This window comes from Cylas formicarius, unplaced genomic scaffold (genome assembly GCF_029955315.1).
Source record: "Cylas formicarius isolate icCylForm1 unplaced genomic scaffold, icCylForm1.1 PGA_scaffold_8__14_contigs__length_24414737, whole genome shotgun sequence".
NCBI lineage: Eukaryota > Metazoa > Arthropoda > Insecta > Coleoptera > Brentidae > Cylas > Cylas formicarius.
This window is the reverse complement of record NW_026844361.1, coordinates 368675-479403: the sequence shown is the minus strand read 5'-3', so window position 1 is coordinate 479403 and position 110729 is coordinate 368675. Positions and strand designations below refer to the sequence as shown.

The following is a 110729-nucleotide window of genomic DNA, read 5'->3' as shown; positions in this document are numbered from 1 at the left end:
TGTAAACACAACATTATTTATTGACGAGGCTACTTTTTGCATGTAGGGGTATTTTTAACAGACATTCGTGGAAATTCTAAAATCCTCAATTGATATGGGAAACACATTTCTAAGACGAATTCGAGATAAACATGTGAACACGCATAGTAAACATAGTAAAACAAAGAATTAAAAACATATAAATTCAAATAGGTGTTTTGTGGAGTAATTAATGGAATGGAATGGAATATAAAGGGTGTTCTATTCGATTTTTTCATCAAAATTAATAGTTTTCATTTTAACTCAGCCTATATAAACGATTAGAACTAACTTCAAGGCAAGTATAGGATAAATGACTCTACTACTTTATAAAATTGTTGGCATAATAAAATGAATCCGAAAACACTCAGTATAGACCACAAAAACCCTAGATTGGCTGATTCAGTATAAAAGGGGGTATCATTGAAGGAAATAACATACAGGGTGTTCCATCTAAAAATATGTTTGGTTTCCAACATATTTTTTTCTTATCTTTAACTTTTGTATTTAACATTGAGATATTATGTTCAAAACCGCTTAAAATACAGATATTGAAAAATAATACCTATTTTGTTTAGAAAATATCAGAAATTACATTTGAGAATACATACAAAAAAATTGTATTTTTGCAAATAAGAGTGTGATATTGGCGCCAGCTACAAGTTATTGGAAAGTTGAAACGAAAAAATAAAATTACTTTTATCCCTCTCTATCTCCGCAACTTTTGACTTTGGGACTTGAAACTTTGGATTATTTGATAAATCGAAATATTTTGATTATATTTTTTGAATATATTATATGGTATGATATTATATGGCCCAATCCTTTTGAAACACCCCGTATATAGAAAAGTTGATCAGATTTTCCGTTTTCTGAAAAAAAAAATATGAACTGCAATATTCCCAAAGGGCTTTTGAGTTAGTGTTTTTGTTGTGTTTTGTTTAAAGAATTTTTAAATGTTTATCGTTCGTTGTCGAATTTATTTACATGTTACCTAACAATAGAGCTTTTTAATATTTTGGATTACTTTATGGACTGTCGACAATCCTTAGTATTTGGCTTTTTCAAAGCCTATTCTTACCCCAAAATCTCCCACAAGCATTAACATTTTTTTAGCACCACTTTATTTTCCTTTAGCCAGAGATGAGAATTTTTGCCCTCCTGTCAAATTGTGTATAGTTTCAAATGAAGAAGAATTTTTTATATTACGTTTATACAAAACGCCGCCGCGAAATTGTTTAGATATCCCACGTTTCCCTTTGCAAAATCATGGCGCTATTGTGTAACGACCGCTGCATATCCGCATTGATTGTTTCCTGCAACTCCTGCAAGGTTTACGGTCCTGGATTTTTATTGCTAGATTTATTGATAGTTTTATACTCATTTTTGTTAAACGCCAAGGCTACACCTTGCTTTGTTTTACTTTCTAACATAAGTTAGGTACTTGTAAATTTAATGGCTCTCAGTAGAGCCTTGTCGGGCCGCTTATCCGCGGACAGTCTTCCGCATCGTGTTGCTGAACTGCCGAGATAATGAAATTGCTTTTTCCCACGGTCAAATAATTAATACAAAATCGCAGAAACAATTATATATCTACACATGGACTAACGTACGACATAATTAATGCACTTTGCCTAGTGATTTAATAGATATATCGGAACGGATTATTCATTGCGATAATGAGCAAAATTACGTCGAGGAAAACACTCTCGCGCAAAGTTTAAAAATCAATCACTATTATAATATATAAAAAAGAAATCGTCTCTCCTTTCATATTTTAATAAACCGAGGCGTAGGTGCCATTGCTCCTCCATTAATAATGGCCGAACGATCTTGACCATTTTCGCCCGTGGGGAGTACATAAAAACTACTAATTTTAAAAATTTAAATTATTCGCTTAATTCGGCTCATCACAATTTAGAATATTCACCCATTTTCCGGCATCCGCCGAGGAAAATTGACCGATAACAATGTTTCACGCACACAACAACCAAGGATCCCGGTGGGAAGCGAACTCAACCTCCGGGAAGTTCGAGTTGGCAGGTCAGCACCTTACCAATAAAAACTACTACAAATCTTGCTTGCTGCTTCTTCATAACCACACAAGTGGGCTTTGTATCTCTCCATCGCGGCTTATGGTCGAGAACAACTGTTTCTGAATAAATTAAATTATTCTAATCGCATCCCTAACTAGGTTTTTGTAATTTTATTCGACTTATATACTGTTAGCTGAAAATAAATCGGCCATTCCAAAATGTTTTGTTTAGTTCACAGGTAATAACCTCGAAAAATTAAGGTTAAGAGGTACAAACCGAATATAAAAACTTGAAAGCACTAAATAGACCAATGCAACTATTTCCGGATGGCAGATCCGGTGTATCGATAAAAGAAATTCCTATAATATCGGTTAAACATTTTCGGCTCCGTTTAAATACGTTATGTTATGTCAAGCAACCATCAGAAAAATATTTTATAACGGTTATGAGAACAAAATATATATTCAATGTAGAATACTCAGAAAATATTAATTCTATACAAATTAAATATACAACAAATATGAACGGAGAATGGTGACATTTCCCAAATAACTTTCATCACAGTAATAATTAATAAAAACAGTTACAGAAAAAAACAAACAGATAATAGTATATTATGCAACAAGTGCGGTAAACGACATTTGACTCATGAGTTTATTTGACACGAGCGGAGCGCAGCGGAGCGAGTTTTTAATAAACGAGTGAGTTAAAAACATTTTCGCAAAACACGAATACATTCAGTGACATGACTGTCAGAATTTAAAAACGTCAAAATTCAATACTTTTCCTACGACCGATAGTTTTTAAGTACATTTTCGCAAAACACGAATACATTCAGTGACATGACTGTCAGAATTGAAAAACGTCAAAATTCAAATTCAAACATCCAATTGCTCCCAAACCCGTGCGGTAAAATCCCGAAAATGTCCGAAGTTGCTAGGATTCGTGGAAAACGAAACTGATGTGTTAAAGGGACCCTTCCCGCACGCTAGATCTGTGCATAATTAGGTATTTTGCAGACGGAAGTAGAAAAATATTCATTCTATACAGAGTGGATACAAAAAAAAAGAGAAAATTTTAAAATGGTTCAATTTTTTAAATGTTTTATAATGCCAAAGGTTGAATTGTTCTATTTTTCTTCAGTCTTTAACAATTTTACTGTTCAAAAGAATTTAATGGGCGTTAATATTTAGAGAGTTAAAAATACTTTCGTGAAAATAAAAGCAATTTAATCTTGAAACTAGCCCTTTACGTATAACACCTCCTTTTTTCCAAAACTATAAAGTTAACGGATTCCAAGAACGACTTACCTGTTTTTTTAAACCTTGTCTCCATAGAGCAACGTGGTTGTGCAATCCTTACAGTAAATTAATATGCAAGATTGCCCTAAAATCTTAAAATGCAATTTTAAGTAGAAAGACTTTTTTTTTTAATTTTATGGTTATTTATAAAACAGAGCACCATACCGTAGCCCGTTGTCGTGGTAATAATGGATCCTTAGAAAATATAAAAATAAATTAATAACTATTTCAACTGTGTCGACCTCTTCTACCCCTCGACATCTCCAAACTAGTGTTGTGCCAATCGTTCATTTTACGAGGACCGAATCAATCAGTGATCGATTTCGAAAAGGACCGGATCATTTCAATCGTTCATTTCAATACTTTTTGATGCCAACATAAGCGTCAATAGTCGTTGAATCCGAATTATTGTTGTGTCTATATGTTATGTTTTCTGTTCTAGTTAGTATAATATTTAGATATGTTCTGGTTTTTATTAAATCATGATTTTATCAAAATAGGGGCTACGTATTGGGTTGTACCAGTAATACTTTAATTTGTTTAAATTAAATACCTATGTGGAAATAGATATTTCATTCAATATTCAAGTCAACACATCAGCAAATCTACAGATCAATGTCACAACTCAATACTATAGAATAATTATAACAATACTCCCATTCGTTTCCCGTGACCCCAGTTATGCATTTAAATCTTAAACCATTCAAACGCCATTCCGACAAATTCGGTCGACCAATCGGTCATGGATCGGTCGTCCTGTATTCGGTCACTTCAGACCGCTTAGGGGAGCAGCGAGTGCGAAAAAGGGAATCAAATCGTTACAAACAAGCGGGAATCGGTCGTTCGATCCTATGAAGTGATTGAATCAAAGTGATCGAATCAATCGCGATTGACACAACTCTACTCCAGACAGACAAGCCCCGACCTACCATGCAGTTCGACATTCCACGGTTAGTCGAATAACTTTGATGCTTTGAGCCACGCGCGTAAAGAAGATGATTCAACGGACGCAGTGCATCTGTCAAAATAGCGATTTCCTGGCTATTTAATTTTAATATTTTTGTTGATCAACTAATTACATCGAACGACTTTTTCGTGACCGTAAAAAATGCCGCAGACGGGGGCAGAGACACCGGGCTCGCAGCGCCTTTCCAATGACGATTTCCGAAAACTTTTGATGACCCCGCGGTCGACCCCGGCGAATGCTCCCGCGCCCCCGGGCTCCATCCGCGAGGCGATGCAGAACCCGATGCCGCCCCCGAAAATCGACGACAAAAACGAGGCGAGACGTAAGAAGAAAAGCTACTACGCCAAACTGAAAAAGCAGGAAGACAACAAGATCGCGGAGCTGGCCGAGAAATATCGCGACAGGGCGAGCGAGAGGCGCAAGGGCGTGAATCCGGATTATCAGGTGGACGATCCCGTGGCCACGGCCCAAGCGTACAGAGCGGTGGCCCCAGATTTGAAATCTGGTTACGACGCTGCAGAAAGGAGGCGTCAGATGATCCAGGAGTCTAAGTTTTTGGGCGGAGACATGGAGCACACTCACTTGGTGAAGGGCTTGGATTATGCTCTGCTGCAGAAGGTGCGCAGTGAGATAACGCAGAAGGAAATCGAACAGGAGCAAGAATTGGAGCGATTGGCAAATGAATCGGAGGAGAAGAAGAAGCAGGAAAAGGAGCGCAAGGAAATGATGAAGAAGGAAGAGGAGGAGATGAAATTTAAGACCAAGCTGGGCCGGTCCATCTACCACACCGTGCAAGTGTTGAAGTCAAGGCATATAGAGAGGTCAGAACTCTTCATGCCTGGCCGAATGGCTTACGTCATCGATTTAGGTATGTTAAATAGGAAATAAAAATAACAAATAATCTTTATTGCATGCACAAGCAAATTTTAATAACCACACAAATTATAAAACTTAATCATGACCACAAAATAACATACCATATAAACGGGTACATATCTGCATATCACTATAATATATGAAATATCGATAGATACCTTTCATTTACTCATGGAAACCCAACTGACATGAGACTTTAATTTAAAGAAAGTGTAAAATGTTTGACTCTAATCTAATGGTGCATAACAGAAACTAACCAAAAATTTGCAGGAAAATAGAGCACATAACGCCTTCTTAATTTCTCTGTGACTGCCAGCTGCCATGAAGTGAACTAACCTAACCGCAAAATATGTTCTGTTTGCATTTTTAATTTAATTTTGCTGCAAAATTTTAACAGCGACAAATAAAATAAAGTGAGTAACAGAGTGAATCAACTAACTAACTCTGCTAAATGTGCTGATTTTACGACCATTGATAAACAAATAGAAATATTATTCTGGGTGTATAAAATTCGACTCTCTCTATTAGGATCTCGGTAACGGTTGCTAAAAGTTGAAATAGACCTCCAGTCGCTCTCGAAAGAATCCCTTGTAATCGTCCCACAAAAACGTGAAATCAGCTTCCACTGTGTGGATTTAATGTTCTTATTGCTTAGTGCATGTCTTAAAGTTGTAGTCGTCGGCTCCACTGTTTTTTTCAATCGGTCAAAGCGCCTGGAGGATGATGAAATGTCCAGACCCTTCTTTTATGAAGGCATCCTTTAGGATTTTTGAATAATGTTCACACTTGTCGTAAGCTGGCCGAATGCCCTTATGTAGTTGTGGCCATTAGAAGTAAGGAAGAAGAAGAAGAAATATTTTTCCGGTGCCTGGACTCCCTTTCTATCGTTCTAAGTCCATTTTTAACGACACAACAATGCACTAGATATTTAAATGTTATCGACAGATTTGAAAATTCAGAGCTTACAATAGTATAAAAATTTTTGTTCAATGTTTCGTATTTGAGGGACCCAAATAAAACTTGTGATATCAATAACAATAACAGTAATAATACCGGCTATTCAACACTGCATAAATCCAATATGGCGACCATAATTTACAGATTTTTGCTAAGCTTTAAAATAAAGACATAAAAAAATAAAAACGAAAACCGGAAGGTTCAGATTTTACGCCAAAATTCCGGAAGTAATAAAAATAATTTCAATTTTAAAACGGAACATTATCGAATTCACCGATGCGCAACTTTGCCCTAATTTAAGTCACCCGGTATTTCTTACCGTTACCGAGATCCTAATGGTGAGAATCGAATTTGAAACATGCGGTATATTATTATATTTTTATGAAATTATAGAAATGACAATGAACAAAACGCAAATTCGTAAAACGTTTTAACATCCAAAAATTCCACATATCTCTATAGAGTCAATAGCGACGATTTTTGAATATATGCATATTACAATCTTTATAGGATAGAAGTGCTGGGTGGGCAGAGGTATAAAAAAATAACAATGTTTAAAAAACACTGTATCATAATGAGCGTCCTTTAAACGCATGTTTATTTGGTGTGGAGTACGTCTTTGAAATATTAATTCTGCTAAGCAACTGTTTTGTTTCATGTTTAGATGCACCTGACACCCCATTTGCACATTTCGTCTCTGAGTCATGAATTGCGCGTTATTATTATTATTATTTTTTTAAAGTTGTCCAATATCCAAATTAGAAGTGTTGTGTGTCTTTCAACAGTTTCAGGACAACGAGAAAGAGAATTTGGGATGCAGTGTACATTTGAATACCATCAATCATTTTTCTTATTTGTCAAATTAATATAGATTATTAAGGTTTTTCCCTACTAACTATTCGCAATCTACTTGCTCAATTCCGAAACTGTCTCCTACACCCAAGCGATTTCAAAATTGTAACCTTTGTTTGGTCCTTTTTGACCAGCCATGGGGATTTTATATTTAACTTAAAAAATTTCAGTGATCTTAAATATCCCGAAATCCCAAAAGGAATATCCTGTTTAGGGCGCTACAAATATGGCGGAAAACTAATGCTTTTATTTTTTTTGTCTTAAAAACTAAAATAAATAAAAGAATACCACATATTTTCTGCATATTTTTAAAGTGAGTGAAGGCGACTGAATTAGACTGTCCCGATCATTCTTAACTAAATTTAAAGAAAAACTGACGCAATGGCATGGAAAAAAATAATATTCGGTAGACGGGTTTATTGAAAAGTTTTTTGTCTGCCGCAATTTTTTCATAAAACTTAGTTTCCACTCGGTATGGCTATCTCTATTATTATTATTATTAAAACATCTTCATTAATGACATTGGTAAAGATCTTGACGTCAGTTTTCTGCATTTTTATTATGCATGCATTTTATTATGATAAATTGAGAACATTCAGAAATTCTATAATTTTTAACCTATACCACAGACGTATTTGAATTAATACAAGTGAAATAAAAAAAACGTAATAAAAGTATTTTTATTTTATTTTAAATGCATTGCAATTGCAAAAATAAATATTAAATTTTCTTTCACTGTCCGGTTAGAAAAAAAAGTATTTCCATTTATTAAAGTTGCAGATGAGTCTTTTAGATTTTCGATCACTTGATAACTTTTGTACAAGATGAAATACGTTAGAATAAAATATTTCTAAATTTTGTGCTGTTTTAGACATATAGGGTCAGCATCCAATAAAAGAAATATGATTTTTCTGTCGGAACACTGTTTTTGGATAAAAAAATGTTTGTTAATGTTTCTTGATCACATCTGGTTTCACCTAAATTGTTGGTTTTTCCCAATTGATTTGATGCAATTAAATAGGACCAAGCCTAATTATCGGATTCATTGGCTTCCCCTAAGACTCCAATCAATCATTTTATTTAATGCCATTTATAGTTTGCTAATAAATTACATCAACACTACCTTTACGTACAGTTGGTTCGTCCAGTATGTTCAATTTACAATATTTTGTCAAAAATGATCTTGAATTGGGGTTGCCTAGTATTTTATGCGGTATGTCGGCTTTAAAATTGGTAACTTTAACTACCAATAATGTACTTGGATGTGTAATTTATAAAAGCCAAAATTTCCAATTGTACCAAAAAACACTTTATATTAGAAAAAAAAAAAGGGGGGGAAATGTGGTTTGTACTTAAATATTTCAAACAAGCTGTGCAAAAGTTAGTTTTCAGCATTTTAGCAAACACTGGACAGACACATAGATACAGTTCAATTTACAAAACAAGAACGTTTCAAGTAGACTATATCAAAGATATTAAAAATTGGCACCCCTTTCAACTACCGGATTCTCTTTGCATATATTATTTCATGAATTTAATAAAAAATCTTTTGGTTTTACTGGGAATACCCTATACCGATTAGTTTATCCTGGGTAATTCTATGAATTTATTCATATATAAGAAAACAGTAAAGCATTTCAATCAGCCCCATTGTAATGTAAGAAACTAATAAACATGTGCATGTCAAAAAGGCCCAGGGAAAATACGTATGGTATAAGGATAAAGCTTTTCGCATGCAATATTATTAAATAAATTTGGTTATATGTCTCTTCGTAATCGCCATAATTACCATTTTTTCCCGCAATCTATTAATAAATTAAAGACGTTATTGCCTTTTCCTCTTGTTCTTTTTTATTATAGTTGACGCTTATATTAGGTGAGATTTTAGGTTAAGTTTTGTGATGTAATTATTTCATCCAATTTCTCTGCAATTTTGATACCGATTTCTACTGCGAATTACCTCTTAGTTGGGCTTCATATACCTGTTAGATATACTTTTTGTTTAAATAAAATAAAATTAAAAAATTTAAGGCCGTGTTGTTCGCCGACTATAGTTATTATTAAGCAATTGGAAGCCCGAGGCTTGTGTGCGTGGACCTCCTGTTTAAGATTTAAGTTCCTCCAATCACAGATGGCAGCCTATAAATGAGTCTCGATTTTTTTTTAATCCTAGATGACGAAGCCGAGACTGATATCCCGACGACTCTTTTCCGTTCTTTGGACGAGGTGCCCTCGTTTGAGTTGACGACGATGCTGACCACTAACGACATAGTGATCAACAAGCTCACGCAGATTCTCAGCTATCTAAGGCAGGGCAGCCGCAAGAAGAATAAAAACAAGAGGGGCGTGTCGGACACGAAAGAGGACGAAAAAGAAGAAGAGGCGGAAGGGAAGAGGCCCCCCAAAAGGTCCCACGTGGACGACTCTATCTACGGGGATATCGGAGAGTATGTGCCGAGTCGTGGAAAGCACCGGGATAGGGATTCGAGTCGGAAGCACAACAATTCGTACTTTGACAAGCAGGATCACAGGGAGTCGGTGGATAACACCGCCCCTAGTTACAGGGTGAACAAATCCGCGGAGATTCTGAGTAAGTTACAGCAGGAGCCCGAGGGTTACGCGGAATGTTATCCAGGACTGGAAGAAATGAACGACGCCATAGACGATAGCGACGACGAAGTGGATTATTCCAAGATGGATCTCGGAAATAAGAAGGGACCTATTGGTCGGTGGGACTTTGATACGGCCGAAGAATATTCGGATTACATGAACCAGAAGGAGGCGTTGCCAAAGGCGGCGTTCCAGTATGGGCTCAAGATGGCCGACGGGAGGAGGTCGAGGAAGCACAAGGACAAAAACGAGAAGGCCCATTTGGACAGGGAGTGGCAGAAGATTCAGAATATTATACAAAAGAGGAATTAAGTTTCATTCCTCGGCATAATGTAATGGACAGTTAGTTATTATACCCCACCTGTTTAATAAAGTTTTGGATAATATATAAACAGGGCTAGTTTTTTTTTTGTTTGGTGCAGGGATCTTGGAAACCACAGTAGATTCGGGAATAGTAGCATAACATATGTCACGTGATTAGGCTATGTTGACTTCCTTTCTTCTTTTTAAACATTGATCGCATTTAGCGGACGTAGCAAAGCGCTCCTGATCAACAACCACAGAAAATATCATTAAAGTTATATCTTCCGCATTTTTATCTGTTTTAGATAAAATAAACTCCACAAATAAACACCAATATCCTGTTTTACCACTTCTGTTTTACGATTATGACTATGAAGATCGCTGTTTATTTTTGAAGCAATTGAAGCAGTATTTTTAGCGTTGACATTGTTAATTTTGCGATAACTCGTCTTCGGGGTCCAGCACCGAATTGGGTGGAACCATATGAGTCCTTCGACTTAAGTTATGCCGCTTTCCAGGGCAGATTTTCAAATAAATTTAATTGTACAAGTGCTATAGCTCAGACAACCAATTTATACGGAGAGGAGAAGAACAATGAACCTGTTGTTTTCATTTCTAAGAAAGTTGGGCTTTTCCAACGGCTAATACGAACTATTTCAGAAAAGATGAAGGCTTCAACAATCCTGGATCTCAGAAAATCTGAATTTGGGGCTGTTCAACTCACTCCCTGTGAATATACGAGTACAGAGGAACTTGCAAATATTGCTACCCAAGTAGAAAGTGATTTCCAAGAGATAAAGCAAAATAATTATATTCCCCCTATGTTTAACGGTCATAATACCACTCAAAGGAATCATTCTAATTTGGTTAATGCTAGTGAATCTTCCTCCCCATACACCTTTTGTAATGCTATGCATTTTCAAAAAAGATTACCCACAAATTCCATATTATAGGGAACAAAACCAGGGAAACCGACAGAGAATTGTTGGTTCACACAGAACCAACAACAATTAAATTCCCCTACCAGCGTGGATCCAATTTCCGAGAGAGAGCACGAGGTCTCACTTTTTCTGTCGCATATAAACACATTGCTTATTAATCATATTGATAACAATAAAAATTGAAAATTACTACAGCGCCTTAATTGATTCTGGGCAACATTATTCGTACCTCTATTTTGCCTCCAACATTTTCCCTACATAACATGGACTATACCTCATCAATACTCATCTTTGAATTCAAAGAAGAAATTATTCTTGGATCTCCATTTCTTAAAGAGAATAATGTTATTATAGACTATTTCAGAAACTGCATTTATGCTGGAAGTAACAAAAAACTTTATATTGAAACGACGGTCCACCTTCAAGGTTTACTAAGAAAAAAGTGCCTGTTTGTTGATCTTCCCGGAAAAATATAAGGAAGAACTACTATCACTCTTTATGGAATTTTCGGATTTGTTTTCAATTTTTACCTACGACAACTACTACTCAACACAGTATCCGACTGAAAGAACATAAAACAATTCAAAAGACTATTCTACGGGACATGCCTAAAATCTCGACCACATTGATTTGAAAAGTGGATATTGGCAAGTACCGCTTTCTGCAGATTCAAAGAAATGCATCGCCTTGTGTACTCCCAATGCTCACCGATACTACTTAAACGTTATGCCTTTTGGATTAAAAGTTGCTCCGGCAACATTTCAGACTCATAGCGAGGTACTTGCTGGTTTTGTCGGTGATTTTGTGAGTGTCTACTTGGATGACATTATTATTTTCTCCTCACACTTCCCACATATATGTTTGGTCCTGGAACGTTTGAGACTGCATAATTTTCATCTCTCACCGTCAAGATGCAAAATTGCGTTGGAAGAAACCAATAGACCCCAAAACAAACATGTGACTGCACAATCATTTCTGGGAACATGTAATTAGCTAAGGGAATACGTACCTAACATGGCTGAATAACAATTCCTAACCCTACTCCTGCGACGTAAGTGGGACGTCGAACAACATAATGCTTTCGAGGATAATAAATCAGAGGTTGCTAAACCTTTGATTTTCCAGGTTTGAATAAAGACGCTAGAAGGAGAAAATTTAGAAAAACAGATTCTTAAAGTCTTGTTAGTGGCTGGTCACTTTTTCTTGGTAACGCTGTTTGTACTGAGAACTCGAAAAAATGCAGCTACAAAATTAACTTCGGGTATGGCCCTATACTAGAATACGACCTTGCTAGATCCAAGATCCAACTTTTAAAAACGTAACATTATAGAGCCAAGAGCGTCTACTGTAATTAGTGTAATTATAAATTCATAATGATTTAGAAATAATATTTTGTAATATGTTTCAAAAGATTTTTTATTGTAAATTATTTAATACATGAAATATTTCTTCATCTGAAGCTTCACTTTTTTGAAGTCATACATATTGACATTGAATTAATTTAACATTTTAGTGCATTCATTAAATGCTGTACACGATCCACTATTTCAATTTAACGTAAATCGGACCATCAAGATGCTTTGCAACATTTTAATGGACAGTCTATTCCGCAACTTATTTTTTATGACATTATAGAGGGAGAATGCACGTTCGACACTCGCGTTTCAAATTGGAACAGTGGCAAATGCTAATTCGAACTTTGAAATATTTTCAAAACGTTTACAGCCAGTTGCGTCACAATCATTATATACTTCAAAATAAAAATCAGCTGAAGAAGAGGTATTCATCCATATTTTATTGCTTATTAATATTATTATTACTCTTGGTGCAAATCAGCAATAGTTTTCAACAAGGATAAATTATCCGGAAGTCTTTTCTGAATCTGTTCGGCCAGAGAACATAAAAGGGTCTTGCATCGTTCAATAATATCCAACAGATCCTCCTTTTACTCAAGTTCTTGAGATATGGTATGAAAGTCAAAACCAAAATACATTGATGCTGTATGCATCAGATGTTCTCGGAAATTAAATTCTACCAGTTCAGAGTCCACCATATATGTTACACCTCTTTTATGAAATCAATATACGTAGTCCCCCTTCTAGTCGCTAGGTGGCACCACAGGTTTAAAGCAAAGCCAAAAAACTGTTGAATAACTTACCATGCACGGTATATTCGCCATCTATGGTCTTACCCTCATTCCTCTTTTTGTGCTTTGGTGGCGTATTTAAGTGTTTCACAATTGGAAGCAATCCTTAAGGATGAGTAGTACTTACTTCTCATCGAAACGTTGAGTAATGCAATATTTGTTTTAAGCAAAATACACCATTTAGGTTCAGTATATAGAAATTCAACCGCGTTAAGCCTTTCGCTGGTCTCAAATGAAATGCAGCCTTGTATGAAGGAAGTGCTCGTTGATGCTTCTTTGCACTCTTGTTTATTTGGAGAGGATTGGCCGATAGGCTCAAATCAATCAGATTAGCTGCAGATTACAGAACAAGGCTTTTATAGCATACGAATTTAAACTCAACCGTCCCACTTCGTTCCCGGAAGTTCCAAGGCTGAAGTGGGTGAAAGTCATTGTACCCTCAAAAGAGGGAATACAGGAAGGTTCGAGAGGAAAGGGGGAGGAGTTGTGTCCCCAGGAAAAAATAGTAAGTACTTTTGTTGAAAGATTGCACGAGTATTTGCGAGGCCAGTTATACAGGACTTCATTACGACAGATCCTGTTTGGTCCCAACAAGAAAAAGATTCAATTTGTAATGTGGTCAAACACCTGGTAGAGATAGGTGCAATTGCAGGTTGCGAACCTTGTAAGAATCAATTTATTTCACAGATCTTTTTGGTTTCAAAATGGGATGGTTTGATTAGTTTTAAATTTAAAGAAACTGAATGCTTTTATTGACACTTGTCATTTTTAACTTGAAGACAGAAAATTAGTAGAAACACTCTTCACAAGGAAATCCTTTATGGCCACTTTGGACTTGAAAGAAGCTTACTTTCTAGTCCCAATAATTGAAAATCAAAAGAATTTTCTAAGATTTTATTTTGATGCTCTCTGTTATCAGTTTAACGTGTTACCCTTTGGTTTATGCACCGCCCCGTGCGTCTTTACAGAATTAATGAAATCTGTGGTTTCTTATCTCCCTGCCAAGACTTTTCCCTCAATAGTTTATTTAGTTAACTTTACTATTTGGTTAGCTAGCCTTAAAAAATGTTCAAGTAACTTGCAATACACTGATTAGGTTTTTAAATTTTTAAATTTTTAGGTTTTGTTTTTTTGAATCCCACCACTTGTTTTTCTGATGAGTAAGTTTTGCAATTTGAACCGTTGCAAAATAAGAGTCTTTGCCGAGCTTTGTGGTGTGCTAGTTTTCAGTTTGCCCAGCAGTTTCTTACAGTTGGGTATATACTAAGAATTTTTGAGAGAGTCAAATATCTAACCCTTCAAGACTCTGTCGATAATTATGATACTTGGATGATAATTCCTTGTACTTTACGGAGGGATTTTATATGGTGGCTAAAAAGTTGACAGAATCCTGAATGCCCTGTAAGGCAGCAATTTTACGAACTTGAGATTTTCTCAGATGGTACTCCTTTGGGTTGGGGAATTGTATGCCAAGGGAATTGTGCCAGAGAACTTTGGAGTCCTAGGGAAGCTCAGCTTCATATTAAGGCATTAGAATTAACTGCGGCCTCATTCGGTCCCTAATGCTTCGCCTCCTATTTGACTAACTGCGAGGCACTTTTGAGGGTTGATAACACAACTACTATTTTGTATGTAAATAGAATAGGGGGAGTAAAATTTCCTGTTTTAAGCGAAATTTCGAGGCGCCTTGAGGTTGGTGTGAAGAAAGGAGGTTATGGGTTAAAGCATCTTACATTCGATCTTCCGATAATTTTGAAGTGGATAAGGAATTCACGAATTTGAATTTTGATGGTGAATGGTACCTTTCGGACAATGCTTTTGCTAAAATAAGAAGCAAATTGGGATTCCCATAAATCGAACTGTTTGCTTCTCGCCTAAGTAAGAAATGCAGAAAGTTTATTTCCTAGTTTCCAGATCCGGAGGCATCTAATGAAGACGCGTTTACTGTTTTTTGGAGCGACAGTTTCTTCTATGTTTTCCCCCGGTTTTGCTTGTTGCCACGGGTTTTACGAAAAATCAAGGCTGATTGAGCTACAGGGATCGCAGTAATCCCTTACGGGCACAGCCAGCATTGGTTTCCTATTTTTCATGGGAGGCGTTGTAGTTATTTATTGTTTCTAATTCCAGACAAATTACCTTCTTCTTTTGACAGGAGAGGTCATCCTGGCTGCAGAGATTTTGTCAGGCAAGCATTCCAGAAGATTTGCTGGATATTTTTCTATCATCTGTTCAGAGCGCTATCTTGAGGCATTTAATACCTGCATGCATTTAAACTTTGGTGGAGCTTCTACGAAAGGAGGAGGAGTGGAGTGTTATTACTTCTCACCTAGGTTGTATTAGATTTCCTTACTCTTCATTTTAGACAAGGCCAGTCCTATGGCTCATTAAGTTCTTTCAGAGCAGCACAGCCTTATTTTTGGATCAGAATTATTTAACAATGCAAATCTAACTAGGTTTTTTAAGGTGTTTATAATCTAAGGCCAAGTAAACCAAGATATGACAGCACTTGGGGCCCTGGCTTTGTAAAAGGGTTACATTCTAGTGACTTGTCATTAAAGCAATTAACTGTCATTAAAACAATTAAATTAGTTTTCTTACTGAAGTTAACGATTGTACATAGAGTCCAAACGCTCTCTCTTTAGAATTGGTCAACATAAAATCATTTCCAGATGGATTAGAAATTAGAATAACGAATCAAATTAAGATTTCAGCTATAAATAAGACTCGAACTGTTTTCAATTTTGCATAAATATGAAGATGTAAATCTTTGTGTGGTTTCAAATATATTATTGAGAGGACCAGTGCTTTAAGAGGCAGTGAATCTCGTTTACTTATTACATTTAAAAAGCCTTGTAGGGCAGCAACTATACCCAACAAAAGCAGATGAATAGAGATAACTTTAGGAGATAGTGGTGTCTACACTACTATTTTTACTGCTCACAGCACTCGACATGCCTCAACATCGTCTGCGTTTTGTAAAGGTGTTTCAATTGATATGATTGGAAAAACGGCAGATTGGTGAGAATGCTCTAAATGTTTTGCCCTTTTTTATAATAGACCTATTTGTACAGCAGGTGCAGGCTTTTTTGTTAATGCCACATTTGGGACATATAATTTTTCAGAAGGTTTGTTTTCTCGGACAGCCATTTATTTTGTATTTGTACTCGAGGCTTCCATAAACTTCATAAGGTTTGGATTTCCTTATATAGCCGAATAAAATGGTTTTATAACAAATTTGCTGAGTTGCCTTTGAAACGAACTTACCTGGTAAGTGAAGTTCGATCGTAATTATATGTTACACCTCTTCGTAGAAATCACCCATTCCCGCCATTTTAGTACTGTTCTGAACAGTACTAAAATGCCCTTTGGCAAATTTATTATAAACGGGCTTTAAAATAGAATGAGGTTAAGACCATAGGTGGCGAATATACCGTGCATGGTAAGTTATTCCACAGTTTTTTGGCTCTGCTTTAAAGCTGTGGTGCCACCTAGCGACTAGAAGGGGAACTACGTATATTGATTTCTACGAAGAGGTGTAACATAATTACGATCGAACTTCACTTACCAGGTAAGTTCGTTTGTTCATCGAAGTATACTAATCAAATGATCTACAGTCAACAAAGAACAGTGCTCGGCGATAAAGGCAGCGATTTTCAACTCCGCAATTGTCATGCTTTCTGACAAGACTGGTTTATATACTTCAGAAATAGATTTACATGCTTTTGTTGATTTTTCCCATACTGTGGCTTTTTTATGTTTTTCAGTTTTAGCGTGACTCACCAAGTCTTTTTATAGGCTTTTAACACAACACCGCAATATTTACCGGTTGCCGATGTCTCAGTCGTAACATCTGGTACAAGCCAATCTGCAATAAAAACATAAATTGTAAATAACGATTGAATTATGAATTGAATGAAAAGATAGGGAAACATTCAATCATGGCATCAACAACCACCAACACCACTCAATTTCTGAAAAGGTCACAGCAACCAGAACATAAAATGGTTTAAAAAAAAACAATCATTTTTTATAACTATTGATCAAGTATGTATTATTGTCCAAACCCGAAATAAATTTTGAAAAAGTCATAACATGTCAAATATCACCAAGACCACTGAGCCCTGACCGGCTCATCCACTCCAATAACTACTTATATACCTAATTAAATAAAAAAAATACCTTTTTTAATTTTATTAAAGAACGAGTACTCCTGCGCAGCAGTAGTTAGATAACGTCTATAGTACTCTAGTAAAAAATCATAAATATTGAATTGAATTATTTGTCTTGATTTATAAATACATAAATGCAATATAATTACAAAAATGCAATATTTACCTTTTAGGTTTGGATCTGTTTCCCAAATCTTCGTGTACTTCTGGCTGTACATTTTACAATACATTCTACAACCACAGAGTGCTTGTAGAATTACGAACTAGATGTCGTTATAAGTCGGTAGGTCAAGAAATAAATATTAATTAATGTCTCTGTTGGCTACATTGGTTTACACGAGAGCCATTTGTTAATAAAATAAAGAGTCAAAAAATCCCTGAAAATACCCCTACAAATTTTAGACCCCTAAAAAAATCCCAGCTCAGTTATTTATTCCCTAAATCTGGAGGGAAAACCCCTAAGTTAGGAACATGCATAGGCTATGTATTATATATTATGTTCCGTGATAATATTAGTGCCGCCATCTCAGAGTCGTACTGTAGATAAAAATCAACAATGGCGTCTTGGCTTGTAACCAGGATTTTGTATTTTGTTAATAGCTTTTGATTAAATGGAGTTTTAACAAAATGTGGCATTTTATTGGATTCCAAACAATAATACATGGTGTCAGGTGTGGGGTTGTCAAAAAAGCTCTGGGTAGCGTGTCAGAAGTAAATAAATTATTTGCCTGGTTTATATGTTACGTTTATATCTAAACGCAAACGTTGTAACCTAGGTGTTATCTGGTATAAATCTTTTTTGAAAATTGACACGAGAGTTTTATGGTCACTATTAACTGTGATATTTTTCACACCATAGATTAAATAATGGAATTTTTGGCAAGCAAAATCACTTGGCAACGTTTTCTTTTCAATCTGTGCATACTCAACCTCACTTTTAGTAAAACTACGGGATGAAAATGCAATAGGATGCCCAGTTTGCAATAAGCAAGCAACTAAACCATTTTTATTGCCATCTGTCTCAATCTCAATGTCCATAGATGGGTTGAAAATATCAGGACAGGAGCAGTAGCTAAAAGATGTTTTAATGGGGTAAGAGCCTTGTCGTGCTCCTCAGTCCACGCCTATTCTACATCAACCCTAGTTAAATGACGCAAGAGTGCAGAAACTTTGGAAAAATTTGGTATAAATTTGCACAAATATTTCGTCATCTCCAATAATTTCAAAATTTCACATTTTTGCTCCAGTTTGGGCATATCAGTAACTATGTCACCAAATATATCGCAGTTTTTCCTTTGAACAACTTCTGGTGCTGACATAACGCCAAATTGAAGCCGCAAAAAACGGTACCTTTCGAAAGGCGTTCCAAAAGTACAATACTCTGAACTTTCATCAGTTATCTTAACCTTAAAATATACATCTTTCATATCTAGTACTGAGAAAAAAGATTTATTTGATAACTGACTAGCTATTTTTTCAACAGTTGGATTGAAGAAGTGCTCTTTAGCTATAGCCTCATTTATATATTTTGGGTCGAGACATAGTCTCAAATCTTTATTTTTTTTCAACTATAACCAATGGGTTAAGCCAACCTGTTGGTTTTTCAACTTTAGCTATGATCCCTTCTTGTACCAGCTGTTCCAACTTGAGTTTTACTCTAGAATGCAATGCTTGTGGAATTCTCCGAATTGGTTGCATGTGAGGAATTGAATCCTTTCTTAAAACAATTTTGTGAGGGGTCGGACACTCCCCTTGTTGTGAATTTATGAACACACGGATGTATTAAACTAAAATAACTTTATTAATAATGAATACACTTATTTTAAATTAACACTCTCTCTCATGTTAGGTTAGGTTCTATTCTGCACCGTTTCCTCTTCTCTTCTTGCAGTGGATTAATGACAAGTAATCACAACACTCCTCCTCGATTTGAAGTTTTACAAATGTTTGGATAAATGAAAATCGTGATTACAAAAATAATCAATTGCAGTATTTATACAATATTACACTTATCTCTAAGTTTTACAAATAAATCCTTGCTTAAAGGTTTTGTTAACATATCTGCTAAATTTTCCTCAGTTGGTACATATTCAACAGATATTTTTTTGTGTAATACTAAATATTTTAAATAATGATTCTTTATATCTATGTGTTTAGCCCTTTTTGAACTCTCATTACTTTTTGACATTAATATTGAACTTCTGTTATCACAAAAAAGCAGTGTGGGAATATTAAGCTTAAAATCATTTAACACCCCTTTAAGATTCATTAGGTCCTGAGCACAAGCAGCCGCTGCAACATACTCCGCTTCGGCGGTAGAAAGAGCAACGCATCCCTGTTTCTTTGAAAACCAGCATACAGGGTTGTTACCAAGTAAAATTAAGCAACCACTTACACTCTTCCGATCATGTTTATCTGATGCCCAATCTGAATCTGAAAAAGCTTTTAATTTTACTCTGTCATTACTTGATTCATTTTTCACAAAAGTTAATCCTTTAAATTTAGTAGTATTTAAATAACGTAATATTCTTTTTCCTGCGTTCCAAGTATCATTTGTTGGCTTGTCCAGAAATCTACTTAAATATGAAACAGAAAATGTTATATCGGGTCGTGTAGTTGTTGACAAGTACATCAGTCCTCCGATCAATTGCCTGTAAGGAACATTCACAATCTCACTATTTTCATTATATTGAAATCCTTTTTCCATAGGTGTAGATTTTCCACTACATTCTTTCATGTTAAAATTTTCCAATAGTTTTTCAATAAATTTTGTTTGCTTTATTTCTAGTTTACCTTGATCTTCCTTTCTGTTTATTGTCATCCTTAAGAAATTCTTGACTTCTCCCATATCTTTTGCTTGAAAATGTTTCTTTAGTAAAAATACTGTTTCATCAATGTTTTCATTCTTTCCCACTACTAACATGTTGTCTACATATAATAATATCCAGTTATTTTTACCACAGTACAAGCAGCAATTATGTCTTGATCTTTGAAAATTGTTTTCAATAGCAAAATTATTAAAAGTTTCATTCCAAATTTTTGGAGACTCTTTGAGACCATATAAAGCTCGATTTAATCTTAAAACTGTTGATTTTGTTTGAAGACCTTCAGGTGGATATACATAAACCTCAGTTTCTAATTTTCCATTTAAGAAAGCTGTAGGAATATCTAACTGTTTTATTTTCCAATCTTTCTGTAATGCTATGGAGAATAAAACTCTTATTGTTGCCATACATGCTACAGGAGAGTAAACTGGTTCATAAAGATGCTTCTCCTTAATTTCGAAACCTCTAGCCACTATTCTAGCCTTTTTTATGCCATCGTCTTTTGTTCGAAATACCCATTTTGTCTGTATCAGTGTTTTACCTTCTGGTAATTGCACTTCAGTCCAGGTTTGCATTTTTTCATGCGAGTGTAATTCCTTTTTTATAGCTTCCTTCCATTCAACTGTTTTTATCGCTTCATCGTAATTCTTTGGATCATTCTGTGATGTTAGCAAACAATATGCTGAGTAAATTTCATACTCACTAAGATGTTTTGGTGTGTTTATCTTTCTTCCATGTCTTGATGTCTCAGTTTTTGTTACATTTCTGTCTTTATCATTTAAACTTTCTGACTCTATTCCATCATTATCATCTTCTGATTCATTTATTCTACCTACTTCATTTTCGTCTGCTTCTGTCTCTTTGTTGTAATTTTCTTCATCTCTTATTATTAAAATCTGTCTTCTCTTTTTCCTCAGCAAAATTTGATACTTCTTTCTCCAACGTATCTTCAATCTGTTTCTCCTCCAGAAATGCTTTAACTCTAAACCTCCAGTTTTTATAATTCTGTCCATTTAATTGTGGAAATACCACCGACGACGTATTCATTTTGCCGTTACAAGTTTAATACACGTGTCCAAAAAAAATTTCAAATTTTCTCCATCTACCTTCGGCCAGCCAACGTCTTGCGTGGTTCTGGGCCCATAACCTGTTGTGAATTTATTAACACACGGATGTATTAAACTAAAATAACTTTATTAATAATGAATACACTTATTTTAAATTAACACTCTCTCTCATGTTAGGTTAGGTTCTATTCTACACCGTTTCCTCTTCTCTTCTTGCAGTGGATTAATGACAAGTAATCACAACACCCCTAAGCCTTCAAAAACCATCGGGTAGCTATCAATTACGTCACTTTTGTCGTCAGTTTCCAGATTTTATTTTCTCTTTTTCTGAAGACGAAGACAGCAATCTTGAGCGGGACAGCTTAAGTTCGAGTGGTGAACTAATCTCATTGATTGGACCAACGATGTCATTGCACCAGAAATTATCCTAGATAATTCAACCTCTTACAGTGATAAGCCGAACTTGCGCTTACAAAGAAAGAAGCCCTCAGAGAATCGTCAAGCGAGTCGTGATTTCAAACTACCTATGAAGAATACTCTGGGGGACAGCACGGAAAGTGCGCAATAAGTGTAATTGCTGCGACTAAGTAGAATCGCTAAATTGGATCTGTGTGGACACTAGAGTGCTTGAAATTTTTTTTTAGCTTTACCTTCTCAAATGTTTCTCTTTGATTTAAAAAAAAAATCCTCACCAAAGATGAGCCGTGTAGGTTAGCTCTAAGGGGTCGCTATTTTGATTTTAGTTTCAGATTTAATTGACATATAATTAAAAATTCTTTTCTTACAAAAATTAAATTTACGTACAATGTTCGCGATTTTTTACAAAAAAACCAATTTATATTGTTAAAGTTAAGTCTTTAAGCTTTCCAAAACCGTATAACAAAGTATGATTATTATTAAAAGAAGATTAATTACAGCCATTTAAAAATTACTAAATTTTGAACTTTTCAGAAATAGCTTCTAATAATTTTTTGTCTACATAATTTCTCAAAATTTTTATTCTAACTAATAGTCAGTGTTTTATTTCTATGGATTTCAAATTTTAAAATGGTTGTCAGTACGTAGTGTAGGTGGCAGCTCTTATATATATATATATATATATATATATATATATATATATATATATATATATATATATATATATATATATATAAATTATCAGTGCAACACATATATTTAACGCTCTGAGTAATTTCAATCATTATCAGTAAAATAGCTGAAAAGAAAATTTATTTGGTTGGTTTTTCATGTAAAAAATTAAGTAAACGAAAATTAGAGAGTATAAGAAAAGTTTTACAATTACTTTTCTACAAGCATACAGATTCTAACCTCACAATTCGACAGTGTATTGATGAAGTGATTCGTGATGTTATGAAAGTTTAGAAACCTACTGGTATTCCCGTCTGTCAACCATATAACGCTATTACTAAAACTTTTGAAAAAAAAATAAAAAAAAGAAAACTCAGAAACAAAAAATTACGGAGCATACATTTAAAAATCGCCTTGAGAATTTGTTTGATATATCTAATCATAATTCAGCACGTTCATTAACAGAAGCTCGACATAGTATAGAAATCGACATAGTATTTTGTAATTGAAATTACTGAGAGCTTCAAAGAATGACAAAACAATAATTTCTTAATATATGTGATAATTTGACAACTGTACCGTATGATCTAATATAATTAGTGCTGCCCCTACACTACGTACGTAAATTTGAAATCCATACAAATAAAACACTGACTATAATTAATTAGGATAAAAATTTTGAGAAATTATGTAGATAAAACAATATTAGAAGCTATTTATGAAAAGTTCAAAAATTAGTAATTTTTAAATGGCTGTAATTAATCTTCTTTTAATGATAATCATACTTTGTTATACGGCTTTGGAAAGCTTTAAGACTCAACATTAACAATATAAATTGTTTTTTTGGAAAAAATCGCGAACATTATACGTAAAAAAGAATTTTTCCCATGTTAATTAAATCTGAAACTGAAATAAAAATAGCGACCCTTTAGAGTTGAGCTACAGGGCTTACATTTGAGAGGATAAAAGCTAAAAAATGAAATAATTTTTTTTTTGGAGCTCCCTAGTGGACACCATCTAATTTAATTTTGTATGATGATGTAGTATCAATTTTAAACTAATTTTTGAATAGCGCCATCTAACGTTTAAATTTGTATTGAATTATTTTTATTAGTTTTACGGTGTAACGCCAGAGGGAAGGCAACTAGAGATTTTTCATGATAGTAGGTTAGGAGGTTGGTTGGTCTTTTGGTGGCTTTTGTGTTTTTTTGGGATTCTCCATGCGGGTTTTGGAGGGAATCGGCAATCAAAAGTTGTTGAAATAACCTATACTAGGAACAATCCGCAATCAGCATATATAATTTAAATGTCTAATTTTTGACCTAAAAACAAAAAACCAAAATGTCAAAATGACAGCAGGGCCCGTTTTAAGTATGTTTTTAATGGTAAGAGGGGTTACGTGATACCTCAGTTTATGCAAGACAAAAAATTAAATAAATGCATTTTTAATTATAAATTTAATTTCTTATAAATAATATTAATGATTATTATAAGAGTGTGAATACTTTCACTTATCAATGACAAAATATTTAATCCTTTTGTCAGTGCGCCAAGTCCATTTAAACTGGTTTTTAAATATAAATAAATCAAAAAATAATTCGAGCTTCATTAGTTTTTCATATTCGTTTGGATTTAGTATTTAATCGACTTTCTATCGGAAGTTTCAAGTTCGTTATTTTGAGTTATGCTGAATCCAATCGCAATTTATATGAAGCAGCAGAATTTTTAATGAAAAACGAAAGGGAAAGAGGGAATGGTTAAATGCTATTACAGTGTAATTCCCTCAAAAACTTTGCATAATGTTAGTAACGCGTTTATTGATGCACAAGTTGCTAATTTCCAATATGTAATAAAATAGTGATGAAACTATTTTTTTTTAATTTTAGCTACGTTTAAGTACTCATTTGACCGTTCTTCCAAACACTGACGAATCAAATGTGTTCAAAATTGGTTTGCGAATAGAACGTGAAAAGACCTTTAAAAAGAGGTATCGCATGACCGCCCCCCCCCCCTGCACCATTAAAAAAGAGCTTACAATGGCACTCTGCTGCCCTTTTGACATATTCATTTTATCTAAAAAATTGGACATTTTAATTATATTCATGCATGTTAAATTTCACTGTGCTGTAAACACAGATTAAAAAAATAAAAGAGGGGCCTCATCATTTACGCGGGCAGACCTTATATTGACGAAAGCATTCTTGAGGAATTTTGAATATGCGTTAGTGTTAAATAATACATTTATTTATAAATTCGCATCCAGTTATCGAACGTTTTGATGAATGCACCTTTAAGACTTCAACAAATTTTGTTTCTATGTCTTCTAAAAATTCTCATAGGCCGAGCTAGTTAGAGATGTTAAGTACGAACCATGGAACGTTTTTTTTTTCAGTGAATGTTATTCCTCTTTTTGTATTCTAATCAGTGCAACAAAATCGACTTCGTGTTTTATTCCACCTTTGATCATTCAGCAGAATGACTTTTTATACTCCCGTCTGTAAAATATCTAATTACGCACCGATCTAGCGCGCGGGAAGTGCCGCTTTACCACGTCAGTTTCGTTTCCCACGAATCCGAGCCACTTCGGACATTTCCGAGATTTTACCGCCCGGGTATGGGAGCAATTGGATGCTTTCGGAGATATTTCCCACGATTTGAATTTTGACGTTTGTTTATTCTGACAGTCATATCACTGAATGTATTCGTGTTTTGCGAAAATGTACCCAAAAACTAACGGCCGTGGAAAAAGTATAGTATGCAACACGTTCACATAAACTCATGAGTCAAATGCCGTTTACCGCACATGTTGCATAATATACTATTAGCAGTCGGGGTCATTAGAAGTAAATCTACAAACGACCGAAACTGATAAACACACAATTTAATTTGTGTCATTTTTTTTATTGTCATAAAACCGAGCGTCACCGTTTTACACTCGAAGCGGTTTAATCGGCAAAAATATATTTTACTGGCAATCGGTCGAACAATTTTTGCGCGTATTTCAATTCAACGGCGGAATACTGCTTATCGACTTCGTCCACGACATCTTCGAACAGCACCCTCCATTCCTCGTTGATGACCTTATTCAGGTTGTCCCCGAGGAGTTTGTTACCGTCGAACAAATTCTCGAAGTTGAGCGCGAGGTTATCCAATTCGATCAGGTGGGTCCTGAAGTCGCTTATCTTGTAAAAAGTCTCATCGTTTTTCTTTACCGTTTTGAAACGCACCTGGACGTCTAATCGGCAGTTACCTGCAACGACAGATGGTTTAAACTGCACTGACCACGGAAAACGTCGTACTGAACGTTATCGTCGACCGTCCGTGACCGTACACCTGCAACACCAAAATCTGGCCGTCAGCGGAGTACTCGGCTTTCTGCGTTATATTGGGGTGCACGGTAGTAAATGTGAGGATCTTTTTCTCTGCATCGAAACTGCGAGGAAGTAAGAAACGTTGAATAAATTGTCGTAAGTGAGGAAGTAAGTATTTACTGCGCTTTGGGCACCGTCAGCTGCGTCATTCCTAGCAACTCGATGTTCCTGTAGTTTTGGACGAGATGCACCGCCCCCGTGCCCCTCCCCAGCACCAATTTATCTATTTTTAAAGGATCCAGCGGGGGCAATTCGAATTCGGGCATCCCTATAGCGGGGAAAACTTATTTTTTAAACACGAATCAATATAAAATTACCGGGTTGTAGTTGCTTGATGCCGTCTTCGATCGCCTTGGCGAGGCACTGGTCGTCCTCCATCTTGCATTTCGTAAAAGCGCCGACTGGAAAAAATAAGCGACATAGAAAAGTATTCGAAAAATAACGACACGCAGCTCACAACATAAATTTATTAGGCACAAAAAACAAGCCGCACCGCCGAGATTGCTCATTTTGTGCTTTTGCCACGGGAATGATTAATTCCGTATAATTTTGCCGGTATTTATTTACATTTGTATTTTTTGTTCGACCCACGCGAACCCATTGGTGTAGAAGAAATGGTTTACTCCTCGATATATTAAAAAAGAATCAAACCCAAAGTTTTAATTGTCATCGATAGTCATCTCCACTAATGTTTTTCTAATACAGACATAAAGCTATAGTATTCTGTGGCTCGCGAAATCGACAGCTGTCAACTAGGGCTAAGGCAATTGTTCGGAATAAATGTTTTGGGTAAACGTGTGGAGATGGGTGTTTAAAAAGAAAATGGTCCAAAATGCTAGTATTTCCAGTCATTGAAACAACACGACCCCTACAAAAATACGGTGACACGCAGATTCTAAACAGTCGGTGACTCATCGCGAAAAGAATAAATTGCGATCGCTGTAGGGGTTACGTGTTCGTTTATTCGTTTGTATGTTTTAATTGAGGTATTTGGTGAAAAAAACACAAATTAAAAGAAACAGTATTTATTAATTTTTCAAAGAAACCTCCACTATATTTCTATAGATTCTCGGATTTTTCGTTTGTAAAATTCTTTGCAAGAATTGTAGTTTTATCTAATAAAATTTGATGTCCGGTTTCGTAATGTATTCGACAACTACCGATGAGTTTATTTGTCGTAGTCTTCAAGGCTCTTTCATGTTCTTTGAGTCAACAGTGGCAAGTTTGGGGTTACTTTCGGACTCATTATCTGTGGAAGATTCTGGGTTAATATTTCTAAAGTTCAATAATTCGGGCTGAAATAGTTTTGCGACTCTGTAAACAAATTAACAGCCGATGATTTTTGGGCCGTATGATGGTGTGGCAATCCATTAAGGTGCGTACATTTTTTGTAAACAGAATGACCCAATGTTATTGCTTATTATTGCTTTCTTCTCATAAATATATTCGCGATGACTGGTGATAATGCAGTTTCAGGAATAGGAACTTTAGAAAAGAGGGATTCTACGTTGAAGCTAACCAGAATGTGCTGTGGATTTAATGTAATTCTTTTTAATCGTTCGATGAAATGAAAGGAGTTAATTACGAAACTATCAGTTTTGCCCTGTAAAAAGTTTTAATGCAGAAGCTAGATATTTTGTTAGAGAATATCACGAAACCGGATATGAAATTATAATGAATTCTTCTGCCAACGGAAAATCCGATAATCCAGAGGAATCTATAATCTATTAAACAATCTTAACTACGATTCAGGTTTTTACCTTTCACCAACATGGGAATCCGTCGTCCGGGACAATGTTCATGTCCCTCTGTTTAACCCCTCCCTCCTCAAACAATAAGGAGAATAGAATGCGAACCAGTTGCAGTTAAGCTCTGAAGAAGTCAACAGGACGATTGGCGAAACGTCAGCAACTTCAATTCAACAACAACTGATGCACGAGGAATCCAGACGTTTTGTAAATATTTGTATTCGTCAATAATATAAATATAATAAATAATATAGTATATAAATTAGATCGTGTTAATTTAATAATTATAAAGCGTGGGATATATGTTGCTTCAATATAATTCCGGTAAATACGTGCTGTGTTCTGAATTGTAAGGGGAATTTGTAAAAATAGAACAGCGGCAATTTTCTTATTCCCATATGGGCAAAAATGGATGCAAGCAATAAAAAGAGAAGATTTGTTTGTTTTGACAAAAAACACAACACTCGGGCTTGGAAAAATAATAATTATAATAATTATAATAGTTTTCGATAAGTGTATGGACCTTTAGGATTTCTATTCTACTGCAGACGCGGCCGACTTGTAATATTTTGCTAGAGAATAATATAATGATTAATATTAAATAGGTACAAAAATGATGATTCCTTTAAAGACGAATAAAATTAAATTGTTCAAATATCAATGTATAACATATGTATGAATTTTTAGACTATTCTAGACATTTATACTATATATATATATATATATATATATATATATATATATATATATATATATATATATATATATATATATATATATATATATATATATATACTCACGTATTGATTCACGGATGGAAAAATGTGATGAAACTATATTCCGGGATATCATCCGTTCGCTCGTTGAGTGTTCGAAGTGTTTTCGGAGCGCGAGCATTGAAGATGCCAAGTGAGATTTTGGCGAAACGTCTGCAGGATTCCAGTCGGATGCAAGATTTGCAGGATTCCAGTCGGATGCAGGATTCCAGTCGGAGTTCAACGAGCGAACGGATGATATCCCGGAATATAGTGTCATCATATATATATATATATATATATATATATATATATATATATATATATATATATATATATATATATATATATATATATATATTGATATTGCGGATGTCATGCATCCAGATATCGTCAGTTTCATATATATATATATATATATATATATATATATATATATATATATATATATATATATATATATATATTATATATATATACAATATATATAATATATATATATATATATATATATATATATATATATATATATATATATATATATATATATATATATATATATATATATAATATATATACGTATATATATATAATGACAGTATATTCCGGGATATCATCCGTTCGCTTGTTGAACTCCGACTGGAATCCTGCAGACGTTTCGTGTTGAGTGTGTTCGAAGTGTTTTCGGAGCGTGAGCATTGAAGATGCCAGTGAGATTATATATATATATATATATATATATATATATATATATATATATATATATATATATATATATATATATATATATACTCACGTATTGATTCACGGATGGAAAAATATGATGAAACTATATTCCGGGATATCATCCGTTCGCTCGTTGAGTGTTCGAAGTGTTTTCGGAGCGCGAGCATTGAAGATGCCAAGTGAGATTTTGGCGAAACGTCTGCAGGATTCCAGTCGGATGCAAGATTTGCAGGATTCCAGTCGGATGCAGGATTCCAGTCGGAGTTCAACGAGCGAACGGATGATATCCCGGAATATAGTGTCATCATATATATATATATATATATATATATATATATATATATTGATATTGCGGATGTCATGCATCCAGATATCGTCAGTTTCATATATATATATATATATATATATATATATATATATATATATATATATATATATATATATATATATATATATATATATATATATATATATATATATATATATATATATATATATATTGATATTGCGGATGTCATGCATCCAGATATCGTCAGTTTCATAAAGAAATGTCCATTTTTTACAAAAATTTTGATTTTTATGCTATCTTCAGCAGTTTGGATTAAAACTCAAATAGTTTTGTTTTAATTTACTTAGTAGTGCCTTAAAATAAAGAATTTAATTTTGCGTGGTTCATTTGCTTGTCGCCACACTTATTTTTAACTTGAAAACATGTTTTTAGAGTAAATCAATTGTTGTGGTGAGTTTTCTTATAGTTCAGGTAAGTCAATTAAGTAAGAAACATTTAATATCGTTGTTTTATTTAGTGTTTTTAAATTTTAATTAATTTTCAATCTGAAATGGATTTGCGCCATTTGCACCCTAAATGAATTAGTGAATTTGACATTTTTTTTGTAAAATCGGTGTGAATAGTAGGTTACGGTTATTAGGTGTAATGGTAATATTGTTCTTCAGTACGACTAAGAGTTCAAGCAGCTATAGAATACTAAGCCAACTAAAGTTTAAAGGTAAAGGCAAGGCTAGTGATTCTTTGCTGTAAACTTAAAACAAACAAACGAAACCTGATAAATTAACTGCTCCAAAAATCCGAGTCAAAAGTTTTTGTTTTAAGCGACTTTACCAATATTTACCAGAAAATATTGCTCCAGAAACTTCCACAGGCTACTGTAATACTAACCAAAACTTCTGGATTCGTCCTGCGCCGGTTTTTTTTGAGTCGAGCTGACCAGTTTCAGTCAAGCTCAGAAGAAGCCAACAGGATGATTGGCGAAACGTTAGCTAGTTCGACTCAACAAAAACCGACACAGGAGGAATCCAGAAATTTTATATATTTTGTTACCGAAATAACAGATCTGGATAATACTGAGAATTTAAAAGCCTTTATAGACCCAGAAAGTTTAAACAATGCCGATATAACTTTCGACGAAATCAACTACAAATAGGTACACCATTACCAAAAAAGGATCATGGAAAGTTAGAAAGCGCAATTAAAGGCGATACAATTGGCAACAAGAAATTAAAAATTTTACAAAAATATATTAAAATGTAGAAAAAGAAAACAACCAGTTGGATTCACTTTATTTGGGGAATAAAATTTATCTTTATTCAGTCTCAAAAAGGACCAGTGTGTAGGATATCGAACAAAAAACTTGTCCGAGGAGACACATAGCCCAAAAAAAGAGTTCTGTTCTTTTTTTTTGTTCTTTTATCCAAAGTGTGGCAATTTATTACAAAATTTATTCTTCATAATTTTACTCTTTTTGATCTCACACAATGGCAACTACTTTTTTTTACGAGGATGAAGGAGAAGTGAAGAAGCATTGTTTTGTCGCAATTATTTCTTATTCACCAAAGTTTTACCAAACACGTGTCACAACGACAAATCTATTATCCTTTACAGTTACGATTATGGGGCACAGAATTGCAATTCCACTTTCTCAGGTGCTCTAATATTTTTGGAATGGAACAGGGATTTTCTCGTAAAACTCTATTTTCAAAAAAGTAGTAATATATCCGTCCACATGAATATGAAATTAAAAATTGCAGGAACCACCCATTTCTTCAATGTTATTAATTAGATAAGAAAATAGCGCCATATTGTAATAAATTTCAAACCTTTATATTAGAAAATTTTCCAAAACTATACTATACCATAGTAAATTATAAATTTAACAATGTTTTATTTTAGTAATACCTAAATGTCTTATATTTTTGTTTTCTTTAAAGACCCAATAAAAAGGTATCATTTATAGTGATATTTCTTTTTTAAATAAAATTTGCGTAAGTCCAAAGATTTAACATGATGTGATTTTTGCAACACATATAGAAAGTTAATACAAAAAAGATTTTTGATAATAATAATAATTCTTTAAGTTTTTTTTTCACTGACTGTAAAATTTACATTTTTGCAATTTTGGCAACAATTACCGGATAATTACAGTAGTTTCAACTACAAAACAATTACCCAGAAAATGGTCTAAAATGTAAATCGTTAAGAATTGCTAAAAATTACAAAATAATTGCTGAAGTGGGTAATCAAGTTTTGAGAGTGCCTCTTTATTAATTGTATAACTAATGAAATAAAATTATTGTGGGCTCAGTGTACAATTTTTTAATAAACATATTGTAAGTGAGGCAAGGCATGATGATACTACAGTAATATCTGTTTGGAAGGTAGCTCACCAGACAGTTACCATAGAAAATTGGATCAGTTGTATAACACATACAGAAAGTATAATAAAATGATGCTGGGAAAAAGAGAATGCACTCGATATATCTGTACCACCACTAATTAATATAGACGAAGGATCATTTTCTGGTAGTAGCAGATCCAATAAACTAAATAAACTTTAAGTGCCGTGAAACGCCGCCACTGCCTTAATTGTCGAAAAATCGCAGCCTTAATTTCAATTTAAGCGGTTAATAAAAATGGTGGGTCAATTATAGAGCGCAAAAAAGAGAACGAAATTGCGTTAGCGATTTATTTCAACTCAAAAAAATTTCCTTTGCCGGGACCTTGTCGAAAAATGACTTGGAGTATTCCTTCAGGACGTTCGCGTAGCCTGCCTCGAAGCCGGACTTGATATCATCGAAAACGGTTTTCCACTCGTCGTTCAGTACCCCGTTTATGCTCTTGGAAAGGGCCTGGTTGCCCTCGACGAGGTCATCGAAGTGGTAGTGAACCTTCTCGGGGAGCAGCTCCAAGCGATACGACTTAACGTCGTAGTAGGTGTCGCCGTCTCTCGCCACTTCTTCGAGTTCAATTCTATGCCGGATTTGGAGGTTATCTGCGCAAGACAGGACCGGATTTAACGTTATTTTGTCGCAAAAAAGCGTTTCGGATGTTATCCACCGAGATATGGGCAATTTGTCGCTGCCGTTTTAATACGAGCGTTTCCGGGGCGAGAATGAGGGTAACAGGAGCTAGAGAAAGATTGATAACCCCTGGCCTTATCTCGAAAAGTAACCGCGGTAAAAACTTAGACTAAAGCAACCAAGAAAGGACGCTGTAAATTCTGGATAACTAGAATTTACGCCGTTTTAAAGTTAGGAAAAATTGGACTATTTTTCGTAAAATAGTTAAATATTAATATTCATTCTTCAAGTATTGGATTTCAATAAAAATGCCCGCATACGTGCATAATTTTTTCTTGTGCATTTTTTGCAGTAAATACAAAATATGCGGGGGGACGAAAAAGTAGATGTCGATACCAAGTTGCTTTTCATAAGCAATAATAAAAAACATGTCCAAAAATTATTTTATTAGGGGTTGAAAATGTTTACCATTAACTTTTTATTTTTTATTTATTTATTTATATATTATTTATTTATATATTTATTTATTTATTATATTTTATATTTTTATTTTCATTTCTTGTCTAATTTAAAATTTTAAATCATCTTTTAATTTTAAATATCCTTAGAAGAAAAAATCCAGTAGAGTAATATCTCGAGATCTTGCAAGTGATTAGATCGATCCCCTTCTACCAATCTACTTTCCGGGACATATAGTTTTTTCACGCGCCTGTTGAACAAAATGCGTATAAAAAATTACTTTTCGAGATAGGACCGAGTGTCCTTAATTGCCCACCCGGTAGACACTTACCTAGTTGTACTTTGGACGGGCCCTTCCCGTACACTTGAAATATGAGCAGTTTGCCGTTAACGTTGTACTTTCCCTCTTGGATCAGCCTCGGGTGCACACTAGTAAACGTCAAAACCTTCTTTTTGGGGTTGAAACTAAAAAGGGATATTTACTAGGGACGAAAATGGCAAACAGCGAGGACTCAGGTTACTGAGCTTTGGTGACGGTCAGGGAAGTCGCTCCGATCACTTTGAGGTCCTGGTAATGCTGCTCGAAGAGGACAGCTCCGGTGCCCGCCCCCACTACGAGAGAACCGAAGTCGTAGGGCTCTAGCGGTTTAATATTCAAATCGGGCAAACCTGCAAGGCGTAAATTAGCCGCTTTTTTATCCCTTCAGGCAATAGACAATGAAAAGAAATTGATGTTTACGTTAAATTGGGCAAGAACGAATTCGTTACAGCCAGCGTCGCAACAATAAAACTCAAAAATTGGTATAACTATTTTAGCGAAAACTTTAATATCATCGACGTTTAAAATTGAGAACTCAAAATAGAAAAATGGACATTTTTTTGGTTTCGGTGTAATGTCACCTCAATTTTTATCGATAAATTGTCAATAGCTTATCGACATTCAAATAATAATATTGGATTAGGATTCGTGATTTTCGAAAATCCCCTTATGCAAATTTTTACCCGCTTGTGAAAAGTAACCTCGAAATCCCAATTTCGACCGAAATTGGGATTTCGATTATTTATAATCGTGAGAGGTTGAAATTTATATCTTATGCACTGCATGCAATAAAAACGCATTCTGGAGGCAGAATACAGATTAGAAATATACAGGGCGTTCCACGACATAACTGTCATAGCTTTGGAATGAGTTGCTGGGGTGATTTCAAGTTGTCAAATGTCAAATGAACATGTATCCGGAACGCCATTCTAGCTGTATTATTTTGTATTATTTGTATCTGTATGTATTTTGGTTTATTAAATAGTTGTTCAAAATGTCCACCCATTTGCTGTACCTATACATAGCCTAGCTCTTCTTGAAGTAATCAACACGAATAGTGTCTGCGGCATCCATAATTCTAGCTACCAGTTGTTTGCTGTTCGCAATAATTTCAGTTTTCAGTCTTTCCCATAAAAATTAATCTTTGGGGTTAAGGTCAGGTAACCTTGCTGACCAAGGAACTGCTGAACCTCTTCCAATCTTCCGGTTTTTATAATTTTGATTGAGAAATTCTGTTACTTGTCGACCAAAGGGGGTGCGCCATCGTGATGAATCCACATTCGTTATCTTACCAGTAATATTGCAACATCATTTTCAATAAAACGTTAGTAACGAATAGCCGAGAGACGTTCCTCAATTATAAACGGATCAATGAGGCGGTCATCAATAATACCACTCCAGGTATTCACCGAAAATCTATCTTGAAAATGGGATTCCCGAGTTTGTCGTAGATTTTAATGTGCCCAACAATGTGGATTTCTGGTTTTAATAATATTGGCTGAATGAGGATTCAGTACTAAAACTACAGACTACAAATCCTTTGATTTCTCAATCTTTAGCGACTAAATTCATGTCTTGAAGCGTAGTCGGCAGGTTTCAAAGCTTGTACATGTAAGAGGTGGTACGGGTACAAACCGAAATTGTGTAAAGTTGTCCATACTCTCATCTGGCCTACGTTAACTCTATTACCTATATTCAAACGCTAGTAGAAGGTTTTGCATCAATCGTTTTAAGTATTGCCTCTTCTTCAGCAAGTTCCTGTTGAACCGGACGTTCAGAAGTAGATGTAGAACGTTTTCCTGTTTCTCTCAAGCATCGATGGAAATTGCTAAAAACAGTTCTACAAAGCACTCTACGAGTGGGGAATCGTGGACGATATTCATCAACAGCCGCTCGTCGCTTTCTATTACACAATCTATAAACAAATTGAATGTCGGCGTATTCTTTATTCGAAAAAGCAAACATCGTACCTTGAAGAGTATTTTAACACACGAAAATAAACACACAAAATTAATTGACGCTTACTGTCACAGTACATAAGATTCACAGCCACCCGGACTTTTTACTAATTAATATTAACAGCCGAACGTAATACTGGAGCAACTAATTCAATAAAGCTGTTTCTTTTTAAATAGTTCTTAAAATTTTAAATGCTTGTAGCTCAGTTCTAATAGCGTGTATATGTTTTCATTTGACATTTTTAACTTGAAATCACCCCAGCAACACATTCCCAAGCTATGACAGTCATGTCATGGGACACCTGCTCGGCTCATACGTACCCGATTTGACGAGACGGACGCCATTTTCTATCGATTTCGCTAGGCATTCGTCCACGTTGGGGTCGCTCAATTTGCAAGAGCTGAATCCGTTAGCTAAAAATAACGGAATAATATCGAATATCAAACGAAAGTAAAATAAAAAAGCGCCAAGTGTTTAATATTAAAGGACATATTCGTAAAAGAAAAAGGCAAAAAAATATACCACGTGGTTTTGGTTTGAAGTCACAATTTCTAACATAAGTCCCTCATAAAAAACAGTGTCAATCGAAACATCAGATATACTGGGTAATTCATATAAAGAAGTACGAGATAATAAAACATTATGACTGTGCTGAACATGCTTGGGAGATACAAGGCGTTCAATATTTAAATTTCATGCTGAATTTTCTCACCAATCGAGAATTTTTTTAGGTTTTTTGATATGACAATTACAAATTAGTAACTTAATTGGTTCGTTGCTTCTGGAGGGTGTTTCTCTTATCGTATTATTTAGACAAATAGAGTTATGGTTGAAACAGGATGAAAATCGGAAAGAATGTTTAATTTTTCATAAAAAAGTACTCTTGTTTAGGCCATATAGCCACATTGCCTTATTTTAATTTAAAAAGGTTCAAGTTATTGTTTATGAATTTTTTATAAATACTTAAAAGATGAGAAAGGGTTGAAAGCAATAAAAACCAATATTTGACAACAATTTTGGTAGTAGTCATTAAAAAAACTTCATATATAATAAGTTTCACTTGGGGAAGTGAAGAAATTTTTCAGTTTTTTTGCTTGTTGAAGGCAGAGTTCACTAGCCAAGTGCCTTCATGTAGGTGAGTTCTACCTTATAGGTTAGAAATATGGCTGTAAAGCGTCGTAAGGAAGGTAAAACATCTAGGGGTTGCAAGATTTTTCATATTTCGATCTATGTTGTGAAAGAAGTTTGTCGGGTTTAACAAGCAGAGATTAATTTAAACAGGCAGGTCATGATCACCATCGCCAGATATTACTTGGAATATCTCTAGTTTTTCAATATACTTATTATCTGACTATTTTTTTAGATTCAATGAAATTGCGGGACAAGTTTTATGTGAATCGTTTTGATTTTATTGGCTTCGCCTTTTTAATAATAAATAGCTTTTTTTAATGGAACACCCTACATTTTATAGGCCAATTTGATAGCAATTTTTATAGTAAAAAATAGCTAGCCAATGATAAAAGAAAAAAGTATGCAAGAAGCCGTACATGTCAATATCCCGCTCAAAAAGTGAGGCATTCTTGTAAAAGACTTAACTTACTTTTTGTCATCAAAAATATTAAAGAATAGGCATTAAAACAATGCCTTTCGAAAACTTTGAAAAATACGACATAATTAAATGCTTCGATATGTGCGAGGAAAATGTCACTGACGATGGACATGTATTTATGTAGGTAAAAAAATTATATTTTATTGAGTATCGGAATGTCACTTAAGGTATTTTTTTACTTTAAGATTTCCAGAGAGACCACAACCAAATCTTGCTACAATATTTAAGCTAAGGGCGAATTCAGAATTTGGATGCTATTCAAAGCCTCGCCCAAAGAAATGTAGAAAAACAGATGAAATAGGCGAAACAAATATTCTAGCAAGCGTGCAAGCCAAACCACAAAAATCATGTAGGGTTATCAAGCAGGATGTGGAAGTACCAAAAATTAAAGTACAAAAAATATTAAATGATCATAAACTTAAGCCTCCTGGGGAACCAGATAAGCGACTGGAATATTGCAATTGGTTTTTCGAGCAAATTACGCGAGACCATCATTTTGTTAGGAAGGTAATTTGGTGGGATGAAACTTTCATAAGCAGCGTCGGTATATTAAAAAAAAAACAAAATACTGGTATCAAGAAAACCAAAATATAATGTTTGAGCGAGAACAACAAGGACGTTTTGGTTTCAGTGTGGCAGGTTCCTATTTTATTTATTTTTTTAATGTCTTTTGACTCCATAGTTATATATGGGAATATTGCAACATGTTATACCAGAACTATTATATTATATATATTGGCGAACATAAATTCCATATTTTTTCAACAAGATGCGGCATAATTCTAGATAAGTAAAGCCCAATTGAGAGGACAATTCTGGAGATAAATGGATAGGTACCAATGACCCTAATGACGAAACTATTTATAAAAAAACTGAGTACGTCATTGAAAATCTATGTCGGTAACAACCTGACTAAAATGGGACAGACTGTACATAAAAATTAAGTAAAGTAAAAACGTTGAGATGAAATTTGGACCCCACCGGCGACACCGAAACTGACCAAACCACCAAGCTACTCCACAAGACTTCACTTTATTCTCAGTGTGACTTATGTATCGCTGAGACTGTCTCAAGGGAATTACTATGTCAGAAATTCGGTTTTGTCGTTCAGAAATTAAAAATCTTTACTTATTTTACAGGAGTCCTTTTAAACTAGAATCTAGACAGGGTGATATCTAATTGAATGTCAATAATCGAGGGTGCGATTTTTAAGTCCATTTTAAAAAGAAAACTTCAAATGACCATACGTCCTAAACGTCTCACCTTTTTAGATACAAGTTGCTAAAGTTTTCAAAGTTTTCATATATTTTGAACTATCTGTAATACCATGAACTATGTATGAAGGGGCGTTATGTAGTGTACCCTATTTTTTTTAAATACACCAGTGGCGGGCGTACGGAATTTCACCATTCTATTTTAGCAGACATTGATGGTACGCCACTGATTTTTCTTAAAATGAAAATTATTCTTACAATCTCCAATCATTTCTAAATAAATTTCATTTCCTCTTCTCTGCATTGTCAGATAAAATCGTTAATATGACAATGTGCAGAGAAATTAGTTTTTATTTTTAAGTAAAAACCGTGCGACGGATTAAAAAAATTAAGAGATCAAATCTGCTCATAAATGAATGCAAATGTTATTTTTCTATTAATGATATGAATGGCGTGCCGCTGACTGTCTATGAACAAATAATATTTTGATTAATTAGGTCGCCAATGCACTGGTTAAATCGAGAAATTTTTTTTAATAATAAAATATCCATCTAAAACAAAATATCTAGTTCTAGTTGCCAGCTAGTGCCGATAGTTACCAATATCAGAAGATTGTTCTTTTCACTTTTACAGTTTTAATGAAATAACATAACATCCTACCAAGATAAATAATAAACGATTCTTATTTAAAAAAAAAACACTACCTACTATTAATGATTTTTAACAAAATTCTCTGTTAATAAATCAAAAATATTTTTTTTTTTTAAAAAGGAGGAAATAGAAACTGGATAAGTTGTAGTTCTAGCAATATTGGGAAATCTTCTTCTAAAAACCGGCGATAATTTTGGCCGTTCAGCCTTTCTGGCAGGAAAAAGAGTCCAATTAAGTAATTTCCAACAATTCCAGACCAAACATTTACCGAAAACAGTTCTTGATAGTTAAGCTCTACAACTGCATTTCTAAAAAAGTTAGTTTCATCTGTAAATAGTATTTCTTGGTCAAACAACGGATAATGCGCAATTTTGTCCAAAAACCATCGACAAAAATTAACACGCAAGGGAAAATCTCGGATTATTTGTCCTCGAACTAAGTCAACCTTTTGTGTACATTTGAAAATCTTCGCCTATTTAGTATGTCTCTATTAGGAAAGCGCTCTTGACATAATCGCCTAGCTTCTGGCGCACTGCCACCACACTGCTACCACACACAATGCATATCTGGCAACTCTTAATTAGTAAACTCGACCATAATTTTTTAAAATATCAATGCTCGGATATTTTAAACACCAAATTAATAAGATGCAAAGAGCTGAATTTAAAAACTGATGTCAAACAAACGCCTTGACAACAGAATTAACAATTTTTACGGACACAACCTACTACACTGATAAGAAATAATTATAAGAATTTCAAAAATACACCTCAGAATTTATGTACTTCTTATTCATACTTCGATTTTTTGAAGTATTTTAAAAAAACAGATGAACAATTACTTAAGTAAGATATAATAATTGTAATAATTGTCTGAATGCTGTCATATTAACGACCAAAAGAGATTTTTATTGTTTTAAGCCAAAACCGTACATCGGATTGAAAAAAATCAAGAAATTAAATTTCTTTAGAAATGATTGGAGACTGTAAGATTAATTTTATTATTTATTTATTTTTATTTATTTTATTATTTTAAGAGAAATCAATGTCTGCCAAAATAGACATGTGAAATTCCGTACGCTCGCCACAGTTGTATTTAAAAAAAAAAAGTGGTACAATAAATAATACCTCTTGATAAATGGTACATGTGTAATATATAAAGTGATATTACAGATATAAAAAAATATATTTTATTTTTGAAAACTTTACAACCTCAAATTTAAGACGTTTAGGACATATATTCCAATGAAAGTTTCTTTTTGAAATGGGTCCAAAAATCGCCCCCTCAATTATTGATATGCAATTAAAAAACAAGCTGGATAATATTTTTGGTAGCCCTTCGGCGCTTTCGTGGAAAATCGCGGTCGTGGTGTCAAACATTCCATAGCCTACTCATTCGTCGAAATTTTAATCACGTATTGTTTAAAGGATATAAATTAATTTTTTTACTTATGCTAAGAGTATACTTACGTAAAGGCGCTGACCTCACCACATTTACCATCAACGCGACAACGAGGGAAACCGAAAAAAATACCATTTCGCTCCAAAATTCGGCGCGATCTCTGAGAACTATGTACGTGTCTCAAACCAAAAGTTTTCGCGAAAAATATTCGAAAGCTGGTCGAGTGTCGTTTAAATCGCATTTGCGGAGCCTCGGACTTCAAATTCTTATCGCGTCGGCCTTAAATACGACGGTCGGAAACGCAAGAACAGGCGACAGGTTATTTTCCGCGTCATCGTTCGAAATAAATCTTGTTCCCGCGCTAAATATTTATTAACAATACAAATTTACAACTCGATGACGTCATCGCTGGAGAAACAGCTGATCGATCGGCGTGCGATCGAAAATTTTTCCGGCCCAGTCCTGGAAAAGGGTCGAGTAGTAGAGCTCGTAGCCGCCCTTGATGTCCGCTAAAATGACTTCCCATTCGCGGTTGAGCAGGTCGTTGATGTTGTCGCCGAGCATCTTGTTGCCGCCGAAGAGGTTCTCGAAGTTGAAATTAGCCCTCGTCGGGTGAACCCTCATGGTGTAGCGCTGCACGTGGAGGAAAACTTCACTGTCTTTCGGCTCGGTGTCGAAGAGGATCTCGTTGGTGATCAGGACGTTTGCTGAAACGGGCCACAGTTTGGTAATACCGGCGATTTTAACGGTTGCTTTCGCAATATCGATGCTACGCAGCTTTGTATTTCAAAAAAGCCGCTTCTTGTCCTTCTTGTATTTCGTAATCTTATTGTGCATGCACCCTGTATAAAGTGTCTTTCACGTCTCTCCGAACTTCAAAATCAGGGCAAATTTTGATAATTGCAAAAGTTTGCATTATAAATAGCAATCTACAATGACATTGTTTCACATATCTCGCGGACCCTGTAAATGAGACGAAAACAGTAAAAATGAAAATTTTTACATGGCCTATTTCACTATGCTTTGGATATAGCTGGCGCAAAATATCGATCGAACTTAGATTTTGTCGATACATTATAATACTTTTAAAAATTTACCTCAAAATCCAATTTACGGCTTTGAAAAACGACTCATAATTTGATAGTATTTTTTTAAAAACTTGCATTTGTCTTATTTATACACGTAAAGATTCGAAATTATGACTGTATATACTTTGGACCTTCCTCTATCAAACTGTACTAAAAAATCGATTGTAGATCTTATTGTTTATTGAAAATGGTCACAAAATTTTATAAAAAAAATATTTAAAATTAAACGAAATGGGCTATCAACAACTTTAGGGGATAGGCGGATAGGGCTCATAGCCAAATTTCAACTTTGCCGTATGACCTTGAGCATAGAAAAAGTAAAACATTATTATTTAGAAAAAATTACGATCGCTTCTTTACCAACACAAATTTCAATGAAGATCGCTAATTTTCGGTCCCACTGAAACTCGAATAGCTATTAGGGCATAGTTGGTTTTTCTATTGCAAATTTCGTCGCCATTCCAGAGAGCGAAATATTGGTGAAAAATAAAATAATCCCAGATTCAGATTCTCCGTCCTCAAAAACTTTCCAATGCACAACTTTTCCGTCCCCAAATTTATTTTTGAATAATTGCATCAGTCCTTTTTTTTTAATTTCAACTCTATTGAACAAACATAGGTGTTCTAGTTTATCATAATTGATAGTAATTAATAGAAAAAATGTAGCTCTCCATGCAGCGTACAGTACTGTTTAACCCCAATAGCCCCTAAATTTAATTAATAAACTATTATTAAGATAACTGTTGTTCAATGTTTCCCCAGTGACACCGATGAAGAGCAATATGTTTTGTTTGGCGTTCGTTTTGACGTCGAACTTTCGGAATTAATCTATAAAGGCACTAATTCACGAACCATACCATACGAACTACTTTTTTAAACAATATCAACATGAAACGTAAGAAAACAATGCGAACAATGCATCCAACATACAATACGCATAATATTCTAAGTATTACGAGTTCACGTGCGTCCTGTCATTCTTGTCAATTATCATCTTTGTCCTTTAATATAGTAGCACCACGTATATACACTTCACTCTTCTGTATCAAATGAACAACAAAATAACACAAAAGATCAAGAGTAACATTTAACGCCTTCTCGATTTTGCGCATGTAGCTTTTAGATATAATAGTTGTATATTTTCTTTCTAAACGGCAGTGTCCACAAACCTAATTCTTTTTTTTTTCATGACAATTCAATAACATCCGGGCATACTCTGATAAAATTGACGAACTGTCGGCGGCCATGCTGACTGGTGAACGCCGCGAGATTTTATTGGACATTTTACCTTTACGTTTCACGCCAAGTTGAGAAGCAGAGACCTTAAGTCTGTTAATATCCGAAAGCCGTTAGTATGCATAATAACTAAGTATTTTAGAAATTATGAATAATTACTGAAATTACAATGATTTTGCATAATAACTGAGAAAATTAGGAATTATGCATAAATACTAAAATCGTCAGCTATTACGCATACTATTCGGGATATTCCGTTAATATTGATAATATCTAAAAAAATTTACTGGAAGTACATATTTCCTAGTTAGTACAAAATTTCAAAATTTCAAATTTCAAGACAGGATTTCGTATAAATGTAAATGTAAATGATTTAAAATTTACATTCGCAATTTTTTTTAATTAGTGTTGGTTAGCTTTGGTTAGTTTCGGTTACGAAAGAGAGATATCTAAGTATATAAGTATAGATCAGGCGGAGTGTTTGTCATATTAATGACCTCGGTAGCAGCTGATAGTGTTAAATTCAAATTTATTGAACAAATTAATAAGCTAAGAGGTGGAACAAACTCAAATTTTTTGTTCAAAGAAGAATATTACAATCTCTTAACTGTAATAACTTTAAATAGATTATAAAAGTAGTTGGGTAGGTGCAACTATATTAAATTCAGCAGGAACGGTACTTGAAAAAAGTATAACAGAAATAAAGGATAAAGTTCTTCTTGTTCAGATTAATAAATCGTTTTGCAATATATGGTAGTTAAGTTAGTCAGAAAAGTTGTTCTTGTTTAAATAGATTGCAGAGTGAGTACCTGTGCTAGTGCAGTTTCAGTAATTACTCATAATTCCTAATATACTCAGTTGTTATCCATATTAACTGTTTTCGAATATTAGCGGCAACAGATATATATTTCGTTATTTCGGATTACTTAACTTCGTTTAAGTGAATCAGAAGCAGCCGGTCAAAATATTTTAGTAATCTCAACAACAAAAAAACTTATGACAAAATTAATGAAAAAACATGCAAAGGTACCTTCTAAAAAATTTGACACAGATTTTACTCAAAGAGAGAGCCGGCATCTATTGCAAGAACAAATATTTTAAGTAGTATGTCTGGAGCCACCAAGGATTGGAAATCGTGGAAAAAGAATTGAAAAATCATCACTGAACAATGCAATTCTTCATAAAATTTATGTGCGTAATATTCCATCCATTCCTCGATGTTGCCAATATGTTGCAAATCATCCATGGGGATTTGTTAAAATTTGATATTAATAAACTAACCTACTTTTTTTTATTGTAAATATGAACACAAATCGCAAATTAAGTAAACAAATTAGCACCTAAATATCCATGCGAACACAAATCGTTTGCTAACGCCAATAACTTTGAATAAGACGAACGATCAAAGCCGTGTTAGTTTTATGTGAATGAGTACACGGGCACTGCACCCCTACCAGCCTGCTACCATTAAAACATCTGCTGTAAGCACATGGCCCAAACCGGTAAAGTTATTCAACCAACCAACCAATATGAATCGGCATAGTTGACTGGAGCTTGGCCCGTGATGTCGATTAGATAGAAGACATTGACAGAGTTGAAAACATATTTTTATTTTTTTGGTTAGTTTCTAACAACAATTAGACTAGTTTTTATGTGTTAGTGAGGAAGGAAAGCGTCTTACTGAGGGTCAAAGTGCAAGGGCCGTTTCCCTTCATGGGCAACATCAGGATTTTGCCGTCAATGTCGTAGTCGGACCTTTGCTCGATTTTTGGATGGATCGTCCAGAACGTCAGGTTGCCATTGTCCAAGTCTAAACTGCGCGAGAAGCTTGATTTATCGGTTTGTTTTGTTGGCCATCATTCAAAACAGGTGCCGAAAAATAATACGTGCGTCATACGAATAAAGGAATAATATTAATAAAACGTGTTTCGAATTTTCGTGAATTAAAAATTTCCTGTTTAACATTTGTTTATTTAACAATGTGGTAAGTTTTGGTAGTATAACGAAATATATAGGGTGCTCCGACTAGGAAGCTCGAAACAATTGGTTTATTTTTCTGTTTGTGTTACACTGTTGTAATTTGAAAGTGATATTGGAAATCACGTAAACATTGAACAAAAAAAATGCGCTTACTGCGATTGGTTGACCTTGAACTCTCCGAAACCGGTTACGACCAGATTTTTGTAGTGCTGCGCGAAGTGGACGGCGCCGACGCCCGCGTCCACCGAAAGACTGTCCACTTTCAGGGGATCGATTTGGGGTATGCCGAATTCCGGAACTCCGGACTTTATCTCCTTCACTGCGTCCTCGATGGCGACCGACAGACAAGCGTCGGCATCTTGAGAGTTTATCTTGCACTTCCGGAAGTTGCCGGCTAAAAACGGTAGAGTTTCTGCTAGTTTAGAAGGCCTCGGTGACGTAGCTAAAGACCTAAACTAAACTGCGTCAAATACGTATACGTTATACATGAAAGTCACCTTTAGAACGGTGTTTTTGGTAATGAAATGGTGGCAATTAATTTTTCAAAGAATCTTGCACAGGCTACGGCAATACTTTTTATAAAACTTCTGGATTCCTCCTGCCTCGGTTTTTTTGAATCGAACTAGCTAACGTTTCTTCAGAGCTTGACTGAAACTGACTCGCATTTTACTCTGTATCTGCTGAGGGAGCGGAGGTAAATGAGGGGCATAAACACCGTCTCGGATGACTGATTCCCATATTGGTGACAGGTAAAGACCTGAGTCCCGGTTAAGATTGTTAGGTTGCTCATAGATTTCCATAGACTCTCGGATTTTTCGCTGGTAGAACAATTGATTACATGCAAGAATTTTAGTTTTATCGATTAAAATTTTATGTCCGGTTTCGTGTTTGTGTTCGGCAACTGCTGATGAGCTTATTTGTCTTAGTCTTAAGGCTCTTTCATGTTCTTTGAGCCTAGTTAATATTTTTCGTCCCATGTATTCTTTGCCGCATATGCATGGAATGCTGTAAGCTCTTGGCATCTCAAATGGAATTTTGTCTTTGACGAATCGAAGATGTTGGGAGATTTTTGGTTAGTTTTATTATTATTATTATTATCATACAGGGTGGTCACAAACCACCACCAAGAAGCGCTTTTATTGGGTTTGTTATTTAATTCTGTATCATTTCATATATATAGCTTTTATTACAAAAATTGGTAGTTTAGAAGTTATGGCCAAATTTGTGTTTCAACTTCAACTAAACTTATTCTAACTAAGTTTTGATTAGTTTAGCTAACTACATTACAATCTCTTCTCCCTTGTGATGTGAAGATCGAGATTTTTGGACCGACTAGTCAAAATTTTCACGGGAGGTATTTATAACAGATGAATAATCATTTTTGGTCATCAGAAAATCCAAAATTTTAACGAGAAAATCGATTTCAACATACATTCATTTTCAACGTTTCAACGTTGCTTGATGATGGATAATAAAATAGATTTTTGTATCCACAACGAGAGTTTGAATGAGGAAAAATCTGAATATTTTACAAACAATAGTTACAGATGGAGCTCCGGCTTATTGCACAAATAGAGTATGTGCACAACTTATAATCATATTTGAAAACCGATGGATAAGGAGACAGGTCCACGGAATTGGCCACCGTGTTCACCAAATACTACAACGGCTGATGCTTAACTTTGGGGCCCTATGAAAGAAAGAATGTATAAAACTCCAGATGGAAAAATAGAAGATTTGGATCGCCCCGTCAGACAGGTTTTTCAACAACTTGATCCAAACGAAGTTCAAAATCAACAGTTTCCAATGTTATGAAGTCAATTCATGGAGGTCTTAGAGCAAATGGAAGTGCTTTCAAGCCTAATATCTAGTTGTGGGTATTAAAAACAATTTAAAAACATTTATTAGTCCTTAACATTATTTTTGTGTATAACAGTTTCTATGAATATTAAATTTTTGTTAGCAGTTTCATTGTTACAATTACTCATTTGAACACGCCAGTAACGGAATATTAAGCTTATTTATGTCAAAGACAATTTTTTTTACAAAAAACGTCACCATGGCAGGCCAGTGCCTGCTATCCAGATGAAATGTTATTATTTTAATTCGCTTAAATTGCAAAATTTTAGTTTTTTGCTTATAACTCGAAAACCACTGAAAATGGATGGCAAATTAATTACTCATTTACGTGCCAATATAAAATATATAAAATTCAAACTAAGCATAGATTTTTATATCTTGCCAATTCGGACTTATCTTATGCGCTCTGTACGCGATAAGTTAATTCCCATAATATGTTATGATAAAACAATTTAGTACAGGACCGCAACCAAAAATTCAAGTATTTAGCTGTACGGGTTGCTAAAAAAATTATTATTTTATATCAAGTTGCTTGTTTCTTGTGCAGAGTACATAAAAAAGTTTCAGAATATTTCACAGGAGCTAAAAATGAAATAATGTACAGGACATTCCATTTGAAAAACGAAAGTTGATAGACGTTACGAATATATCTGTCAATAGAGCAGAGTCAAAAATATTTTACCTAGGTAGCTCATATTCGCTTACATAAGTAAATAACATTAAGGGTTTTTACAATAAGTCATTCTCCATAAACATCTAATAGGACACTCACCGTGAATAATCTTGTATATGAATTGATACAGAATTAAATCCAATAAAAGTTCTAAATACAAGCTGTTATATTTAAAAAAAAATTAGAGTCTTTTTATTTTGAAAAAAAACTTTTTGATGGTCATTTGTGACCACCCCGTATAATGCATGTTCGCCATAAATAGCTCAAACCATTAGGGATTCGCGACTTCCATGGATCCATAAGTTTTCAAGTGTAAAAAAAAACAAACACCTGTTTTATCGCAAAAAATGCAAATGTTCAAACTACTCAAAATTTCGTATACTATGTAATGACAAAAAATCAAGCGAATAATTAGGATTTTTAAAAATATTCGTAGCATTCCATTTAAAAATATTAAATTGTTTACTGTCCTGGCACAACGGAACACCCTGTATACTATAAATAAAATATATACGTAGGGTCAAACACTTTTGTGTTTACCTTTGTTTCCTCAGCGTCATACTTATTGAGATAAGGTACAGGACTATCTTAAATGGACCACCCTGTACATGCTCTCTACTCTATGAACTCAACAACAGAATTGGTCTTATTTTGGTAACGTTGTCTTGAGTGCCTGCCACTCGATCTTCTTCTTCTGTTATATACTTTTTTTAAATAAATAAATTGATGTATTTGTATTGCTTGTTAGTAGTATATTGAACGGGCTTAACAAATAATGAATATACGGCAAGTGTAACATCAACTTCACATTTTATGTGTGTTCTTCTAATATATTATAATAAAATCATATTATTATTATTATTATTATTATTATTATTATTATTAATTGCGGCCATGTTTGTTGTTTTAAAACTCGACGAAATGTCTGTAATAGGCCCCACAATTTGTGAAACCTACGAAAAGAATTTTGCTTACGCAATGTCTCGACAGGTTTTCGATAAATTCAAAATAAACTACAGTTCTGACGGTCATGTCAATGAATATATTCGTGTTGTTTTGGAAAATGTATCCAAAAACTAGCGGTCGTAGAAAAAGCATACTATGGAATACTTTTTAAGTCGCTCGCTCTGCTGCGTTCTGCTCGTGCCAAATAAACTCGTAACTCAGATACCGCTTAACACACTTGTTGAATAATATACTATAAACATTTAGTTTTGGTTAGTTTAGGCAAAGAGTATTAAAAGTGTTGTAATACTTACCGGACTCGACGAAGACGTCGAAAAGGATCGACGCGCTAATCAAGCACCGGCAGATGTAAAACGGTCTCATTGTTTCAGAAAAAGAGGAAATGAGCAGAAATTTTACGCGTAACGCTTATAAAAGTTTCAGAAACGCCGTAACCCCGGTAAATGAATTAATAATACCCCGCATACACGTGAGGAATATTGTCCCTTTTATTACAATTTAGTTTGACGCTGTTAACAAATGTAATTATGAAAAAATTTCCTATTATTACTTTTTTTTTACCCCCGTTTTCGTTTTCGAATTAATTATTGAGCTGTAAAACTTGTACTTGCGATAATTGTCAAGGATCCCGAGAATGGCAGGTAAACGGACAGGTGCCTTAGTGTTTAAAAACAGAATTATATATATGGTGCCAGACAGAATAAAATAGATTGTTCATCTTGCTTCCACTTATACTTCGACCCTACTGCGCCCTAAAAATCTATTCAAGACAGAAGTCGATAACGATCAGGAATATATTACTTGGGAGTAAGAGAGACAGAATCAGTTGTACTTCGCATTTATTAATTTTACTAGTACGCTCATAGACAGAGTAGGTTAATCTATCTCAAAAAAATATGAGAATTTGTTAAATAAACTATTGCCAGAAAACTCTGTCCATGCAATAAAAATTGAAACAAAACCAAAAAAATCAAATACAAGTAAACCATATTTAGTTTGTATTTGCGATAAAACGTCTATATCTATATCTATAACACTAATAACAAGATTGCTTTCGAAAAATCGTGGCTAGGGGGGGGCAACATCGTCGCAAGTAACGCCAATCAGCTTTTTATTTTAAAAAGAAGGCGCTTCGCTTATTCTTGTCCTAGAGGGACGCATTGTTTTGCTGCGGACCACTATGGAACTTTCGCAAAATCGATGTTATTTTATTGTGAATGCACCCTGTATAAAGAAGTGTCCTTTACACCTCGTCGAACTTCAAAGTTACGCCAAACCTCAATAAATATTAAAATTTGTACTATTAATTGCAATTTAAAATTATATTTTTTAAATATCTCGCGCCCCCCGTGTTATAGATGAAACCTTAAACTTTTTCTCGACACAGTTTACGATACTGTTCATACCAAATTATCACATCTTCAAAAGTTTTTCATTTATCGCAAAGATTTCACCCACAAAAGCGGAAATTTCCATGATCTATTACAATTTTTTGCCCACAAACGACGTACCCTGTATATAATTCCAACAATGTTCTAAATAGAGGATATAGCCTTGGATCTCCTTAGTTTCCTGGTATCCGAATTTTTCGAATGGAGTAAATGGTTTTCAAAAAACTACTTGTATTCCGAAACCATGCAATACGTGGTAATATTAAATGACATCGTGTTTCATAGCAAGGTCCAAAAAACAGTCGAAAATCGCGAAAAAAAGACGGATGCCGGCGTCGAATCCGGGCCATTTCTTATAAGCTTATGTGCCTCGTGGGGGGTTAAAAAAGAGGCAAATTTCAATTTTGTAGCTCCAACGGTTCGAAAGTTATTCAGGAAAAATCAAAAGACGAGAACAGAGAACGGACAGACAAAAATTTTTTTTTTCGACGGTGGTCATTTTTGTACCAACGGCGATTCCATAGGACCTACCGTTACCGTTATACGAGCGGAGATACTTTCGAAAATTCGATTTTCGAAAGTAACAAGTAGTGGTAGTAGTACCTCTTTTTCCCATTAATCTATTATTATATTTTCTGTATGCCTATACAACTGATCCAAATTGCTTTAGCAACTGTCCAGAAAGCTGCCTTACACACAGATGCTACTGCAGTATAAAGTATCAAGACAATGGATAAGAAGGCAATCTTAAAACTCATTTCATCCATTTCAACAATTATTTCGTCTGTAGCATACGGCATACTGGTTTTGTAATAGTAATTTTTGATAATTTTTAATAATTCACCATTAGACCATCTTCTGGGTAATAAATCCTCTTACTGCTCAGCGAATGGTTTCCTTTACACTTTTACTAAGTGTAGAATGATGTCGTGCATTAACCATAACAATCAAAGACGGTCTTCCGAGTTTCTGCAGTAGTTTTTCAAAAATGCGACCTTGTTGTAGTGAAAACTACTGTAATTATCCGGTAAATGGTGCTATCTCTGTCGATTGTACGACACGGGGCGTAGTAGACGAAGGTACACTGGCCGACACACAAACCAACCTCATTAGTTCATTTTATTTAAAAAAAAAATCAACTTTCCCAGACTAACGTAAGAATTTAAAAAAATAAAAATCTTTATTTTTGAAAAACACAAATAAATAGAGATCGTATTCTTTCGTCTTTCCTCTATCAGACAGTACACTCAGAAAAATAATGCATTTTAAAGTGCATAAGAAATCGCCTTGAAATCAATCAATTTTTCTCTACAATTTAACTAATCAAAATATGCATTTTACATACGTTTATAAAAATTTTTATATTGATTTGTTTATAAATTATTAGTTTTTCCTATATTCAATGGATTGCGTATTTGTTTTAAACGTTAAAACAAAATTATTACTCACTTATTACAAAAATGGCGTTTCCGTTCTCTTATAATAATAAAACGACCATATTAACCAAGCTGTTCATAAATTTTTGGTAACCGTTTTCTTGTTGGTTTTAAAAGTAGTTCTTTTTTAAATTGTTGGCTATAAGAAAACGACATAGCATTTTATTACCAAAACCAAAGTAAAAGTAGTTAGGTATCTGTTTATTTTATTTAAACGATTTAAAATATATGCAGGGAAAATAACATACTAGCAAAAATAAATTTCGAACTAACTCAAAGAATGTCTGCAAGTAATGGCACTCGGCAAGGGAACTCTTTAAATGACATCGTTCAGAATAGAATAGAATATGCCAAACCATATCGAACCTGCATCAAGTAAAACGAGTTTGTATCGACAATTTTATTAATATCGCAAAGGTTACGAAGCGGAAAAATAACGCCCCCATAAACAAACCCCACACAATTTAATATGTCAATATGTCAACATTGCGAAAATCTTAGAAATATGTTTAAATGAACGACTTACTAAGTTTTTAATCATTCCTTCTTTTAGAAAACCAATTTGAATTCACTGAGGGACATAACTCCAGTGACGTTATGCGGGAGCTAGTGTCTTATGTGACTTATGAAATCAATGAAACTATTGAATGTGGGTACAAAAACCAAGAATTCGAAATACCACAAGCGAATCGGAAATTATATACTAAGGGCATAGTACTGGAACCGACACTTGTCATTTTATACATTAAGGGACTAACGTTGTTAAACATAAAGGGAAGAGTTATTTCATATCCTGATGATACTGCCTTGCGCTTGCAGTGCAGTGATAGCTGAGATGGTATAAAAGCCCAGATAATAACGAACTTCACAGAGTAAAGGAACGGTTAGATTGCTACAGACTCTCTCTGAATGTAGAAAAAATTAACTATATGGCTTTTTCGAAGACTATTGTTGATCTTCCTAAAGCTATAAACATATTTACGTACGTATTTAATAAACAAATTCTATTTACTTAGGCAATGTCTAACATGAAAACTTTTGTAGAGTGGATTTTTGCGATATGGGATAATATGTATTGCTATTAGATAATGTAGTGGCCCTACTACATTTAACTAGATCTAACCATATTTTGAGAAAAAACTGCCAAAACTAATTAACGATCTGTCAGTGGATGTGTTGGTTGTTGAATGGCGCAAGGTCATTAGAGGAAAACCAAATTTCTCGCAAAGCCTCTGTTTTCATAAACTTGTAGAATTTCTCCATGAAAAATATAAATAAAGTGGCAAAAAAATTTAAGTGGAAAAAGTTCATTTTTTCGTCGCAAATCTAGTATCTAATTGCAGATGAAAGTTTCGCCTTCCAAATATGTGATTGTGAAAAGTGAAAATGGTCAATTTGTTAAAAAAAACTGTATTTCAATATGTAACATAAATTACCTCTAATTGGACAGAAATCAATCAAATCAAAATTATAAAAACAATCTTTAAAAACAGTAGAAATTGCATCGTGCCTACCGTGGTTTATATACAACAAATTTTCTCTGTAGGGAAAAGGTTATACGCTTACCCGGTTTGTTATTATATATATCAGAATAAAGTCTCTAAAACAATAACGAACAGATAAATACAGGTGGTACCATGTCCAGAAGTGAATTTCATAGAAAGAATTTTAAATTAATTAATTACACTACATTACGTTATTATATTAACTTAAATTAAATTATATAATGGGGTAATATAGAGTGTTAGTAGTTTTGTCTATATTTTTAAGAAAGCGCGTACTGATTCCTAGAAATCTCGGCGCAATCAGAAAAAATTAAGAGTAAGGAAAACTCCTTGGCCTTAAATTAAATAAATGTCTCATTACGGTCCAGTGCGAACGGTGACCAATTTGATAAACGACAATTTTTAGGTCTTCAATTTGTTGTTTTTTTTCGGGATGATCGGTTCCAAAGTGCCGACGCGACATCGCGTGAGCATATATTACAAAAAAAAACAGACGCTTAAGTGAATATTTGGCGCATGCAAGTGAATCGATAATTACGTGTTTTTTTAAGTACAACGTAGTACCTTCCACTTTGTGTTCAAACTACTCAAATGTTCACAACTGGGGAGAGCGTTTTAAAAAAAATTCATTTACACAGAAAACGAAATCAAGTTTTATTCGAACTGGCCGATACAAAGGCTGGAATAATTAAGAGGACATTTTACAATATTACAATCGAATAAATAGGGTTTTTGATGCGGTGTCAGCGATGCGTTATCTTCGCTTAGCTTTATTAACTATACGCATTTTAAAGATATCGATTTTTTTTTGTTCCCTGCACGCCGCTAGCATCGGTCCGTCATCCCGGCGTGTTACGTCATTCTTTGAAAGCAAACCAAATATTTATAATTGAATTTTATTTCGAAATGCGAAACTCGCATTTAAAAAAAAAACATTTTTATTTAAAACACAAGTAACACAATAATTACTACTGTAAAGCGACTTTAAGACTGATTTATCCTACGATTAGCGTGCGTATTTATACTATTAAAGCTGCTGAATAAGCATTGACATATTCATCACAAGCGGCCAAATAACTCCTCCCTCCTCAAGTTTGAGAAAATCGGGGTTGATTTTCGAGAGTTTTTAGTTCTATGCTCACCTTTACATTTTTTTTTCTTTTTAGGTAATAATAGAATACAATGATTATTATTAGTATAATTATGATAATAGTTATTACAGTAATCGAAACACTAGAGTTTACAAAAGTTAAGGGTTTTAGAGGGTGATTTCCTAGGTTTCGAGCACATCCCATGTCTTCTTTTATATTTTCAACATTAATTTCTCTCAACTGTAGTGGTGCGATATTTTGAACCAATTCTTCATTAATAACTATTGACCGAAGTTTTAGTCTTAAATTAATTACGTCTCCTTTATGAAAGTCATAGTTATTGTTTTTAATTTTTTTAACATTACACTCTGCAGGCAGAATTAAAGATGCTTTATTTATTATTTCAATACTTTGTTGATTTGGGCAATCAAAATATATATTTTCTTGGGAATTCAGAATAACCACAATAGAATTATCACTTAATTGGGTAGCTGAGGTTTCTTTATGTGCGATTGGAATCATTGGACAATGATTAGATAAATTAATTGTTTGCGGAATACAGGGTTCGTTTTTATTAAACAGGTTATTGGAGCATAAGGATATGTTCTCGATTTTGTAGCAGTTTTCGTTTAGGTTAAGGAAATCGTATGTCGATTTTAAAAGGTAGGGATTATTGATAATGGATATTTTATTATTAATTGGTATGGGGTATATAGATCATAAGGCTTGTTAAAAATAAGAGGTATAACTACGTAAAATATTATAAGGTCATTTTTGATCGTGACGTCAGCGTGCACTACTTCGTAGTATTTAATTATATTATCAAAAGGAATTCCTGGTTTCGGGTCAAGTTTAGAGATAATATTCTTAAGTTCTTTATATTTAAAAATGCTGTGGTGCATTACGTATATTTCGGCGAAGTTGATAGCGGTCTGCACATTCATTCATTCGTATTTCATCGATAACGCGAAGATTGTTTTGCAGGTTGTCGAGTAAGAATCAAATAAGAGGTTATTGTTATAGTTTGCGTCATTTTTGCTAGGTAGTTAGCGCCTATGTCCTTTGTTAGCCGTTTAACGATCGTCGGGGTTGAGGATACGTCTTGGTGTAGGATTTCTTGATTTTCTTGAAGAATTTTAATATATTGGTCATATCTATGACCATCATCTGAGTCTCAAGTTCCAAATAAATATTTTTGTACAATTCCAACGAAATTAAAGAGTTCTCTTTTAATTCTTTTAACTGGAGTGGTTAATAAAGGCTTTAATAGATTCCGCTTGGTCTATAAGATCTAGGGTCCGAGTTACTAATAAGTGACCTAAGGGCGTATTTAAATTATTTAGGGTATCATTAACTCATTATTAAAAGCGTTGATTTCGTTAATTTTAAACAATCTTGTAAGTTAGTCAAATTAACATGATAGTAGACATGATGAAAGTTTGTTACAACATAACTGTTTCCTTGATGTACTGGTAACAGGAGGTTTGTTATATCTTGTTATGGCAATCTTCTTAGGTTGAAACTTTTGTGTTAACTTCCGAGGCGTATTTATTAATTGATTAGTACATTCAGGTATTTCGGGGTCATTTTCGTGTTTTTCATTTAGTTTTGCTAAAACATTTGCCTTTTTCGCATTAAGTTTTAAATTTATTTTTTCATTAAATTAAAAAGATTTCCGCAAGTTCGTACACATAATCTGCTTGCAAGTGATTTAGGTTTTTCTCGAAATTTAATTGATAGTTTAGATTTCCTTTTAGAATTTGGAAAGGAGTGTACTCATGGGAAGAATGTATACTATTATTATATTATAATTTAATATTGCGATATCCAATAGCTCTTGCATCGTTTTAGTACGATGTTCATTTTTTAGAGCGACTAGACTTTCCTTAAGGGTAGAAGGGAATCTATGGAAATTTAGAGAAGTTATCTATCATTGTATGATATTTTTGTCCTGATATCGAGTATATATCCATATAAATATGTTCTAAGGGTTTAGTTCCGACTGGTGTAGGTTTGTAATCGATTTTATAAGGATGTCTTATCATATTTCGTTTCTTGGCATCTTTCGCATGTATTAACGAAATTTATTACGTCTCCTTCCAGGCTTATGTTTGCTTAATATTTTTTGTTTTCTGTCATTCCTCGATATGATGTCTTTGTACTGTGGTATCTTTCTATTATTTCTTTCTGTTCGTTTTGATCCTTTACATTTTCGAGTAACGTGGTAGAAATGACGAATTTAAGTGCATTATTTTTAAAAGGTTTCCTGGAAGGTTATAATTACTGATTCTAGTTCTTTATTAGGGAAATGTAAACAGTAAGTGCCTGAGGGTAAATTGTCTAGTAAAAGCTTTTGTATTTCTTTCATTATTGGGTTTTTGTTAATTTATAGCCTTTTCATGGTGTCAAATAATCTTTCTGTTCTAGCATGAGGTGTTAAATCAGTCCATTTAAATATAATTTGATTTTTAAAGGTATTAAGAGATTTATTGACGTATGGAGCTTCTATAATTGGATTTTCCATAGATGAATGTATCGTGTCCGTTTCAGAGTTGTCTATTTTTTCTTGAGCTGTACTTATAGATGGGTCATTTTGTTCTTCTAGTTTTTCGGGTTGTAGTGTTTTTTTAACTGTATTTGGAGGTCTTATTTGAATATTCGAAATTATCTTAATTTTGGGTTTCTTTTTTTGTTTACATTTTTCAAATTCATTCAGGGCTTTTTGTGGTTTTTCAAACAGGCTTTCCTGTGATTCGAAGAAGTGTTTAATTTTTTCGTGCCATAAATATTGGTCATCTTTTTCCTCGTCTTCTTCACATACAGCTGACATACGTGTTAGTGGGGGTTTTACTAGGTCTACAGAGTGTATTTCTTTTGGTGGTCGTGAGAGGGCGTCAGCGTTGACATTCTGTTTACCTTTTTTATATTAATATTATATTAAGTTTTAGTTTTCGCCTGCATAATTTTGAATTAGGTTCTTTAATGGAGAAGAGCCATTGTAAAGGTTTATGATCCATTACTATGGTAAATTTTCTATCAAATTGATAAGATCGAAAGTACTTTGTAGCCCACACGATTGCAAGAAGTTCTTTTTCTATTGTAGAATAGTTAAGCTCTGCAGGATTATGCGATCGGCTAGGGTATGCTATCGGTAGATCAGTTCCAATGGGTCCTTGTGAAACAATTTCTCTGATTGCATAGTCTGAAGGGTCGGTTGTTAAAACCAAGGGTGTATTAAAATCTTGGTATTGGAGTATAGGATAATTGGTTAAGATATTTTTACAAAGATTAAATGCCGTAATAAACGCTTTACCATGAGTTATTTTTACATTTTTCTTTAAGCAATGCGTCAATAGTTTAGTAATTTTAGCAAATTTTTTATTAATTTCCTTTAATATCCGACCAGACCAAGGAAGGATTTAATTTCTTTAGGAGTGTTGGGAATTTTAAAATTTTTAATGGCCTCAATTTTTCTGGGGTTTGGTTTAACTCCGTCTGGTGTAATCACGTGTCCCAAGAATTCCACTGATTTCTTCAGGAATTAAGATTTATCCAATTGTATTTTCATATTGAAGGATGCAAATCATTCAAAGACTAATTTTAATGAGTCCATGTGTTCCTGAGGACAGGTCGAGTATATAATGATATCAAGACATATTTTTCCTTGTAATCCACGCAAATGTAGAAGGCGCATTTTTAAGATCAAATGGCATACGTGTATATTTGTAATCTCTATGCTCTACGTTAAATGTTGTTTTCGGAATGCTTTCAGGATCCATTTCGATTTGGTGGAATCCACTGGCGAGATCCAACGTTGTGAAATATTGGCATCGTCCTAATTTATCCAGTAATATTAGGTATTGGGTATTTATCGTCTATAGTCTTCTCATTCAATTTTCTGTAGTCTATGACGAGTCTCCATTTTCTACATCCAGATGCGTCTGCTCTCTTTGGTACAATCCACACTGGTGAACTCCAAGGGGAACTTGAGGGTTGAATTATTCCTTCTTGTAAGATTTCTTCTATTTCCGTATTGACTTCTTGTTTATGGACATACGGATATGATTTCGCATGTACGGGAATTTCGTCGTTAGTTTTAATTGTATGTTTTACTTCATTTGCAAAAGTTAAAGTATCTCCGGGTTTATATAAAACGTTTTCGAATTTTCTTATGAATTTAAAAAGCTGTTCCTTCTCTTCCGAATTTAGATGATCGTGTCGTATTAAATTTCCAATATCATTTTTTCGAAATGTTCGGTTTTCTGCCATCGGACTATTCAGAACTGGTGTTTCGAAATTAAATATTTCGAAGTTGTTAAGTTCGAATGGTTCTAAAGGTAAGTTATTATTAACACTACCTTCCAGGGAAATTCATTTGTCTGAATGGTTAGATAAATAATATAAGAATTATTTGTAATCGCAACAAGGGTTGGTTGTATTTCAATTTCATCGTCACGATAGTAGGGCATTATCCATGTCGTATTATTAGGTAGATTAGTCCTAAGTGTTGTTTTTGTATAGTTTTTTGGGGGAATTTCTATTATGTAATCGTCAAAATTTTGTCTATATTGAAAGGGAATTTCTATATATATTGTTTTTTTAACTTCATATTCATATTTAGATTTAGTTTACAAAGATCTTTAATTCCTAAAATATCGTCAAAATATTCGTGAAAAGGGTATAGAATAAATTCAATTGGTTCGGTGATACCAAAGCATGTAAATAATGGGATAGTTGCTTTATGTGTGGCTGAACCTGCACATGTTTGAAGGGTATTTACGTAAGGTTTAATTCATAATATTGTCTATATTGAAAGGGAATTTCTATATATATATATATATTGGTTTTTTAACTTCATATTCTTTAAATAAATATTTGGATTTAGTTTACAAAGATCTTTAATTCCTAAAATATCGTCAAAATATTCGTGAAATGGGTATAGAATAAATTCAATTGGTTCGGTGATACCAAAGCATGTAAATAATGGGATAGTTGCTTTATGTGTGGCTTTCTTTGAACCTACACATGTTTGAAGGGTATTTACGTAAGGTTTAATTAATTCGGAAAAATAAGTTTCTGCTAAAGAGGGTCTAAGAAGAGATGCATGAGAGCCTGGATCTATAAGTAAACGGATTTGATAGTTAGGGATTTCGATGTAGGGTAATGATTTATTTGAAAACTATTTAGGGTTAAACAGAGTTTGTTTCGTCCGAAGCTACTAACTGAAAATTTTCTAATTGATCAACGATGCTATTTTCCTCTTCAAACTGTTCAACATTTTTGTAGTTTGGGTCATAATTACAGTAATACTCCTATTCGTTAAGGTCAGTTAAGTCGACTTGGATTTCGTTAGTTTCGGGGTTAATGTCGCTGTTTTCTACGTGCGTTAGTTCTTGAAATGTAAAATTTGGTTTACCTGTGGGTTGGAAATGGTTATATTGTGGTCTGATTTGAGAAAATGGCTTTTTAGGATGTATACTTACACCTGAGATTGGTTGAGGGTTCTGATTTTTTTGAGTTCTAAGGGTTGTTTTGATTAGAGGTATGGGGTTGCTGAAAGGGTTGCCTGAAAAATTGGTTTTGTCGCTTAAAGAATAGATTCTAAGGTTTGAAAAATTGATTTTGTGGTTTGAAGAATTGATTTTGATTGGACATTTGATGAGGGGATTTGAAAGGTATATTTTGAGGATTTTGAACTATAAGTAATGTTCTCAACTCATTACAAATATTCGTCAAAAGATTTTGTGTTGATGTTAATTCGTTTTGAGAAATTAATATTGCTCTCGCTTCGGCATTTTGAATTTCGGAACATATTTTTCTATTAATTTTTGTGACTAAGGCGTTGAGTTTTTGGATATAATCTTCAGTAGATTCATTTTTCTTGGATAAAAATATTAATTTTTGCTGAAGATTTGCACGAGTGATTGGATCACTGAATTTTTGTGTTAAAGCTAATCTTATCTCGACTCAAGTAAGGTCAGCTTCAGCTGTACTTAAATTACTTAAAAAGTGTCGAACCAGGTTTCATCCAAGTAAATAATTGGCCTTTGTTGTTCTCTGTAAATCCTAATTTTTCTAGATATTCCAGTCGCCATTTCAAAATTCTAAAAGATTCCATTAAAACTTGCGTTTTGTCAATTTTTTTAAATCTAAAACCCATGTGTTGAATGCACTTCCATAAGGTAGTTCTGCCACATTTAACATCGGTTTCATCTTTTTCAAGTCTCTTAATTAATATATCTAATATAGGCACGCTTTGTTTTACGACGTATTATATCTTGATCACTTTCATCTACACTCGAGAAAATGTCAGCATCGCTTCTTTTTTTCCTCGCTGAAATGGGATTATTCACAATTTTCCATACAGTTGATGTTGGAATTTTCGTCAATGTGGCCGTTTCTTCTAAAGATGCTTGCTTGTTGGCACCACGTTCAACGAGAGTCAAATAAACATTGCGCCTTAGTCTCAATGGAATAGCGTTTTCTACATTTGGGCTGGAGCATCTCCTGAGATACACTAGACTCGCAATATTTTGCATAATTCGCACACGATTGAAAACACGCTGTATTACAGACGAAATAAGAATGATTACTAATGAACTAAGTAGTATACCAAGATCGTAACACGCCGGGATGATGGACCGATGCCAGCGGAGTGCAGGGAACAAAAAAAAATCGATATCTTTAACTTTATAGTTTGAAGCGGGAGGTACTACGTTATACTTAATTATGAAGACGAGGCGTAATATAATTGGTATTGGAACTAGAATTTGGGAAAACTATTGTCTAAGAAATGAGTTTTATTAAGTACGCCTCGCTTTTAAAAATTCCCCAAGACTCGGCCCCAACTTTATTATATAAATATTACTAAATATTACAGTACATTTATTTAATTACGCCACCTAACGTGCGCCCGTTAAATGCTCTGTTGCGTTTTTCTAATTTTACCGGTTTAGGAATCCTTATGGTTAGGGTGGTTTTGTAAGTTGCTAGTGGAAATTCTTTTAGTTTGTGTGTTAGTTTTTATTTTCTATGTGAAGATATTGGAAATAAAAAGTAACTTTTAATTGCTTTATATATTACCTAATTGATTGCTAACAGTACTCCACGGCTCGATCCTGAGGTCCACATTCTTTCTTATCTATATTATCTCCTGATCTCAACAATCACTGTCTGGTAGTAGGAAATAGTATATTATGCAACAAGTGCGGTAAACGGCATTTGACTCACGAGTTTATTTGAGCGGAACGCAGCGGAGCGAGTTTTTAATAAACGAGTGAGTTAAAAAGTTTACCGAACGTGTTTGCATACTATACTTTTTCTACGACCGTTAGTTTTTGGGTACATTTTCGCAAAACAACACAAATACATTCACTGACATAACCGTCAGAATTGACAAACGTCAAAAATCAAAGCGTGGGAAATATCTCCGAAAACATCCGATCGTTCCCAAATCCGTGCGGTAAAATCCCGGAAATGTCCGAAATGGCTCGGATTCGTGGGAAACGAAACCGATGTGGTAAAGTGACACTTCCCACACGCTAAATCATTGTGTAATTAGGTATTTTACAGACGGGAGTAGAAAAAATCTGGGAAATGTCCGAAGTGGTTTGGATCCGTGGGAAACGAAACTGACATGGTAAAATGCCGCATTCTGCATGCTAGATCTGTGTGTAATTAGGTATTTGACAGACGGGAGTAGAAAGATATCTATCTACGATGTCCTGCTACTAATCTTTCAGACATAAATCAATCGATAATTGCTGACATGAAAGCCATGGACCGAATATAGTTGTTTGTGTCAAATAATAAAATCATATAAGCATGTGGAATATATTCGTTAAAAGGCGCTGTGCCTATGGTGAGAAGACTCACCTATATTCTTTTCACTTATACACGGTCAGTTACAGTACCTCGAATAAATATCTAGTGTTTTGAAAGTACTACAAAAGTTTTGTCGGTACAACAGCGAAGGAGTGAAGACTACCCGAGTATTGTTGTGCAAATCTTTAGGTATCGGCCCTAATTTTAATTGTTTTCTGTTATTTGGTGAGTCCATTTAACGCATCCAGTTATATATCAGTTTCTGTGGCTGGTAGTTTCCATCTCTTGGACTCCTAACCTTATCCATGGGGGACTCTTCGGGAGGCGAGGGCCCCCGACGGTTAATGCTGCACACGAAAATGACAGTTTTTCCAATGATCCTCAAAATCGTCCGTTGAACGCCATTATTTGTAACATTTTGCCACCCGATTGCCAAAAAACTGCTGAAGATATTTCTAGGCTCCAGTATTTTGATGTGCCTTCAGGTGAAGAGTTATCAAAGTTATCGGCAGAGATTCAGATTATCAAAAATCAGTTCGAGCAAGACGCTGAAATCCTGCGGGAAGTTGCCAAAATCTCGGCAAACATAAGAAGGACAGTAAATCGGAAAACAAAATATGAAATCACTGACCAGGGGCCTTTTATGGTGATTCTGGAGGGGATTGCAAGTAAGGTGGGCACACTTCATCCTATGAACTTTGGGAAGTTACTTCAAGCGCAGAAAGTTCATGGTATATTGAAAATTTCTAGAAAAGGAGCCAATAAAATCGGTTTGGAGTTTAACACCTCTAAGTCTGCAAATAAATTTTTATCTAATGAAACATATTCGACAGCTGGTGGGTATAATAAGCATATACCTCAAAGACTAGTCACTTGCCGAGGGTTGGTGAGGGACATTGATGATGGGGATGATTTTTACTCTGAGGCAGAAGCCAAGGTTAACATCGGAAGATCACTAAAACGCGTTAAGATTATTAATGTTCGCAGACTAACTAAAAGGGTCAAACGCCCAGGTGTTCTGCCTGGCACTTTTGGTTTCAAGACGGTTCCATCTAATGATTATATAATAACATTTGAGGGTAAAACTCTTCCAGAATCAATCTGTATTTATAAAAATGAGTGTTCAATCGAAAAATATGTTAGCCCTGTTGTCTTATGTATGAACTGTTGCAGGTTTGGTCATTTGAAAAACCAATGCAAAAGCAAGGGTAGATGCAATTTCTGCGCTGGAGATCATCCAGTATTTCATTGTGAATTGAAAGAACAGTTTTATAAGAAGGAACCATGCCCGACAGACCACTTAAATCATGAAAGTAAATCCAGCTTGGGTTAGTTTTGGTTAGTTTTGGTTAGTTTAGTTAGCTTGGGTAATTGCGAAATATCTCCAAAGCCAACTTGCATCCACTGTAAAGGCCACTGATAGATCGAGTTCGGAAATGGACAGACAAAAGAAAATTAATGAGGCTATGGCATGGTACAACCTATCCTTTTTTGAAGCAGCCAAACTCTTTCCAAGAGGCCCCAAATCAAGTGAGTTTAATCGCTCTAATGAAAATTTCTCTCCTATTCATAACACGGTTGCCCCCGTCTCTCAGCCTTCTAAAACTTATTCTGTCATTGCAAAAAAGCGTAAGTCCCCCCAAATAGAACCAGGGTATGACAGGGACGCCCACAGGGATTGTCTCGTGCCGCGTTTGACTAGGCAGAAGTTGAATCACACTGTCAAAAGTCAATCTTCTCCCTCACTTATCGTCAGAGTCCGAGATGGACACTGCTTCTCCAGGGGTTTCTTCCTCTGGTGAATTTTGGTATCGGTTTGAAAATTTAAAGAAAAAAGTTTTGTCCAATATACCCAATAAAAGTGCGTACTATGAAATTGAGAGTCTTTTTGACTCCCTGCCTCCTCCTGGAGGATGCAGGTTTTAATATATTAATGTTTCCAGATCGACAGTCAAATCTTTCTGTTCAAATTAGTAATTTCTCAATTATTCACTGGAACACTTGCGGTATTAGAAGTAATTGTGATAGTCTTATTAGACTTATTCGTGACTTTGGTCCGGATATAATCATGATTAATGAATCTTTTTTACTTTCACATATCAAGTTTTCCATGTCTGGTTTCTCCTTTGTCAGAGACGATCGTATGGATGGGTATGGAGGGATTATTGTTTTTTTACGCTCAAACATCGGGTATAATGTTTTAGATGTGTCTGATATTCCCAGGCCAGATAGATGTCAGGTAATAGTGTTGGAGATGGACAGCCTTTTTCTAGTTTCGATGTATAATCCTCCTGATCTCCCTATGTCTCGTTTGCTCTTAGATACCTAGTATGGAAATGTGTAAAAAGATTTTCAAAAGCTATTAACCGGGTTATTTGTCACCTTCCACTTACTTTTCAGTACCGGTGGAATTGCTGGACTCCTTAATGGGTCATGCCGATGTTGTCGTAGAGGAGACAAGTTTTGAGGGGGGAAACAACAGTGCAGTTTCTCCCTTGTTTACTCTGGATGAATTTATCGCTGTAGTTAGAAGTCATAAAAACACATGCCCCGGCTTGGATAGAGTTTCTTTTGAATTAATAAAGCATTTACCAATAGAGGGAGCCGTGTTCTTAGTGAATTTTTACAACAAATTATTGAGAAATGAGTGCAGTATACCTGATAGTTGGAGGACGCAGCTGGTTGTTCCAATATTAAAACCGTTTAGGGATCCTAATCTTCTTAGTTCTTATAGGCCGATTAATTTGTCGTCTATATTCGGTAAAGTGTTGGAGTCGATATTAAAGTGCCGAGTAGAGTGGTTTCTTGAACATAACAGATTGTTATCAGAATCCCAAACCGGTTTTAGGCGCGGTAAGTCCGTTATGGATAATGTTTCCATCATAACAAGTCATATTTTGTGTGCTCAGAGCAAAAGTGTTCCTGCTGTTATGGTTGCATTGGATATTGTGGGTGCTTATGATAATGTCAACATCCCCATGCTAATAAAAGACATGGAGAAGCAGGGTATACCTAGGGATACTATAGGGTTAATCAATCGACTCCTCCTCAATAGGAACCTATTTGTTAAGGATGCTGTTGGGCAACTTTTGGTCGGACCTAGATCAACCAGAAAGGGGGTCCCTCAGGGATCTCCCTTAGCGCCTCTTTTATTTAATATATACGTAAATTCAATTAAGCTAGTAATTCCTCCTAGGGTTTTTATTATCCAGTATGCGGATGATATTGTCCTTTTTTGTAGCGATGTCAATATCCTTTTTGCTATAGGCTTGATAAATAGAGCCTTGGTGGCAGTGGCTGATTGGATGCATAGGTTTAACTTGCAGCTTAATCCGCAAAAGTCGTCTGCTATTCTATTCTCTAGATCTGCTCTGGTCGGACTTCCTGACGTAATTAATAGTGCAAATATTCCTTGGAAAAATGAAATTAGGTACCTGGGAGTTACATTTGATGCTAAGCTTACGTGGGTTCCCCAGGTTGGCAAGATGATCCATAAGGCAGCTAGTGGAATTAATGTTATGAGATTTCTATCCAGGACATGTTGGGGAGCCCATCCGTCTACTCTTTTGATATTTTATAAAGCTTTTGTGCGTTCCCATCTCGATTATGGTTCTATGGTACTGGGGTGCTGCGGGAAAAAACCCTGTCTGGTCTGGAAACAAGTTTGAAGGTGAGGAGGATTATGTTGGCTTATAAGTTTTTAGTCAAGTCCCTTAGAATTATAAATAATCCCAGTTTCTTAGCTACCCAGTGGCTATATATTGCCTATCAAGAAAATCATAACTTTTTTAGAAGGAAGGCGAAATTACCCTTAGTTGAGGCATTTGACTACACCGCCACATATCATAATATTATTGATAGTGGAGACGTTCTAGCGTGTTTTAATAATGACCTGGCCCCCCAGCTTACGCCTATTAATTTTGTTGATGCCAAACTTGTATAAATAAAACTGAGTTTCGGGAATTTTGTTTCAAAATGTGGACCTGGGAAGAGACATTTATATTTACCGATGCTTCTAAGGGACCAGATGATGGAGTTGGCTTTCGAGTATTTATTCCGTCTCTCAATGTTAGGGTCGGGCATGGGTTAAATAGCGCATTTTGTATTTGCTCTGCAGAAATGGTAGCTATTGGTTGCGCCCTAGATCTTATATTAGATTATAATATTAAACAGGCAGTAATTGTGTCCGATTCCAAAAGTGCCCTGCAGAGCTTCGGATGCAGTGCGGTTGAAGCCTCCAACAGCTACATTCTACTAGATATTAAAGCAAAGATTGATATTTTGAAGCGCAGACTTGGGCGGAAAATATCGTTATGCTGGATTCCAAGTCATTCTGGGATAAGACATAATGAAACGGTGGATAGAATACCCTCAGAAGCTAGACTTTTAGACCCGCTGAATTTAAGGCCCCCTTTCAGTGAATTTATCCCGATAATTAGAGCAAAGATGTGGCATATCTGGACCAGCAAGTGGAAGGATTGGGGTCGTTCAAAGGGCAGACTTTATAGTACAGCTTATAAGGCCCCTGCAACAGTTCCATGGTTCCATAAATTGCAGCTGTCTAGAAAGGAGATTACAGCAGTGTGCAGAATGAGGAGTAATCATTGTAGTTCCCCAGCACATCTTTACAAGATAAACGTAAAACCATCTAACCTGTGTGCTTGTGGAGAGGTGGGAGATATTGAACATATTTTGTTTGATTGTGCTCTGCATCGGAATAACTCCCAAATTTTGTATGCCGCTCTCATTGATGCTAGCTTACCTGCTCCTATTAGTGCTTTTTCTGCACTTTTTCACCCTGGATGTATGGATTTTGTTGCACGACTTGTGGTTAGATTGCTTGATGCATGTGGTATTTGCTTATAACTGCTTTTGGATTTGCTAGCTCATGGTTCATGGGTTGGTTTTAATCATTATGTATATTAGCTAGAATTTCAAAGAAGAACTCCTTCGCTGGAGAAGATCCGAAAACCCTCGACATTTAGAACTTCTGAGATTAGTCTCCTTCGCTGGAGAAGATCCGAAAATCCTCGACATTTGGAACTTTAAAGTTTAGTCTCCTTCGCTGGAGAAGATCCGACAATCCTCGACATTTTGAACTTCAAAAATCAGTCTCCTTCGCTAGAGAAGATCCGAAAATCCTCGACATTTAGAACTTCAAAATTTAACCTCCTTCCTGCAGAAGATCCGAAAATCCTCGACGAAAGTCGGCAATGGGCGAATGATCCTGGTAGTCTTGCCCAACAGTTTTTTGTGAAACGCATCATTGAATTGAATTGTAGTGCTACAAAACAAGGCGATCAAAATATTATAGTATAGCAATAAATGCGGTAATACTATATTATGCAACAATTGAAAATAATAAATTATCGAATTACTAAATTTAGTACCATTCAAACAAAATATTTACTAGTTGCCATTAAACCTAATCGTTTATCGTTTCGATCGGTTCCGCTATTGTTGTCTCTTTTTAACTATGTACGTTAGACAGAAAGAGATGTATATCTGGATATGTCATATAAACAACGTAATTAACACAATTTTAAAACGGTATGTTGTTTATTTAACCTTTACAATTAATCATTAAGTAGTTTATTTAAAGGAAAAGACTGTAATTGGAAGAAAAATCATCCAAAGATAGAGCCTTAAGAGGATTAAGCTTTTAAGATCGTATAAGCCAGAAAAAGCAGGTCCTAACCTTCATGCAAACTGTATGTAAAATTTCTGCGGGAAACTTAAATTATAAATGTCACTTTACTTGCCGACTAGTCCACTAGATTTTAATTGTAGCTTATAACAAATAGTATTTAAATTGTCTGAAGTATTGCATAACATTTTTCTGTGTATTAGTTTTTGAGTACATTTTTGCAAAACAACACCAATACATTCACTGACTTGACCGTCATAATTGATAGACGGCAATATTCAAACCGTGCGGTAAAATTCCAGAAATGTCCGAAGTGGCTAGGATCCGTGCGAAACGAAACATCGTAGTAAAGTGACGCTTCCCGCACTCTAGATCGGTGTGTAATTAGACATTTTACAGACGGGAGTAGAAAATAGTATATTATGCAACAAGTGCGGTAAATGGCATTTGATTCATGAGTTTATTTGACACGAGCGAACGTGTAGCATACTATACTTTTTCTACGACTGTTAGTTTTTGGGTACATTTTCGCCAAACAACACGAATACATTCACTGACATGAATGTCAGAATTGGCAAATGTCAAAATTCAAAGCATGGGAAATATCTCCGAAAACATCCGATTGCTTCCAAATCCGTGCGGTAAAATCCCGAAAATGTCCGAAATGGTTCGGATTCATGGGAAACGAAACTGAGGTGGTGAAGTGACGCTTCCCGCACGCTAGATCGGTGGATAGTTAGGTATTTTACAGACGGGAGTAGAAAAAATCTGGGAAATGTCCGAAGTGGTTTGGATCCGTGGGAAACGAAACTGACGTGGTAAAATGCCGCATTCTGCATGCTAGATCTGTGTGTAATTAGGTATTTGACAGACGGGAGTAGAAAGATATCTATGTTACGCTTTCGACGTCCAACCACTCCCATGATCCACAAACATTTTAAATATTGACTTGCCTTCTCGCTTTACATTAATGGCTTATTTTTTCGAAATATTTCATAAAATATGGTTTTTAAATATGTAGAGGATAACATAGTATAACAATTGTGATTGCATATGCACTATACTAAATAACGGAGTAATATTACTATTAAACATATTGTTTTCTTCATTCTTCAGCATTCATTTTCGTCATTGTTTTCATTTTAACGCACAAACATGTTGACGGCTACGACAATATTGCCAATGCTTGTTTCTTTTATCGATACACTTATATAGCTATAAGATAATATAGTGAACCCACTAGGGTAAAAATTGATGCGCCGCAGGCACTAACCTACAATTAGCACCATTTTGTTTCAAAACACCGATTTCCACACACGTTCCTTGTTTTCTCAGATCCTTTAACGAGAGCTAGGCATTTTTTGGGAAAATATTTGACCATCTCTCAGCGTTCATTGGTTAAAAAAGAGATTTCAGATCTCTCGCATGCACATGTTCAAAGGACCTTCTCAATTTTTTGTTCATAGTTGTTTAATCAGTTCCTGTATTATCGGCATAGGCATGGCCATTATATCTCAATAGATATATGGATACATCATACTCAGAATAATATTTTTTTGTCTTGCTGATATTTCGTTAGGCATCACCCAACAAATCAAATATTTTTTTTTTAACAAAAGGTACGATATGGCCTGTAAAACATTGTTCTTTAAATGTAACGTTACAACACCGACGAAGGGTAGTTTTTAATTTCGATTTCTCGATAATTCTACTTTGTTTTTCTGAATGTATTGGTCATAATTCATACATTGCTATTTTTCGTCGTAAAAATTGTTGGCGCTGCATAATAGTAACTCAAAGACCATCAAAAATGAGTTACTATAATCTTCTTTGCACGAGTCCATATAAATTTGACTATAGTACAAATCGAATTTTAGGAATATATTTAGTCGCTTCATTGAATTTTGACTTCCAACTTCACCAAACAATGTTATTAAAAATAATAAATTAAAAAAAAAAAAAAGAAATTAGCAGGTCGTTTTTTTTATTAAACAATTAAATTACATCTTAATTTATTCATTTTCCTGGCTGCGAAGCCTGGCGTGTCCGTTTGTTAACCTTATGCTCAACTGTTGGGCACGCTCCACAATCTCTTTGCGTTTCCTGGCGGACACGCCGTGAGCAATTTCGCCGCAATATTTGCGGTTCTGCATCATCAGAACTTCGAGTTCCTGCAACCGAAAAGTCAAATCAATTTCAAAAAGCTTCATGCCAACCTGAACGGGATGTTTGCACTGGTTCTCAGCGAAAGTTAACAACACGTCGCAATTCAGTCGCAAATTACCTCAAAACATCATGGAAAGTTAAAAATTTCATTTCATAATTACTTTAAATCCCCGCACTTACTTTAACGTTGTGGACCAAGACTTTTCTGAATCCCGTCGGCAACATGTGACGAGTTTTCGCTGCGGAACCGTAGCCGATATTGGGCATCAAATATTGACCCTTGAATCGCCTCCTTACCCTATTGTCAATGCCCTTCGGCTTACGCCAATTGCGCTAAAACCACAACTATCGTAAAACTTTGAGGTTATGTCGCACTATTTACAATAACAAAAAAAAATATGCATTTAAGTTTTTAACTCGTACCTTTAGCTTTGCGTAGCGGTCGGACTGATGCCTGATGAACTTTTTAGTCCGTTTCTTAACAATTTGAGGCCTATACACCGGTCTTATGGCCATCTTGAACCTTAAAAAAGCGCCCGATTTAGTTAAGCGAACATTTGATATTGTTGCAAAAATATGAACAAAACAAGATATGCTCCGAACTGAAATCAACACTGGTAAAATCAATAGTTGTAAATAATTACCGATCGCTTTAAAATCTACGGATTTTCTTGCGCGTTCAAAATTTTTAACACGCCAAAGAAGGAACTGTCAAAGAGAGGTACCTAAGTTCATTTTGTAGTAACAAATGGCATCAATTGGCCAGTGTCACGCGAGATTTCGCCCATCGCGTGATTACGAGAATAGAGTTCTTTATTAATTTTACAATATTATATTTCCGATAATCATACATCTGATCATTCAAATTCGGTAAACTGCTATCTTCGTCACTAAAATATGAGCTTCTTTTAATTTTCGTTTTCACTGTATGAGCCAGCGAACTACCTTAAACTTGTATTCTTCCAACCTTAAGAAACCCTTTATTTAATTATGCAAATATTTGAGTTTATTAAAAACTATGAAATAAATACTTGCAAATAATTATCGATCACTTTAAAATATATGGATTTTCTTGAGGATTAAAAAATTTTGAAATTTCAATAAGGCAACTGTCAACAAAATTTCAATATGTTAAGCTGGCCAAATGTGATATGGGCTTTCGCTCATCGAATGATACACGAATTAGTTTTTAATAATTATATTTCGGATAATTACACATCCGATTAACAAAATTCCGCTAGTCGCTATCTTCTTCGTCGCTAAAATACGAACTTTTCTTAATCTTCCTCTTTGTATCTATTTCCGCATGTGCGCTTTCACCATATGAGCCCGTGGCTACCTTCAACCTGTATTCTTCCAGTTCGTGCTTGGCTTGCTGCCAAAAAATAATAAAATTTAATCTTTTGCGTAATTATTTATACAAAAGTTAGGGCACCCACCTCCATTTTTATGGCTGCACTCAATGTTTCTTCATCGCCTATTTCTTTCAATTCCTCATCTGAGCTATTGAAGTACTGAGCTTCCTCCTAAAACACACTTATTTTTATAGCAAATAATATCATACAACAAAATAACTGCACACCTCCGTAAGTTGTCTTTTCTCTCGATTCTTCTTTCTGACTCTGACTTTTTTGGGAGGCGGGTCTCTTTCTCCAAGTAGATTTTCTTCGCACTTGTAGCTCAAATGACCCAATTCACCGCATTCGTAACACCTTGTTTTGTCTGGGTAATCCTAAAAAACGAATTGATTGTGCTACCTCACCAAAACCAACTCCACACATACTTTCCGTCTAATAAATTCCGTCGCTCGACCGTTATCTTTCGCTATACTCGCTTTTAGAACGCGACCAAACATCTATTACATTTAAATATTACATCTACATATTAGGAGAAACCCACAGTACCTCTGTGTCGTTAGCTCCGCGGACGCAGCTTCTCGCGTCCTCCATTTTATGAAACAGGATGAAAGCTACGCCTTTGCTTTTGCGAGTGGTTCTATCCTTTAATACAGTCACTCTGCCACAGAAATCGGGTTAAAAAGTAAGGACATGTTCGTTGGGATAGAACTTACTTGACGATTTTTCCGTATTTTTCGAATAATTTATGAAGATCGTTGTTTTTTAAGGCGAAAGGTAAGTTGGACAAGTACACGGTGCTTTTGCTGGGCGCGAGCCGGCCACTCATAATTTCAGTAAAATTTAAAAAATACGAGAAAATCAGAAAAGTGCGGTTATTCTTCTTAGCAATTTTATTATTGGTACATAACCAGTCGATTTAAATGTCTAACCCCGATCAAGTACGTTCCGTTGCGGTTTTTTGCAATCATGTTACAAAAATTTGATGCTACGGAAATTTTTTTTTACATTGCACATATACCAATGGACAATTCTGCTTCCTATGGGCCCATCTACTATATGGGTTAGTTGAAGTACAATTTACTAATCTAAATTCCTCCTACGTTGGTTGTTGATGAATAGAACTTCTGACGTTTAGCCAGTTTCGCCAGAGTTCTTCAGAGCTTAACAGAAACCGCTGCTGTGCAAAACAGCAGAAGATTAGTAAATAGTATTCCAGTAACCTGTGGAAGTTTCTTAAAAAAGTTGAAGGATTACCCCATTATATTTTAATGACAAATATAAAAAGTTTTCCTTGTCCTTGTCGCAAATTCTTTTTCGCGTAGACTTGTAGATCGTCCTCTTGTTTAATTTTGGTTATTCCTTGCATCGCGGGATGAATGTAACGTATATAAAAAATAAGCTAAATAAGCTATATTGTCTTTTTTACTATTGTTTGTCAACCATGTCGGAGTGGGGTCAAACGGCAACACAATTTTTAATCGTAAAATACGTTTTGTTCTACTAGCTTGAAGTGATTTTTTTATATTCAGTCCTGCAAAAATTTAGTAAAGTCCACCTTTACATTTCTCGCTTTAATAAAAAATATAAAATATTTCGATTACATTAAATTAATAACTAAATTATAATTGACATCAACTCTTCGCGTCGTCCTTGTCGTTGTCTTTATCGCCATCATAGAATTCGTTTTTCGCTTCCACCATTCTGTCTTCGAGTTCCTGACTGACGCGGACGTCCGGGTCCTCTTCTTCTTTAATTTTTGCTTCGTCAGCGATGGCGGGGCCGGGTGCCTCGTGCATCTGCACGCTGGGCGCGTGCTGGCATGTCTTTAGATTGTCGTAAACGAACCTAAAGAGCGGTTTATACAAATTAATGATTGAAATCTTCTATTAATCAGCTTAAAAAGAGACAGGAATAAGAAATTAATGCTTCCAACAACTCACTTATTTTTAGGAAAAAAAAAAATTAATAACAAATTGGAATTGTTGGAGAAGAAATGTTAGTACAGTTTTGTACATGTAGGTTAAAAGTTAAGAGAAAAGGAAGTGTTACGTATAAATGAAAGTTTCCTTCTCATAAATAAAAAGTACAAACCAACAAACAAGTTGTCTAATAACACAAGAAAACAACAAACACTAAAGAAAAGCAGACAACCATAGAAATGATTCTAGACCAATATGACTTACAAGGAGGTATAAACCAGATTGAAGTAGAAATAGTGGAAGTGGAACAAACAAAGGAATTGAGGAAGGCACATGAAATACTAATTCATAAAATTTTGAAGAATGTATACTTACAAAACACAAGCAGAGGCAGAACAGACATTAAATCGATCTAGAGAAATAAGCAACAACCACAGAATACAAAGAAGCAATCAGCCAAAGAATGGAAAGAAGCAGTTAAAAAGGAACCAGATTCACTTGAAAGATTAAATACAACATAGTTACTGGAAGGAAAGAAAGCAACTTAAAAGAAATGGGTTTTTAGAATAAAAGAAGGCGGACCTAAGGCGAGAATTGTAGCAAAAGGCTTTTAGATAAAGGAGGAGAATTCATTTAACACAGTTTACTTACTATAATAAGATCACTTTTATCTATTGCAAAAAGACTAGACTATAAGACAACTAGACTTTCCTACTGCACTTTTAAATGCAATTTTGGAAAGTAAAGAGGTTATTTATGTACCAGAAAGATTAAAAAGTATAACACCAATATTGAAACTAAAGAGAGCACTTTATGGCTTAAAACAATCACCAAAAGTGATGAAAAAGGAATGATATTTTATTTGAAAGGTCAAAATATGGCTGCTGTCTATTCAACAATGGAAAAATATGAATACTGATCTACATAGACGACTCACCAGATATAGATAAGATTGTACACCTTTGGAAACGAATTTCCAAAGAAAAAGACTTTTCTGGGTAAGAACATAATGAAAGATAAAAATACATTAAAAATTGACCAGATCAAGTTCATAGAAAAGCTTTTGCATAATTTTGAAATGGAAAATTGTAACACAAAAGCAACACCATTGGAAAAAGTTTTCTACTATGATGAACAAAGTAAAATTGTGTCGCACTCTTTTCAGCTAAAGCAGAATGTAGCTTCTGCTCAAGAGTTAATTCATTTAAAGGGACTTTTACAAGATTTTAAATTGAACAACGACACTATTTTGTTTTGTGATAACAAAAGTTCGATTATGTTGCCCAAAAAAAATGAAAATTCAAAAAGGGCTAAGCATATAGACATTAAACATCACTATTTGAAAGACCTAGTGTTGTGAAAGGACATTACTATAGAATATGTCTCAACAGACCAAAGTCTTTGTAAGTTTTTATACCGAGGTAGCTTTAAACTAAGTATATTATTATAAGTTATAAGTTGAACTGTATTGCGTATTCCTTTTTCTTTAATGTCAAATAGAGGAGACATGTTGGAGACGTCGGAAACGTCATTAGCCACAGTACCACAGTTGATGCTTAGGTTAGGTTGTTGTGTAGGGAACACTTCTTGTAGTCTATGATAAGTCGGTTAATAAAAGTTAAGAGAAAAGCACATGCACATAAATGAATGTTTCCCTCTCATAAGTAAACAGTACAAACACACAAACAAGTTGTCTAACAAAACAAACGCCATATACTGTAATAGGAATTGTCTTAGTGAGGAAACTATATTACCAACCTCCATTATTAGTCTTAGGAGAAAAAAAAACTTCCCTGTGACTGTGACAACAAAGAGCAATATAAAAATGATAAATGATAATGATTGGTTTACCACTTATCAATAACAATAATAATATGAAAACTTACTTTGTAATAGCTTCGAGGTATTGTTTACTGTTGGCGTTTTCTTGCCTTGTGACCACGTCCGGATGCAAGGTAAAGTCGGGAGCGAAAAATTCAAGATATTCCGTGTAAGGCAATTCATTTGATATTTGTTCATCTACGAGTAAGGAAGTTTCGTATGTCCAGCATCTCGCGACGTTTCTGAGGGTGTAGCCTCCGCCTCCGACCACCAAAGTGGGCACATTCAAGCTTTTAACGAACTTGACACACTCCCCGTGCCCTTTGGTGCTCAAGGAAAAGCAACCTAACCTAAAATTTAATATTATTCCTAACCTTATTAATCAAGCTCTTTGTTTAACCTGTCATTAGCTAGCGAGTCTGCCCCGCACTGGAGCACAATAGCCGTGGGCTGATAAAACTCCATAACATTGGAAATCACGGGTTTGAATACCTGCCAGTAACTGGCGTCGTCGATGCCCTCTTTCAAGGGTACATTGACAGAATAATATCTGCCACTTTCGGCGCCGATTTCGTACATGTCGCCAGTGCCCGGAAAGAAGTAATTGCCGTACTTGTGGAAACTCACAGTCATTACACGATCAGTGAGATAGAAAGCCTCTTGGACTCCGTCCCCGTGATGAACGTCTATGTCTATGTAGAGTACTCTTGGGTGATATTTGAGCAGTTCCAGTATGCCTATGACGATGTCATTCACGTAACAAAATCCAGACGCTTCGAATTTCTTCGCGTGATGCAAACCTCCTGCAATATTCTATAAGCTTGAGAATCTTTTTTACAATCATAACTCGTACCGGACCAGTTTATGGCAATATCGCAGTCGTTGTTGTTAAGTTTCATGGCCCCTTCAAGCGAAGCGCCTGTGTACATTGAACAAAAATCGAACAATCCGTAGAATACGGGACAGTCATCCCCCACGTTATAGTGGCTCAAGTGTTTGGTGAAAGCCTGTATGTTTTGCGGAGTTACTTTTTGTAAAAAATCTAAAATGCCCGATATTTTACTCGTGGAACAGACTTTAGCGGCAATTTACCGATATACTCGTCCGAATGAAACCTACACATATCATGCGCGCTGGCCTTGTAGGGTCTGTAAATTTGCATGTGCTTGTGAAGGCCATAGTTCAGGATCAAGCTGTGAATGACCGAAAGTCTGTGAGGTTTCATGGGATGACCGGCACCGTAATGGAAATTGCCCACGTCGGGATTAAAAAAGTAGGACACTTTTTGTTTGGACATGTTGGACACTAAATTTTATTCGAAAATCTGCCGGCACATCCAAATGAACGTCAAAAAAAGCACTACCACTATCAAACGCTCCGTTAGTTTGAATCTATCGTCCATAATTCGGAAAACTCAGTTCAGTTCCGAGACACCTTCGCGCAAACACAAAACGTTTTGTTTTTTTCGGTAAACGTCAAAATCTTCTTTGCGTTTAAAATCTCCTTTTTTTCTTCTTTTTCTTTCCTTTTTTGAAGAAGAGTCAAATTATTTCTATTTATGGCCGAATGATCTAGCGGTGCTGGCTAATATAAGTAAAAGAAAAGAAGAAGTTATATTAAAACTATGGTTTCAGTGAACCACAAAAATTATTCCCAGTTCCATCCAAGGGTATTTTACCCACTCTTTCCATGGTTTCAATTTATCAACTGACAAATTCGTGTTCCGTTAACGGAACATCTGAAATAAGTATGAGATTTATTGGTGCTGTCATTATTAGCAGAGAAATGCCCACTTTAAATATAATTTATTAGAAAAATACTAAAATTGTACAAAATATATACAAACACGATCCGCTCGAGACAGACTTTATTTCTCTATTCAAATTTGAAGCAAGTCCTCTTGAGTTTATTTTTTTCAATTTTATTCTTGAGGTCCTGTTTTACATTGGAAGTATCATACTTCTTAGGTGACGAACAACAGTTGTTTGAATACGTGTGATCCGAATCAGCGTTGAACAGGCGTTCGGATTTCACGGCCTTCTGTTTTGACGGATCGAGATACTTTTTCGCGATCGGGCTGGCCAGTATGCTTACGTCCTCGTTCGTTTTCCTTTTGATTTGCAACTGCTCCTCGTAACTGTGGTTTTTCACGTGTTTCCGCAGACTACTCGGATCCGTGTATTTCTTTGCGCACCCCGCAACCTGGCAAGCATAGGGTTTCTGCAAAAATGGAACTTAAAAATCCAGCATTTCGGTAGTTAAGTAATATGTACTGTATCAAAGTGTGTTCTTTGGTGTTTGGCGCGATCAGAACTGTTGGAAAAACACTTTGTGCAGCCTGAAAATTGACATACATAGGGCCTCTCGCCCGTGTGGCTCCGCTGGTGAATCTTGAGGTTTTCTAACCTCGAAAAGGCCTTATTGCAGCCGTTGAACTGAAACAGAAACTCGATATCGAAAACGTATCGGTTACTTGGTAATTTTTCGGAGGGGCGACGAGGCGAGCGAAACTTGTCTCGAAAAAAACGCGATAAAAACGCGTTTAGAACTAGGAATAGGAACGCGATACCATAAACAATGCGATTCAAGCGGTTAACACATGTTCGTTAATGTTCCGTAGAGACGCTGACGTTTTTTTTCTCTACAATAGCACCCAAAGGCGTAGCTCGCGGTATATGAACAGGACATACTGTATATTTCAATTTTTTTGGGATACGCTTTTCTTTAATGTGATATGCAATCCAAATGCAAACCGGAATGTAGTTCAGCCCATGGTGTGGTGGCGCTGTTTTATAAAGTATCTAATAAAAACAGTCTTTCCACTTAAAATGACATTTTAATATACTGCCTTATTGTGTACCATTAACTGTGGGATTGTGGCCAAGTTAAGGGGAAAAGGTGCTGTAAAACTTTGGCTGAAGATCACCGTCTCAGCCTTGGTTCCGTGCAAAGCAATTAAACATTATTATTGGTACCCTTCTCAAATTATAACTGTTTAATAAATATGAGTTTTAATAAATATTTTTCTCCAATCACTTCAGGACGGTACATTAATAAACCGTTTGATAAGTTTCCCATTTCAAATAATGCATGCATATGCAACATTGAAGAACATATAAATGCTTGTTTGAATACTTTAGTTTAATTTTTTCACATATGTAGTTTGTATAGAATTAATATTTTCTTTTTTTAGTTTTCTACGTTGAGTACGGTGGTGTTATTTGTTGCTATAACCATTGTAACATATCTTTATGTTACTTATTTGCATTGTTATTCTAATATCATAATTTATTCCTGGTGCGGTTTATATATTTTGCATCTTGCCATCTATATTCTTATTGCTTAATAAACTCTTTTACGTTTTGATTTGGAACATTGTTTTCATGTTATTATATAATAAAATGGGTTAAAAATGGTTCTACATTTATTTCCCTTATTTACTAATGTGTAACAAGATATTAACTACCAAATAGAAATTATGTTTAAATTTAATTGAAATAAAGCCTTAGCCTTAGTAAATTCATGGTCTGCAACTATTGCTAAGCCGTTACACCGTAACAAGAAAAGGCATTCCTCACCACCCAAGTAGAGAAGAAGAATATGAAACAATATAAACGTCATAAATGGAAATTGCGCATAGGTCACTGGGACAAATAAATACTGTTATCCTTGTGCCATGGTAGCGATTTAAAATCGCTCCACTACAAGAGCGCGTTACGCCGCTGATGCGGGAACCACCTGCCGCAACTGAGATGTCAGTGAGCTCGCCAGCGTAAAAAAGCGTTGGAAACTAGTGGAGATGCATCTGGGCCGCGGCCGTCGTTACGGAATATTTGTTTTTCGACAATTTTCGTTTTGCTCGTTGGCTCGGAAAAAAAGAAGACGCCCGGAAAGGGGTCACGACCCGTTAACCTAAAGCGTGCCGTCGTCCCGTTTGTTATTCTACAAGGTGCGAAGTGACAAACACTGTATAATAAACTATTAATATTGAGTCTACGCGCGGGATTTGTTTACTCGAGGGACGCGCGATCGCGCACATGTTCGAGAAATAACGATTAATTCGGAGTCGCGCGTCGGTTTTTGAGCGGGTTTTACGGTACGTGAAATGGAAACGATCCCTACATGTAAATTACAAGGTGAACGTGATTAATAAAATCAAAAAAATATCTTTAAAATTATGAATTTGAAATTGTATATTCTTTAAATATGAAAAAAACAATTACAATTATTTTTCTTAAAGCTTTAAGATACAAATAAAATGACTAATGAATACCTTAAATAGGTTTAATTACCCAACAGTAATAATGTAAGTGAAATACGATGAACACTGATATATTTTACTGAATATATGGTGCCATAATATGAGCGAAATATAAACAATAACAATTAATATCTATCATCCCAATGTACAGCAATTAGGTAAAATTAATTAATTAATTAAAAAGCTTTAAAAGGGATAACGGATGACTCAATACCGACATGGATATTTGTTTTTACTTTTTGTCACACTTTGTGATAATAAACTGAGTTATAATTATCGTCAAGGCTATATAACACAGCAAAGAAAATGATTTCAGTCTATTTCGTGCAAGGTTCCTGAACGCTATAGAATGATATGGAACTTCTTGATCGTATTATGTCGTCAAATAGACGGCAGACTGCTGTCTGGGTACTAAATTGTGAGAAATTTGACAGATGAAGTTACCAGCTATTTTTCCCGAATTTGTGCATGTAAAGTTGCGCAAAGCGTTTATTTTGTTAAATTTAACCTTTATCTAAATAAAGTCTAAATCGCGAAGTGGAAAAAAAGTACAACAAGCAACTGTAGAACCTGCTATCGCCAGAAGGCTCGTTCCTTTGTCGATTTTAAAATATGTTAACTAGCAACTTGTTTAAAAAACAGCGGAAAAATTAAAAAAAGGAAACAAGCTGGTAAACAATTTGTTAAAAAAAACTGTATTTCAATTCAGAATTCACACAATTAGCCTCGAAAATTAAAATAATTAGTATATATTGGGTTTTATTCGGGACAAAACAATAAAAATATACTCATTTCCAACCACAACATTTTTGCATAAAGTTTAGCTCTTTAATACTAAAAGGCATCAAAATTTAAAAGACAGCCTTTATAAACAAAATTTTACCAAAATAATATGCTAAACTGCAAAACGAAATAGATTTTCGTAGTCTGTGTTACGTCATTTTTAATTACACACCGATCTCGCGTGCGGAAAGCGTCACTTTACCAGGTCAGTTTCGTTTCCCACGGATCCGAGTCATTTCGGGCATTTCCGGAATTTTACTGCACAGATTTGGGAGCAATTGCCTTGAATTTTGTCGTTTGTCATTTCTGACGGTCATGTCAGTGAATGTATTTGTGTTGTTTTGCGAAAATGTACCCAAAAACTAACGGTCGTAGAAAAAGAATAGTATGTAACACTTTCGGTAACCTTTTTAAGTCACTCTTTTATTAAACACTGGCTCCGCTGCGCTCCGTTCGTCCGTCAAATAAACTCGTGAGTCAAATGCCGTTTACCGCGCTTGTTGCATAATATACTATTGTGTACTATGGTTAAGCATTTCGGCAATGGGCGAATGATCATAGCTGCCTCGCCCACCTCTTTATGAAAACGAAGAGGAAGAAGATATACTATGCCATTTACAAAACTTTTGGATTCCTCCTGCGTCGGTAATTAATGAATCAAAATTGCCGACGTTTCCCCAATCATTCTCTTGACTTTTTCAGAGTTTAACTGAAACTGGCTTGTATTCTACTCTGTACCTGCTTATATATCGTTTCAGGGGGGCGGACCTGAAAGAGGGTCAGGAAAATTGTGCAGGATGACTGTTCCCCATATTGGTGAAAGGTAAATACCTAAGTCGCGGTTAAGATTGTTTGGTTGCTCATAGATTTTTATAGATTCTCGGATTTTTCGTTGGTAGATTACATACAAGAATTTTAGTTTTATCTAATAAAAATTTATGTCCGGTTTCGTGATTGTGTTCGGCAACTACTGATGAATTTATTTGTAGTAGCCTTAAGACTCTTTCATGTTCTTTTAGCCTAGTTGATATTTTTGGTGCAATCTCTACTGGTATCTGCATGTTGAGAGATTTTTGGACAAGTGGGAAGTCTGGTTTTGATGTTATATTTCTTTGAACTTTTGATATGTGGTCAGTGAAGTGTTAAATGTAAGGAAGGACAACAATGGCAAGGGTGGGGTTGCCTTTGGAAGGTTGTGGTGAAGTGTATTTTGTGATGGTACACTTAATATCTCTAATGTGGAGACTATTAGGAAGAAGAACAGATGGAAGGTGTTTTATTTTTGGGTTCAGTGACTCGGGTTGAGCTAGTTTTACGGCTCTGTATCTCAACCCGAGACATCTGCTCTGAACCTTATATCAGCTCTTCTCTCTAATAATTTTCACATTAGAAATATTAATCTTTCAAAGACAATGAGTCTGAAAACAACCCCACACTTGCCACTGTTGACTTTAATTACATTCAAAATATCACTGAACACATATCAAAAGTTCTTAAGAAATATCGTCTTTGATCCATCAGAGACAAAATTCCGTTTGAAATACCAGGAGTTTACAGTATTCCATGCATATGGGGTAAAGAATACATTGGAGAGATTGGACGAAAAATGTTAACTAGGCTCAAAGAATAAGAAGGGTACAGAACATGAAAGAACCTTAAGACTACGAAAAATAAACTCATCAGCAGTTGTCGAATACAATAACAAAACCGGACATCAAATTTTATTTGATAAAACTAAAATTCTTTTATGTATTCAATCCTTTTACCAAAGAAAAATCCGAGTATCCAAAGAAATCTATAAGCAACCAAACAATATTAACCGTGACTCAGATCTTTATATTTTACCAGTATGGGAATCAGTCATCCGAGACAATGTTCAAACAATAATATGAGAGTACAGAGTAGAATGCTAGCCAGCTTCAGTTTCAGGCTACTGTAATACTTTTCATAAAACTTCTGGGTACGTTTTTGATGAGTCCAACTAGCTAAGGTTTCGCCAATCATCCTGTTCGATCTTCAGTGTCAGTCCATAGCTGAAGCAGGAGAAATCCAGAAGTTTTGTAATATTGTGGAAGTTTCTTTGAAAGATTAAAAAGATATACAGGGATTTTACTATACCAATAAGACTGTTGTCCACAAGCTGGTAGAAAGGTTGTATAGTAAAAAATGTGTTTTTATAAAAATCATCAAGATCAATTAATAAATAAACGAAGCCAATCGATCGCTATAGATGTTATAAAAAATGGCGGTTCGCGTACCGGACATTTGTTGGGCTTTTCGCCACTGTGGACCCGCATGTGGATAAGCAGTTTGTATCGGGCGTTGAACGGCTTCGTTTTCCTCGGACACCGTTCCCAGAAACACGTGAACTCCTCCCCTGCGAAGAGAAAATAAGGAATTGTAAAAGGACGTATCACTTCGTTCCATCTTTACCTCGTTTCACTTCGACGTGCGACTTTTCAATGTGCTTGACCAAACCGCCTTGCGAGTCGTACGCCTCGTAGCACCCATCCCATTTGCATTGGAAGTTTTTCGATGCGATCGCATCGTCTCCGTAATCGCACCCGTAAACTTCCGGCACTACTGAAGTCGTGTAGAGTATATTGGACGAGCTACAAACAAGTTGATTTCGCAAAACTATCTTCTGTAGCGTCCCACCACGTCAACAAACTCAACAACCCAATCCAAGATACTCGTGTGTTTGGGGTGTAGGCATTGAAACTGACCACTAACCAATTGTTGGTAAAATAGTAATTTCGCAAGAATGAGTAAGATCCATTGAAAAATCACATAGAACAATAGAAAACGAAGTTGATTTCACGAAACTATTTACAGGAGCAGCAGCAGATAGTTTTCTCAGTTGTATTGTCCGTCTGGCTTACAGTTCTTCATATCACATTGACCCATTGTCATAGTCTTATTTTGCTGTTACGCTAACGGCGGGATTTTTGATTCACCCTATATCATTTAAACATCTTGCCGCACTATCGCAGACGAATCAATATTTTGTGAGTATGTTCTACGTAAATAGTTGAATTACTAGGTAACATTAATATTCCAGAAAACGGCAAAATGCAAAAATTGTAGTTCTCGACTTGAGCTAAAAGGCCGTTAAACCCAATCCCCGCTGTTTGCTACGGTTTGGCAGTTACGGCCAATGATTTATTCCGACAAATGGTAGTTTTCAGTTTTTGTCCGTAACTGTATATTTTTCACTATACTATATTTTTTAGTTATTTCTCCGAATCTCTTGCGTTTTCAGATCGATAATTTATCCGATCGGATATACCTACCGTTTTCGAAAAAATCTGTTTAAAAAGAAATTCTTCCCAGTTTCCGAGCAAAATGAAATAATAGCGGAAAAGTAGCCGCAGATGTCGGATCGGTTCAATAAAATGCGGGCCGCTGCTCGTCGCCCAGTATTAGTACGGGAAAAATTTTAAGCAGTTTTGATGCCGATTTTTTTCTGTACCGTGCGTAGCCGACCTACCTCAACAGCGGGTCGTCGTGAAGCAACGCGTCCGACTGAGTCAGGACCATTTGGTTGTCGCCGCAGACGTAACTGATAGGGAGTGGCCGGTCGACTTCGATCGTATCGGGTCCGATCAAGTGTCCGAACTCTGTCCTGTTGTTTGGGTCCTGCAACCGGCGAACACTTAATAGAAAATGGTCTATCTAACGCAAAAATAGAATCATTTGTAAACCGTATAAAGAAAAGGGGGACCAGGCTAGTGCAATTCTGTCAAGAAGAGAACCTTATTATCACACATACCCATGTTAAACACCCTTCGAAGTGTCTTTGTACTTTAAATATTGACAGGAAGGTAACATACAAGATCGATTATATTAACGTCAATATAAGGTAAAAATAACAGATACAAAATGCAGCAAAAGAAGTCGGAGCGACGCACTCAAAATCGGATGCGCGTAGAAACAACCAGCCCCTAATGATCGACGAAATATTGAAACTAATGGACATCAGAAGAACACATGTGCCCAAAAATACAGGAATATTCAAAACAAGATCAGAGATGCAAAAGAGATGAGGTTATCCGAATGTTGCGAGGAGATGCATAAAATAGTAAACGATCTCGCCGGAAACCATCATGTATTATAATGAATGAACAAAATTGAATGAATGGATTGGATATGTTGAAAATCTTTTTAGAAACAACTGTAAGATCAGAAGTAGAATAATATACCCTGTCACTTTCGAAACAGTTTATGTTGATATTTTAAAAGTTCTAAAAGAAGATTCACTTAACATAATGGTACACACTCACTTAACATAATAGTAGAATTATTTAATAACATATACAAAACTGACATAATCCCTTTTCTCAAAAATCATTCCGCAACCGTATATTCTGAAAATGTGAAGAAGGTGTTAGTGTTCTCAGTTTGGTTTCTGAAATGGATTTCGAACGAGAGCGTCACCATATAAGTTCTGGTCCATCGCTGCGGGAATGTTAGTGTTGATACCGTAAGGCACGATAATAAATTAATTGACGTCCTCAAAGAAATGGGACTAGATATTATAGCAAATCTCTTTTAAGGCCAAACAGCGGCCGCCAAAGTGGATAACGAGCTTTCGAAGGACTTTATGATTAAGAGAGGGGTGCTTCAGGGCTGCGTTCTGTCCCCATTATTATTTAACTTGTACTTAGAGGCCATGTTCTGGACGTTTTACAGTACCTCAACCGCAGACCTTTCGCAGGACCGTGGTAAAATCCATCCCAACAGATGTTTAATCTGCATTAAATAGGTCTTGCCTGAGACGAACTGTAACAAATATTTTTAAAAACTTGAAAATTTTTATTTGAAATGTAAATGAACCGGTTTAAATTTGATTAAGCATTGATGCTGCGTTCTTAAGAGTTTAATCTAAATTGCAGTATGTTCGTATACATTAGTAAGGTATTTGAATGTGATCCTTAGAGTAAGTACGTATTTATGTACATGATTCTCGAGCTTTGACCCTGGGAGGCTGTTTTCACTAGATAGTTCAAAGGGTAAGGGTAAGTATCTGTACTCTATTTATCTTACAGGTAAGTTTGAAAATAATCATTTTTGTCTTGTGTGTGTATTTTTGTGTTTTCTACATAGTTCTTCGATTGGTAAACAACAACAGTCTTTTTTAAGACTATAAATTATATTCGTGGTAGTTAAAGATACGTCATAAGAATACAGATAAACATTTAATCTTTATTAACACTTTCAAAAATGGGGACCGTGGAATGAAGCAGATGTTCCCCTGTTAGAAGAAGACATGAAAGACAACGCAGAATTTGAAGACGAAGTGGAGATGGTAGTCGAACCTAAGGACAATCGAGAAGACGAACTACCTTAGCAAATAAAATAACGGATCCATTTCTCTTCGGATGCTAAAAAAAAATGTTTTGAATGTTCACAATTTTATAAGAAATTCAGAAGGGAATGTAGGAGTAGCAATAAAAACAAGTGACATAGAACGTAATAAATTGTTACTTTGTACTTTTTATGTACATGTTTCAAGAATTGCTCGGCGCAAAAGATTGCAAATAGACTTATATCCCACTTGTTAGGGTAGGTAGATAAATTTCTAGGACGGTCCTGGAATAGTTAGAGGTAAGGGTCTGCTCGCCAGGGTATTCTATAAGGGCTGCGGTTTTGGAGTAATAAACAGTAGGCAAATTTAATGACGGGGTCGGTTGTAAACGAAGTATAAGAATCGGTAGGTTGAAAATCAATAACCTTAGATATGCCGATGTCGCGGTCTTACTTGCCACTAACTGCAAGAACTCTTAACCGCACTTACGGAACACAGTGAGTCTATGGGTTTCAGACAGTTAAAAAAAAAACGAAATGGCTAGTTATCAAGAAAGCTTAGATGATTCAAGGTGATAATTTGATCGTTAAAAATGAGTAGTAGAGCGTGGGATACAAGTATCTTGGTTGCCATTTGGATGACAAATGGGATCTAACCTCCGAAGCTAGGAGCAGAATAGAGCAAGCCAGACAGACTTTATAAATGTGCAAAATATCTTCATTAGTAGGTACTTAAATATTCCTCTTAGAATCCGACTGTTACGTTGCTGTTTTTACTGTCCTGTTCTGCGGTCTTGAGGCTAGATGCAATGTGCAAGAAGTTGTGTAGTAGGCGTATCGTAAAATTCTTAAGATGCGCTGGACAGATATTACAAACATAGAAGTACTTTATCGAATAAACAAAGAAAGAAAGTTTTTAAACGACATTAAACGTCGAAAACTGGAGTACTTTGGTCACGTTATGCGTAATGACAATTACAAACAAAACTTATAAACCTACCTGCATATCATACTGTGACGATTGCACACTTTGTATATATACGTACCGAATCGAATATGTTCTAGCTTTAGACGTAGAAAACGTAAAAATATTATTTCCGATATGAATTTCTACTCATATAATTTTTCAAAGAAATTTCCACAGGCTACTGTAAAATTATTTACAAATCTTCTGGATTCCTCCTACGTCGGTTAGTTAATAAATCGAACTTGTTGACGTTTCGCCAACCATCCTGTTGGCTTCTTCAAAGCTTAACCGGAACTGACTCGCATTCTATTCTGTACTTGGTTATATATATATATATATATATATATATATATATATATATATATATATATATATATATATATATATATATATATATATATATATATATATATAGTTTATATTTTGTTTTTTCTTAGACCTTCTCTATATTTATGTTTAGCTTTTGGTTCTTGGGTTATAGGTCTTTGTATTAAAAGCGATTAAAATTTTTTGTCCATATATTGACGTTTCGGTCTTCTATGACCTTCTTCAGAAAGGGATACAGTCTAAAATTATGTTATAGTACAGTTCTTTTTTTTACATATACACAACGGAATTACAAAGAGCCTTACCAAAAAGAGACAAACACAAAACTTAAAATTGAAGAGGTAGCATCATATGGAAGTTTATACTTTAAAAGCGTTTGGTTTTCTCATAGTGCCTAGAAATATTATTGTTTTGGTTTTTTTCCAACTATGAGAATAAAAAAGTCATACCCTTGATAAAAGATAAAAGTCCAACAAAAAATGATTTGTATACGGCACTCACACACATAATACACACAAATTTAACGAAACAGTTAAAATATATATAAGAGTTTAAAAAAATAATAATAATAATACCGATACGCGGGTTTGCTCGCGTCGACGTTACTGTAAAAACATCGTACGATGCACGATTGTTTTGGTGCAAGGTTCAGAGGATATACAGAGTGTTTTTGTTAATTTATAATTTTTTTCTTTTATTTATTTTAAATTATTTTTATATATTATAATTTTATATTAATATATTCCTATGTTGTATCTTTCATTGTTGTTTTATTTCAGAATGTTGCAATATAACTTACTGAGATTGTTGGTGTCTGTTTTCGAATTTATAGAGTTCTTATTTTTTTGGATCTCAACCATTTCCAGAATTTCCCTTTTTTTTGTATTATATATAACACAGTGTTCGAAGTGTTTTTCTGAGCGGGAGCATTGAAGATGCCAAGTGAGATTTTGGCGAAACGTCTGCAGGATTCCAGTCGGATGTAAGATTTGCAGGATTCCAGTCGGATGCAGGATTCCAGTCGGAGTTCAACGAGCGAACGGATGATATCCCGGAATATAGTGTCATCATATATATATATATATATATATATATATATATATATATATATATATATATATATATATATATATATATATATATATATATATTGTTTGAGGGGGGCGAGCTAAAGGAGGGGCATGATCATTGCGTCGGATTAAAATAAAACAAATAGTCCATCCTTAAAGAGACCTGAGATGTTCGTGAATCCTGATGGAGATCTTAACGCCACAGTCCAAAGAATATATTCCTGATCTAAAAAAATAATCTATTGGATGCTTAGCTATATATAGCTATAGATAAATTCCTGCTCTTGAGCAATTTAGCTGCGTGTAGCGAAAAATTACCGAAATAGTCCAAGCATTGGAACATACGTACTGGAGATTTTGACTTTATTATATAATACGATAACTGGTATTTGTTGGTAAATTTGTAAAATAATTTGCTGCTTGAACAAAGTGGACAACCTTTGTTAAATGCAATTTCTCTAATCGTCGTCAATTGGAATGTTAAAATGCCTAAATAAAGAATTTAAAAAGGCAAATTTATGAGAATATGGAGAGTTGGAGGAAAATTGTATCACATTGTCAGTAGATGTGACCTTTCCAAAAATCTCAAATTCAATTCTTTTACTTTTCCTGGCTAATAGAATATCAAGAAACGGCAAAGTACCCCCGCCTTCCTTCTGCAACGTAAAATAAATTTTTTCATGTAAGGAATTGGTGAACATTAGGAATTTGGTAAGCGTTTGTTGGCTGATATTCCAGACAATGCAAATGTCGTCCACATATCTTTTATAAGCTGTTAAATATGTGGAGAATTGACTATTCATAATTTTTCTCTCAAGATTGTTCAGAAAAATTTCACTTAAAAAAGGTAACACTGATAGTCCTGTGGTTTGTCTAAAAAATGTATTATCAAACTTAAAGAAATGCTGTTCTAATGCAGTCGTTAAAAGACTATCGATGAAAATTTCTGGCAAATGGGAGCCATTCAATAATGAACTCAATAAACCAATTTTTTTGACATTAAGAGAAATCGACATAGCACTGTCTGGAATGTCAATATTCTTCAAGCAACTGGCCGACTTCACTGAATTTTTTGTTAAATAAATGCTCTAAAAACCAGTTGTATTTCTAAGAACTATGCTATGCCATGAAGTGTTGAAAAATTGCAGTGTTAATAAAGCTTTATCCACATTAGAAGTATTAATCAACCAAACAATCTTAACTGCGACTCGGAACGTTACTACCGTCATAAGCCAAACCCTCGTATCTATCAAAATTGAAATATTTGACTTTATTTGACCTTTCAACTTACAAGGATTGTTTTTAGCATAAAAATAAGCTTAATTCCCGTAAATAAGACCCTTTATCGGTAAAACTGAGACTTAGCCGACACCGTAATTAACAATTTTGTAGAATATACTTGCAAAATTTTTACATGTGGTACTTTGATTTTTCAAAGAAACTTCCACAGGCTACTGTAATGCTTTTTACAAAACTTCTGGATTCCTCCTGCGTTGGTTTTTGCTTAGTCGAAATTGCTGACGTTTCGCCAATCATCCTGTTGGCTTCTTCAGAGCTTGAAGACAAAAAGAAACACATTTTGGACAAACTTGTTCCGCTGATACCAGCGTCCACGGGGGGATTCTGGGAAAATTTATCTGTTTTCAATATAGTGATGGTTCATTCTCTATCTGTTTTGATTATATATTAAATTTTATAAATAAAATTCTTTGATATTAAAAACAATTTTTTTTTATTAATTCAAATTACAGACTTTAGAGTCACAAAGAAGAAGGTATTATAATGAGTAATTAATAATTATAAAACTAGAAGTAACGTAACCTCAATTCACACTTATATACCAGCTAAGAACACCATAAATGACGCACATTGGGTTATCGCTTAGTAAGATAGGAACTTATCAACGGCACAAATGATTTAACCAACATGTCAACAGAAAATATATGACATAATGATATTTTTAGTGTGGCAATAGTATATTATAGTAATTATGCATTAACGGAGCGCAGCGAAGCGAGTGTTTAAAAAACGAGTGACTTAAAAAGTTTACTAAAATTGTTGTATACTATATTTTTTCTACCGCCGCTAGTTTTTGGGTACATTTTTGCAAACCATTGCGAATACTTTCATTGACATGACCTTCAGAATTGACAAATGTCAAAATGTAAGCCGTGCTGTAAAATTTTCGAAAACATCCGATTGCTCCCAAACCCGTGCCCATATCCCGGAAATGGCCGAAGTGACTCGGATCCGTGAGACAAGAAACTCACATGATAAAATGACGCTTCCCGCACCCTAGATAGGTGTATAATTGGGTATTGTCCAGAACGAATTACAAAAATTATTTTTCCTCAAATCTCTGTTTCGTGATTTGCACAAATACCGGGGTTTGGCTTATGGCTGCCGTTTAGCTTTCACGAATATGGGATTCAGTGATCCAAGAAAATGTTCATGCCCCTCCTTTAGCTCCACCCTCTCAAACAATATATAAGCAGGTACAAACTCTGAAGAATCCAACAAGATAATTGACGAAAGTGAGCAAGTTTGATTTATAATCAGCTTACGCCGGAGTAATTCAGAAGATTTGTAAAGAACCCCCATTCTTTTCTCTCTGCCCCCGCAGTATACCCAGCCTAGGATTATTAATTCTATGAAACTGCTTAACTTTAACGAGATATACCTGTTGCGCGTATCCTACGTCGTCAGCCGGTATAGTCCTCACGTAGTTATTAAAATCGACGTTATTCTTCACGATGGTACCGATCGGGGGCAGAGAAATACCGCCTGTCGAATCCTCCAGATCAAAGGAGGCGCACGACAGGACCTCGCAGAGATCGATATCGTCAAAATCCATATCCAGGTCGTCGCGGTTCCCAATGGGCGGGGCCACATAAAAATTCGCGAAACTTTCTCCGAAGTTGACGTCGGAACGCGCGAAAGTTTCGGTGTCGAACTCGCTCTTCGACACGTTCTGGTCGAAACTCTCCTCGAAGTCGTCGAAGTCGAAGTTTATGTCGCAACCGGTCGCGCTCAGGTCGTCCTCGGAGATGAGGAAGTCGATGAGGTCGTCGTCCGTGGTGGGGTCATAGACGGAGCCGGCAGCGCCTCGCGTTTCGTCGTAGCAAGTCGTAGAAACGTCGTAGCTCGGCGTCGCAGGTTTGTACGCGTTCTGGGCCTCGTAAAAGGCCAAATTGAACTTTTCCATGAGCTCATTTTGGGTGAACGAGGTCGCGTAGGGCTCGGTTACGCGGTACATGAAGTCCTGGTTTTCCAGTAACATTCCTGCAACGGACATGTGAAGGACACGGGGAAAAACAGATGAATGTCGCAAGAATGAGTATCTGAGAAATTTCCGCAATATATATTCGATTCAATTTTTTTGTTCTCAATACCTAGTAGTATAGATTACTTTATTGATATGTAATTTAGAAAAGTGCAATATCCTCATGTAATACCGGACTAATATTAAATCTAAATAAATTGGCCATTATTGACTTCGGACCTTTTAAAGATTGGGCTAGTAAGCTGCTTGACATTTCAATCAATAATGTTAAAATACTGATTGTTTCTGAATGCAAAAGCTTGGGTGTTATTTTTGATAATAAATTAAGGGTCAAGACTCCTGTTTCCCAAGTTATAGAAAAAGGTGAGTAAATGAAGAAACTTACACAAAAACAAAAATATTCTTAGCAGAAAGTTAAAAAATTATTGTCTGAAGCTTGAATTTTCTTTTACATATTCGGTTGAGTTACCACCTCAGCTGCCCTTCGCCTAGTAAAAAATAAACGGATTTTTATTTATTTATTTATTTACTTCTGGTCCAAATGAAAGTTGTTGTGAAATTCTTTATTTCATTATTGGATTTTGAGGTTATGTGTGAAATTCTAAACATGGTTTATGTATAATGTCCCATCCTTATACTTAACCGTTTTTGAAATATTGGAACATGAAAAAAAATTGCATCTACAGATTAACCACCTTGGAAGTACGCATTTTCCATTTATAGTTTTAAATTTTCATCCTCGTATTTGCCAAAATGTTAAAAAGAAGCCTCAGTTTGCGTTTTTGTTATTCTGGTTATCTACTTTTATTCAGGGTGTCCGAAATTAGGCTGTAAACATTCACATTTTCGCTAAACTCGGTTTTTACGAATGTAACTTTAGGGTGTTATCATGTCCAGAACTAATTTCTCTATCAAACCGTATTAGGGTTACTTATACTTATTAAATAAAACAAGCCAAAAATGTTTAAGCTTTTGATGATATTCGATTCTGTATAATTTAGGCGTACTAAATTTAAATTTGATAAGCATTTTATCACGTAAGGTTTTATAGCAACATTAAAAGAATTAATAAATGAAAATGACATACAACGTTTTCAGTTTCTATTATGGTATTCAGAACGTCTTGATCTTCCATTAATCGCCTACAACAAAAAAACAACAAAAACAAATTTTCCACATAGGTATTTATAGCACGTTCAATCTTTATTTAAGCTTTAATTTAAAGTACTGCTTCGTTAGTCCTAATTTAATATTCAACTGTCTACTATCGTGAGAATTTTGCTCCGGGAGATAAATTAACACATTTTGACCAGTGCTTTTTCACCTAATGTTGCTGTCTGTTTGTACTGCCCCACTCACAAGAAAAACAGGGGTACTTCGTATATCCTGACTGCAGACCTAGTCCCACAATTTTTAAGTCATCAAAAATCATCGAACCATAGTCCTTGTATTTGATTTTTTTAAGTAGTAGTTCCAGATTTTCGTAGCGTTCTTTCATTTGCACAGAATGAGCAACATATGGAAAAGAACAGCTTTAAGGCTTCTTTTGCAATGAGCCAATAAAAAGCCTTCAGTCCTCAGAATTGTAGTCTGTATCAAGTTTCTTTGTTCGATTAGGCACGTGGATCCAATAAACAAAGGAAATATGAGATTTTTCTTATGCCAGTAAATTTTTATTTCGAAGTCTTGATGTTAAAATTTGGACGAGATCCTTAGGTAAACCGAAGTCCCTACTAAGTCATTAAGTTGTGATTGTGAAAATAAATGCAGGTGTTAAGAAGCACTCACTAAATGTGGTGGTATTTTCTTATGAATTGTTTTGATTTTCAGGTATTGGGTTATCTGGGCCATGTGTGGGGCGTTTTAAAAATTTTTAGTATTATATACATGATATCCATGATCATGTTGATTTGTGGGATCTTTCCATATCATACGTAACAAACAATATGTGGCTCACAAGGTTTGCCTTCATCACTTTAAAATAAACGTAGCATTGTTTTAAACAGGACTGCAATTTTGCGCCTAAATTTCTTGACTGCAAAAGCAATTCCAATTTTTAGAATGTTATGTAATGTTCCTATTTTTAAAACAATAAATATGTCATCTCAAAAATTAATTCAAAAATGTAGCGTCAGAGAATAAAAAAAAACATTGCTTTTCTAGTAGTTTAGTCACCGTAACTACAAAAATATGAAAAATACCAAATCAGAAAATCTTTGGGTCTGTGTAATTAGGTTTTTTGATGGTATCGTATTTATTTGTATGTCGACATCTGTCACTAACAAAGTGAAATTTTAAATTTAAATATGGAAGAATAGCCAAATGCCAATATTCTCAATTTGTTTTATATCCACAGTGAATATTACAAAGCGCTGGGCAGGACCTGTCGTGTATTAAAGTACGACATCCCCATTTGCCACCAATGAACAAGACAAAAGCCAAGAAGCTTGAAACGAACTTTCGGAAAAATTAAAGTCCCAAAACCAATAACTGATGACGAAAATAATGTACCACATACATAAGCTTATTGCCACGCACACCTGCAAGGTTCAATCCCGTCTGCAGAAGAAGATTTGGGAATTGATTTTTATTTGTGTGGATGTATCAAAAGTGGCCAGTGAATAACAAAGAAGATAACGAACAGCTTTTACCGAATTGGACCATTAATAATGATTTTTTTTTCTTTGAAACTTAAACCTCTCCGTGTAGCATTGGGCTTGCAAAATCGTCCTTGAAGATCTTGACACTTTTATAGGGAGTTTGTAGTGATATTTTAAAGCAGGTAGATCATATCACTGCAGAAGTCGTGCATGTATCATATATATGATTCACTATATTCTATCATAATTTTTCAAAGAAACTTTAACAGGCTAATGTAATACTATTTACAAATCGTCTGAATATCCCTTGGGTCGGTTGAATCGATCCTGCTGACATTTCATCAATCATCCCGTCGGCTTCTTCAAGGCTTAAGTGAAACTAGCTCGCATTCTACTTTGTATCTGCGTATATATTGTTTCAGCGGACGGAGCTAAAGGAGCGGCATAAACGTTGTCTTGATTGATTTGGTTGCTTTCTCAGATCTTACGTCAGTAGAAATGATTATATGCAAGAATTTTAGTTTTATCGAATAAAACTTGATGTCCGGTTTTGTGATTGTGTTCGGCAACTGCTGAGGAATTTATTTGTCGTAGGCTCTTTGGTGTTCTTTGAACCTGGTATACTTTGCCGCATATGTATCTCAAAAGGAATTTTGTCCTTGGCGGATCGAAGATGTTGAGAGATCTTTGGGAAAATGATTAATCTAGTTTTGACGTTATATTTCTTAAGAACTTTTGATATGTGGTCAGTGATTTTTTGAGTGTAATCAAGGACCAGAGTGGCAAATATTTTGTGATGGAACGCTTAATAGGTTTAATGTCGAAAATATTAGAGAGAAAGGCAGATGTAAAGTGTTTTAATTCAGGGTCTGTGTGGGTAGGTTTTCTATAATGTAATGGGAGACTATTATTAGTTTTCAATTCAATGGCAACACGTACTTTAGGGTATTTATATATATACATATACTATCTCAGCGGAGTCACTGAACCCAGAATTAAAACACCTTACATCTGCTCTTCTCACTAATAATAATAGAGCAGGTACACAGTAGAATGTGAACTAGTTTCAGTTGGGCTGTGAAGAAGCCAACAGAATGAAAGGTCAGCAAGTTCGATTGGTCTACTTTCAAATAGACATATTTATTCATCTTTTTTTCAATGTGCGGTAAAATTTAGATTCGCTTGGTTTGCGACTCTAAACTATTTTCCTCGGTTGTAATATTTTATATGACTCTTGTATCGTTTTTGCGTTTTCCCGCCGTTATCTCAAAATTTGAAATTTTCGCCGTTCATATTTACGCGGAATTTTGGGCGCATCCCGCATATACAAACGACTAGTCTGATTTGTAGATCGGGACGCGAAAATGTATCAATTTGTTCCATTTAATTCGCTGTTTTACAAAGGAAAAAAATATTATTAAAAACACGCTTTCTAAAAATCAAAAACTTCTTCTCCCAAACTCAATATTGGGAGTTGAGCAAAAATAGTTGAGATGTGTTCGAATACGACTGGAGTCGGATGGACTTGTGCAACAAGGAGAAGTACAGCGAAAAGAAACTGTGATAAATCATGATCCGTCAGAAGAATAATACACTCGTTATACTTAAAAATGAAATATAGGTAAAATGACGCTTGTGACATGCTAGAATATACTGTAGAGCCAGTTATTATTTCTCTGGACTCCAACGAGTATAGTTCACCTGACTACTCGGAATATGACTAAAATTTGCTGGAGAATAACTATATAAATAAGAAACACTAAGTATATGAAAATGGGAGGGACAAAGAGATTTACCAATAAGAGAAATAAAAATAACATGTAAATACTGATACCCTGGTAGTACTTTAAGCGGAGAAGACAAAACGTTATAAATAAAATACAGCAAGGAAAGAAAGCAACTCAGTCCTTCAATTCTCCATTATTGGCTAAACGCATAACAGTTGATACTATATCGAGCTGCAGTTGCACCTATCTTGACATAACTAAACAAGAACGACAAGAAAAGCATAGATACAGTGGTAATGAACTTTCTCAGAAGGGCTTGCATAAAATTGAAATTAGAGCATCTTACAAATGATGCAATTTATCGAAAAACGGGGAGAGTTGATCCCGTTAGTTAGACGGAATCAAAAATATCACGAGAGACGATGAGATATATGAGAAGCGGCGGATGTTAGGGTCATTCTGTTCTATTACTTTTTAACTTATTATTATTCATCTATTTTACTGTAAAAATAAAAACCTGAAATGATTTTACTACAGCTTCAAAGCGTCAAGAACGAGAAACAAATTTCAAATTTTCCGTTCCATAGTAGTGACTCGTTGATCCACTGTACTGTCATAAAATAAATTTGAGGTCTAAAATCATATAAATTTTTTGCTGTATTTCATCAACTTCATGTTTGTAAAAAATACTCAGCTGACGTACTTCATGATTTACTAGACATTTTATAAATTTAAAGGTAGGTGGCATTCGAGTCATATAAATTCAAATTCAAAAATTCGTTATATTTAAAAATATTGACCACTTTTTTTTATTTCGATCATAGAAATAGTAATTTACTAGGTAATTAGTTTAAATCATTTATTGTGACAAAAAAAAAGAATGTATAGATTAACTTGAGAAACGGACTTGACACGATACTGCCAGAATGAAAATTAATGTTTATTAGATTAATGCAAATACCTTTTCAGGGATTTGTGGAAAATGTAGAGGACCTAAAAAGTGGAATTATTGCTTGGGTGCACTATTTTCGGCAGGGTTAGGCCAGTCCATGAGGAGAAGAATGAGAGGAAGAGTTTTTGTATTTTTTTAATTTTTAGTCGAAAAATTGGATTTTTTTTTTATATATATATAATATAGTTTTTATTTTTGATCTTACATGATATGAGAAAAATTTAAAAGCACGAAAAAGTAGTCGCTCCATCTCTTACTTCTAAATAAGTTTAGAGTCATGTATATTTATTATTACATTTATAATTAGAATAAAGTATCTTTATTCATCAAATTCGTCTCTCTATTTTATACTAATTAACATTTAAGTGAATTTTGCGATATATTTTAATAAAAATTATTATGATTTATTTATTTTTTCACATTATTCTGAATACGTTTACAATTATTCGAATAAACTACCTGCAGTAACGGCGCTGTGGCATTAACTCCATTCGTCAAACTCGTCTGTCTATAGGCCAATTATACTTTATCTGAATTTTACTATTAAATTGTCATCTTGTTTAATGATCCCCGTCATAGCAAATTTACATGATATTATTCCCTGGGATTAAGAATTTCATGGTTATTTTGCACGTTGCTTTCGAGCACCAAAAGATGTTTTTTGTTTTTTTTTAAGTTGCAAAATTTTAGGTCTTTAATATTTGTATTCATAAAAAACATCTTGTATTTTTTTTACAATCGTCTTGTTTATTTTCCTTCTTGAAACGCAAAAAAAATGTATTTTTACGATCCCAATGGTATTTCGAAATACAACTTCGTGAGCTAATTTGACCGGCAGATTAGATACCGACCGTAATTTTTAGAAAAGCGTTTTCGATGTCGATCGCATCGTCCGATTGCGTTTATTATTAATTAATTATTTTGCAACAAGCGTAGACAGATTGTATCTAATTTTAGATAAATTTAAACATTTCAATAATTCAAAAAATAGCAGTTGACGTTGTTCATTGAAAATACGAGTCTAGTGTTCAGTTGCAACGGTCAATCACTTACCTATTTGAGTAAGTTTTCCTAGTAGTAAGTAACGAAATTTCTTATTGATCAATCTTTGGGCCGATCGAAAAATTGCCTATTTGAGTGTGACACCGAAGGCGCCTCGCATCAATCACTTGTCCGTCGCCTACCCCGGCACGATACCGTACGAAACGATAAAAAAAAAGAAAAAAAATATTTTTTTTCGAAAAACATTACATTCCAATACGATATAAACAAAAAAAACACGGGAGCCGATTGGCTTGTCAGACGCGGCGCGTCACAATACGTCTCGGATCACAATAACATCGACGTCACTCAGTGATAATTTAAGTAGGGTTTCACAGCGTCCAAAAAATCTTCGGCCGCGATCGGCAGTTTACGTCCCGGTCGTCGGGTAAGCCAATCCACAGTCGGTACTGAAAAGTACCGTGTGAAGGGTGTGGGTAGCGTCGGTACCACAATGGACGATGCGCATATTTGATGTTGAATGAAATTTTATTTGCAATGTGTCTTTATCATATCGCCTTCTTGGAAAAAAGTGACACAACTAAAAAAAATTGCGTTTTTGACTTCTATGAATGAAGTTGTTCCAAAACCATAATGGTTTTCTGACAAAAAAAACGGCACAAAATACCTACGAATGTAATAATGTCCATCACAGTTACCATCAAAAGTGCTTACAAGAAAAAAAAAATGTAAAACGAAAATTTTTTTGTTGGTGAATTATTTTTTGTTGTTTACAAAAATATTCCGTTTTTTTTAAATAAATAGCCACTGAGTCCAGTTTATTCCATAGTTCAATTTAAGAAAATTTGGAAAATATCATTTCCGTTATTATATTTAGTTGTTCATTTACACTTCTGTTTCAACAGCAAAAAGGTAAATAAGCGTTTTGGAATAACTTTTTTTAGTAGAATTATAATAATAATTCCACTTCTTTTTGTAAATTTGAAATTGAATGATACCATTAAGCAATGGGAATACAATTAATTGCCTTCTTGAAAAAAACAGTTGTTTTAATTGCGCCACTCTTCTTCCAAGAAGGCGATATAACTATAAGATATTATAGTGGCCCTACTACGGTAAAAATTAATACGCCGCCGGTGGCAATGATATTTTCTTAGAAATAAAATTGATTCAGTCTATGAAATCGGAATAAAATTGTTGTTTTCATTTTTGGCGTGGTTATCTCCCTACCTTTTTCGCGTTTTTTTGGTGATATAAATGTCGACCCACTGGTAAACTTGTTGTATTTGTTTTGCCTTATATATGACAATCTGTAATTGCTGCGCCTTATATATTTTGTAATGGAACCGCTTTCTGTCATGTACTTAATGAAATCCCCTAAAAATTTTGTACATTTCTTGTACAACATATAGTTTTTATTCAAAAATAATAATATTCTAGAATTTATAATTTATGTCATAGGTGCCTGTTAAGTAGGCCGTCACCAAAAAACAAAATGTTTGTTTATAACTAATGGTGAGTTACCACTTACAATTAGCAAAACTTACATTCTTTGTATTATAAAATGCCTTATTCTGAAAGACAAGAACAATTAATTTAGGAAACGTTTTTTAAAGCAAATAAGAGGGCTAAATTAGCTCAAAGGGAACTGCGTATAATTAACCCCCGTATTCAAAATTAACGCCTGAAAATTAACGCCCAGACATGGAGATAAATGGGTTGAGTTTGCCATACAATGCTGAAAAAAATTAACGAAAATGTTTTTTGGACCGACGAGTCATCGTTTTCAACCAGTGATAGTATGATAAATCGAAAGAACAGCAGAAAGTGCTGCACTGCTACAGGGAATTTTAATTTCAAGGACGTCAAACTGTAAATGTTTGCTATGCTATTTTGAACAACAGGATAATAGGTCCTCATTTCTTCGACGTTACTTTAAACGGTTATAGTTTTCTTCAGAACGAATTGGAAAACTAAATGCACGAGTTCCCATTGGAACAACTAAGGAACCTCGTCTTTCAACAAGACGGCGCTTGCCCTCGTTGTGTAGTATTTGTTAAAGATTATTTAAATCAAAGGAAACACTAAAATGGCCACCCAACATCATTTTTATGAGAAAACGGACAGCATCTAAAAAACCTGTTTAGAAGAGAAGTTCAAATTCTAAATGAAGAATATTCTCAATCTATCATTGCCGCTTTCGAAAGATTATGGAAAACATACACCAGATGTATTGAAGAAAATGGAGGACGAGTTGATCAATTCTATTTATAAAATTAATTATCTGCATATAGGTTATACCTACATGTTCTGGAATCTTTTGTAATGTTGCTTTTAAGTTGGCAAATATTCAGAAAACTATTGCATATAAGTATAGGATACACGTATTAGCCCTCTTATTTGGTTTATTAAACGTTATCAAAATTAATTGTTTTTTTCTTTCAGAATAAGGTATTTTATATTAAATAGAGTGTGAGTTTTGGTTTGGCGTAGATTATAATGGATATCGTTCCATCTTGAACAAAAGGGAAATTTTTGTTAATAGGGCTTTACTTCCAACAACTCATAATAATAACTCTTTTCCTAGGCAAAACTAGAACAGACACTAGCATCTTCAGTAGCACAGCACCACATCGTCAATAAGCAAAGTGCAGCTGATTTAAATTTTGTTTCGAATTTACAGTAAATGAAATTTTTGTTTTAGTTATTCTGCTAATAATCATCACTAGTTTGCAATATATTGTATGTATGCATGTATACAATACATTGCGTGTATTGTATAATGTACAATGAACAATTTTTATTGCTTTCATTTCCTATTTTGTAAGTAAGCAATCCTCTCAAATCAAGTAATATAAAAGTTACTTTAAAAGAGTAACACTGAAGCATATTTTTTAAAATTTAGTTTATAAGCAAACATTATTTTATTCTTTTCAATTAAAGCCTTATTAATTAATTCATGTATTTAATCATTTTTATATTTCTACATTATGTTCGTTCTTTTAATGTGGCACTATATCTTCTATGAACTTCAAAACCGATTAATGAAACACTTTTAAAACATTCCGAGCATTTCTGCAACGGTATGTTATTTTACTTTTTACAAAACTTCTGGATTGCTCCTGCATCGGTTTTTGCTGACTGTTTCAGTCAATCTCTGAAGAAGCCAACAGGATGATTGGCTAAACGTCAGCAAGTTCGATTCAGCAAAAACCGACGCAGGAGGAATCCAGAAGTTTGGTAAAAAGTATTACAGTAGCCTGTGGAAGTTTTTTTGAAAAAAAAAGTATGTTATTTTAGTCATTTACATTTGAATCGAGATTACAATAAAGAATAGCTAAATTATTGTGTAAATTAATACTAGTAATTAAAGCCCGACGATCCCCTACCTGAAGGGAATCTCAGAAAAGATCAGTCGAATAGCGAAACAATACAAAGGTAAGAGTGTCTAAGGAGCATAATTGCAAGAACAAAGACAGAAATATCGACTCAAGAGAAAAAGTGTATCTACCAAATAACCTGTGAATGTGGTGGTTCGAGGTGGCTAGTAACCATAGGAAACGATACTGACGCGTGTTCAGAATCACAAAAATTCGACCGACTGATTTGCTCATAAGTTATATGTGACAATTAACCTGAAAGAATCAGCCCACCTAACGTTAGTCAAATCAAAACAATTAACTGTCAGATAATCGACAAAATTTATATTTAAACTTGGCGAATTATAACTTCGTTTCGATGATTAGAATCATTTTTCTTCACGGTTCAATGTAGCTTAAAACAGTTGATTCCCTTCTTTAAGTGATGGTTCAAAACTACCTTTGGTTAATTATTAAAACGATTAGTGCTCATTTAAATAATATTAACTTTTTAATGCCTGTTCTTGCACATATTATTAAAGTTTTATAAAGCATTTTAGTAGATAACTCCACCTGACCCTTCATTTACTATTTTTTTGAAGTATGGCGTAATGAACGTCAGCTTGCAAACCGAAGTTCAGTAGTTTTTAATCATGTTTGCAATGCTAGATATGAGGAAGCTAAAAACGTGTTCAAAATCTATGTAGTAGGTTTACTGATAAATAGTCAAATTCAAACCGCACTATGAACGTTTTCGAAGCTCGCCATAACGCTACGTTTTCTTGGGCGATCTTCAAAAAATTTCAATAACTGAAGCAAACAATCGAAACTTTACAAAGTAATCTGCAGGGTTTGTCTTCTTCACTGACCAAATGAAAAAAGCTTTATCCAGCCCCCGAGTATGACATATACTCCAGATGACGCCTTATCCCTTTACGTCGAGGATAGGGGAAAAATTCTTAATATGTTTACACAATCAGAGAAGCTAAAAAGAAATGCTACGCCATAGCAGACGTTGCGGACGAAGTAACGTTACAAGAATTATTGAAGGTCGGAAAGATATAATAGAAGTCCTAAAATTGGCTACTCACAGTCTGTACAGTCTCGGTTCAAGCTACAGTTCTACTAAACCCAGTTCAAGAAAAAAAAATATGTTGGCAACGTTTGTGTATACGTAGTTGTTCTGTTCTATCAAAAATCAGGTTGTTGATTGTTGTTTTGTAGGATTTAAAGCAAATAAATAAGTTTAAATTTTTATGAAATGGCTGAGGTAAAAATGTCAGCAAATTTTACTTCCAAGAAACAGTCAGTATAGCTTTGTATGGTAACGAAGTATAAAGCAGTACTAGAAAAAAAAAGGGATAACAACAAAAATAAGCAAGCATTTTGAACACAAATTGAAAGGGGATTTAGATGTTTAGGGGTGACCTTAAGAAAAAAATTTGGAAACCTAAAAAAGAGAACAAAGAAGAAATTGGCTAATGAAAAGTGTCATGCTTTGGCAACTGGAGGAGGAGCTCCTGAAAAGCCCCTAAAATGGTCGATTTGGATTTGGAGACTAAAGAGATAATGATAAAGCGAATCTATAGACTTTCGAGTTAATTTGAGGGTTATGATTAGCCATTAATTTTTGTTCTTAAAATTATAATTTCAATGAAACGAAGAAAACAGGAGCACAAATACAACACATATGGATCAAGTGGTCAGATAATTAGTAAGTATTTTTTACAAGCTTTGGTCAAAATATTAACTATTACATAACTATTATTATCCTCTACCCTATTACATTAAAATCAAATGAAAATCTTCTACCAAAATAATTATTTATAGAATTACTAACCGAATATAGGAAAGAAACTTTTGTATATGAAGAGTATGAGCAGCCATGCAAGGACAATATTTGTGTGGCAATACTTTGAATTTGAAGTTTGAAAAGTTTGGTGTGAGATTTCCTTCTCTTTTTTCTTGCATTCTTTGTACAGGTATAGGGTATACTTGATTTGATTCAGAGCGGAGTATTATGCAGTAAATTTAATTAGCAGAACTGCTTGCCCTCCACCTCACAAATTAAGAAAGGAGATTTTATTTCTAAAAAAGCATGTTATGTTACATAAAAATATTGTACAGCGTCATCACATTTAGCTTAAGTTGTTATTAAAGCTCATTTGTGGCATTCAAAAGATACTGTTCGATTTATAAAAGAGATGTTCTTTTGATACTGCCTTTTATTTTACGAAAATATGTAATTTAAAATAATTTATTTAGTGATGTCGTACAACATTATGTATATTGTGAATTTTCATTTAAGGGTGAGGATTTACATTGCCATCTAAGTATATTGGTACCTCTTTCTCATCATTAATTGGAGGATCTGCTTCATTTAGGAGTATCCCACACCGATGTCGCAATAACAACAGCCTCGAGTTTATCCACTTTTCTCTTCTTCCCACATTTTCTTAATACCTCTACTGCTTCAATAAAATCTTAATTGCAGGAGATTTTCTCGGAGCTCTTGAGCCATTACTTATGGATGTATGCATGTATTAATAATTTACGGCAATAAGCGAAAATATTCGTAACATCCGGTGCAATAAATTCTTATTCTTTACAATTTTCAAAAATATACAGGGTTTGGCTGGTATTCCCAAAGAAGTGAAAGTTGGGGTCTCCGGATAAAGTTAATTGACCATATCTAAAAGGCTAGGTTTCAGTTGTCAGATTCAATTACATGGTCATATAGCCCATATAAACAGCTAAAATTTTTCAAAATAAATAAGAACTAAAAGTTCAGATTTTCACGAAATTATATATTATGACATGACAATTGTTTCGACAACACCGTGTCTTTATAAAATGTCACATTTGATTTTAATAAATGGATTTTCATCAAGTAAAAGTCACTATCAATTGCTAAAACTTTTGTATTTAAGGTTGTCACGTATTTTATTGTATTTATTCCGGTATCGACTTGAAATTTAGCGGAAGGGTAGAGGTCCGCGTTTGCATTTAAACTGCCGAAACTCGGTTCCATCAAATATCGCGAAGTATTTTTCTTTTAGTATTTGAAATTTTTTTGAAAAAAAATATTTTCTCGAAAATTGTAAACCTGATGGTCAAAATTCCTGAATCAAAAGACTCGGGAGATCCGGAACTATAACCTTTGTTTCAAGCATTTTTTCGATTATATAGAGCGTTTTTCATTTACAGACAAAAATCTAAAAGACACTGAAAATTGTTCTTTTCGAGAGCTACAATTTTCGTATTTACGGTTTACATTTTTCACATACGCTGCTCGGGATATTCAAAAAATCCATATGAAAATCGATATTTTCGCAATCAATCTAGACGCGATGACGTCATTCACGATTACCTCGTACTGCATAGTTTTAGAAAAGAATTATTTTCTCGAAAACCATTTTCTCCAATAGAATAATTTATGGACCAGGAAACGTGGGAGATTCAAGGCTATAACCTCTATTTCGAACATTGTTTGAATTATTTAGAGGATGCTTTTGGGCAAAAATTCTAAAAAGTTTTGAAAATTTCCTGTTTTGTGGGTAAATTGTCCTTTAAATCGTATCGTAAACTAGGTCGAGACCTACAATAAAAATGTTATTGTAAATCGCTATGAATGGTAAAAATTTTCTTATTGAAAAACGTTTTGCCATGATTTTAAAACTAGGCGACCGTGACAGGGTGCACGCACAATAAAATCACATCGATTTTGCGAAAGTTCCATAGTTGTCCGCAGGAACCATACTGTGTCCCTCTAGGACAATACAATGGCGTGTAGCGGCTTTGTAGCCTTTGTAGCGTGTAGCGTGGAGCAGTCTCCTCGCGCAGTCTGGTTATATGAGCACCGATTGCACACCAGTTTTTTAATATTCCTCATTAGTGCTTGTTATTTAACGTTCCGTAAATTAATCGTGTATTTTTTTACGGCTTCTCTTAGCGATAATCAATTTTCCAATACGTCCGTTGTTCGTCAATAATTTTCTTCTTCCCATTTTGTTTGTTGTTTATATTTTTAGATGTGCAATATATATATATATATATATATATATATATATATATATATATATATATATATATATATATATATATATATATATATATATATATATATATATATATATATATATATATATATATATATATATATATATATATATATTTCACGACTGTGAAAGTTGAAACAGTAAAACAGGCAAAGTCGCTTTTACCATAGAACCGAACAGCAACATTTAAAAATATATTTTATCCATTGAGCAATAATTTTGCTTTCGTTCTGTTTGTCTACTTTCCCAAAAACTCTCATCGCGGCGAAGGCGGCTTATTATACTTTAGGCAAAGACATAATAAGATTTATTTATACTTTTTTTATTAGTCATTCGAGGCATTTACAAATGATATTGAGTTGGTGGAATCTTTTTATTATTATGTAAGGTATTAGATACGCAAATAAAGAAAGTTTTAGCAGGAATTGGGTCGCATTTTTCTTATCCGCGAATAGTTAAAACGCGAATAAAAAAGCGCCAATATGGAGCTTTTACTGTATTGAGCAGAGCTTGCTTAAATTTACTTGATTGATATCGTTCATTCATTAACGTTTCGATCGTAATAGCGACGAAGATACGAGCCCTTCTCTCTCTAAAAGCTCGGAGACAAGTGCATTTCGGTGTCGGGTTACCCGATGCGAGAGTCGCGGCAAAAAATGATCGGCCACGTGCAGCCGACCAATCAGGAGTGCGATGGGCAAAAAACCGTCAACGGTCGAGTGTGCGTGGATATTGTTTTTGTTCCGACACGAGTGTCAACTGCTAGCGAGGGCGCTGTCAGAATAAGGCGGCGTTCTTCGTTAACTTAAACTTAATTAAGTGATTAATTAATTAAAACTTAAATTTCAATAATAAAAATTATATATATATATATATATATATATATATATATATATATATATATATATATATATATATATATATATATATATATATATATATATATATATATATATATATATATATATAATTCAAACGTTTTTATAAATAAAATTGCATTCCAGCGTTTTATTTAATTAATTTCTAATTTTTTTTAATTTAATCGATTAATTCAATGTACACAAAAAACAGAAAAGTAGAGAGTTGGTCTAAATATTACCACTGTTGAGAAATTTCTGACAACAATTTCTAATATAGTACTTAAATTGACCTTTATTACGTTTGCGAAACCTATTAACTTGAGTTTCTCTGTTCTCCGCAACGGACTTGCTAGATTTTTTTAAAGCTAGATAACTTGCGGGCGGTTCAGACTAGGGTCTTCAAAGTTCCCCCGATCTAATACTACGCTATGCACAACAACCCACAAAATATTAAGTCGCTTCAACAACGGCCACCATATTGTCGGCTATTTGGCCATTTTGCTCGAAAAATCGCACAAAGTAAGTGTCCGAAATTGCGAACTATCGAGTTTAAATTCGGCTAGAATTTAGAGTTCCATCCCATCCCATGAGACTGGGCCCGATCGAAACTTCGGAACTATTAAAACAAATATTTGATTTTTTTTTTGGATCGAAAAAAAAAATAGTTTCTCGAAAACAGTAATCCCGAAAAAAATCTGAAACTAGAAGATGCATGAGATTTGGAGCAATAAGCCCAAAAAATATAAAAAACATATAGAGTGACTCGGTTATGAGTAAAAGACTGAAAATTGTTGTTTTTCGAAGTAAACTTACAAACTTCGGCGTGTGGTGGTAATGTCCTTTTACTGTTTTCTATCATTCAGGATATATGGGCTAGAAAGCGATTGGTTCGAATTACACATTAATTTGTGAATCAACTATCGTGACGTATGGACCATTTTGGGTTTTTTGGTTAATCAAATTAATTAAGAATGATCTAAGTAAATATTTTGATTAGTCGACAGTGGCGTGGAGTGTATTCCGTAGCGCCCGTTCGATTTGCCGAGTGTTTACCGTAGCGGACGTAGCTGCCGACAATTTACGATTTTTTTTTACATTACGAACTATAACACGGCTCTTTGGTAATTTTATTTTCAGTGTTTGCATGCATCAGTAGGTATATAGGTGGTTACGGTAAAAAAAGTCGGTTTCGAGAGCAGGGATGATTAGTTTAACATTTCCTCGACGCCTAAGCAAACACGCACGGGGTGTCGAAAGAAAGATCATCTTTTAAGGAGTTACAGGTGGCGTTCACGGTTATTTACGACCCGCCGCCGGGTTTTATATCCCGAGGGGTGTTTTTACGGTTGTCAGGTCGTTGTCACATTCCTCTTTTTTGATGGTCCCATTTGTATAGAAACAGGAGTGGTTGTAACCGGTGCTTAAAATATTGTTCACGTAAATTAGTGTTGCAAAGTGGGCATTTAGAATAGAGAAAAACTTTATTAATCAATCAGTTAGGTTGCACACAAATGGTAAGTTCAAAATAACATTGGAAATATTACTTCTGAATGGACCATGGCAGATTCTTACATATTACAATTGCTCCAAGAAATGTTAACATATTTATAATTTTTTTTTTAATTTGACGACCAGGGAAGAAAAACACTACTCCTTTGTGATAAAGCCTCTTAACAAGTGAAAAGTGGTCTTACCCAGCTTCAGCTACAGAAATTGTTTTGTAAGTGTTGTTAACATTAATATAAAATTGCTACACTAACGAAAAGCAATGCTTTCACACACTACCTACGAAGAGCCAAGAAAACGAAAATACACTTTATAGTATTGAAACCCTTCAACAGACACAAAATAATATCATATGATAAAAGAACACAGTTTCGCTTTCCTGCACAAGTCGCAGACTATAAAGAAACGTTATTTATTTTCTTTTTTGTTCCCCGGGAACCAAATTGAATTTCATTGTGACAGGTCGTTGCATTGCGTAATATTTTTAGTTGCCAAAAATATTTCAAACCAACTTATGCAAAGAAGAAAGAAAGAAAAGAAACTGTTTTACAAAAAAAAAAAAAAATACAACAATATAACCCAAAACAGTTAAATAGTTGCGAAACCAAATGGTTATTATTTGTTATGTTTAGACCGTAGGAATACGTGCCGCAAGAGAATTGTTTTACGGGTATATAAATGCGAAATTAATATATATTTTTTATTAATTTCTATCTTCATTATTAAACCATCCTAATTCAACAGAATCACCCTTAATTTGTTTTAAAAATAAATTAATAAATTTTAACTTTTAAATAAACAGCTTGAAAATAAGTAGGTTTAGGTAAATGCAAGAATTGTAACAAATTGTAAAAAACAAAGCAGGCGCATATCATTTTAACATAAACAGGACAAGAAGAAACATTTGGAAGAAATTTAATATTTTGAGCAATCTTCATTCGCATCAATCACAGCTTCTGCTCATGATCATGAAGTTTTCTTCAAGCCATGATTGTTCCCATACTTCCTGAATACCTTGCTATAGCTCCTCGCTGGTTTCAGGCATAACATTTCTTCGATACCGCCGTTTTACCATTATCCTCCATATGTTTTCGTTTGAGTGGATGTCAGGACTGGTACTTGCCGTGGCTAGGTTTCAATGTTGGCATTTTGGAGCGATTGTGTAACGATGTTTGCATTGTGTACAGAACAGTTGCCTTGTTCGAAAATATAAATTTTTCCGATAAAGCTGTTCCACACTGACCACCATAACGTTCTGCAATATTTCGAAATAAGTTGGATGAAATGCATCCCCATACATTTACACTTAATTTCTTTTCGGGGAGTAAAACTAGAGATTGCTTACCACCGATATGAAAAGAAAATGGGCGGCGAGCTCGGAAGAGCTTTAAAGTCGACTGTAGGCTTTAAGAATTTAGAAATAATACCGATCGCCAAACGGGCCGCTAAAGAAGTTTGAGGTCTCACCTTAAGCGCAATTCGCAGAACTGACCGGGTGTTACGCCACGGACAACATAAACGCACAACGACAATCTTAAGAATTAAAGTTCCCTTCGCGGAAAACGCGCAACAGATCTCGCCACTGCCGCACACGGAATAATAATGCACTCCCGATCGGCTTGACGCAAAAAAAAAAACTTTAACGGCCATACCGCGGTAAAAAATGTTCCAGCAATTTAAAATTTTTATTTGAGTACGCACAAAATTATTTGTCCCAAAAACCCGACCAAATATAAGAAAAGTTTCTCTCTTTGCAAATTAGCAAAAAATAAAATAATTAAAAAAATTATATATATATACTAGGACAGATGTGTAATCTGTCCAACACTGAAATGGTCTGCAGCTTTGTACATGTCGACAAATCGAGGGTTGAAACACCGGTTGTCTGGTCTGTGAACTTTGATTTTACACTTTTTGGAAGACTGGAAGATCTTTTCATAGGAAAATATGACTCTAACCCAAACCTCCTGTTCTTGCGCTTAATAGCTAAGACCGAAAATAAGCCATGATTGCTTCTGTTACGGAGTGGGTGCAGTCTTTTTTCTGCAGTCCACTTGAGATGCGATGCCTTAATTCTTAGACAATCTGTAGTTTTACTGCCCGGAAATTCCGAAAGAATTCTTGCGTTTTTCGAGCTTTGGAAAGGGTCATCTTCGACTATCCGAATGAGCGCCTGAGTTTCTTGAACTGAACGAACTGTTTGTCTGTCAGATTTCCTTTTTATTTCAAACGTTACTTCTTGTCTCCAACATTTATTAATGGAAAAAACAGTTGTTCTGCTTTCATTAAAATGTTGAGCTACCGCTGATAAGAACCAACCATCTCTTAACTTGATCACAATTTTTGCTTTTAACTCTTTGCTCGTATGTGGAGTCATTTTAGGGTTCCATTTATTTTCTAATGTGTTTGTGACAACGCTGACATTTTTTTTTCATTTGACAGTGACAGTATTAGAAACATGGAAACATTGAGTTTGGATGTCAAAGACATGGTGGCTTATAATACACTCCTCTTGGAAAAAAACGTTTTAAGAGTTGTATCACTTCTATCACCAGCCGTATTTACATCTAGAGCAAAAATAATATCCACTTTATCCGGTGTCTCGAGAGAAGGTTAGGTGCCAAACGCTTTGCTACTTTCAGCAAAAGATATTAAACTACCATCAGGATATGAAAATTGAGTAAAAAGAATTCGGTTCTTCCAAATATCCCACCAGATTGCGTGAGAGTTAATGATGATGCTAGGTGTCACATCACTTTAGCTAACAAAGTAGCAAAACAGAGGTATTACTTTTGACTACTGGAAGTTTTAAGAACGAAATCATATGGTAAGACTTATTTCTTAGACGAAGTCATAAAAAAATATAAAAGTCATAAAAATCGGGCATATAAGCACCTTATTACTACGATTTGAAACCCATAGATATCATATGGGCCGAATTAAAAAAAACAATAATATAAACCCAAAAGAGTCCGTCCATATAACTGATGCAATTAAAACTCGATGTGAGCTAATACCAGAGAGCAGTTGGCACGTACTTGAAGTGGATAATGAAGATAAAAGACACTTGGAACAACGTAAAACAATTAATTATAATTTTTATGATAGTGATAGCACAGATGTAATTGTAGTTGTAAGCTAGCTGATTGAAAGATAATAGGACATCATAGCAAAAAGTGTTTTTTTCTTATTTAAGTTTATTTTTCAAAAATAATCATTCGTTCATCGTTATATCATTCGATTTAACTACACACATGTTACGATCTATTTTTTACCATTAAATAAATGAATGAAATTTTTTGTAAAAATTAAAACAAAAAAAATTACCAAAACGAAAGAGAGGGAAAAAGTTTTACGAACCGATACATTGGAAATTTGGTCGGGTTGCGGGAGTTGAGAAAAAAAACAACCTGTTCGCCTTACGCCGCAAAAAAAGCATAATAATTAGGAGTCGTTGTGAGGCATCGATTATATTTATAGAAGGCGAAAGTTCCCCCGCGTTTCACCAATTCGTAATTATAAACCATACGAGATGCTCCGAAACGCATTACATACACGTGTTCGTAGATATGAGGAGAGAGAGAGACGCGTACTATTAAAAAGCGCTACAAAAAACGGTAAAGTTCGTCGAAAAAAATGCCAGAGCTTTATTATTTTGTCTTGCGCCTCTCAGTCCGTCTCTCTCGCTCCGGCCTGGTGGTTGTCGCGGGGTACGTGTACACGGGACGTTCGAAAAATATCGTGCCGAAAGCCACGATTTTCGTGTAATTGATGATATTTATGAGCAAAATAGAAAAAAATATTGCAAAAATAGGACAGGTCTCCTCTAGAAATACCATGAATTTTTATTTAAAAATTTTTAAAAATTATAAATCCACGTCACTGATGCTTTAACCACGTGTTTTGTGCATGTTTTATGTATGCCGTTCCTAAATTTCCCTAGAATTTTGTTGATATTTTTAGTAAGTTATAATAAAATTGTTAACATACCAATGAAAAAAAAAGTTTTCTCTCTGCATCCCCTGTCAAAAGCACCTAAGCTGGTCGATATTTATATGGGCAAAATTTGGGTTTTTTTAAAATCCTTTAGACAATATAAAAAGATACGTTAGAGTCTTTGACTATGTCTCGAATAGAATTGTCACAATATGCTTCAATACATCCACGTATACCAATTTCCACGTCTTCATTTATAATAATTTTTGTTTGTCTCTTTTCTTTCAAAAACGGTTTCATTATTTCTAAAGAATCGATAAAGGCGCAGAAAAAATTGTTCATGCGGTGGAACGCGATGTGGATATAAGTTTATGATGTATCGTTCGCTCGCCCTTACAGATGATTTACTGCACTTTTCTTCATGTAAAAACCACTTTTGAATAAACTAACCAAAATTAATTTAAGTAATATATAACAAATGATGTTATTAAAACAATTGGTGTTATTAATTTTTCAAAGAAACTTCCACAGGCGACTGTAATACTTTTTATAAAACTTCTGGATTCCTCCTGCATCGGTTTTTCTTGAGTCGAACTTGCTGATGTTTCACCAATCATCCTGTTGGCTTGTTCAGAGCTTGACTGAAACTGGCTCGCATTTACTCTGTATCTGCTTTTATATTATTTAAGGGGGCGGGTCTAAATGAGCGGCATAAACACCGTCTCGGATGACTGAATCCCATATTGGTGACAGGTAAAGACCTTAGTCGCGGTTAAGATTGTTGGGTTGCTTATACATTTCTATAGACTCTCGGATTTTTCGTTGGTGGAAGAATTTATTACATGCAAGAATTTTAGTTTTATCAAATAAAATTTTATGTCCGGTTTCGTGATTGTGTTCAGCAACTGCTGATGAGTTTATTTGTCTTAGTCTTAAGGCTCTTTTATGTTCTTTAAGCCTAGTTGATATTTTTCGTCCGGTGTCCCCAATGTACTCTTTGCCGCATATGCATGGAATGCTGTAAACTCCTTGCATCTCAAATGGAATTTTGACTTTGACGGATCGAAGATATTGAGAGATTTTTGG

The 110729-nt window shown here is 34.7% G+C and overlaps 7 protein-coding genes and 1 long non-coding RNA gene across 9 annotated transcripts; 1 reads left to right on the top strand and 7 right to left on the bottom strand.

The window, feature by feature from the left end:
- The first annotated feature begins 4330 nt into the window (after positions 1-4330).
- On the top strand, positions 4331-10013 carry LOC132706027 (protein Red). Its single transcript, XM_060677075.1, has 2 exons — positions 4331-5190; positions 9181-10013. The coding sequence occupies exons 1-2, from the start codon at positions 4464-4466 to the stop codon at positions 9927-9929; spliced, it is 1476 nt and encodes a 491-aa protein (XP_060533058.1). The 5' UTR covers positions 4331-4463; the 3' UTR covers positions 9930-10013.
- Positions 10014-25037: 15024 nt separating this feature from the next.
- LOC132706054 (protein takeout-like) lies at positions 25038-26122 on the bottom strand. Its single transcript, XM_060677127.1, has 5 exons — positions 25986-26122; positions 25846-25929; positions 25649-25796; positions 25457-25590; positions 25038-25407 (listed from the first exon to the last, which is right to left on the bottom strand). Exons 1-5 carry the CDS (start codon positions 26035-26037, stop codon positions 25103-25105), a joined length of 723 nt encoding a protein of 240 aa, XP_060533110.1. The 5' UTR covers positions 26038-26122; the 3' UTR covers positions 25038-25102.
- Positions 26123-31732: 5610 nt separating this feature from the next.
- LOC132706405 (uncharacterized) lies at positions 31733-47963 on the bottom strand. Its single transcript, XM_060677735.1, has 9 exons — positions 47781-47963; positions 44142-44382; positions 43690-43823; positions 40089-40391; positions 39753-39863; positions 35130-35222; positions 33053-33200; positions 32863-32996; positions 31733-32044 (listed from the first exon to the last, which is right to left on the bottom strand). The coding sequence occupies exons 1-9, from the start codon at positions 47848-47850 to the stop codon at positions 31743-31745; spliced, it is 1536 nt and encodes a 511-aa protein (XP_060533718.1). The 5' UTR covers positions 47851-47963; the 3' UTR covers positions 31733-31742.
- Positions 47964-68348: 20385 nt separating this feature from the next.
- Positions 68349-69306, bottom strand: LOC132705881 (large ribosomal subunit protein eL32). Its single transcript, XM_060676823.1, has 4 exons — positions 69192-69306; positions 68971-69070; positions 68728-68880; positions 68349-68552 (listed from the first exon to the last, which is right to left on the bottom strand). Exons 2-4 carry the CDS (start codon positions 69061-69063, stop codon positions 68394-68396), a joined length of 405 nt encoding a protein of 134 aa, XP_060532806.1. The 5' UTR covers positions 69064-69070; positions 69192-69306; the 3' UTR covers positions 68349-68393.
- A 423-nt stretch (positions 69307-69729) lies between these two features.
- LOC132706287 (zinc finger CCHC-type and RNA-binding motif-containing protein 1-like) lies at positions 69730-70808 on the bottom strand. 2 transcript variants are annotated; one of them, XM_060677538.1, is made up of 6 exons: positions 70619-70808; positions 70452-70563; positions 70331-70402; positions 70130-70279; positions 69987-70073; positions 69730-69922 (listed from the first exon to the last, which is right to left on the bottom strand). In XM_060677538.1, exons 1-6 carry the CDS (start codon positions 70729-70731, stop codon positions 69785-69787), a joined length of 672 nt encoding a protein of 223 aa, XP_060533521.1. In that variant the 5' UTR covers positions 70732-70808; the 3' UTR covers positions 69730-69784. The 2 variants fall into 2 exon arrangements, with proteins under 2 accessions (XP_060533521.1, XP_060533522.1); XM_060677539.1 differs by lacking the exon at positions 70331-70402.
- A 616-nt stretch (positions 70809-71424) lies between these two features.
- Positions 71425-74951, bottom strand: LOC132705973 (histone deacetylase 3). The gene is made up of 5 exons (XM_060676972.1): positions 74738-74951; positions 74499-74687; positions 74046-74448; positions 73711-73995; positions 71425-71750 (listed from the first exon to the last, which is right to left on the bottom strand). The coding sequence occupies exons 1-5, from the start codon at positions 74940-74942 to the stop codon at positions 71537-71539; spliced, it is 1296 nt and encodes a 431-aa protein (XP_060532955.1). The 5' UTR covers positions 74943-74951; the 3' UTR covers positions 71425-71536.
- Positions 74952-75438: 487 nt separating this feature from the next.
- LOC132706695 (uncharacterized) lies at positions 75439-96235 on the bottom strand. Its single transcript, XM_060678172.1, has 7 exons — positions 95976-96235; positions 89041-89642; positions 82180-82328; positions 81123-81301; positions 80948-81066; positions 75919-76080; positions 75439-75865 (listed from the first exon to the last, which is right to left on the bottom strand). Exons 2-7 carry the CDS (start codon positions 89638-89640, stop codon positions 75521-75523), a joined length of 1554 nt encoding a protein of 517 aa, XP_060534155.1. The 5' UTR covers positions 89641-89642; positions 95976-96235; the 3' UTR covers positions 75439-75520.
- On the bottom strand, positions 85403-85878 carry LOC132706696 (uncharacterized). Its single transcript, XR_009619629.1, has 3 exons — positions 85740-85878; positions 85596-85684; positions 85403-85529 (listed from the first exon to the last, which is right to left on the bottom strand). It is a non-coding gene; the product is annotated as an uncharacterized LOC132706696 (long non-coding RNA).
- Positions 96236-110729: the final 14494 nt, after the last annotated feature.

Coding starts and splice junctions, on each gene's coding strand:
- LOC132705881 (XM_060676823.1), bottom strand. CDS start 69,063: ATGGCCATAAGACCGGTGTATAGGCCTCAAATTGTTAAGAAACGGACT. Junction 68,881..68,970: donor ACCGCTACGCAAAGCTAAAG/GTACGAGTTAAA, acceptor TTGTGGTTTTAG/CGCAATTGGCGTAAGCCGAA. Junction 68,553..68,727: donor TCTTGGTCCACAACGTTAAA/GTAAGTGCGGGG, acceptor TTTCGGTTGCAG/GAACTCGAAGTTCTGATGAT.
- LOC132706287 (XM_060677538.1), bottom strand. CDS start 70,731: ATGAGTGGCCGGCTCGCGCCCAGCAAAAGCACCGTGTACTTGTCCAAC. Junction 70,564..70,618: donor AAATACGGAAAAATCGTCAA/GTAAGTTCTATC, acceptor TTTCTGTGGCAG/AGTGACTGTATTAAAGGATA. Junction 70,280..70,330: donor CGGAATTTATTAGACGGAAA/GTATGTGTGGAG, acceptor TTCGTTTTTTAG/GATTACCCAGACAAAACAAG.
- LOC132706027 (XM_060677075.1), top strand. CDS start 4,464: ATGCCGCAGACGGGGGCAGAGACACCGGGCTCGCAGCGCCTTTCCAAT. Junction 5,191..9,180: donor GGCTTACGTCATCGATTTAG/GTATGTTAAATA, acceptor TTTTAATCCTAG/ATGACGAAGCCGAGACTGAT.
- LOC132706405 (XM_060677735.1), bottom strand. CDS start 47,850: ATGAGACCGTTTTACATCTGCCGGTGCTTGATTAGCGCGTCGATCCTT. Junction 33,201..35,129: donor CGTCCGTCTCGTCAAATCGG/GTACGTATGAGC, acceptor TACGCCTTGCAG/GTTTGCCCGATTTGAATATT. Junction 32,997..33,052: donor CTGACCGTCACCAAAGCTCA/GTAACCTGAGTC, acceptor ATCCCTTTTTAG/TTTCAACCCCAAAAAGAAGG.
- LOC132706695 (XM_060678172.1), bottom strand. CDS start 89,640: ATGTTACTGGAAAACCAGGACTTCATGTACCGCGTAACCGAGCCCTAC. Junction 81,302..82,179: donor CACGACGACCCGCTGTTGAG/GTAGGTCGGCTA, acceptor ACTTGTTTGTAG/CTCGTCCAATATACTCTACA. Junction 81,067..81,122: donor GCACGTCGAAGTGAAACGAG/GTAAAGATGGAA, acceptor TTCTCTTCGCAG/GGGAGGAGTTCACGTGTTTC.
- LOC132705973 (XM_060676972.1), bottom strand. CDS start 74,942: ATGTCCAAACAAAAAGTGTCCTACTTTTTTAATCCCGACGTGGGCAAT. Junction 74,688..74,737: donor TCATTCGGACGAGTATATCG/GTAAATTGCCGC, acceptor CGGGCATTTTAG/ATTTTTTACAAAAAGTAACT. Junction 71,751..73,710: donor TACCTCGAAGCTATTACAAA/GTAAGTTTTCAT, acceptor ACCGCTCTTTAG/GTTCGTTTACGACAATCTAA.
- LOC132706054 (XM_060677127.1), bottom strand. CDS start 26,037: ATGAGCAATCTCGGCGGTGCGGCTTGTTTTTTGTGCCTAATAAATTTA. Junction 25,930..25,985: donor GTGCCTAATAAATTTATGTT/GTGAGCTGCGTG, acceptor TATTTTTTCCAG/TCGGCGCTTTTACGAAATGC. Junction 25,591..25,648: donor CTGACGGTGCCCAAAGCGCA/GTAAATACTTAC, acceptor ACTTCCTCGCAG/TTTCGATGCAGAGAAAAAGA.